The sequence below is a fragment of the Macaca thibetana genome, chromosome 3, assembly GCF_024542745.1.
Source record: "Macaca thibetana thibetana isolate TM-01 chromosome 3, ASM2454274v1, whole genome shotgun sequence".
Lineage (NCBI taxonomy): Eukaryota > Metazoa > Chordata > Mammalia > Primates > Cercopithecidae > Macaca > Macaca thibetana.
In genome coordinates this window covers 73,539,220-73,683,398 of record NC_065580.1, presented here as the reverse complement: position 1 = coordinate 73,683,398, position 144,179 = coordinate 73,539,220, and the positions used below count along the sequence as shown (strand labels likewise).

The 144,179-nt window shown below is 36.2% G+C and overlaps 1 long non-coding RNA gene across 1 annotated transcript; it reads left to right on the top strand.

The window, feature by feature from the left end:
* Positions 1-28,902: 28,902 nt before the first annotated feature.
* Positions 28,903-142,093, top strand: LOC126949947 (uncharacterized). The gene is made up of 3 exons (XR_007724001.1): positions 28,903-28,968; positions 85,873-85,978; positions 141,942-142,093. It is a non-coding gene; the product is annotated as an uncharacterized LOC126949947 (long non-coding RNA).
* Positions 142,094-144,179: the final 2,086 nt, after the last annotated feature.

Below are 144,179 nucleotides of genomic sequence, written 5' to 3'. Positions count from 1 at the left end.
AGAACAGAGTCCTCAGAAATAATACCACACATCTACAGCCATCTGATCTTTGACAAACCTGAGAGAAATAAGAAATGGGGAAAGGATTCCCTATTTAATAAATGGTGCTGGGAAAATTGGCTAGCCATAAGTAGAAAGCTGAAACTGGATCCTTTCCTTACTCCTTATACGAAAATTAAGTCAAGATGGATTAGAGACTTAAATGTTAGACCTAATACCATAAAAATCCTAGAGGAAAACCTAGGTAGTACCATTCAGGACATAGGCATGGGCAAAGACTTCATGTCTAAAACACCAAAAGCAACGGCAGCAAAAGCCAAAATTGACAAATGGGATCTCATTAAATTAAAGAGCTTCTGCACAGCAAAAGAAACTACCATCAGAGTGAACAGGCAACCTACAGAATGGGAGAAAAATTTGCAATCTACTCATCTGACAAAGGGCTAATATCCAGAACCTACAAAGAACTCAAACAAATTTACAAGAAAAAAACAAACAACCCCATCAAAAAGTGGGCAAAGGATATGAACAGACATTTCTCAAAAGAAGATATTCATACAGCCAACAGACACATGAAAAAATGCTCATCATCACTGGCCATCAGAGAAATGCAAATCAAAACCACAATGAGATACCATCTCACACCAGTTAGAATGGCGATTATTAAAAAGTCAGGAAACAACAGGTGCTGGAGAGGATGTGGAGAAATAGGAACACTTTTACACTGTTGGTGGGATTGTAAACTAGTTCAACCATTATGGAAAACAGTATGGCGATTCCTCAAGGATCTAGAACTAGATGTACCATATGACCCAGCCATCCCATTACTGGGTATATACCCAAAGGATTATCAATTATGCTGCTATAAAGACACATGCACACGTATGTTTATTGCAGCACTATTCACAATAGCAAAGACTTGGAATCAACCCAAATGTCCATCAGTGACAGATTGGATTAAGAAAATGTGGCACATATACACCATGGAATACTATGCAGCCATCAAAAAGGATGAGTTTGCGTCCTTTGTAGGGACATGGATGCAGCTGGAAACCATCATTCTTAGCAAACTATCACAAGAACAGAAAACCAAACACCGCATGTTCTCACTCATAGGTGGGAACTGAACAATGAGATCACTTGGACTCAGGAAGGGGAACATCACACACAGGGGCCTATCATGGGGAGGGGGGAGGGGGGACGGATTGCATTGGGAGTTATACCTGATGTAAATGATGAGTTGATGGGTGCAGCACACCAACATGGCACAAGTATACATATGTAACAAACCTGCACGTTATGCACATGTACACTACAACTTAAAGTATAATAATAATAAATAAATTAAACAAAAAACAAAAAACAAAAAACATCCTCTTGCTACAACCACCTAGGAAACAGGAAAACATTTAACAACAACAACAACAACAACAACAACATTATTACTGGATATCTGAACCCCTGCAAAAGAAATAGAATTCTCCCTATGTCTAATAACTGAGGCGAGAACTGAAAACTTAAACAGCAATGGAGGGAAGCTAACCCTGCCTAGGTGGAGAACTTTGTCCTAGGAAGCCAGATGCTTGGGTTTTTACAACCTAGATGGAACCAGGGAAGGAGGCCTTGGGTCCAGGCAAGTAAAGAAAGGTAAAACAGACTGTGCTTAAAGCCAAGACCTTAGGCATTTTCAGGGTAAGTTAAAAGGTATCATTAAAAAATCCACTCAGGCAGCTTGGGGTGATGAGAAGGAAAGGTAGAAGCTCTGAAAAATGAAGCCGTTTGGCGTCTCCCCTGGAAATCACAAGCCATTACCTCACTGGAGTTTGGAGTTTGACTTTACAATTCTTGCTTTTTTGGGAAATCCCAAGCCTAGAAATTAATATGCAATTTGTCCAAAGAAAGTAAAAAGAAGAGAATATAAAGGAAATGAATAAAAGTTAATGAAATAGAAAAAAGCAAACAATTTTGAGTGTCAATAAAACCAAACATTGATTTTTTGAAGATAAAATAGGAACAATTTGAGTAAGACTAATGAAAAAAGAAAGAAATTTGACATAGATAAATTATATTAGGAATAAAAAAAGACAATTGCCGTGTGTGTGTGTGTGTGTGTGTGTGTGTGTGTGTGTGTGTGTGTGTGTCCAGAAGCTACTTTGGTGTTAAACATGAAAGTTTTAGTTAAAAAAATAAAATTATAGAAAAATTGCCAAATTTACCAAAATGACTAAGGAACTTTGTAATTGTTAAAGAAATTTATTCAGCACTTAAAAGTAAATCCGGATGAAATTCATCAGACTCCAAGGGCTAAACGAGCAAGTGCTACAAATTTGAGAAATACGTAATTTCTTTTTAATATAAACTCCTCTAGATAATAGAAAAAAGAAATGCTCTACAACTTGTTCCATGAGGTTGATAAATATGTGAAACTGCAGTTTTCAGAGCTCTAGTACCACAAAGGAACAATTTGTCAGAACTGTAGTATCACAGAGGAAAACTGCTAGCTGATTTCATTTATGAAAATGATGTAAAATCAATCATAAATAAAATATTAACAAGACAAGCCCGACAATTTATTAAAATATATAGCATGACCAAATGGGGTTCATTTTAGAAATGCCAAAATGATTAAACATTAGACCAACATTTATTAATTTTGTTTACCATATGAACAGATTGAAGATGCAAAACAATTATCTCAACAGATTCAGAAAAATTACTTGATGAAGTTTAGTACTCACTCAGGGTAAAAAACAAAGAAATCTGTAAATTTATAATAAAATTGGAAAATGAGAAAACTTCCTTGACCTGATATAGACTATCAACCCAAAACTCTCATAAATATTATACCTAGTAGAGAAACATTAGAAACTTCATCTAAGTCTCTTGTAAATGATGCCTGCAATTACTATGTCATTTAAATATTGTACTGGAGATTTTAGTAAGTGCAATAAGACAAATAAATTAATTAAAAATTTTTAATGTGAAAAGATCAGAAAGGAAAAAATAAAATAATCATTATTATTGATGATATAATTGTCTACATGGAAAAATAAATCAATAAGAAAATTTATAAACTATTCATACCAGCAATAGTTAAGCTAAATTCCTAGATGCAAGAGCAACATACAAAATCATTACTGTATCTTTATACCCTCCCTAAAATTTAGTAAACGTACCTAAAGATAAGTCTAACAAAAATGTGCAATATGTTTATGAAGACAATTATAAAATTCTACTGAAGGACCTAAAGGAGGTATTGAGTGCATGGAGAGAAGATATGTGCAGTGAGGACAATACTTAGTATTGGAGGGTTACAATTCTCCAATTAATTTATGAAGTAAATTTAGTTTTACAGACTTTATAAGAAAATGCAAAGTGTTATACAAAAGTAAATATGGCTGAGAATGGTTTAAAATGTTTTTATAGAAAGAAATAGAAAATGAGGTGTAGGAGGAGAAGGAGAAGAAAAAGAAGAGATTCACCCCACTCTGGGCAAAACTTACTTTATAGTCATATTAAATGAGATGGTGTTATTGATGTGGGGAGAGAAATAGATCAATGGAGAAGAATCCGGAGCCTAGAAACAGACCCATCTCCCTGTGAGAACTTTGTGTAGAGTGGCCTTATAAATCCACTCATCAGTAAACAGTGCTACAACAACCGGCTATCCACAGAAAAAAGAATGCTAGATTTCTCTTTCACACCATACACGAAAATAAACCGAAGCTGGATTAAACACTAAATGTAAAAAGTAAACCTTTAAAATTTTCAAGAAAAGATAAAGAACAATATTTTATGACTTCAGGTGAGAGATACTTCTTAAACAACAGAAAACTATTAAAGAAATAGTGATAAATTTGGCTTCCTTAAATTAAAAACCTGTGCATGACAAAATATTCCATAAATGGAGCAAAAAAGCAACCTACACAGAAAGAAGATATTTTCTACCTATACAATTGGCAAAGGAATGGTATTCAGAATACATAAAAGCTTCCATATATCAGTAAGGAACAGAAAACAACCTATTTAAAAATGAGAAAAGGATATGAAAAAGCAATTCACAGAAGGGGAGACTAGAAGATTTCATAAATATATGAAAAGATATTCAACTGCACTGATACATAGAGAATATATATTAGAATAATATACAATACCATTTCATCCCAAGAGATAAGAAAGACAATAAGTCTATTATCACCAAATAATGGTAAAAATGTAAGTAAACGGAAAACAGGTAATGCTAGCAGGAGGATAAATTGGTACAACCACTTTGGAAAACAATATTTCATCAATTAGTAATGATGGAAATGCATGCATCCTAAAGTTCTAAAATTCTATTTCTAGTTACACGTCTTAGAAAAACTCTTACACATGTGCACAAGGGGTCATCCACCAAGATTTTCACTGCAGCACTGTTTACAAAAATAAAAAAAGTGAAGGCAATATTAACTGCTTCTTGGTAGGGAACTGGAGAGATAAGCTGGGTTTATTTATACAGTCAGTATTGTACAGCAGTTAAAATGAATTCATTAAATCTACATATATCAGTATGAATTAATCTCACAGAGTATGTTTAATGAAAAAAGCAAGTTGTAAAAAGATAAATGCAATAATTGCATCATTTGTATAAAATGTAAAAATACAACAACCGACAACATACATTATTTATGGACACATGCATAAGTGATAAAATAGAATAGCTTAAAAGGCAAAGATAATTCATACTTGATCAGGGTGCTTGTCATGCAAAGAGGGGAAGGAAAGCATGTTTCTGGTGGAGATTTACCTGTGCCTGTACTTTTTGTTTCTGGTAAAAATTCAAACAACAAAGAGGCATATTAAGCAAATGTGATAAAACAATGACAGTAGGTTTCGAATATGGTGGATATGTAACGGCTGTATTATTTCTGTACTTTTCTATTTGTTTGAAATGTTATAATTGCAACCAAAAATTTAAAAAGTTAAATAGGCAAGATGTTTTATATATTTAAGATGGAGCTAAGAGTCCCATTCTTCCTGTGGAGGTTTGAATATGTCTCCAGTCTCCAATGTCTTCCCTCTTGAGAATTACTGACATGCATAGGAAGGAATTGTTACCTGCTGGTGTTTTGTTGCAACTTACTACTTGTGGTTTTTGTTATCAAAATGATGGGGTTTTTATTTCCCCAATTTGAAATATATTTTAATATTAATTATGTTTCTTTAAATTGAATGTGCTATTTGGAAGTGCTTATATATGCTCTCTCCAACCTCATCTCACTCCAGCCAATTAGGATTCACAGATACAAAAAATTAGTAGTACACATATGTTTTTTTTGAAAAGTTCATTAATAGGGAGTTGGTGAGGTAACAGAATAAGAGTCATTAGAGCCAGGAGTCCTGGCTTCTCTCTCTATTTACTAATGGCATGACTGTTTTCTGAACTCTTCAGTGTTGCAGCTCCTTTATCTTTAAAATGGAAATGTTGACTTATCTCTAAATCCTTTCCAGCTCTCAGGTTTTGTAATTTTATGAAGTGTGTAGGAGAAGTCAGTCATAAAACTAAGTGCAACTGAAATATATGAATTGAGGCCTCAGTCTCACAGTATCTCTTCCTCTGTCTTTGCCAGAGTGTCACTGTTTTTGGATGAAGGTAATGAAGGCTGAAATTTGAAAGCCAATGTTTTCTGAGAAATATATGCCATTATTGTTCATGAATGTCTGGCAGAAATGGATTTAAAAATAAGCAGGTGAGATTAGCATGCTCCTTGAACGATTATGGGAAATAGGACAGGTGTGTTTTGAACAGAAGGTGAGGTAGAAAGGTGTTAGAAAGAGGAAAGCACTGCCATAGAGGGGTCCTCACCATTTAGAAAGATATATAGGGTACTGTGTGCTTGGAAATATGGATCCTGAATAGGGGGAAAGGGTATGGAGAGGGATATGGTGCAAAAGCAAGGACAAGCAATCACTGCACCAGTCCATGAAGGCAGCTTCCAGAGTCACCTCTTACATTTCAGTTAATGAAGCAGTTGCTTGGACACAGAAGGTGTCTAGATTTTTTTTTCTGTAATTAGAACGGGTATTTAAAAATCCTTGGATCTGTGATAGGGATGGTATTCTCATCTTAGGCTGAAATCAAAGAGGAGGCATCTGTCAAACTGCCAAAGAAAATGCCCCAGCAGGTGTGATCCCTCATCACTTCAGCAGTCCTGTAACTACAGGATCCTAACTACCCGAAGCATTGTGCCTCTGTTAGAATTATGTTAGGGTTATATGAAAAAAGTAGAGGAAAAGATGGTACAAATACTTTTCACAATGAGCAATCTACTGTTTTATCATGTAGGAAATTTGAATTGGTGTTTAAGTTTTTAAGGATTCTACAGGAGAGATTTAAATGCAATTTCCTTGAGTCTTAGTTGCTAATTATTTTTACTAAGAGCTCTAAATTAAACATTCTTTATTCTGAAGGCTTTAAGGAGTTTAAAGCAATTGCTGTCACTGGAAATGTGACAGCATTCCATTCTCAGGAGTGGAATTTAATCAGCCACGTAAGGATGGTGACCTCAGAAAGACAGCCAGAAGCTTCAGCCTTAATTGTACTAAGAACTCAGTGTCTGCACAAATGAAAAACTACCTTTGACTGGTGGAAAGCTTTGAAACTTAAAGTTCAGTGAATTTAAGGCCATCATGTGTGGAATAGCTAGAAGATTGCTTTAAAATTTGTCTTTCTACAGGCTGACCTAGTCTTATAAGCAACTCAATTAAAAAATACTTAAGATTGATGATTTGGGGGTTGAAACAGCAACCAAACATTTTTTTTTTTCTGCCTGATTATACCCTAAATGACATTATAAATTGTTTTAAAAAATTCTTTCAATTAATTTTGCTGCTGCTTTGTCAATCCCACCAAGGAAACTCTAAATATGTATTTTTAAAAGAATCTATAAATATAGTACCTATAATAGTCACGGAATCTGTAAATATAGCACCTAGAACAATGCCTTCTTACCAAGTGCATACCAATAAGCATTTCAATACTTAAGGATACATGGCTCAGTCAAATGCTTTCAAATGCAGTTGGTTAACTCATTCTTCCATTTAAAAAATATTCCGCTAAAATTTTGTTTTCCCGTATTCAGGTGCCCCAAAGAATTTGAGGAGAAAAATGTGTGGGTTACTGTAATAAGAAGTGGAAAAAGATTTTATTTTTTTTTCTCTCTGAGTTGTGGTAGGTCCCAAATCTGTGGTGGAAAAGTGCTAGGTATCTAGAATTCTAAATGCAGTGAACTAACAGTTGCTAGGACAAAATAACTTTCTGCAGAAAGTAAGCCCTGCAAATGCAGTCCTATCCCTCCCAATCAATAGAAGAGGACTTTGGGGGAGAGAAAGAGTTCCGTTTCGGGGAGCTCATGTTACTGAATATGGCTACATGCCATAAACATTGTGTTTTCCAGTTGGATATCTGCTTAGACAGCTGACTTGCCACTTGCCACTGTACGACTGAAAAGGAAAAGGCAATTTAAGAGACAGATGACAAACCTTCCAGGTAAACGGATGGCTGGGGCTGAGGCACACACCCTAGTTGTTCCCAATCCAACTTTTCTTGGTTCCCAGAGTTGTCTGGAATAAGTAGATGAGATGAGATGCTGTAGTGTTGCAAGACCTGCTGTGTCACAAGGAGTGAAAGGCACCGATCGTGGGCAATCTGTTGGGCATCCGCCAGAAGTCATAGGGTTCTCAACCGAATCTCAAGGGTATGGACCCTGTCTGGGAAATCTGCTAGGGGCCTCACTGCTCTTCTGCAGTGGGGCATGTTGGACCTACCACACATTTTCATTGAACCACAGACAACGAGCAAGAATGGTAGTCTTGGCCCAACTGGTAAGGAAAGGCAGCCTCCCCAGTCAGAAGACATGGCATTTCCCCTCTTCCAGACATGATATTCTCTTTTTACATGGCCACTATGCTAGTTTAATCTATCTTCATCTCTGTTACCATGCCAACAGATTTTTAACTGGTTTCTGTGTGTCTAGCCTGGTTTTCCCCCAGCCATTCTCCAAACAGCCACTAGAATGATCTTAAGGAAGGCGAATCTGGCCATCTCACTTCCCAGATTAAAACTCTGTGATGGTTCTGCGTGTAACCTTTAGTATAATTCAGATTCTTTAATTCTGCTTTCCTGGTCTTTCTAGCCTCATCTCTTTACCATAATGAGCTTCTTTCAATGCTTCTGCCTTGCCAAAGTGTTCTCTTTGATTTCTAAGATTTCATAGTATCTTCTACTCTGCTAGGAATGGTCTTTCCTCAAACACTGTCCCCTTTACCTCCCACCTGCTTTGGACCTGCTAGTTCTCACTTGACCTTTATTTAACAGATTAAATGTTGCTCACCACGATACACCTGACTATTAGTTCCTGTAACATTTTCTGCTCCCTCCAGTGTGGGAGTAAAAACCTGCCTGTCTTACTCACGGCACTCTTCTGGCCCAGAGTACACACTTAATAGATATTTGCTGAAAGAATAAGAGTTAATTAGGGACCATTTAATCCTTGGGAACTAAAAAGATAAAATTAGTTACCTTAAAGAGATCAAAACTGGGCCCTCTGCCCACACCATATTAACTTCTGACTCAGACCAAATGCTAACATTACATCAAGGTATCAACTAGAGAGTAGTGAATATAATCCATCATGTTTTAGACAACAAGTAGAGGCAAAAACAACAACAACAACAACAAACAACAACAACAACAAAAAACAAACCACGGTGCTTATAGCAGAGTTTATTCTAATAACCATGAATCACACACTTTCTCCTAATCTCAAACTGCCCAAACTATGTATTATTTATCTTAGCCTTTTCTTGGTCTGCTACCTGAAAAATCGTCTTCTTGGTCTAATCAATTTTGTGTGTGTGTGTGTGAACTCAAGGAAGGCTTAGGCAAAATTGTGAAGTATTCAGATATACTGATATGGATTAGCTGTGTTCCCACGTAAATCTCACCTCAAATTGTAATCCCCATAAGCCCCATGTGTCAAGGGTGGGACCAGGTGGAGGTAATTGGATCATGAGGGCAATTTCCCCCAAGCTGTTCTTGTGATAGTAACTGAGTTCTCACGAGATCTGATGGTTTTATAAGCATCTGGAATTTCCCCTGCTTGCACCTGCTCCATCCTGCTGTGCTGTGAAGAATGTGCCTGCTTCTCCTTTGCTGCTTACAATGATGGTAAGTTTCCTGAGGCCTCCCCAGCCATGTGGAACTGTGAGTCAATTAAACTGCTTTCCTTGATAAATTACCCAGTCTCGGGTATTTCTTTACAGCAGTATGGGAACCGACTAATAGTCTATATTGAGAAGCCAGCCTGTGAACTTTCTCTACAGATTTCCTCCTCTCCTCAGGCTGCTCAGACCTTTCTTACCACAATCACTTTATGAGAATTTGCTCCCTTAAACTCACCAAGAGTATCCACCCTTAAAAAAAAGTCAGATTGGGTGTTTTGATTGCTGTGTTAATTAGCTAGGACTGCTGTAACAAAGTTTCACAAACTGCGTGTTTTAAACAACAGAAATTTGTATCACAGTTCTGGAGGCTAGAATTCCAAGATCAAGCTGTCAGTGGGGTTGATTCCCATCTACGGACTGTGAAGGAGAATCTGCTCCCTGCCCCACTCCTAGCTTCTAGTGGTTTGCTGGCCGTCTTTGGCATTCTGTGGCTTGTAGGAGCATCACTTCAATCTCTGCCTTCATCTTCACATGCTGTTCTCCTTTGTGTCTGTGCCCAAAATTCCCTTGATCATAAAGATCCCAGACATACTGGATTACAGGTTCACTCTATTGTAGTATGACTTCCTCTTAACTTAAATAATGATATCTGCAACAATCCTATTTTCAAATAAGTCACATTCTGAGGTCTACAATTTCAACATAAGAATTTAGGGGAAGGTCATAAATCAACCCATTGATGTCCCTTTAAAATAGGTACTATCAACTTTGAAGGAGCTCAGCTTACGTACATTTGTAGAGATGAGGATTTCCTGGAAGTATTAGGGGGAGAAGCAGGCATTAAGATCTTCCAGTTCTTTGGATGTTTGCCCTTTCATAGCAATCCTCAGACCTAGAGGGGACCTTCATGTGCTTGCACACAGAAAGCAGAACCAATTCCAGGTAAAAGGCAATCTGAGTGCTGCCTAAGCCCAACCACCCAAGGTTTTTAACTACTGTGCTGGCTACCTTACCTTCCATATTCTTCCTGAAACTGAAAGTTCTAGTTCATTTAAGTAGCAGTGCAATTAAGTGGACAGGATATGGGCTTCAGAATCACTTGGATCTGTGAGGAAGATCTCTGGGGTGGACCAAATCAAATAATATACTCCCTCTGAATCTCCGGATTCTCCAGTGTGAAATAGCAACAGTATCTCCCAGGCAATACCATTTGCATAGGGTTTGTGTGAGATTAACAGCAGATATGTATATTAAGTGCAACTTAAGCAACTCAAGGATGTATAGTCTTCGGTGACAAATGAGGTTATATTAGCATTTATACCAGATTTCACTGGCCAGCTACCACCTTCTTTACAACTGCTATACCTCACATTTCACTTTCTCTCCTCCCATAATCCACCCAAGTAGTTCTAAAATTCCCAGGGAGACGTCTTAGCACTCAAAACAGCTTTGCCAGCCTCTTCTGCGTGGACTACCTTGCTTTTGCCATTTGTCTGTTTCCCTAGAATGATGCCTCCCCTCTTCCACTTTTGCTCTCTTTTGCTGTGTGAAGATGCTGTTTCTGCCCTCTAGATATACATTATCAGTTTGATCCTTGGGCTCTTTGGACTCTTGAATCTGTCTAAAAAAGTACTGAATATTCTACCAGGGATGTTAGATTTGCAAAGTGAAATAAAACGAATGAGTTCCAGCCTCTCCTATCACCATGCTGACCCTGTAATGAACACTTGTGATTGCTTCAAAGATCACTAGAGCAGCACCATCAGCACCTATAGCTTCCCAACATGTGGTGGCAAGATGGGAACATCTTATTGGAATAACTCAAGGATTAGTAGGCTTGAAAATTTACTTAGAAGATTAAATAATATTTTATTGTGACTGCTTCTACTTTTCTACCCAAATCTTCTTTAATAAAATTTCTACTGCAGCCAGTGAAAATAGAGAGGAAGATTATAGTTTCAAGAGTTTTTGAAATGTGTTCTCTCCGGAAATTCACTATACACACAATTACTCAAACTCTGTAAATAAATGTGAGTAATGATTTTCTGAGACTCTGGACTTTCCCAACTGGAGCGGTGCACTGTCTCTCTTTGTGGGGACCTTCCCCCAGTGCCTGACATGCCTGCACTTGGCCTTTCTGACTCCTTGCCCTCATGCTGCCCGGCCCACGCAGCTTATTTAGGCTACTCCCCTGTGTGCATTCCTCTGCCCCAACCCTCCTGAATCCCTTCTTTGTCTAAGTGTTCATCACTTTTTCATAATCTTTGTTAGGAGGAGACAAATGTTCCAGGATAACACTTGTGGCCTTCTGGAAGCTCTACCCATTCTTTCCCGTTTTTATTTTAAAAATCAAACCTCCAGTTTCTCAAGCCTCACTCATTTACCTGCCATCTTCAAAATTTTGTCATATCTTAGTAACCGTGGTAGAATTTTCTTTGAACCAACTCTTATTTTAAACTTCAATCCTTATCCTAAGCAATAATATCTATGAAACAAGAACTTTGACCTGTAAATTATATAATACCTAATACATATTAAAGTAATATATAGCTATTAAAAAATCCTTGTAAATCATCTTAGATAGCATCAGTGGCACCCTCACTAGTCTATGTCAATTACCATGCAATAGAACTTTCTCTGATAATGGAAATGTTGCATATCTGTATTGTCCAATATGGCAGACAATAGTTGCATGTGAATATTAAGCACCTTAGATGTGGCTGGTGCATCTGAAAAACTGAATTTGAAATTTAATTAATCAATTTACGTGTAAATAGCCACATGTGGCTCACATCTACTGGGAAACAAGGACCTACATTGTGAGGCAACTAACTAAATTATCAAATTATTTCTCAAGTTTTTTCCAGCTCTAAAATTTAAAAATCAAATCCCACAGGTAGGAATATCTGGGTGGACAGGAAAAGAGCATGGTACAAGAACTAACAATTTTGAGCAAGGGGGACCTTTTCAATATGGCTAGTGAATAGCACAGAACTTGATACGAAAAAAAAAAAAAATTCAAGGAGTGGCAGCTTTAATCAACCCTCGAGTCATATCTCCAAGATGGTGGCCTTGGTGATAGAAAAATAAGATTTAAGTGACCTTCATTAGTTAAAGATGGAGTTCTTTTTTTTGTCACCTTATCCATCAACCTGTTACAACAATTAATTCAGTGTTCATTGTGTCCAGAGCAGTTTATTAGAAAGGGGTACAGACTCCAGAAGCATAACCCCTGGTATGTGGTCAGGGGACTGTTAGTCAGGGATACATTTTATGGAACTTACAATTTATAGAGCTGGAAACTTTCAAGCACAGTTCTTTGTCCAACTTAGTTTCAACTTTAACAAACACAAGAGTACTTGTAGAGAGAAATTCTCCTCCAACGCATACTCTTCTGATGATTACCAGCAGGTCCACTGGCAGCAGCTGGATTGAGTGTCTGAGTCAGCCTGGCTGATTACCTTAATCACCTTAATCACAGAATCTACCCTCCCTGGAATGGCCTTAACATGGAGAGTGGCAGAATGGCAGAACAACCACTTTAAGCTGAAAACTCCTCGTTAGAACGTGTTCTGATGCCTTTAATGAAGAGCTTGTGATTTGTAGGAGGGACAAGATAATTTCAAGGCTTTGTCAATTCTTTGCTAGTTCTTTTCTTAGTAAAGAGTTTTCCAAGAACATCTTCGTTAGAATACATGGCACATCTTGAGAGGTGCTGCTGACATCTAAGGTGAGCATCTTTTCCCGGACTGCTCGTTAACCCTTTAAAGTAATATATGGCAACTTTTCCTTCTCTATGTCTTAATTCTGAAGCCCCGTTAATCCACACATATTTGGGGATAGGGAGTGGAGCTTCCCATTCATTAATTGCCAGAATAAGAAACAGGGCCTCAAATATTTTTCATCTTGAACACTTATTAGTGGGCTCTCTCAATACACATTCAGTTTACTGGAGTCAGACTACCTAAGTATTCAAGTCACTGAACCAAGTTTATTGTCTGTACTATACTTCAAATGTTACATCAGAATATAAGGAGCAACAACATCAAACTTGCACACTTGCAGCAGCAACTCTATCATTGGAATTTTTATATCCTCTCATGATTTTATAGGTTTAAGCTTGTGAAACTAAGCCATGAGAGACTGTTTATTTTCTCCTGGCGTTGCCTTTTGGTAAAAGTTGCCATGGAAATAGTGGTGATGGGATTATGCAGTAATGTGTAAACAACTAGATTTTTCATAGGCATAACTCACATTCAGTGATTATAATAGATGACCTCTTTACTGAAATAACAAAGCATGAATATCAATTGATCTCTAATTACTAATATTCAGACAAAATTTTGAAGAATACACATTTTAGTTATAGCTAGGACTAGTTTAGTATACTTATCACAAATCTTAATTGCCCATAATAATTAGGAACATTAATCTTGGGGGCAGGAAGGCCTGGGTTTGAATTCTGGTGTTATTCTTCCATCTTCTGTGACCTAGTTAGACAGATTTCTAAACCTCTGTGTTTATCCAGTTTCCTTGTCTATAAAATGATGGTGATGAAATATAACTCAAAATTTTCTGTGAGAAGTAAATGAATACATGTCCATAAAATGATTAGGGTAGTCTCTAGCACAATGTAAACGCCACGTAAATGACAGTGGTACAAATTTTAACCAATCCTTGAAAACCTCTATCTTCCAAAATTTGTTCTAACTTTAAAATGTTAGATCATTTAGTTTTTAGAACATTCTAGAACACATTTATTCAGAACAAAATAATTATAGTGCATACTTGGTTATACAGTGTTATTTGGCAAGCACTGTTCTGTGTGCTTCACGTAACTTATGTAATTGTCACAACAACCCAATGATGTAGGTGATGCGATTATCCATATTTTACAGATGAGAAAATCGAGGCACAGAGAGGATAAATAACTTATTCAAGAAGTCACAATGGAGGCAGGGTATGAACCAGCCCACTGGGCTTTAGAATTAGTGCCCTGACCATTAAGCTCTACTGCCTTCTAGAATCAGAAACAAGGTTGTTTTATGCTTATAATTAATTTAATTACATTATAATCATAAATACAACATATGTTAATCAAATTTTAAAAAATGTATAAATAATTAAATCTTCACTACTCATTTGACCCAGGTAACCACCACATAATTTGCATCTCCCAGCCCCTTTTGATGAATATTTCTATTCAGAAGACCTTCTGCATTTGATTTAAGACTCAGGATTTCACTTTTCTGGAATAATTTAAAGTTTGTTGTGCAGGGGCCTTTGAAAACAGTATGCTGAGAATAGATAGGGCTCAAGGACAGTATCTCCAATTGAACTTTTAATGAACTCCCGTAGGCGCCAAGAAGGCGGGCAGATAAGGAAGAGCATAGAAACAAAGAACTGAGTAGAAGGTTACATCTGGGAAAAGAAAGTTTGTTTTGCATTGCATTCTTTCTGCTGACGTGGGGTTTATGGAGTATAAATAAAGTGAGGCGGAGGCTCTGAGCGCGGCCGCCATGTTCTCTGTGTGTCTTTGTCTTTTGTGTGTTCTTTCATTCTCCACCACCCCCGGCACGGACCCCAACAAGTGGCGCAGCGAGCAGGGTCAGCACGGGTGAGTAGGGGAGAACAAGAAGGGGAACCCCCTGGGGCGGGTAAGGCCCAGATATTGTTAAGGGGAACCTTCTTAAGCTTTCATTATGGGGAATTCCATCTCTCTGGCCTCAGAATATTTACGGCTGTTTCAAGGACTATTGCTGTCTATAGGAGTAGAAGTGAAAGAAAAAGACTTTGAAGTGATTGTTTGCCCATGTTGAACAACATTGTTACTGGTTTCAGTATCAGACTAAAGTGCAGCTGAATCGCAGAGAATGGTTACAGGTAGTAAAAACTCTGCTTAGAGCTCTCCAGTTAGGGGATATTATGCCTCTAAAATTGTGGACCTTGTGTGACTCTATCACTCAGACATTAGAGTTACTTGAGACTGATTCAGAGTGTGGTAATGTAGCCACAGGAGGAAAGGTATCTGAGGATTTGAAAAAATAAATAAATAAATAAATAAATAAATAAATAAATAAATAAATCTGAAATGGAGCCCATTTGTGCCAGGATAACAGAGGATGGTGGGGGTAGCAAAAGGGGGAGAAGAGAAAAAGCCAGCTCTTCCTTTTTCTAAGGGAAATTCTGACATGCAGTGTATTATGGAAATGCTTCAACAAATATTACAGATATATTCTTCTAATTCACCTTTGCGAGCTTTCCCTGTTTCTTTTCCTTCTGCCCTGTTAAAAGAGGATTTTCCAGAGCCTCCAACCCCCCGGCTTCCTTATCTTTACCTTTGTTTGGCAAAGTTGAAGCCCTGTTCACATCAGACATACTTTAAATTTATACTAAACACCTGTTTAATATGTTAAAACCAGTGTATATGTATATCTTATTGTTTGTTAAAATATTATGAGTATTTCAATAGTCAATAAACACATTAATATTAACTATTAATATTAATATAGTATTAATAACCCCAGCTAGGAAATTGTTATGTTATAGGGGTGCATAGGTTCCACCAATTTACACTCCAAACAGAAGTTGAATATTCGAGCTGCTTAATACATTAACTACCTCTTGATATTTTCTGTGTTTTTAAATTTTAACCATTGTATTGTGTATGTAATGATTCTCAATTTGGTATTAATATACATATTTCCTAGTGAGTAATGATGTTAGACATATAGGTTTATTGTCATTTCTTTGTTCTGCTACTTTTGGTTGGGTTATTTACCTTTTCCTATTAATATGTTGGGATTCTTTATATGTGGGGATATGAGTATTATTATATATACTTTTAATTAAAAAAAAATTTAAGGAGCTGGATCTGTTTCCAATTATTTGTGCTTCTTTTGCTACTAATGCTCAGTTTTCAAATGGTGGCAATAATGTCCAATTTAATGCCTTACAAATTAAATTTTTAAAAAGAAATGAAAGCTGCCATTTCTAACTATGGATCGCAATCTCCTTTTATCCTTGGTCTTCTTGATATTTTTCATCAGAAAATTTGATAATTCCTATAGACTGGAAGACTTTGGGGAAGGCTTTTCTTGATCGTTCTCAGTGGTTACAATTGCACAGCTGGTAAATGAACAAGGCACATGTACAGGCTAGGAAAAATGTTATGTGTGATCCCCCTGGACCCACTGAGGAACAACTCACAGGCACGGGCCAATATGCTACTCTTAATGCTCAGGCTGGTTTAGATGATGTTGCCCTTACTCAAATCAAGACTTTGTTTTTAAGGGCCTGAAATAAGGTAGAGATAACAGGAAAATGTTCCCTTTCCTCTGTGAAGATTTTACAGGGCACAAATGAACTATATCCAGATTTCGTAGCCCGTCTTCAGGATGCTGTCTTCAAAATTGTGGGTGCTGGCCTTGCTTCAAAAATTTTGTTACAAACATTGTCTTTTAAAAATGCTTATGCTGACTGTTAAAAATTGTTAAAATCGTTAAAGGCCAATGGGGCCAATTTAGATAAATATATTAAAACTTGTGTTAGTGTTGGAGGGGCTATTTATAATGCTCAATTATTTGCTGGAGCTTTGTCTAAAGCCTTAAAAGGAAATAACAAACAAGGTGTTTGCTTTCAGTGTGGTAAACCTAGACATTTCAAAAAAGAATGTCATAAAAATTGAACACTTTTATCCCTCAAGGCAGAAAGCTGCCTTCAGAGGTGTACAAATATTGTGGTAAAGGTCGACATTGGACAAATAAATGTCATTTCAAAACTGATAAAAGTGGAAATTTACTGTCTCCTCTCCTGGGAAACGGGAGCCGGGGCCCACAGGCTTGGGGCCCCAACAATTACAATACAAGTCTACTACAATATTCAGTGAGCAATGGCCTACAACATTAAGGAATAAATTCAAGTCCTCCTTAAGGAACCCACACCTTACCCCAGTTTCTCAGCTTTATGCGGCAACTAAGCAGAGCGCCGCTGCTGACTTAGCTATTACTCAGCCTTATACTTTGTCTCCTAATAGAGGAGTATATAAATTAGCTATTCGAGTGTGTGGCCCTTTGCCAAAAGGACATGATGTTACTAATAAAATTCTTTTTTTTTTTTTTTAATAAAATTCTTATTATGGTACAAGTTTCACAATTTATACACCTAGAGGCAGGGGAATGTATTCTCAATAGGGAGGATTTGGTAGCACAGAAAAAACTTTTTTTTGGGAAACTTTAGTTTCTAATCAAAAGCCCTTATGTTCATTGTATATTAATGGAATAGTTTTTAAAGGGTTAATTGATACGAGGGTGAATATGTCTATTATTTGTTTAAATTAGTGGCCTACAATGGGAAAAAAAGACAAGTTTCAGTTATACTCACTAGCATGGGTGCTGCTTCTGTGGTTTATCAAGACATAGAACCTTTAACCTGTGTCGGTCCTAAAGGTCAACAAGGTCAAGTGTTTTTTTTATTTTTATATTGTTCCTATCAATATTAATTTTTGGGAACAAGATCTTTCACAACAATTTGCTGCTTTTTTAAACATTCCTCATATTTCCTCAGCTACCAAAAATAAGATGTTCAAAATGGGCTACAATCCTTTAAACTCATAGCCACAACTCCTATTTAGGTGAAACAGTGACCATTATTTAAAGAAATACTTAGGACTCTAAAAGAGTAAGTCAAAAAACAAATGGCCGAGAGGAATATAAAGCCACATATTTCTGCATGGAATTCCCATCTTTGTCTTGTCTTAAAACTATAAATGTTTACATTAAACCTAGGGAAAGTTTACAGCCTGGTCTTCCTAATCCTGCCCTTATCCCACAAAGTTAAAACCAGAGAAAAGCAGCAAGCTGCTTTTGTATCATTACAAACTCAGCTTTCTTTCTACTCACTTAATATTGCCACAGAAAAAATTTAACTGGATTTTCTTATTCAATATTTAGGTTATACCTTGGGGCCACAAAATATTCGACCCCAAAAAATTCAAATTCGACGTGATCATTTAAAAACATTACATGATTTTCAAAACCTTCTAGGAGACATTAATTGGATGCGTCCTGTTTTAAGAATACCAACATATCAGTTATAACATCTTTTTTCTATTCTAGAAGGAGACAGTCACTTGGACAACTCACGCCATTTAACTCCTTTGGCTTTACAGGAACTCCAGCTTGTTGAAGAGCAACTTCAAAAGGCCCTTCCTTTTGTTTATTTCATACTTTACCTTCTCCCACAGGAATGATTCATCAAACTAGTCGACCACTAAAATGGATCTTTTTGTCCAATAAAATATCTAAACGCTTGGCTACTTATATTGATCGTTTAGCTGAACTGATCATCAAAGGACGGCATCAGTGTCGACAACTTTGGGGAGGAGATCCTTCCTTAATTATCTCTCAATTCACTCATAGTCAGATCACTTATCTTCTTGCAACTTCTGATTCTTGGCAAGAAGCTTCATCAATCTTGAGTTACAGTTTATCCTTATCCCTTGGTGCAACAGGGATAATTGCTGTTCTGATGATCTTACTTGATTTCCCTACTACTGGTTGTAACATTGTTAGTGATTCTCAATACGCCGTTTATGTTACTTCTTATATTTCTCAGGCCACTTTACCTCTTTGTGCTACTTCTTCTCTTCAGAAATTCTTTTCTTTGTTATCCTTTACTTTGAGCCAACGTCGAGCTCCTTTATTCATCACTCATCTTCGTTCTCATTCTCAACTTTCTGGACCATTAGTTCATGGTAATACTCAGATTGATTTGCTTTTAATTGGCCACCTACATGCTGCAGAACAAAAATATACTCTACATCACACTAATAGTTCTGGCCTTCAATGATGGTTTCATTTAACTCATATACAAGCTCGTTCTTTTATTCAAGCTTGTCCTTCCTGTGCTCCTTTGAGCATGCCATCCTTTCATCCTGGGGTTAATCCATGAGATGTCCCTTCTTTTGGACGATTAAAATGTTCATCATACCATTGATACCTTTTCTCATTTCTGTTATTACTCATCTCTTAGTTTGTTTCGCCATCATAGGCATTCCTCTTATACTTAAAACTGATAATGTCCCTGCTTATGTCTCTCATAAATTACAAGTTTTCTTACAGCAATACAATATTCCACATATCACCAGTATCCCGGGCAACAGTCAAGGTCAAGCCATCATTGAGCGCGCAAATTTAACTTTAAAAACTTAACTATTAAAACAAAACAAAAAGGGGGAAATGAGCCCCCAGAAACCAGATTTTGAAACCAGATTTTGAAGGTTCTTTTTACCTTAATTTTTTTGAATCAATGGAGACAATTGCAAGATTCCGCTGCCGTAACCCATCTTTCCTCACCTCCCTCGGTGATAGTCCCCGCTGACAGTTTAAAGGTTTGGTATCCTAATGAAGAAGGTAAGTATGTTCAAGGGCAAGTTCTAAAACAGGGACAGGGCTATGCTCTTGTCCTTACAGGGAGCGGACCTGAGTGGTTTCCTACAAGATGATTGAAACCCTGTTGAAAAGAAAACTGGATTCAGCATGCATTTCTTCCTTTGTTGGATGTGCCTCGGCGGGGGACTTATTTCTCTTAGTGAGGCTTTGTATGAATATTGGACTTATATTCCCTTTCCACCCTTGTATCAGGGAGTCGCCTGGGGAGAGGCGGAAATTAAGGTTTTCACCAATGACACTACTTGGATGCTGTCCCCCTATATAGACAAGGACAATATAGAACGGGAAATGGGAATTATAAACAACACATATCAATTTGGAGTGGAAGGAGTTCCAATATGTATGGGAAATAGTTCTCATTGTCTCCGAAGATTGCATGAAGCCTGGGCTGTTCGTTATAATCATAGTCATGTGGCTGCTAATACTGTTATTATTGTAACTAGAAGTTTTTAATATAATCATACTGCATATAGTAATGAAACTATTCCTAGTTCTTTACTTTTTTGTCCTATTCTAGAGGTTTCTCCTAATATTGAGGTGCTGGAGTGACAACAATGTTGGGGAACTAAACCCCGGATTTTATTAGAATACAATGGGATGCAAATAACTGATTGAAGTGTGCACGGTGATTTTCAAACAAAATTTAGTCACATACCTTTGAAATGACACTGGGTAAATAAAAGTATTGCTGCTAACAGTAATGAAACCTTGGTATGGCATGAAGGAGGCCTGAAGTACAGAGTTATTTTTGGAAGTTGTTAGCTGCAGGCGATGCCATTAGCACTTTTGTGGGGAATATGCCCCTTAATCTTTCTAACCCGAATAACTCCTTTCATATTCAGTTATATCGAAATACCTCCTGATATATTATTGCTTGTGTCCGTAAGCCCTACCTATTATTAGCAGGGAATTTGACATGGGATAATGATACGGGGATTGTTAATTGTACAGATACGTGTACATTTTTGTCTTGCCTCAATCATTCCTGGTGGCACAACTTTACTGAGGATATTTATATCCTCAGGGCTCGTAAGGAAATTTGGCTACCTGTTAACCTTAGGCGACCATGGGGGGCATCACCTCTTGAGACTTATATTTGGACTTCTCTCCAGTGAACCCTCCGTGCCCTTGGACTTATAATTGCCTCGGTGATGAGCCTTTTCACCATCGTCTCCACTGCGGCCATAGCAGGGCTCGCTCTTCATCAAAGCATACAAAATGCTGAATTTGTGCAGCAATGGCATGAACAATCTCACCCGTTATGGCTTCAACAACGAAACATTGATTCTCAACTTGCTGAAAGATTGGACAACATGGAACAAGCCTTGACATGGCTTGGAGATCAGCTCACTGTCCTCAGTACTCGGATAACATTACAATGTGATTGGAACTCCACTCAATTTTGTGTAACGCCTGTGCTTTTTAACATCTCTCAAAATTGGACCGTAATCCAAAAATTATTAATAGGCCATAAAAATATTAGTTTGGACATCCAAGAGCTCACTCAGAACATTTCCGAAGCATTTCGACAACAATTACATGTGTTGTCCGGAACTGTAACCCTTCAGGAGCTGGGTCAGTGCCTTGCTGCCTTTAACCCATGGACCCAGATGAAGACATGGATTTCTACAATCTCTGGAAGTATATTGCTTTGGGCACTTGGATTGGGTCTACTTCTTTTGGTGATTCGATGCTCCCTCCGTCGCCTCCAAAAACAAAAGAAAACACAAGAACAAATATGGGCTACCTTTTTAGGATTGAGGCAAAACAAAAACAAAAAGGGGGAAATGCAGGGGCCTTTGAAAACAGTATGCTGAGAATAGATAGGGCTCAAGGACAGTATCTCCAATTGAACTTTTAATGAACTCCCGTAGGCGCCAAGAAGGCGGGCAGATAAGGAAGAGCATAGAAACAAAGAACTGAGTAGAAGGTACATCTGGGAAAAGAAAGTTTGTTTTGCATTGCATTCTTTCTGCTGACGTGGGGTTTATGGAGTATAAATAAAGTGAGGCGGAGGCTCTGAGCGCGGCCGCCATGTTCTCTGTGTGTCTTTGTCTTTTGTGTGTTCTTTCATTCTCCACCACCCCTGGCACGGACCCCAACATTGTTGCATGTGAGAGAAGTTTTATTTTTTTCTCCAAATCTCTTACTCTTATAAAGTAAGTAAAACTATTTTTATTTGTAAAAGTCATCCCGAAAAGAAAACCAGCATCTGGTGCTAGGAAGGTGAAGGGATTGTGAAGGTGTTGAAGGACTTAGTTCAGCTAAAGACGGGGTTCTTTGTCCCATGCCCAAGAAAATTGAGGCTTGCAGAAAATTTGAATGGTTAGGGTTTTATCAGGTGAAAAGGAAGAAAAAGGGGAAACAGGGATTCTTGGTAGGCCAGAGTCCCTGGTAGAGCACTTCCTGCCTGGCTGTTCAAATCCCAGGTCCACACAGAAAGAGGAGAGGCCTGACTCCTCCTGGCTGAAAATGGCGTGAACTTCCCGTGGCTCCACCCCAGGGTCCAGGCTGGTTGGAGGTTTTTCGAGACCCCCTCCCACCTGGCTGTTTCAAAGGGTATGATAAAGTAATGCTTGTTTATTTGAAAATCAAAGTTTTAGGCCAATTAAAAATAGATAATGGAATCTGGCAGTGACTTGGTCCTGTGATTAAATGAGTTAAAAAAATACAAAAACAAACACCCACATTATGCACACATCAACATAATAAGTTCCAAGCACTGTAAAAACTGAATTTGGGGGAAAATTAAATGCCATTGAAATATTCAAACACTTGGGGATTTCCAAAGTACATATTCACAAAGAAACAGATCCTGGTAAATATAGTTTAAAACACATAATTAGATTCATAACTATATGGGGGCATACATTTAAAATTGTATTTACTTGTGTAAACAATATCATATATTTACCCAGTTTATTAAATCTTCTACAAACTCATTTTAAAAACTTTCCTCATGAAAAATAGATTATTTCTGTTTTTTGTTATTACAAATAGTTTTGTAATAACTACTCTTGTGAGTGTATAATTTCATAGCCCTTATTGTGCTTAATAACATTCTAGTAGTAGTTTACTAAGCTGAAAGCTCTACATTTCAGGGCATATTACAAATAACTTTTCACAAAAATTATACTTATTTAACTTTTACTAGGTATGAAATAGAAAGCCTATCTCTGTACCTTGAATATTATGACCAGTCTTGAATATTATTGCTAAAGAATTCTATTTCATTTTTTAATTTGCAAATTACTATGAGATTGAATAGGTCACTGGTAGTTTTCTTCTGAGTATTATCTGCTCATGTCTGTATTTTGACCAGAATCATAATAACATTTCTTAATAATTAACACTTTCTATATTAAGGATATCTGTATTTATTAATTTAAAAAATATTTTTTCAAGTTTGTCACTTTCATTTTAATTTTGCTTGTGACTTTTTTATAAGTATGTTTCAAAATCAAGATATATAGTGGCTTATTAAAAATATAATGAAACATTATATTTGCTTTAATTATACTACCAAAAGCAAAGGTTTGAGTAAAGTCTGCCTCCTAGGTTAGCATTTAGGATCTATTAGCATCAAGGCATTGAACAGGAGATGGAATCCTTACAAGGGATCAGAAGGTATTGTGATAAATGAGCATATTATGCGAAAGACACATTTTTTTTTTCTTCTTTCACCATTCTTGCTAATTCTATTGTTTCTTTCTCTTTCTGGTGTATCCATATTCAAACTGTCTTAAAAATATTTTCTAGAATTTATCTATACTGGATTGTAGTACTGAAACCCTGTCTTCTCTAGCTTTCTTTTTTTCTGTACTATTTGCTTTTTCTACCTATAAGTTTCCTTTGTCTTCTTTTCAGAATAATACTTTCAATAAAAGAGGAAAATATGTTTAAAAAACTTTATTTTCATTGCATTTGGAAAGCAAATTAAATATCTTAAAGGCTCTCTAGCTGTTGTTAGCCTAGGGCACGTAGATCTGTACATGAACCTTGCACAAATAATTCCCCCAACTGCTTAGAGAGTAAGAACTTTTGACACGAAAAGTTTTGCAGAGACTGGTTATAATTTTGCAGAGTTTGGAAATTAGGTAAGAGTTTTGACCAAAAGAAGACACTAGGTTGAAAAAATAATCAATTTCAGCAGGACATCTGGATTAGCTGAATAACAGTCTTGGTAAGAAGGATCTAGGAACAGTCAGATGAGTACTAGGTCCTTCCAGAGCTTACCAGAAGATAATAGATCCTGATGACAGTTGTAATCTTGTTCTACTTCCACCCAAACTCCAAATCCCAAATAGAAATGGATGTTTTTTTCCTCCCCAGCCCTCTGCTCAGTCACTAGTCATATACCATAGGCAAGAGGAAACTGGGTGATGAGAAACCCTAGAGTGGAAAAATTCAGATGACACTAGGTGGTCCCATCATTTCATGCAGGACTCCATGTGATTCCTTCAGCTTTTCCTTCAAATTCCTTTAACTGGCTTCCATGAAGTTTCCAGATACATATTTTATGGCTCTTTTTCTTGGGGAAAATGGGGCTAGTTAAACCTGCAGGTTAAATCTTATTTCCTGAAGACATTTTGTTTCATGTTTGTTCAATTTTTAAAGGCACATCACTGTTGATTCACTTGGTCCACAGCTGTATAAACTGGCAGAATCAGTACAGCATAATATTCATTTTCTCATTCAGAGGTTTATCTACTACAGTCCTTCCATACTAGGATAGGGCCAAAGAGATATGGAAGTTCAGTTTTGAAAAAGCACTTGAGTGACTGTGTGTCTAGAGTCTCATTTTCATGGTCAGCTTCTGGTTCATCCCCCAATGTTGTTGCTTTGTGTAGTTTTTCTCACATTTCCGCGGATTCCTCTTTTCTGATTACATTCATTTAACCAAGCCAGTGGTAGGCAGGAGCATACTTTAGTCTGGTTTTACCAGTTTTCCAGGCAACGTCATTCTTTAAGCATTCACCATTAGCCTGATAAAGCAGTGCCATCAGGAACCAGAACGGAGAGGAAAGTAGTTTAAAATCAACTCATTAAAAACTTACCCCTTTCATGAAGTCTCATGACATTGCCAGCTACTAACTCATTGCCTAACTGTCAGATCATAGCTATCATTTGGGGTCCTCTCCTGAAAAGACGAGTTGCTATACCCCTCTACTGGACAATACTGTTTCAGTGAGTGTGAAGTGGAGCCTAGGAAGTTATGCTTAAAGAAAACCCCAGGCCGGGCGCAGTGGCTCATGCCTGTAATCCCAGCACTTGGGAGGCTGAGGTGGGTGGATCATCTGAGGTCAGGATTTCGAGACCAGACTGACCAACATGGTGAAACCCCATCTCTACTAAAAATACAAAATTAGCCGGGCGTGGTGGTGTGCACCTGTAATCCCAGCTACTCAGGAGGCTGAGGCAGGAGAATCGCTTGAACCCAGGAGGTGGAGGTTGCAGTGAGCTGAGATCGCACCATTGCACTCCAGCCCGGACAACAAAGAGCAAAACTCCGTCTCAAAAAGAAAAAAAGAAATTAAACACATGTTTTAAACATCCCTACTTGGGTCTTATGATCAGGCAAACTTAGGAAACTGTCTTAATTATTGCTTCACATCTTCTGCCTCAAAGATCTGATGATTTAATTACATCTTAAATCTTATGGTTCAAGTGTACTTTCTGGAGAGATTTCAAAGAAACAAGAAGGGCAGTTTGATTTTTTAAAAAGTGGTCATAGGGACTGGATTGTGAAAAGATAATTAAGGAGAGAGACAGGAGAAGTGCTTCACTGAAGAAAAAGTGACAGAGTGGGGATTAGTGGGGAGATGGAGCACTCTAATGGTACAGGCAGCAGGATAATGACCTCCTTATTGGTCTTCCCGCCTCAGTCTCTGTAGCCTCAATTCCCTCACAGGTGTCACAAGCATCTTCCTCAGGCCTCTTTGATTGCATTATTTCCCCTTTCTGAGTCCTGTGCCAATGCCCAATTACCTCTCAAGCCAAATTAACACTCTTAATCACAGGCATCAAGGCCCTCCACCCCCTGGTTTCCTGGAATGAATGGCCAGCCTCGTCCCAGCTCAGGCTCCTGCTCCGGCCCCCAAGCTCTGTTTGCCAGCACTCGAGTGAGACTTGTCAGCTTGCTCCTGGCAGAGCACCACCTCAGCCTCAGACAACTTCCCGTTCCTTTCAAGGAAGTTGTATGCTTTTCTTTTAATAAAATATTGCTCAAAAGTAACTTTTTCAGTGTTAGTTTCCCTTTTCTTGTTTATTGACCGAGACAGCCTTAAAGTTTCCCTCAGCTTTGCTACATTTTAGACTTTCAAGAAGAGTTATTGTCTTCTTGACAATTGTCTCTGTCCCCTATTAAAATAGCTTGCATAAAGTCTTCCTTGCTCATTTAACTTTGTCCAGAGCAATTTTTTCTTGACATTACTTGGCATCCTAGAGATACAACTGGTTGTATTAATATACTACCAACACATTTCAGAAAAAAGAATATATGTTTGAATATATTTTATCATTTCTTTAAAGTGTAAGACTCTTGAGGTTGGTGACCACTTTGCTCAGTACTAAACTCTTCTGAACAGGAATTATTGTTAAACCAGGTAAATGAAATCTCCATATGTGATTGAGCTGTCATTCCATGGAAATAAGTTTTCAAAAATTCTGAAGACGTATTAGAACATTTTTTCAATAATTTTTTAAAAAGTGGCTCTTTTTTTTTTTGTAAGCTCTGGGAAAGTATTCCTGGGTCAGAAAATGCAGCATTTTCTTCCAGATTTATACATTGCAGTGATTTAAAAGGTAGAATAATTTGTTCCATATGTGTTTTGGTGCAGAGCTGGTGCCCAATTAAATGGAACCCCAGGCCCAAGTTTCCAGTTAAATGGAGCTCCAGTCCTGTTAATAGAATTCAAAGGAAATAGAATGGATTAAAAAAAATAAGATGAAGACAAGAAAAAAGCCAATAAAAATGTGCATGAACCTTTTATATCCAACATATACATGTACACTATAATTGCTGGGTTATATTGTTTTTATTGATTTGTCAAAAGATAAAAAAGTGCTTTGTTCCCACAGTTTCTTCAAACAAACTTGGGAGAGTGTGATACATTGAGTGTGAAAAAATACCTGCTAACAGGAGTTTGTATGTTTTGTAAGACTGTATTAAGTTTTATTTTGTTTTATACCTTATCAACATAGTTTTTCTGTTAAGTGTGTGGAAGAAGATTGATTGTTGAATAATTGAAGAACAATGAAGATTTATAGCTTTTGTTTCTGATATTCAATTCCACCGAGATTAGCCTTGTTTTCTCCCAGCCAAGGCAAAGTTGCTTATTTATTATTGAGTTGCGAATGAGGGCTCATATATTTATGAGAGACACAGGTTTTTCTTGGCAATGCTGAGTTGCCTTGGGAATCACAACTGCTCTCCATAGTCAGAGGCTGGAAGAAATGTGTTTGCTGAGGACTCCAAAGGACTCCCTGCCCTTTCTTGGGAATGTGGCTTGAAACTTGACAAAAGTGCAATGAATTAATTTCCTTTTAATCTGAGAGCTTTTAAAAAGTATTTAATTTTTGGACACACCACTTCTGGGTTTTCGTAGATATTATTTCAGACTCTAGGTATTGAAATGAAAAGATTGTCTGTCACTTAAGTAAAAGAGCTGTAGGATATTGATATGGTATCGGTTAGTTAATAGTTCGGATTTTGCTAAATCTTCCGACCCTGTTCTTAAGCTAAAGAAAAAAATACTGTAGATTACAAAGAAGCTGTTGATGACTCTTAATATTTATTTGCATATGGATATAAGAGTACATATTTGAGAACCACTAAAACTAGAAAGTGCAGATGACAAATTTGAACCAATCTGCTAAATTGCTTGCATCAAACCAACATTATATAATTTTCTATTATGAAAAACCATCCCTTATAATTTGTAGATACTCTTCTATGGCCATGTTTATTAGACCTTTTTAAAAATCCAATGATTTCTGGTTAAAACTGTTTCTGTTCTTTCCATTTTCTACCTAGACATGCAGTTGGAAAATTGAGTCTGTGGATGCATTTGTTAAAATAAAAACTTTAGACAAATTGAATTTAACAGTTTAAGCAAGGAAAAAGAAACAAACAGTTTATGATTTGGGCTGCCCCAAGAATCAAAACAGATTGAGAGAGACTCCACGGCTGTGGCATAGTCAGATAAGATTTATGGACAGAAAAAGGAGAGTGACGTACAGAAAACGGAAGTGAGGTATGGAAACGCTGGATTGGTTACAGCTCTGGGTTTGCCTTATTTGAACGAGGTTTACATGGTTGGCTGCCTGTGAGTGGTTCAGTATGACTTCTGTGATTGGCTGAGACTCAGCTATTGTTACAAAAGCATACTCTGAAGTTACGCCTTCAGTTTATGTACTTACGTAAGTTGTAGTTCATATGTTAAGAACTCAAGTATGTGAGTATGGAGGCTTTCTCGAGCAAAATTTTAGTTTGATGTAATACATTTTATGTTTTAAAGTTTAGTAAGAATCATTCTAACAGTGACCTGAGCGATTCATGAATGAACTTAACACCAAATATGGCAATAGATAATATTTAGGGTTTTAAAGTTTCCCCCTTCTCTTAGGCTGAAAGACTGTATGAGCAGTTAGACTTTTACTGAGCCCACTTTTTAATTCAGATCTTTTAGGCCTGAAGGGTTGAACTGTAGGAGTGATGTTCTAAGTTATTAATGATCTAACCTGCCTCCTGCAGTCCACCCCATCTCCTGCTCCATCAACTCTCTTAATTCCTTTGTCTCTTCTCCCTTCTCTAACCATTCCCTGTTGAGTCCACCCAAGCCTGACCACTTCAGGTGTGTTTCTGCTCCAGTCTCTAAGTTGATCTTGTCTGAGAGATGAAGTGTCAGGGTTTAAACTGATTCTGTAAGAAAGGTAATATTTTAATTTTAAAGGAAAAGACCAGGTTGTTCATGTGGGGATGCAGTCATAAAATGAACTCATATGAATCACACATGAATCCTATGCCCACTGCCCCCATTCCTTGCCCACCGTGTGCCTTCTATGGCATTCCAGTTGACTAAATAACTCATAAACCCATCTAGAAATTAAAGGAATAAAATTGAAAGAAACTCTGAGAATGTTTCTGTTAGAGAAAATGCTATATAGCAGGATCTCCTGCTATATTTTTTTGTGGTGAATATTTTTTGTGGTGTTGTTTTCCTTGCAGGGAAGCTGTTGATTTGAGGAATTTGAAGGTTTCTGGAAGAAGGATTTGGAAAATTTGAAGTGAACCTCTTTTGGGAATTAAAAGGTACCAACATGCCAAGTTCTTCTCCTAGAGATTAGCTGTTTCAAGATATGAAAACCTGTTGGGGAACAAATCCAGGTGGTCCTGAGTCCCAGAGGCAGAGATGAGCAATTCATATAGAGAGAAGGGGTAGTATCTGTTTCCCATTGCTGCTATAACAAAGTACCACACATTTAGTAGCTTAAAAGTCCACAAAATTATTATCTTACAGCTCTATAGGGCAGAAGTTCAATGTGGTTCTTACTAGGCTAAAATCAAGGCATAAGGCTATGTTCCTTTCTGGAGATTTATCTGCCTTTTGCAGATTCTGAAGACCTCCTGCACTCCTTGAGACAAAGCCCCTACTTCCATCTTCAAAGCCTACAAAGGCAAATTGAGTTCTTCTACTATCTCTCTGGTTTTCTGCAGCTAGAAAGAACTCTCTTCCTTAAAGGACTCATTTGATTAGATTGGGTCCACCTGAATACTCTAAGATACTCTCCCCATCTTAGGTCCTTCACCTTAATCACAACTGCAGAGTTTGTTACATAAAGTATTCAAATTCATAGATTCTAATATTAGAGTGTGCCTATCTTTGGGGGACCATTATTCTACCTACCATTGGAATCAAGGACTACAGTGGGTTATTAGGCAGGGATGCAAGCACTTTGTCTATGAGACAACGATCTCCAGGGATGGGATTAGGGTGAGGTAAGTGAGGTATTTTTCCCAAGTGCAAATCTAAGGGGACACCAAAACTCAGTAATCAAACTTAATATTATTTTAAAGCAATATTAAAATCAAAATATATGTAGAAAATATATGGTGAACATATCAAAATTTTAACTTAAGACAAGCTGTTATTTGCTTGCTTTATGGCCTTACATTAATATGTGAAGGGGCCAGTCACTTCCATCAGCCCACAGCTGAGGGTTAACAATAATGTGCCACATATACACCATGGAATACTATGCAGACATAAAAAAGGATGCGCTCATGTCCTTTGTAGGGACATGGATGAAGCTGGAAACCATCATTCTGAGCAAACTATCACAAGGACAGAAAACCAAACACCACAGGTTCTCACTCATAGGTGGGAATTGAACAATGAGGACACTTGGATACAGGGTGGGGAACATCACACACTGGAGCCTGTCGTGGGTGGGGGGAGGGAGGAGGGATAGCATTAGGAGAGATACCTAGTATAAATGAGGAGTTAACGGGTACAGCATACCAACATGGCACATGTATACATATGTAACAAACCTGCACTTTGTGCACATGTACCCTAGAACTTAAAGCATAATTTAAAAAAAAAAAGTGGGGCTTTAGATATTCTTATATATTTTTTTGATTGTACAAATTTTATTACTATGTTCCCCTTGGTTCAAAATATGAAAACATATGCTGATACATGTCTATATAGGTGTAGAGTTTTCCTTTTGCCTCAGGGTACAAAAAGGCTTCATATGGCACTGCTACAAATACTGGCATTTGTGCTTTACCAGTCTTACACTGTGGAGAGGTAGCTGTAGAATCAAATTAAAAGATGAAAACATTGGAGCCCAGTTCAGTGAAGTGAGATCCACTTTGATAAAATAGAGGGCACCGTCCCAGCATTTTGGGAGGCCACGGCAGACGGATCATGAGGTCAGGAGTTTGAGACCAGCCTGGCCAACATAGTGAAACCCCATCTCTACTAAAAATACAAACATTAGGCAGGTACGTTGGCATGTGCCTGTAGTCCCAGCTACTCGGGAGGCCGAGGAAGGAGAATCGCTTGAACCCTGGAGGTGGAGGTTGCAGTGAGCCGAGATCACGCCAGTGTACTCCAGCCTGGGCAACAGAGCAAGACTCTGTATTTAAAGGAAAAAAAGAAAAAAAGAAAAAAAAGAAAGAAAAAAATGGAGGGCACCATGAAGAACTGCCGTACACTGGCAGGACTCTGTATCAGTGTCAGTATCATTAACTACAGCAGTATCATCCCACCCCTAAGACCTGATTCACAAAGACAAGTTCCATCACTAGCAGCTATAATGGGTTCCTTATTAGCACAAGGAATCTCTGGCCTCCTTTTTTCATACTATTTGGGAATCTCCTTCCAGCTCAAGGCAGTTAATCTGCTGCATATCTCCAGCCACAAGGAGGAAAACTACAAGAGTGGCCCTTTGTAAACCAATTCCCAAATTCCTGTCCTTGAGAGTTTTTAGTTATATTGCGACATGGTGATAGAGATTGAGGTTATTAAACTAGTTTGATATGATCTGGGAATATTGCTGTAGAACATGATTTGCTCTTTGGGCTGGAATATGTAGACACTGGTTTCAAATGTGTAACACTCTGGTTCCAAATTTCATAAAAACAGAAAGCAATAATGGGTGACCTCAGTCTGCAAACCCAATCACCACAGGGGATTTTATGATTTTTTTCATGAGTGAGGATATGAAATGTATGTAAAGCCTAATGATGGTTTCTGGAATTCTGATGCATCATTTCACTTTAGTCCCAGTCAATTTCACTTTTTCTCTCTAAGATACTCTTTCTCATCATTCTTTGACTGTATGTTAAATTCATTGTCTTTGTTCCTCAGCAGTTTATGATATGCTTAGGAATGATTTTCTTTGTATTTATCCTGTGTAAGGATTTTTTGAGCTCGCTGAAGCTGACATATTTCTCAAATTTGGGAAAACGTTTGCATTATTTCTTCAAATACTTTTTGCGCTACTCTATACTCTCTCCTTGTGAGATTAGTTGATATGTATTGCAAATCACAGCTAATTTTTTTCCACCTTTTTTCCATGTTTTCTACAGTCTGGAGAATTTTTGTTGACCTAGCATCAAGTTCACTGGTCTTTTTTGTTGTGTACAATCTGCTATTCGGCACATCCAGTAAGCCTTTTATTTCAGAAATTGTACATTTCAGGTCTAAAATTTTCTCTTTCTTCTGAGATTCTGTCTGCATTCTCATGTTCATCCCTCAAGTTCTCTAAACATATTTATAATTGTTTTTTAAAAGTCTTTGCTATTTCTAACATTTGGATCATTTTTAGGTATTTCTATTGACAGCTGTAAACTCTTATGTGTTAAATTATCTGCTCTTTACATAGCTAGTAATTTTTATTATATGTTGGACACTGTAGATTTTATGTAGTAAAGAGTCTGGATAATGTTGTTTTCCTTTAGAGATTATTATTTTGTTGTGGCAGATAGTCAAATTATGGTATATCTCATTAACACTCTCAGGCTTTTCTTTTTAAAACTTTGTTAGGGTGGCTCTATTTCTGTTCTGCCCTTAGTGTCTGAGGATATGACTCTTTCTATAGGGCACAGTCTTTCTGGGAGCTGTGTGAATGCCTGAAATGCTCAGTGAGGTCCATTTACTCTTGCTGGGCCAGAATTCCAGCAGCTCCTAGAACTGATAACCTCCAATATTTTTGCTCAGCTTTCAGCCCCACTGCAGCCATTTTCTGCTTTGCTTCTTAGTAGTTCTCACTGTGCAAGACATCATAGTTCTCAGCCATCAGCCTATGGAGAAACTCATGGAAACTTCTGCTGTTTCTGTTCTCTGTGCAGCTTCCTCTTCTCCAATACTTTGCCTTGCAAATTAAAGTCAACTCAGCAACCCTGAACTTTTATTTATTTCTCCTTAGCTCCTGAGCAATGGAGACCAGTGCTCTTTAGCTGGGTTCTAGTACTTTTTTACTGAGTCCAGGGGACTTCTCCCAAGCAGGAAGGCCCAAGATCATCCCTTACATAGACTGTTAATTGATATCTGATAAAAGTGACTAGCTTTATAGTTGTTTGTGATGGGAGGGTAAGTCCAAAACCAATTATTCAGGGCCGAAAGCAGATATCTCCCTGTTATATTTGAAAGTTATTACTTCAACATGCAAATTTCAGGAATCGGGAGCCTCCTCTCAGATTTTGACTGTGTACTTTATAGAAAATGTACAATCTGGGAGAGGCTGAGGGTTACAAGAACCATCTTTGTAGGTGGGAATGAGAAGTCAAAAAAGAGTTGTGAGAGTGTATAACAAAAACTTAATGCTTTTGCTTGTAATCACTCTCATTTCTCTCCTTTCCCCTCTAAAAAATTATTTTTAATAGCATTCAGTTGGGTCCTCTGCCAATACCTCTTTTCTTCTACAATACCTTCTATAGAATCTTAGTTCACATACTGGTTTGGACTAATTTTCTTTTTTTTTTTTTTTTTTTGAGACGGAGTCTGGCTCTGTCGCCCAGGCTGGAGTGCAGTGGCGAGATCTCTGCTCACTGCAAGCTCCGCCTCCCGGGTTCGCGCAATTCTCCTGCCTCAGCCTCCCGAGCAGCTGGGACTACAGGCGCTCGCCACCTCGCCCGGCTTATTATTATTTTTTTTTTTTTGTATTTTTAGTAGAGACGGGGTTTCACCGTGTTAGCCAGGATGGTCTCGATCTCCTGACCTCGTGATCCGCCCGTCTCGGCCTTCCAAAGTGCTGGGATTACAGGCTTGAGCCACCGCGCCCGGCCCCTGGACTAATTTTCTTTTTTGAACATTGACATCTTTGAATTTTTACTATTTTGGCACTTGATCTCTGGCCAAGAAACCCCAAATTTTCTTGCGTAATTAAGCTTAAACCATCCTTCAGACCCTAGTAATGTTGCGCTGGGAGTGATTCTATGCTCATGTATATTCCCCTATACTGCTGATGCCTGACTTACCCTCCCAGTGTTTGTCAATGTCATTTCTCTTCCTTGACTATACTTGCCTGTGAGGTTGTCCCACCTAAGATGATACTGCCCAATTTCTGAAACGCAGTTAAACTTGTTAATGTCACGTGCATTTTCTGGGGCAGGCTGTGTGGCTAGGTCAGTTTTTTTTTCACCCTCTGTCCCCGCTCTCTATTCCTCTTGCTAAAAGAGCGTAATTTGGTTTCTTCCAGCTCGTTAGTTGCTTGCTTGCTTCCCTACCTCTTGTTGTTTTGCACTGTCCGCTCAAACTACTTCGCATTGGAAGATTGTGGGAGGTTGTTAGCTGAGTGCATACAATTGTGTTCACATAAGACAATTCTATAGATATATGCTGAATTTTGGGAAAGTATGGTGGTATTGAAGCCATCTCTAATTTCCAAAACTATTAGCACATGCTTTGTTAATGATTTCTCACTGTTGGCTATAGCATGTAAAAGACAACCTGATAATGTTTTTAAGTGGTTAGCCCTCCAGCTATAAGTTAATGTATTTCTTTAGTATTTAGGGAAATATGCCATAATATATGTGACCAATGTGACATTATTGTAAGGAACTCCTTCAACTCATTGCTGTTTACATAAACATCAATAGTAAAGTCATTGTTTTATTATTAGTAGCAAATTACTTATTTTATAAATAATGGCAGGCTGGCCTAGCCTGGCCTCAAGATCGAGGACTAGTTCTATAAAGAATCTCCATAGTGAAACATAACTGGTAGCATCTGTGGACATTGCAGTCTGTGATTCCTGCTTCTCATCTCCTCTCTGATAGTTATTGCAGCTTGCAACTGGTCCAGGGAGGTGGAAAGAAGATCATGTCTTTTCTACTTTTCCTATAGCGGTAGCTTTCAAACTTTTGGATTTACTAGAGTAACCTGAAGGGTTTGTCAAAACACAGTACCATTTTGAGTTTCTGTTTCAGTAGGTCTGAGAGGAACCTGAGAATTTGCATTTCTATCAAGTTCGCTGGTGATGGTTTTTGTGGAGAACCACACTCCTAAGATATTTCAGAATCTTCTAAACCTGAAAATCCCCTAGAACTGATTCTCCTTTTAGATACTTCTGAGACATATTGTTACTGACTCAGCTTTGGTTGACCTTCTGTGGCATTGCCAAAGTCACTTAATGCTTCTGTGTTTATATATCACTGTCTGCAAGATGGAATATGTCACTTAAGGCTTAACGATGCTTAGGCTCACATGAATAGTGCTATGGATTTGCAAGTATTTATTTTAAGGTATTATTTTGTAGACTTGGAAAATTCCCCAGAGAAGTTATGGTTAAGGTTCCATATAGAAACTGAAATCCCTGTTTGGCTTCAAAATTATTCACTCTTGAGCATTGGCTTACTCGGGGAAAAAAATTATCTTTTTGTTATCTCAGTCTCTGTGAAGTTATAGTTAAAAATAATTTTTAAAGTTAAACTTTCACTAAATCCTAATGCCTGTTGATGCATTTGATCAAACTTTGCAACATTTGAGAAAATTATAAATGGTAAGTTAGGAAACCTTTAATTTTTAAGGGTATAGATATGCAAATTTAAAAATATATAAAATATTATTCTAATAAAGTTTGTTTCATATAAACAAAATATTGATATAATAAGAATGTCACATTACATTGAAAGAATCTTTGGGTCAGAGCTCCAGGATAAATTTGTTTTGTTTTGTCATCAAGGTTTCAGTTTTGACAAATGTTTACTTTTGATATTCTGTATCCTTAGAGTAATAACTCACTTAAAACTTAGCTTTCTTATTCGATACTCATAATATTACACCATCCTCCATAAAATTGTTTTGAATCCTTATAAAGAGTATGTTATGAAAATATTTGGAGCAATATTGGTTACTAGGTAGTTGAACTCTCAACCATTTAAATGTGTTGATCCTGCAGTAATTATACAAACAGAATTTTTAGTGGATTGCTGCTCTTCTTAAGGTGTAAGGGAAATCTCTATGGCAAATCAAAAAACTCAAAATGTTAATTAAACATTAAAACAAAATATGAAACAGAAAAAAAAACCCAGAGGTAAAAGTTAGGATTGTTCCAGTCAAAAATCTCTTATCAGGTTTTGGAGTAGAGAATAAGCCCTGGGTTAGCAGAAAGGTGAAAGAGATGAACTTGAGATTCTCAGATTCTCATATTAATTTAAGATGCTCAAAGTGGGATAAAGTATCCTAGCTCAGTGGTGTCTTCTGGCTCTCATACCTATCCCTGGAGATCGATATTCCCATTTTAGAATCTTAGGATTTCTATAGAGTAAGTTCAACAAAACAAGTTTGTAGTAAAAATGCCCAAGGAAACTAGCCACTATGAGTGAAAGTTAAAAGGATAGTAAACAACAGGTAACTGTCAACAAGGACTTCAAATATCAGAATTTGCATATGTGGAATATGAATACCTATATAAAAATTTTAAAAGGCAAATTTAAAATAAAATACTGAAACAAGAATATGTCAAAATGGCTAGGCATATTTGAAAATCATCCACATAGAATTTCTAAATATAAAACAAGTCAAAATTAAAAGCATAATGGATATGTTAACCACAGAGTTAATGCCGTAAAGAGAGAATGACTGAATTGAAACACAGACCTAAAGAAACTCCACTAAAAGCAGCATAGAAGTAGGAGATAAAAAATATGAAAGAAAGTTTAAGAGTCATGGGAGACATTACCGAATGAAATAACTAATGTGCATTTATTTTAGGAAATACCTAAAGGCACAATGGCCAAAAAAAATGTTAGACTTGATAAAATACGGAAGTCCACCCATATGGGAATCAGAATATATCCCAAGCAGAATAGAAAATAAATTCATGTTGTGCAAAGTTTTAGCCAACTTTTAGTGACAAACAAAGGTTCTGGATAACAACCAGAGAGAGCGGGAATACATATTACCCATAAAGGAGTAACAAATAGTCTAATAGCAGACTTTTCAACCTCAATAATAGATGCCAAAATACAGTAGAATAATATTTTTAATATGTTTGGAAAAACTATATATGCTTCAGAATTAGATTTTAAGAACAAGAATAAAATAAAGATACTTAATGTAAATAAAAACTGGCAGAATTTATGATTAAAAGACCTTCATTTATAAAGGCTATACATATATATCTATAGATGGAAGATCTGCAAGAAAAAGCGGCAAGCAAAGAAAGCAGAGCTATTGTAAGAAATCTATACAAAAATAACCTGTATAAGATATTAATTTTAATAGTACCCAATTTGGGAGTTAAAAATATGCAACTAACCTACCAGTAAACAATAGTATGTATACTGGGAAGTAGTGATTGAAATAAAATTATTATGAAGCTCTTATGTTTTTAGGAAAAAAGATTGACTTTAGGCTCTGTTTAATATGCATGATAAAATTTTAAGGTTGTCTTTCAAAAATAGACATAAAATACACAATTTCTAAACAAACGGAAGAATTGCAATGAGAAAAAGATGACAGAAAATTCAATTATTTCTTTTTCCATAAGGGAAAAGGAAGCAATAGTGAGACAGATAAGAAGCACAAAAGTCAAAAGAGTAAAAACAAATAAACATATATTAATAAGAAAGTATCATTTAGTTATTGCCACCAAATTAGTAACAAATCATTCTACACCTCAGTGGATTAACACAATAAGCATCTGTGTTTATGGATCTTTAGGTTTGCTGAGGGCTCTGCTGAACTTAGGTACTTTGGATCTGCTTCACATTATCTTTCATCCTCCTTGTAGGACCAGCTGGCTAACCTAGGGATATTTTTCTAACGGCTACAGCAGAGACACATACCAGCATAATTCAGTCCTTATGCTGTGTTGTATCTGCTAAAATATTATTTTCTAAAGCAAGTCCTATGCCCAGTTCGAAGACTGCTTCCGTGATGTGAGGTTAAAGACATAAAATATTTATAAACAATAATCTTAGACAAAGAACAATAAATGTTATTAAACTAAATTCACCAGTTATTTATACCATAAATATATATAAATTTAATAAATCCCCAAATTATAGCAATTTAACTATAACTGCTAAGAGTTAAAGATATAAATTGTCAGACTGGATTGCAGGGAAATATAGAAACTTGGGGAGACTGATCATAAAAGAATGGAAAAAGAGATAACCAGGAACCCACAAAACAAAATAAAGAAGTTGTGAATGTTTACCTTCTGGAATGGTACAGGGGGTAGTGATTGGTAGGGAACACCAGGGAGTTCCTGAGGAGCTGGAAAGATTCCATTGCTCAGTTTGGTGAATTTAAACATAGAAGAAGCAGCAAGGCAAGCAAAGCAAGCTAGCAAGCTGTAGTAGCTGTATTAAATTGAATAAAATAAAACTTAAAACACAGAGCATTTTTAAAGATAAAATAAATGTTTATAAACAGTGAGAGGTTCAATTCACCAGAAGAATAATGGTATTAAACCTGTATGGGTCTAGCTAAATACCAAAATATATGAAGCAAAATACTGATAGAACGACAGGAGAAACTGACTACTAGAAAAATTAACAGATTCACAAACTCCTATATTTTTATTTTTAGAACATCAGAAGAAACAATATAATAATATGAAGAATTTGAACAACCTATCAACAAGTTTGATCTAATGGGCACACATAGAACTGTATTTCCAATAGAGAATACACATTGTTTTCTACTGTATCTGAAGCTTTAAAGACTAGGGCTTTATATATTTCAAAGAATGTTATATGGATCTCAGTATTATTAAGATAGAAATAAAAAATTAAGTAATAAATTTCAGTCTTCTCCATTTGGTAATGGATAACAAATGCTTAGAGCTGAATAATAATAAAATTAACATAAAATAAAACCAAGAATATTAAATATTTTGAAGGAGTATGTGTGTGTGTCCTTTAATGCTTATGACAGAGTACAAACAGCCTGAAAATTAATTTGCTGGTCATTCAACTTAAGATTTTACACAAAGAATTAGTAAAATAAATTCAAAGAAAATAGAATAAAAGATAATAAATAAGAGAAATTAATGAAATAGAAAACATATAATGAAGAGAAGAAAGAAGGAAGAAAGTTATTTGAATAGACAAGTAATATATATAATCTTGTGGCAGAATTTACTAACTCAAAAAGACAAAGCCCAAGTAAAAAAATATTTCACATAATTTTTTAACAAAAAATTTGAAACAGATAAAATGGATAGATTTGTAGAAAAATTAAAACCTATGAAAACTGACTCAACAAGAAATGGAAATTCAGATCAGTAATTTTAAACCTCCCCATATTAAAAATAGTAAGTTCAATTTTATCAATGAATTCTTTGAATTTTTAAATAAAACAGATCATTCTAATCTCACGCAAATTCTTCAGGTAATGGATAAAAGGGAAATTCTACACAACTTATATTCTAATACCAAAACACACAAAAAATTATAGTCTGATCTTACTCACAGACGTCAATGCCAAAATGAAAAACACAGTACTAACAAACCAAATCTAGCAGTGTATAAAAATGATAATATATTATGATGAAGTTGGATTTATCCCAGAAATGTAAAGGTATTTTAACATCATAAAATGAATTAATGTTTCCCCACATTTGCAAAGGAAAAATGTCATTTGATCATCTCACTGAAAGCAGAAAATCATTTCATATAATTAAACACTCACTCATGATTACTACCCTTTCTAACTTAGCAATATAAGTATTTATCAAAAATTCACAGCAAACACCATTCTTAATGATAAATTTTGGAAATATTCCTTTTAAAATTAAGAACAAGACAATAATTCCTTCTATTGCTCTTTTCAATATTACACTGAAATTTCTAGTCAATGAAATATAAGTAAAATGAATGTTCGGGAAGAGAAGAAACAAAACTGTTATCTACAAATAGTACTGTTTGTATGGAAAATCCAAAGAATATAGAGATAGTTTCTCAGAATAAAAATAGGTTTATTAGGAAAGTGACTAGATATGAGATCAAAAACAAAAGTCAATTGTATTTCTAAACATGAGCAATATATAGAAGGTGAAACTTTAAAGCCACCATTTTCAGTATAAACAAAAATGATAATGTACTCAGGAATAAGTGTAACAAAATATGTGCAATGCCAGTATAGAGAAAATTATAAAATTTGATTGAAATACATTAAAAAATAAGTGCAGAGAGATGCCCATATTCACAGTTAAGAAAAATCAATATTGCTAAGATGTCAATTTTCTTTAAATTAAATGAGAGTTTCAGGGCAAATCCAATCATACTCCCAAAAGGGGTTTTTGAGGAACCTGACTAGTTTATGATAATATTTGAATAGAAGATCAAGGGGTCAAGAAGAGCCAGGATACTCCTGATGAATAAGAATAAGATTAAGAGAATAACCCTACCAGCTACCAGGCCTGCTATCAAGCTAAGGTAATTAAAATACTGTGGTCTTAGTGCAAAGGTAAAAATTGATCAGTGCAACAGTGAGTCCAGAAATAGACTTCTTCATATACAGAAATAAGATATATAACTGAGATGGAGTTTATAAATTTTACAGTGATAGTTATTTATCCATAGAGGAGAAAAGAAAATGGAATTCACTCAAATATAAAAATGATTTCTGGATAAATTAAATATGTTAGGAAAGGTAAAACTTTACAAGTAAGAAAAAAAGTTAAAAGAATATCTTTATTATTTCTGAGTAGAAAGGTTTCTTAAACAAAATGCAAAAGGGATTAACTAAATGAGAAAAGTTTGATAAATTGAACAGCAGATCTAAGCTCTTTAGCTGCAATTCCAAAATTCATAAAGCCATGAAGTGTGAAAGTTTGTTTTTATATGCAACCTTGTTTGGTGGCAAAAATAGACAACGTAAGGCTACTCACAGTGTTTGTTTATAGCAGATGTAAATATTCACCCATTGTGCCCTGGGATATATTGATGAGTTTGACTACTGAATTCTCTCTAGACTCTGTTGGGAATAACCATAATATATAAGATATGCCCTATATAATCTTTCTGAAATTGATAAAAACAATCTGAATGTGAAATACATCTGGTCCTAAGAGTTTTTAATAATGGATTGTGGACCTGAATATTAATGTTAAGAATGAGAAACACATGCATTGTTATGTATATGTTAGCTGGATTTAGCCATTCTACAATGTATATATACTTCAAAACATTGTTTTGTATATGATAACTATAGACAATTTTTATTTGTGAATTAAAAATAAATTTAAAAAGAGAAACATAGTTCAGAATAATTGGTAACAAGGAGGTAAGAGAAGATACTAGAGGACTGCACAGGTACTTTGGTATATAGGGTAGGTAATATTTAGGTAAATGGGGTAGGGTGTCATGATTTTACTTTGTTTCATACCTTCCATGTATGTTACATGTATGAAGTGTGTTATATATTATATAATACATAAGTGAAATAACTCAGAAACAGTGAAATATCGCATGTTCTCATAGATGGGAGCTAAATATGTGTACACATGGACAGGTTGTGGAGTAATAGACATTGGAGACTCTCAAGGGTGGGAGGAGGGAGGATTCTGAGGGATGAAAAATTACCTAATGGGTACAATGTACATTATCCAAGTGATGGTTACACTAAAAGCTCAGACTTCACTACTATACAATATATCCATGTAACTACACCAGAAAATTCAAATTATCTATAAATATCACATGAAGAAATGATTAAATATATTATGAAAATGTGTCTGGAAGTTTTGTGTTACTTGAATAAAATTCTTCATTCAGAGAAATGATCTGACATTTCTGTGGTCACTACCAGCTCAAAAGAAAGTAATACTCTATCGGTAGGTTTCTGAGTTTATGCCAAAGTACAACTGATATTAAACCTGTTTTGCCACTCAGTTGATATAAGGATATTTTAGTAGATTGTAAACAAGAAAATCATGCATTGTTAGCAAAGTTGCCTCACATATTAATTTGCTCAAACTTTGATATTTGGTTTCATGCCTTCTGTTTCTATGAACATCTTTTTGTTTTTATACTGTTTTCAATAAGGAATTTTAAGAACATTATTTTAAATATATATATACTTGTCACATTAAATATCTTGAGTTTTTATGTGTATATTCAAATTTTTTATTCCTTTTGTTCTAGTTGTTGGATGGAACACTAACTGTATTATTATATCAAATAAATCTCTCTTGTGGACCATAAAATAAAATACAGATTGAGAATGTTTTAATTCTTTATTCTTTTTCATTTTTAAAAACAGATGATTTTTCTTCTCACAAAATTGATTTCATGGCTCATGCCTTAAGCTACTTTAAAAAAAATTGACCTGGCGCAATGTGCGTCCATGTGCATTAGAAATTCTAAACAAGAATATCAATTGTCCTTATTCTTAAGCGTTAAAATGGTGGATGCTTAATGGATGGGTTGTCTTCATATTATAAACAACGTGAATTGGCCAATTGAAAACATTCTTCCTCGTCACTCTGAAGTTTTCGATTTATCTCTCCTCTTTTCAGATATGGGCTAATTATTCCATAGAAAACCTCGTCTCTTTCAAAGCAGGAGCCTATTACGCCTCTTGTGTTGTGAATTTAATGCCATGGTAAAGAACACCCACTGCAAACCACAAAATAGCATTGAGTCGGAGAGAGAGAAAAGCTGTCAAAGCGGTTCATGTGATCTCGTTTGACAACCTTGATTCCTGAATCAGGCACTCTTCTACAGGGTTTGGGCACTTAGGCTGTGAATGGGAGGTGTTTAAACAGACAGCATCTGCCTCAGCAGCCAGCCCTCCTGCTGCCTCTCAACAGGAAGGGCATTCATCTCCTTCACATCTCTTGTGCATTAATTTAGCAAAACAGTCGTCCTGCTGGTAAACCAAAGTAATCAGAACACACAGGAGATGAGACTTCAAAAAGAATCTGGAGCCATTTGAATAACTCTAGGACTCTCTCATTGGCATGCTTTGGGGCACATGCACTCAAAATGTGTAGACAGACACCTCTTCAGAATTTGGGATTTTTGCCCAGATCATCAGGGATTACACTTATCTGAGGAATCTCCAGTCCCCTGGATGAAATGCAGACTAGAATTTCCCATAACGTGCCCTCAGGGCGTAGGAGATTCCACAAGATGGGGATATTCTCCAAGGAAAGTAGAGTAGCCCTCCTAAAGGGACATTGATAAGCCTTTACCTTGCAGCGACTACTATCATTTTTTTCTCCTTTTCTTCAAGAGAAGAGATCACACAGCAGATGATCTTGAACTTATTTACAGACTTGTTGTAGAAAATAAAGCATTATTAACATTAAATCTAGCATTCTATGCAGATTTTCTTCAAAAGGGTCAAAATATTCTCTAATTTGCAATAGTCTGCTTCGTAAAAAAAAGGTACAGTTAAATATTTTCTTTTAAAAAATTAATAAACTGGTGAAAATTAGAAGTAAATACTAGTCACCATGAAAGAAGAACTAATATTTTTTAACCTCCTAATCATCAGCTGATATGTTCTGTAGCCTCTAGGGATTTTAATGCACTTTATTTGTATCTACATGATTTTACATTATTAGTTTATGTATACTTCTACGGAGTTTTCTTTTTATTTATTAAAATATCATATAATCCTTGAACTATTTAAGGGCCACATCAGTAGAGAGCTCCAGACTCTCCAAGTTCAAATACCAAAGGCTTTGCTTACTAAACTATATGACCTTGATCAAATTGCTTAGTTTTTTTGGTATTTTTCATCTTTAAAATTGTATATTATAAATGGCTATTTGATTTCATGTGATTGCCATGGGAATTAAATGGGCTAAACCATATAAAATGCTTAAAACTATTGAATTGGTACATAACTAGGTCCTCAGTATTCATTAGCTATTTTTTTTCTCCTCCTCAATTCAGAACTTAACAATTCTTACTCTCCTTCCACAATGCCACCCTTTTTCTTTGATGAAATATGGCTTAGTAGAAAAGTTTTCCAATAGGAAACTTGAGGCTATTTTTTAAAAACCTAGTTTTAAAATATCCAGTGAAATGAAGTCAGTAAGCAAATAATGCTATTAAAATTTCCTTTTTATCACTTTAATTATCAGCAATGGCTTCCATTTTTGTTTACATGGATTTTGAAAAACAAGTTTCTATGTAGAATCATAAGATATTAACCAAGTAACTTGTATTTTATTCTGATCTAGTGAAGTAGGTAAAGTTTTACTCCCTACCCAAGCCCACTTTAAATAGAGTAGCTTCAATTTTATGCATTTTTAGTAGTTGAGCTCCTGTGAAATTTGCACTAGAATGAAAGGTATCTCATCAACTAGAACAATCAAAAATTTTGAAAACTTCATATTTAGTCCACATATCTCATTTAATCGATGAGAAATCTGAGGAGCTGAGAAATGATATAACTTGTTGACTGGAAGGGATATGCCCTCACTAGAAGGCGTGGGACAAAGAATCAACTAAAAACGATTTGTAGGTATTTTCTGTTCTTTATCTTGAACATGTAAAAAATTCCAAGCTACAAGCACTTATTATTATTATTATTATTATTATTATTATTTTACAATAGCACACTCGATAGCTACAAAACATAAATATGGGGAGTCAATATGTTAAGTTAAAAATGTAAATTATGAAACAATTTCTGTTTGTTAAACAATTGAGTACCTACAGAGTATAGGATTTTTAAAATTATGTTCTAGGGTACATGTGCACAACGTGCAGGTTTGTTACAGATGTATACATGTGCCATGTTGGTGTGCTGCACTCATCAACTCATCATTTACATTAGGTATTTCTCCTAATGCTATCCTTCCCCAAGTCCCCCACCCCACAACAGGTCCAGGTGTGTGATGTTCCCCGACCTGTGTCCATGTGTTCTCATTGTTCAACTCCCACCTATAAGTGAGAACATGCAGTGTTTGGTTTTCTCTCCTTGCGATAGTTTGCTTAGAATGATGGTTTCTAGCTTCATCCATGTCCCTGCAAAGGATATGAACTCATCCTTTTTTATGGCTGCATAGTATTCCATGGTATATATGTGCCACATTTTCTTAATCCAGTCTGTCATTGATGGACATTTGGGTTGGTTCCAAGTCTTTGCTATTGTGAATAGTGCCACAATAAATATACATGTGCATGTGTCTTTATAGCAGCATGATTTATAATCCTTTGGGTATATACCCAGTAATGGGATGGCTGGGTCAAATGGTATTTCTAGCTCTAGATCCTTGAGGAATTGCCACACTGTCTTCCACAATGGTTGAATGAATTTACACTCCCATCGACAGTATAAAAGCGTTCCTATTTCTCCATATCCTCTCCAGCATCTGTTGTCTCCTGACTTTTTAATGATTGCCATTTTAACTGGCATGAGATGGTATCTCATTATGGTTTTGATTCGCATTTCTCTGATGACCAGTGATGATGAGCATTTTTCATATGTCTGTGGTTGCCTAAATGTCTTCTTTTGAGAAGTGTCTGTTCATATCCTTTGCCCACTTTTTGATGGGGTTTTTTTTTTCTTGTAAGTTTGTTTAAGTTCTTGATTCTGGATATTAGCCCTTTGTCAGATGGGTAGATTGCAAAGATTTTCTCCCATTCTGTAGGTTGCCTGTTCACTCTGATGATTGTTTCTATTGCTGTACAAGCACTTTTAAAATATATTTCTGCAAATTGTAGAGAAGCAAGAATGCATCAATTTTTAAATATTTTTCTCTATGTGACATATTTAATACTTATTATAACATGTTACATTTTTATGTGAATGATTTTTTTAATATCTTCGAACAATCTTCTATGTAGTTTTTTTTTATTATTATTTTACAGATGAGGAATGTGAGGCCCAGGATCACCCAGTTAGGGGTGAAGCTATGATTCAAACCCAGTCTGAGCTGCAAAATACATGCTTTTAATGAGCCCTGTACTAAAAGGAAGACCACAGAAGTAGAAGTCACCTATGTCATCAGTAATGAATTTGAACGTTCTGATGGCTTAATAATCATGATAAAAATTATTTGAAGTATAATGAAAACAAAACCTTGCAGTGGGAAACAAGTAGTTGAAAACTAAATGTGGTGTAAGATACAAAACATTTTACTCACAGGAATGACTAGTGATGGGAATTTTAGATACCCTATTGTCCTAATGGGAAAAGCCATTTTCAGTCCCTTTGTCTCCTATCAAATAAACTATTGCTTACTCCACCCAACTTCCTAGTGGAGGACCAGCCAAAGACAATCTAAACCAGGTGTTTGCAGAAAATGCTCCTTCATAGGGCTAAAGTTTCTAACACTTGCCATCCCATGAATGATGTTCTTCTCTCCTGACCACAAGTAGAATTAAAAAATACGATCTCTGGGCATGGCCCTAGAGTGAGTCATATGAAGTTTATTATGATATTTCTCAGAAGACACATTTTACATCTTATAACCAATGAACAATTTAATTAAAATTTTCCAGTGAGAAAGTGTTCTTTTAAGTTGTGGCTAGCTGTTTAATGTTTTTAGTGAAAAGAGGGATTTCATTATTGCATCCATCCTGTAAAAGATAGTAGGATTTTGAGGTTAACAGAACAATTCATTTCTAACCTAGGAAAGATTGTAAAATTTGGTGGCAACCCCCACCCCTTAAAGAAGTCAGTAGGGGTAGGTAAAATTCGGTGTCTACAACCAACCCCATCAAAAAAGGAGGGGAGTTAAGATCTACTCAAGCTTTTATTATCTTGAGAAACTAGTGATTATGAAAGGCTTTAACACTTTCCCTCGTCACCCCATCATGATAATCACTCTTCCCACCCACAGCATGTAGATTATACCTTCTCCTACTGTATACATATCTCCACAATTTTTAAAAGTTAGTTTGACTATCCACTGAAACTAATATGGTCCTTGTTATATTCTGGTAGTACTTTCATTTTAAAAATAGGGAGGGAGAGCAGTTTCATTACAGACTGGTAATAAATACTCAATTGCCTGTAGAAAGAATCAAAAGACGAAATGATCTTCTGATCAGCGGCCATACATCCAGACTTAGAAGGCAATCCAACCTTGAAGCTTTGGAACAGTCACACTGTTTTGTGTTGTACTTTCCAAGGAAGGGACTAATAACTCAGTATAGATAATACTGAAAGTTGGAGATAGGATTATAGAATATAAAGAACTCAGAATGACGCCTCTTCCCAAATTTTGTCTCCGAATTTCCTTCAATTCCTTGAAATCTCTGACTCTCCTTTGTGTCTAAAATACTAGAGGCCATGGACTACCCCATGGCACACATTTCATTTGAAATAGCGAAGTTCCTCTCTTATTAGGACTGGGTTGTAGTCAGCGGAATTACTTTTCCCTATAGCTGACAGCACTGCTGTGGTGTGCTTAGTAAGTAATCAATCTGCCAGTTACATAAGTATTTAGACTTTGTTAGGAGTGCAAACTCAACAGGTGATGGCAATTTTCATTAATAACTTTTCATGCTCTATAGAAAATGATTAATTTTTCTTTTATTCCCCAGTTTTATTGATGTATAATTGACAAAAATTGTATATTGTTAAAGTGTACAATGTGATTATTTGATATACGTATATATTGTAAAATGATTTCCACAATCAACCTATTTAAAATATCCATCACCTCACGTAGTTACCGTGTGTGTGTGTGTGTGTGTGTGTGTGTGTGTGGTGTGAGAATACTTAAGATGTACCTGCTTAGAAAATTTTCCTAGGAAAAATGTGGTTATTAACTTTAATGTTCTTTATGTTTGGAAAGATAAATATGTTTTCAGTTTCCAAAGTTCAGTTAGAAAGAGCACTTTCTAGGGATATTGAAAAGGTTGTCAAGCTCAATTTCCTCTAGGGAACACTGCCATAACTTCATCCAGCTTTTAAACAGTAAGCAGATTTAAAAAGAAAAAAAAAAAGCAGTAGATAGATTTTAAAACCCTTTTGTTATAGGATGCAATTGCTGCTATATTTGGCACAGCCAGCAGGGACTTGCTATTCAGTAACAAAGAAGGGCAGTTTATCTGGTTTGCTCATTTTAGGCACTAGAATCGTAACTACAGTGATGATTGAAATCAGGTGCTTGAATTCCATCTATAATAAGATCCAAGAGTTCTTCTATTATGAACTTCATCAAGATAACTAAATGAGATTGGCTGAACTAGCACTGAACAATGGACTCTATACAAGTGGTACACATTTAGCAGACAGCATGCCTACAAAAAACAAATAAACTCTGATAGCAACTTCCAGTCATTTCTCAATAAGAATTCATGAAGACATAACCAGATAAGGCCAAAGAACATATTGTCCTCATTCCTGTCTTCTTTCTAATTTATCTACTGTTTCTCTCCCTAACTCATCTGCCTCACCATCTTCTATCAGGCAGTGGAATTGTACTTCCATGGATATGCACCAGTTTGTTTTGTTTGAGCAGCTAGCCCAATCGTTGGCACTTGTGAAGTTTTCAATAAACAAGCCTAGTGAGTGAGCACAGTCCTTTACTAGATTCAAGGTCCTTATTGTCTTTCTGATGGTGTCCTCATTGCTATAGGCTTGGGCTTTGTCTTGGACTACCATGTTATTTCCCAGCTAATTCTGAGATGTTGGAATGGCAGAAAGATTTTTTTGCAAATTTAATTTGTTTTGCTTATTTAGAAAGTAATACTATTGGACAGCAATACTGTTTGTGGAAGGAAGTATAACTGTTTATTGCATTTTGAAAATATCCCAAAGCACATTGAAGAAAACAAACATGATCCATGATCTCACTGCTCACAAATAAATGCTTACTGTTTTGAGAATTTTCATTTCTGTTATCTTATATGCTTATGGACTATATGATGTATTTAATTGAGCTAATATTAGAATTATAATTTTATAACTTGATTTTTGGATTTAATATCATAGAACATTTTCCTCAGTTGTTAATTATTCTTCAGATCATTAGGTTTTAAATAAGTGGCTCTGGTATTTTATATTTACTATATCATAGGAATTTTCAATTTTTTTTAACCATTCTCTATTTGTTCCAATTATTTTCTTTGCTGTTGAAAATAATGTTTTAACCAGACTCTCTGAACTTAGACCTCTATATTTCTCCTACAATGCTTCCTTAGGAGTAAATTCCTAGAAATGGAAATTCTGAGTTACCGAATAAGAATATTTTAAGGAAGATGCAAACTGCTGAATTTATTCCCAGGAAGATTGTACCAATTTACATTGACTGGGCACTTTTCTTTCACGTAAAGATTAGCTGGTAGCTAGGATTTGAAATCAAAAAGGAACCTTCATGGCACAGAAGCATAAAACCTAGACTGCTATATGCAGCCCTTTCTCACACACCACCTCTATTTGTAGCAGCCTGGGGTTAGGCTAGTTCATCATTTCATACCCATTGTTACTTAGGCTTTAACTGCTTATTTATGTTATTTTTTTTACAAGGTGGGGTCTCAGTATGTTGTCCAGGCTGAGCTCAAACTCTTAGACTTAAGCGATCCTCCTGCCTTGGTCTCCCAAAGTACTGGGATTACAGACATGAGCCATTGCACCTGGCTTTATTTATTTTGTTTTGTTTTGTTTTGTTTTATTTTATTTTATTTTATTTTATTTTATTTTATTTTATTTTATGATGACTCTGTTGCCCAGGCTGGAGTGCAGTGGCATGATCTTGGCTCACTGCAACCTCTGCCTCCTAGGTTCAAGTGATTCTACTGCCTCAGCCTCCTGAGTAGTTGGGATTATAGGAGCCTGCCACCATGCCTAGCTAATTTTTTTTTTTTTTTTTTTTTTTTTTTTTAGTATAGAGGGGTTTCTCCATGTTTTCCAGGTTAGTCTCAATCTCCCAAGGTCAGATGATCTGCCTGTCACCTCAGCCTCCGAAAGTGCTGGAATTGCAGGTGCGACCCACTGTGCCTGGCCTCCTATGAAAGTTTTTCTAGAAATCACTGGTTCCAAGACTGGAGTGTTATCGTTTTTACAGTTTGTCTTTTTTTTTTTTTCTTTTGGCTGTTTAGGGCTTGTCTTTTTACCAAAGTGCACAAAAGCTGTATAATCAAATTCACAGATAGGGTCATGGTTCAATTACTATAGTCAACATCTGTGCCTAGAAAGCTACTGGGACTGTAATCTATTGTGTGTGCTTAGAGAAAGTACACATTTACTCTTTTGAAATGTCATCCAATATAATGTGTTTAATAGACTAAAGTAGACCATACCTGTCAATAATCAAGTGAAGTAGGAGCAATGATTGGCGAAGTTTAAATTCACACAATATGAGTTTGCAAATATGTTGGATAAACAGTTAAAGCTGAGAGTCCCACACCATATCATACGAACAAACTACTCAAGTTGTTTCAAGTTATTGTTTCCTAGAGTAATAGGTGAAGCTATGCCATGCATAGATATTCATGAAATTGTTGCCTAGGACTGAGGAACAACTCATCTATAGCCCAATTTAGATCCATAGCCTCTAGTGTCCCTTGTTATGCCTCAGAATACAGTTTGAGTAGATGGCATTGAGTTAGGTACACAATAAAATTTAACCTTTTATTTTTAACAGAATAGTCAAGGGCATGTCTTCCATTGCTCTTTTCCTTCCTTATTATCTAACTTATTGATAATATGTCTCAGATGCACAAGTGTAGAGAGGGGAAATGCACGCTTCCAAGGAGGAATAGGCTCATATGGCATAGAATCGTAGAACCAAGGACTGACTCTGGGAGCTATCTACAATAATTCTCTGTGATAAAACAATGCTGTACTAGAGTTAGGATAATTTCAGTTCTCTTCAGGCAATTCACAGATTCAACCAATGTTTACTGGCTGATTGCTATTTACGTAAAAACTCTTCTAGGCGCAGTCATAAAACTGAGCAGAAAACAGATCTGTCTTTCCCCTTATGTCCTTATGATCTAGCATGGAAGGGGTGACATTCATCACATCATTGCACAAACAAATGTATTAATGCAACTGCGGAGAGGGCCAAGACAGATAATGAAGGGATTTAAACTGCTGAGAAGATTAGGGAAGGCTTCCCTGAGAACATGTCACTCGAGTTGAGAACAGAAAGAAATATAGGTGTCTCAGTCCACTTGGACTGCTATAACAAAATACCTTAGACTGAATGACTTATAAACAACAACAAAAAGTTATTTCTTATGGTTCTGGAGGCTGAAAAGTCTTAGATCAAGGCACCCACAGATTCAGATTCAGATTCAGATTCAGTGTCTGGCATGGGCTTGCTCTTTGCTTCAAGATGGTGCCTTCTTGTTGCATCTTGTGGTGAAAGGGGGCCAAGGTGCCCACTGGAACTTCCTTAATAAGAGATACTAATCCCATTCATCATGATGGAACCCTCATGATTTAGTTACTTTCCAAAGACCCCCATCTCTTAATTCTGTCATATTGGGTAGTAGGTTTAAACAGGTGAATTTTGGGGGGACAGTAACATTCAGACCACAGCCGTAAACATTAACTAGGTAAGGAGAGGATAGATGAGAATGAAGATGGAGAAATCATGTGTTTTAAAGCTTAGCTGAGTATGAAATACAGCCAGAGAAGTAGGAAGCAGGCCATGCATGGCCTTCTGGGTCAAGTCACATATTTTCATCTTGATTTTCAGAGTAAATGGGGAGACACTGAGAAACTCAAGTAGAATGCATGGAAGGGGGGTAATATTATCAACTCCATAATTTGAAAAGATCACTCTAGTTTTAGGATGAAGAACAGATTAGAGTCGGGGTAAATGGAGTTCAATCAGGTAGAAGACCACTGTATCAATCCAAAAGAGTTTTTGATAGCTTGGACTAGAGTGGTAGAGTGTAGACTAAGAAAACAGGACGATGCTGAGGGATGTTTAGGACATGACATGAACAGAACTTGATAGGAATTTGGAATGACGGTGGAAGGAAAGTGATATGTCAATAAGAACACATAGGCCTCTGGTTTAAGGAGCTGCATGGACGGTGGTACCATATCCTGAATTTAAAAATAATGGAAAATCACCATGTTTGGGGGATATTTTGTGTTTGGTTTTGAACATGTATTGAAAGGTCTTTGAAATATCCTGGAGGAGATGTGTAGGTAGTCGAATATGTTACTGAGCTCAGAGAAAACATGGGCTTGAGGTACAAGTTTGAGTCATGTAAGCATTAGATATTGAGGCTGTGGATGCAGCTGAATTTATCAGGATGTGAGTTTAAGTGGGTGAAAAGACAATAAGGTATAGGATTAATCAGCTATATTCAAAAGGCCATCTTTGTCATCTGATTTATTAGATAATGAAGCTTCTTGAGTTTTATTCTTAGGCCTTTTCCTCTTTTTATCGATCAAGAGATCATAGTATTTCATGAAGGAAACAGTGGTTAGTAGTGTCAGGTTTTGTTGACAAGTCAAATGAGATGAGAACTGGGAAATGGTAGTGGGGTTAAGCATTATGGACATCTGTGCTTTCTTGAGAATTGTTTCTGGGTAGTCATGTGGCCGCATGTTAGATTGGATTAAGCTGTGAAGCACTGAATGTGCAGTGAAGAACTAAACCAAAGTTCAGACAACTTGAGAAGTCTGGACATGAAGGAAAGCAGAGACTGGGGCAGTAGCTGGAGAAGAATAAATAATTGATGAGGATTTTTTGATTTTCATATCAAGAATTAGGTTGTGTAAAACGAATAACAAAGTCCAGCTGAGGGAGAGAGATGTATATATGGAAGAGAGGAAAACTAGTCAGCAGTAGAAGGTTCTAAACCATTTGGGAAAACATCGAGCCAGACCACAAATAATGGAGAATGTATATTTAGCTAGGAAAAGAAACAGCATTTTTATTTTTCTCAGAGGTGAGAGGAACTAAGATAATTGAAAATGTAGATGTTTGTTGGTTTGATATCAAGGACATGATGTAAATTCCATCTGATGGTTTCTATTTTCCTTGTAAAATTCCTATATCTTTACAAAAAGGTGATTTGCTGTGTTTGAGAGATGAAGAGAGTGGCTTGAAGAGAGGGGAAAACTTTTAACATAGTCATTGAGGTGAGTGTGAGAGTGAATGAGCCAGAGAAAGTTGATGAGATTATTAGGCAATGCTGAAGGCACCATTTGAGGCTGGTGATTATGGGTTTACAATGGAGCCAATCTGGCCTATTGTGTGATTTCAGCAGCACTCAACTGCTGAGAGGCAGGCATCAAAAAAGCAGATAGTCACACACATTCAGTTTTGAGGTTTCCCTAGCAGGCAGTAATGGATGAATCAGAAAGGCAATGAAATTTATAGCATTGTCAAGAATATTATTGAAACAATGAAACATGTACTCTAAATTATCTCAGGAGGAAAATAAAGAAGAAAGAGGAAGATAAATTAGGAGGAAATACAGAGAACATTAGCCTGGAGACAATGACAAAGTCAAACACTTGTTATAAAAGGAGCAATTAAAAATACCAAGCTGTAAGGAGGAGAGTTAGTGGTCAAAGTTTATGAATAAATTATTCATAAAAAGTTTATGAATTTCAATTATTGCTTTGGACATAGAGAAGTCTGAAGCAAGATTGTGCTCATTGGAGATGCAGAGAATGAGAAACTAAGAGGTCAAAACATTGGGCCAGGTAATTTGAGGGGACTTGGATGACACACAGGGATGGTGTCTTGGAAGTGGTGGAGAAGATTACAAGCCAGGACTGAATTCCCCTAGTGACCTACAGACAGTGATCCTGACTTTGGAAGATGGAGATACTTAAGAGATGGAGAGTTTGATGTGATTGAATGGTGTAAGCCTCAAAGGACTATTTTTTCTTTTCTCATTTTATTCTTTCCTTTCCCTTTCCTTATAAAAGAATAAGGTAATAACAATCTGAAAGTAGCAACCCTGGAGAACGAGAATGTCAATCCTAGTTCCTAGATTAAGAGTATGTGTGATATGAGAAGATCATTTGAAGTTAGTTATCTCTAGAGAACTTGAGAACCTTCTAAGCTGAGAGCCAGGTTGTAGATACAGCAGAAGGTAGATGCAGCATTCAGAGAGAAGGTCAAAGATGTAGAAGAATTATGGTTTCCAGCTGCATCCATGTCATCATTCTCAGCAAACTATCGCAAGAACAGAAAACCAAACACCGCATGTTCTCACTCATAGGTGGGAACTGAACAATGAGATCACTTGGACTCGGGAAGGGGAACATCATACAATGGGGCCTATCATGGGGAGGGGGGAGGGATTGCACTGGGAGTTATACTTGATGTAAATGATGAGTTGATGGGTGCTGACGAGTTGATTGGTGCAGCACGCCAACATGGCACAAGTATCCATATGTAACAAACCCGTACGTTATGCACATGTACCCTAGAACTTAAAGTATAATTTAAAAAAAAAGATGTAGAAGAATTAAGTAATTCTGGAATAATAATTAGAGAAGGTCTAATGAGAGGGTATGAAGGATGGGATAGAGCAAGAAGGGCTGGACCAGGGACAAGAAAGTGCCTGTATTATGGAGATTATGGCATATGGAGGATTGAGACTGTAGATCTTACATTTTGAAAGTTTAAAAGGCTTTAGTCTCAAAAGAACTCGTGATGAGGGCGAACCCTACGCCCAGTGGCTGGGGTCAGGGATGGGGGTAGTTTTCTTACAGTGGAAAGGTCATGTGGGACCAGAAACTACAAATTCTACATGCTGTTCTTGACTGTTGACAGACTCAGAACTTCAGATTTCCAATGCAGCACAGGATCTGAAAGGCCTCTTTCATTACTTTTTAAAAATACTTCCTATTGGTCGGGCACGGTGGCTCATGCCTGTACTCCCAGCACTTTGGGAGGCCGAGGTGGGTGGGTCACCTGAGGTCAGGAGTTTGGCCAACATGGTGAAACACCATCTCTACCAAAAATGCAAAAATTAGTCAGGTGTGGTGGTGAGTGCCTGTAGTCCCAGCTACTCAGGAGGCTGAGGGAGGAGAATCACTTGAACCCAGGAGGCAGAGGTTGCAGTGAGCCAAGATCATACCATTGCACCCCAGCCTGCACGACAAGAGCAAGACTCCTTCTGAAATCAAAACAACACACACACACACACACACACACACACCTTCCTATTAATTGTGATGAATATTTACATGTGATGTTGTTAAATAAAAACTTTTAATTTTTATTGATTTTGGTGTAATATTTATTTGAGCTTATTCATTTTGTATGTGTGTATATGTCTTTTTTCCTCTGACTCCACTGTTGTCTTTATTGGCTATTTAGTATGACTGGGTTCATTGGTCATGTTTTCATTAGCTCTTCATCGGTGGAGACTTTAAAATATGTTATGATACCCACTCATTTGAGCTGAATTTATGAATATCTGTTGTGTGTGCAAAACCAAAACCGAAGTTAAAGACCATGTGGTATCAATAGAAGTTACAACATAGGTGTCCATCAGTGAATGAATGGATTAAAAAAATATGGTACCTATACACAATGGAACACTATTCAGCCATAAAAAAGAAAAAAATTCTGTCATTTGCAAAAGTGTGGATGAACCTGGAGGACATTATGTTAAGTGAAATTAGCCAGGCACAGAAAAAGACAAATACAGCATGATCTCATGCATATATGGAATCTAAAATTATTGATCTCATAGAAGTACAGAGTAGAATAGTGGTACCAGAGGCTGGGGAGAGTAGCAGGTAGTGGGGATGAGGAGAGATTGGTCAATGACTACAAAGTTATCATTAGATAGGAAGAATAAGTTCTGGTGTTCTATTGCACAGTAGACTGTCTATAGTCAACAGTAATGTATGTATACTTTAAAATAGCTAGAAGAGGGGATTTTGAATATTCTTTCCACAAAGAAATGACAAATGTTTGGGGGTGATAAATATGGTGATTACCCCAATTTGATTATTATACAATGTGTATATGTATCAAAAGATCACAATACCCATACAATTATCACAAGTTAATTTAAAATGACACTTGTTAAATACATGCATAAATAAATGCTGGGCATGGGTGATTAAATCAAAGCAGGAATGATGAAGAGGCAGTTGAATAAAACAGAGTTTAGAGTTGAGCAGGGCAATCCTGCATCTGTTTTCCTTTTCTAGAGGCCTCCACAGCCAAGGCATGAACAACTATGACCTGACAGAATCTTGGCTTGGCTTTCCAGATAGCTCAGTGCACACATTTTTTGCCATGGAAAGGTCTGTGATTACCCTGCAGTTCCGATGTCCTCTTATTTCAGTGTATTATATCATTGTTATTTCTTCTGAAGATCTAAATCTATTCAAAAGAATATTATGCCACTATTATATATGTAAATATTATATCCATGATACAGATGGAAATATATCTATGATATTTTGTTAAATGAAAAAAGTGGATTATCAAATTAATGTATTATGCCACTTAAGTAAAAACATTAGCGATTTGTGTCTCTGTGTCTGTTATAGGCTTAGAAGGAGGAGTCTAGAAATGTTTGCTGAAGTGTTTATAGTGATTATTACAAAGAGTGGGGATATGGTATTTACTTTTCTGCTTTTTTGTTTTTTGCATCAACCAAATAATTGTATATATTTCCAAATATTACATATTTACATACATATTTATGTTAAAATAAATTAATCTGATTATATTTTTGTCATGTTTTAAAATGATGAGCCCATATTTGAGATTGGAATCACTGATTCAGACTTCATGATTTGGTGTTATAATTTTGAAAAAGTGACAAATTTTTGTTGTGCTTTTATAGGTGATATGCACACACACATACACACACATACACTCATGTTTCCGTATCTTTCCAGTCTCTTCTTCTTCGACATTTTGCAGCAAAACAATGTTTTGGGTCTGAAATACATATTGATTCACGTGTTTCTTCATGTGAAAGTACATGATATCTCATATTAGCTTGTAAACTCTGAGCCAGTTTGAAAGATAAATTTTAAGACTGAAGTGCTTAAAAACTGGGACAAACAATGAGAAATATGAAACTTTGATAATTCTTCAGAAGGAAAGCAGAAAGAGTTCTGGAAATATAAGTTAAAGTAATTAAGATTTTTTCCGTGTTTATGAATTATTAAGTAGGCACCTTGAAAACTTCATCTAGGAGGCAGTTTTCACTAGCATACTTTGTGTTTAGCAAGGAGGAGCAAAGGAGAGGTGGCTTTGCCTCAGTTTAGGGAATAGTGGTGGATTATGGAAGACATCGAGGAGAAGGGACTCTTGAGGTGAGCTTCGATTGATAGGAGTTAGCCAGGCAAAAGATTACTATATGAATAAAGGGCACAATGGGGTTGGTAGGGAAGTATCATACCAATTGGGAAGTTTACTTTCTGGAAAGAATAATAAATGGTGTTAAAATAAACAGAGATAAGTCCTGAAAGGGGTTAGAGTGCTCAGTTGATACCACTGATCCTAATTGCCAAAGCTTTTGGTGTGAGGTTTTGTTTATGGTTGGTACACTATCGAATCCCTGCCTTAATATAAAAATACTTTTCATCTTCCTTTTATTGCATGTCTACCTAAAATTACAACTGCTGGCATTTATATTTTCTGTCTGGTGGTTCTATTCAACAGAGTCCTCAACAGCAAAATTTGGATTATGTGTATTCCCTGAGTGGAGCTTAGTGCCTAGTATATTGTATGTGGACTCTAGAGATACATGGAAGTAAATGAATTTGTTGGCAGTTGTGTGTGTGTGTGTGTGTGTGTGTGTGTGTGTGTGTGTGTGTGTTTAGAGGTGCTTAGGGGCAACTTTCAACTCTGTCTTTTTGAGAAATGTGGACACATGGAGTAACTAGCAAATAGAACACCATAACCTGATGCTGTCATGCGTCCAACAGAAACATGGAGAAAAAGATGACAAATATTCTAGGACAGGCCATTGCCAAAGAAAGAAACTGAGATTGAGTTTTCTGAGAACCTAGGTAGGTAACAGAATTGAAATGGGTGTTAAGCTAGAGGTTTGAAGGAGAGCAAAATCCTGACATTCTTTAAGCTATTGAATTGTAAATTCCCCCAATTTAAAATTCTCATTACATACAGTAAATTCCATATTTCTGCAATTCACTGGAAACTTAGGAGATATAAAATACCATTGATTGAGTTCTGGGAGTGAAGGAGAAGGAATGCCTTCCTGTGGTCTTCTGGTTCTCAGTAGCAGTAAACATTAGGGACCAGAAAGTCTGAGGCTTGAGAATAGAATATAAGCTCCATGGTTCACAGCAAGGATCATAATTGCCAGGATAGCATTTCAAAATAGGTATAACTGAGCCCACCTTTAACACTTAAACTGAATCCAGGCATGTTCATTTATGAAGATACTTCACAATGGATGTTTATGTATAGCCTTGGATGAGGACTATTGATAAAGCATATATAAATAACAACACAGGGGCAACAATAACAACAGCTGCTCCACAGCTTGTAAAACATTTTAAACTACATTATTTTACCTAATCTTCATAATAACCCTGTGAGGTAAGTCATGCTAACCCATTTTACAAAAAAAGAAGCTGATATTTGGAGAGGTCCAATAAATTTCCCATTTCCATAGAAACAAACAGCAGAGGTACTCTCAATCCCCAGTATTCTGAATTTTCTAGTATCAAATTCTTCTTTGGCACAAAGTGTTTTACATCATACTGATCAAATTTGAAGCATTCCTTTCTCCCATCTCATTCATCGTAATTCCTTCTTTATATATATGTCTTACTCAGTGGAATCCCACTTTGGAAAGCTGTTTTCACACAGATATATTAGCAGGATTCTAGAAATTTTGGTTTGGTAACTCTACTTTGGAATGAGCAATATTGATAATGATATCACTTTGATAACTCCATAACATTAGTAAAATGATATGAATTTTTTTTTTTTTGAGATGGAGTGTCGCTCTGTTGCCCAGGCTGGAGTGCAGTGGCGCAATCTCAGCCCACTGCAACCACAGGTGCCCGCCACCACGCCCGGCTAATTTCTTGTATTTTTAATAGAGATGGGGTTTCATCGTGTTAGCCAGGATGGTCTCGATCTCCTGATCTCATGATCAGCCAGCCTCGGCCTCCCAAAGTGCTGGGATTACAGGTGTGAGCCGCTGCGCCCGGCCGATATGAAACATTTTTAATTGCAAGAAATATATGGGGGATTTCCAATGACTGTTTTAAGGGAATTCCAGATGCCAGATTAATGTTGTACTAGTATCAGAGGAAAATTAAAGGCTAATTCTTTCCTTGCCTCACAGTTACACAATATGGTGGCTACATATTAACTTTTGAAATCAAAGCTTCAAGAATGGATGTACAGATGTTCTTACTGAGCAATTTCAATCCCTGGAGAAATTTCTCAGAAAAAAAAATTGCCTTCCTGAATTAGGAGCTTTCAAATATCAGTCAAGAATTGGAGTATGTTTCCATTTACGTTCTAAAAGTGTTTACAGTAATTCCTTGTTTGGAGAAGTGCTTCAGTCCTTTGCCTTTTGTCTTCCCTCGCAGTGCAAGCTTTCCTTTCCAGAGCATTTTCTATACTCACATTTTTGCTTTTGCATTTACTACATTTAATATTTCTTTCTGTAATCTTGTTTTTCCTCTGTGTATTTACACCTCATTACTTTTCTTTCCATGGAATTAATCTACATAGAGTAATGTCTCTTGATGATTAATTATTTAATAATAAATTATTATTAATGTAATCTTGATTTGAACAAAAATCTTTTTAGACAATTCCCAAAGTTTCTAGAGGTCAAAGAGAACAAATTCACAATTTAATCACAGTGCACAAAGATCATGGAGGCAGCACATTTGAATGAGACATACCCTAAAGGATTGACTGCAAGATATTTAGGCATTATTCAGCAGCAACTTTAACTTAGAACTAAACTAATACAGCTCTCAAGTGAAGTCTCAGATTAGTCCGATTTGTTTTGACTTAATCCATCTAAAAAATAGAAGAGTTAAGTCTATTTATCAGCTCCCAAGTCCTCTTTGTGTATCTTTCCAGCCTATCATTCAAGGTTGCTAAGCTCAGCCCTGTCGCCACCTGACTTCAGCACTGAGAGGTGAATTGTGGAATGATACCATTTAGTTCACATTGTTGATGTGCCTGTGGGAAATAAAAGCTTGGTAAAGCAAAAAGGGAGCCAGCTCTGATGTCTATTTATCTCAGGACCCTTTCTGATATCTATTTATCTGGATGCATAGCCTAAAGAATGACTTGTATTAGAAATGTCTTCTCTAAGTCATAGAGTAAATGAGAGAGAAGATAGAATATGTCTACTTTGTCAAATGAAGATTTTCTCAAAGACTGCTTACTTAGTCAACTTAGTTTTGATTAAAAAGCTGACATTTAAATCTCAAATTCTGCCATATTCCATTCTCCTTCTGCCTTTGGGAGCTTTGAGGACAATTGCTGATGCTGCTTAAGGGATTATAACCCTCCTGTCCAACAACACATATTCTTATTTGAAAGTTAGATTCTGACTGAGAATTGTGCCACGAAATTAGTCGTCTGATTAGAAAGTGAGAGGTGTGTACAGAAATCAAAAACTGTATGAGTACTGAGCCAGAGCATCACTTCTGCTCAGTAAGTAAACAGTAACTGGATCCGCTGAAGGAAATTTCTTAAGATAAATGATATTAGGAGCCATATTCATCATATTGCAGATGCCTGATAAAAATATTTGTCAGTGTGGCAACCTCACAGAATATATCCCTTTTTAATATAACCCTTATATCTAGGTAGGGACAGACCCATGATGGTTATTACTCATTTCAAGACAATCATAACCACCTTGGGATAATATGAAACTTGAATCTTTCTTGTGAGCAAAAAAGTCTTTATTTTAAGAGACGGGAAAAAAAATACAATGGCAAAAGATATCCAAATGTCCTTGAATGGTCATTTGCTGTCATATATAAAAGAAAAATTCCAGTGCATGGTTCAAAAAACTATAATAATAATAGAATAAGCATATAATTCAGGCCTTTGATTATGGTCAGTGGAAGACAAAAACAGGGAGAGTTAAACAACAATGAAAAGGTTACTGTGAAGAGTGATATTTCCAGTACAGAAAGTTTAGAGATTGTTTTTACCTCAATAAAAAGTAACTACAAATAGAGCTAAAAACTACTTAGATACCTTCCAAAATTGCTTAGGTAGGGATGAAAAACAACAATGACAACATAGCTATTATGTGATAAAAGATAAGAACACAAATAAAGCCGGACGTGGTGGCTCACACCTGTAATCCCAGCACTTTGGGAGGCCGAGGCGGTGGATCATGAGGTCTGAAGATCGAGACCATCCTGGCTAACACGGTGAAACCCCAACGCTACTAAAAATACAAAAAATTAGTCGGGCGTGGCGGCGGGCGCCTGTTGTCCCAGTTACTCGGGAGGCTGAGGCAGGAGAATGGTGTGAACCCGGGGGGCGGAGCTTGCAGTGAGCCGAAATCGCGCCCCTGCACTCCAGCCTGGGCGACAGAGCCAGACTCCGTCTCAAAATAAATAAATAAATAAAATAATCTAATAAAAAACTAAAAATTTATGAGATGACAAAAGTATAAGCAAACATATTTGTCGCAACAACAAATATAAATGGGATTACTTTTTAATAAAAAGAAGGACACTGGGAGTTTGGATTTTAAAAAACAAACTATGTAGTCCGCAAGAAACTCACCTGAAACAGTGATCTTAAAAATCTAAAAGTAAAAAAGATTGGAAAATATATACTATGCAAATTCAATATACTAGAAAGAAAATTTAGGTGCGAATATACTAAAAACATTGAATTTGAGGCTTCAGAAACATGACATGTGTCTAAAAGCATTACTTTATTGTAATGAAGAGTTCTAGATACACTAAAGATTAATAGAAAAAAATCTCAAAAAACAAAAAACCAAATCAAACCGAAAATGGTTACGAAAAACCAAGAGCTTACTACTTAAGGGAAAACTCCAGTATAATACAATATGTAACTATCAAGCTAACTTAATGTTATGGGCTTAATTGCATTTCCCTAAAACTCATAGGCTGAAGTCGTAACTCCCACTACCTCAAAATGTGACTGTTTTTGGAGATAGGGTCTTTAAACAGGTAATTTGATTACATTAAGTCATTAGGGTGGGCCACTATGGCTAGCGTCTTTTTAAGAGGAACTTAGGACATAGACATGTCCAGAAGAAAGGCCATGTGAATACACAAGGAGAAGATGGGCATCTATAAGGCAAAGGGAGAGGTCTCAGAAAAACCCAACCCTGCCAACACCTTGATTTCAGATTTCTAACCCCCAGAATTGTGAGAAAATATATTTCTGTTTAAGCCTGTAGTAGGCTTAAACTACAGGCAAAATACTACAGTCTGTAGTATTTTGTTATAATACCCTAGCAAATTAAAACAATTAATTTTATAAAAAAAAAAACATATGTAACATTAGTATCAACCAGGAAGACAATCTATAAAACAAAATAAAAGTAAAAATAAATTCTATCATTCTATGGTAATAAACACCAAAACATGGAAATGATTAGTAATTTTCTAGGTATATAATTGTCAAAATTATTACAGAATCAGAAAAATATATAAAGGGATACTTTTATAATCTTTACATGGTAAAGACCTTTCTTAGCCTGAAATAAAAACCAGAATGGTAAATAAGTAAACATTTTAAATGTTGACTACATAAAAATTGGAAACTTTACACTGCAAAAAACACCATACACAAGGCTAATAAAAAGTAAATACCTGCAATTAATGATAGAGTTTGTGTTTGTAGTATATAAAGAATTAAAATTGTAAAGAAAAATAGATTATTACTGAAAAAATAGACAAAAGGATATCAACAGTCAATTAACTAAAGAAAAAGAAATGATCAGCAAATTATAGATATGGTATATCTATAATTTGATATATATTTGATACATAATATATTATATATAATTTGATATGTATATTCGATGTATCAAATTATATATATAAAATATATATTGATATATATGTCAAATTATATACATACTATATATATAATTTGCTAACCATTTATTGTGGTATGTACAGTATATGGGTATGTACATTAAGTAAATACATCTATCTACGTTTCAGCCTTATTCATAATCTAACAAATTCAAGCAAACATGCAATAAGATATTGCTGCCTTTCTGACTGGGAAATTTAAAAACTCATCAAACTCAGACTGGCAAGAGAATGGAAATTGGCTTTCTAATGTATTGTTGGAGGGCGTATAAACTGACACGTTTTTCCAGAACGCAAATTAGAAACAGATGTCAAAACTTGAAATATGCAATTACATGTCTAAGCAATTATCCTAAGTGAGTAAATATACACAAGCACAATGATTTATGGACAATAATGTTTACTGTTGCTGTGTTTCTTCTTTCAAAAATAAATTTTATTACAAAAATTTTAAACATACAAGAGTAGAGAGAGAATTCATGAACCATTAGCAGAAGCACCCAGTTTCAACAAACATTTTGTTAATTTTGTTTAATCTGTCTCACCCTGTGCTTTTATTTGGGGGACTTTGCACTTTTATTTGGGTGTGGGGTACGTTGAAACAAATCCAAAAAAATACAGACACTTCACAAATACTTTGGTATTTATGTATCCTTAACAGATACTTAAATATAACATAACTAGAATAAGCTATTAATATTATTTAATAACCAGACTGTTTACATTTTCTCAATTTTCTCAAAAATGTCTGTATAGAGTTGATCTGTTTGAATCAAGATCTAAGTTCAATATATTACATTGGTTCATTATGTCATTTAGTTTCCTCCTCTTCTTCTTCTTCTTCGTCTTTGTCTTGAATGCAGTAAGTCTTCCAAAATTTTATATTCAATTGCTAGTTCAGGCAAAATCAGGACACAGTTCTTCTAACTTCTAATTCATTGCTGTTTTCCAAGCATATAATGATGCCAACAATAACAAATTCAGTACATGTGAGTACAATTCAGTTGCTGCTATGGAGTATGTATTATGAGTCTAATAATTTTACTGCATAATTTCACGTAATCTTCATAGCAGCTTGAAGAACATACTATTCCTGTTTTAAAAATAAGAAAACCGAGGCTAAAAGATGTTTAAAACCTCACACAAAGTTATATAGCTACTAAACAGCAGAGGCATAAACTTATGTAAGTGGAATCAGAGTAAACTGTTTTGTATATAAAACGGTTGACAGTATATTTTTATATGAAACAGAAAATTCTATATTCTCTTCCAATACTTTGAATGCTCAATACATTCAAAAGAGGACATAGTAATTCTAAACATTCACACACCTAGTAACAGCTTCAAAAATCTATGAAACAGAAACTGATAGATCTCCAAAGAGAAATAGAAAAATCTACAATCATAGTTGGATAATTTAACTTTTTTTTTAATCAACAAGCAATAGAACAAGTAGACAGAAAATCAGTAAGGATATAGAAAATTTAAACAACGCCATCCACCAATTTTCCCTAATTGACATTTATAGAACTCATTATTCAATAATAACAGAATACACATTTTCAAAGATACAAAAAAGAATTACCAACTTATACTATATTCTGAGTCATCAAATAAATCTTAATGGATTTAAAATTTCAAGTAACCCTATTCTCAATAGTGGATAGATCATACAGACAGGAAAAACAACGAGGAAAGGCATACTGGAATAACATCATAGACTAAATGGACATAACATTCCATCCAACAGCAGCAGAATATACAATCTTCCCACGTGCATGTGGAACATTCTCCAGTATACATGATGTGTTAAGTTACAAAACAAATCTCAACAAATTCAAAAAGATTGAATTATATCAAGTATCCTTTCTACCCCAGTGCTATGAAACTAGAAAACAATAATAGAAGGAAAATTGGAAAATCCACCAATACATGAAAATTAAATAACATATACCTGAAAAACTAAAGTTAAAGAAGAAATCAAAAAGGAAATCTTAAAATACCTTGAAACAAGCAAAAATAAAAACACAACATACAAAAAATTATGGATTTTAAAAATCAATCTGAAATTGAAGACACAAAATATTTAGTGAACTTTTGCTTTTTTGCCTTTTAAATGTTTACTATTAAAAATAAATGGATACAATCATACATTGCTGCTGTTGATGCATAATTATATGACCCCTATGAAAAGGAATTTGGCATATCTATGAAAATTATAAATCCATTTTATCCTTATCTCAGGATTCCTACTTTTAGAAATATATCTAAAAGATACACCAGAAAAATGCAAAAGGACATATCGATAAGGCTATTTATCATAGCATTATTTTTTGAACAACAAGGGATCAGTTAAATGAAATATGGGACATTCATATAAAAATATAATATGCAGCCATAAAAATAAATGAGAAAATTACAGTGTTATTTATATAAAATGACATTTAGGATATACCATTAAGTGAAAAGTGAATGATTCAAAATAGTTTATGGAGTATGCTGTCTTCTGTATGGAGGATACACACACACACACACACACACACACACACATACATTATTGATATTTTCAAAGTAAAGCAATTAATAGATCAAACCAAAACCTAACACAAATGATTAGCTATAGATACATGTACGAAAAAACAGCATTGAGAAGACAGAATGGAATCTAGACTTTTTTTTTCTCAATGTACCTGGCTTTATAGTTTAGCTTTCTAACCATGTAAATGTTTTGTATTTAAAAAATTATAATTTTAAAAATCAGAAAAAATTTAACAAATAAATGTAACTCTGTGCCAAAGTATTTGCATAACCATACAGTTATTTCAAGTAACTTCAATACATAGTATTTTGACAGCAAGTCCTTAGTAGGATAGAGCCTAAGGACAAAATGAATTGTAAAATAAAATAAACTACATTGTCAGTTATAACAATAGTTTTGTTATTTTGAATGTGTTTTAATTGAAGCATATTATAGAACCAAACAAATAAGTAATTGTGTTAATATCACTAGGAACCATTATTTTCAGTGAAAAAGAAATACAGGTCTAAAATCAAAGAAGTTGTAAAGCCCTATAATCTTAGCTCGAATTGAAAATGTCAACATTTTCTTTATTCTTTCCAAAAATGCATAGCTCCTTAGCTGTGTCCCCTGAAAAGCCCTAACAGTAATGACAATTCAGGAGGATTAAGTATCTTCAGTGGCCAGATTCTGATCTTTAAATGATATTACACACACACACACACACCCCCCCAAAGCTCCTTGAAAATAATGGGCGAATCTAGGTTAGAGGTAAGAAATGTGCAGAACTTGCCTAGGATCTTTAGATGTGCAGCAAGGTGAGAAACTTCTTAAAAACGATTGGGTTTATATAAAAAAGACAGACTCGATTTGAAGAGGCTTCCACTAGGCCAAGATAGGTAATTTCTGCATAAAATAATGACTACAATACATTGAAACACATTAAGAATATGGAAATCCACAGGTTCAGAATGATAGAGACACCACACACACCCTCAATGTTCACCATTAGAGTCTTGTTGAAAATTGACTCATTATTCTCAAAAAGTGACAAAGGGAAATAATGAAGCCAGCCTTTCCTTTACAAAATTTGTTTCAGTGTAATCAATCAAATGCTTCTCTACTTGGAATGGGATTATGTCCCAATAAACCCGTGTAAGTTGAAAATGTCATAAGTCAAAAATGCATTTAGTACACCTAACGTACTAAAGAAGCATCATAGTTTAAGCTAGCCTATCTTAAACATGCTTGAAACATGCTAGCCTACAATTGGGCTAAGTCATCTAACACAAAGACTATTTTGTAATAAAGTATTGAAAATATCTTTATTGACTCCTGTAATGAAAGTTAAAGAACAGAACGTGTATAGGTACTTAAACTACAGTTTCTACTGAATGTACATCACTTTGGACTATGGCAAAGTTGAAAAACCTTAAGTTGAACCATTTAAGTCAGGGATGAGGGAAAGTTCTTTTAAAAATTCAGCTAATAAACACAAAGGAAATAATAGAATTAGAAAATCACAGTGTATTATTCTGTTCTCATGCTCCTATGAAGAAATACCCAAGACTGTGTAATTTATAAAGAAAAGAGGTTTAATTGACTCGCAATTCCACAAGTCTGCAGAGCCTCAGGAAACTTGCAATCACGGCAGAAGGCACCTCTTCACAGGGCAGCAGGAGAAAGAATAAGTGCAGGGAGGAAGCCCCTTATAAAACCATCCAATATAGTTAGAACTCACTATCATGAGGACAGTGTGGGGAAGCTGCCCCCACGATTTAATTATTTTCACCTGGTCCTGCCCTTGACATGTGAGGATTATTACAATTCAAGGTGACATTTGGGTGGGGACAGAGCACCAAACTATATCATTTCTTAATTTTTATCTTAATTGAGAAAAGAATTTAATCACTTTTTCCTTTTTAGAGCACATGCCCTAAATTTAATTTCCAATATTTCATCCACAAAACAAGCTCCATTTGAATTCTTCCCCTTCTTAGTTAATGATTACTCTTTCAGTTAATCAAGCCAAAAACCTTGGTGTCATCCTTAATTTATCTTTCTTTTGCATAACCCAGATCTAGTCTGATAGCAAATCTTGTCATTTCTACCTTCAAAACATACTCATACTGCCACTACTTTTTACCATCCCAAATACCATTAGCTTGACTTAAGCCACTGTTTTACACCTAGATTATGGTAGTAGACACTACACTGTTTCCCTGCTCCTGACCTTGGCTCGCTGCAATCTATTCTCAACAGAGAAGAAGGATATATAGTTAGAATCGAAGCCAGGTTATATCTGTTCTTTCTCTGCTTAGTGCCCTCAAATGGCTTCCCATCTCACTTAAAATAATGGTCAAAATACCTGCTATGAGTTACAAGACCATTCATGTTTACTTCTCTGTCCTTACGTCCCATTGTCTTTCTCATTATTTTGTCCATTCTTTCCTCTTATTCCTCAATGCCTTTGCACTTGTTCTTGCCTGGAATGCTCTTTCTCCAGTATCTGCATGGCTACCTTCCTCACTTCCTTCATATCCTTACTTTTCTGTTTACCCTGTTGAAAGCTTCTAACTTGGCATTGTCTTAGTCAGCTCATGTTACCGTATTAAAATACTGTAGACTGAATGGCTTAAACAACAGGAATTCACTTGTCACCATTCTAGAGACTGGAAGTCCAACATTCAGGTGCCTGGACGTCAGTGTCTGGTGAAGGTCCACATCGTGGCTTGCCTTCTTGCTGGGAGTTCCCATGGTCCTTTCTTCGTATGTGCACATGAAGGGAGAGCTTCTGCATGTCTCTTACTCGTCTTATAAAGGTGCTATTTCCATCATGAGGTCACTACTTTCATGACCTCATGTAAACCTAATTACCTCCCAAAGGCCCCACCTTCAAATACCATCACATTTGGGATCAGTGTTTTAGCATATACATTTGGGGGAAACACAAACATTTAGTCCATAATAGCCACCTTCACTGATAATTCATATTCCTCATCTTAGTTTTATTCCTAACACTTGTCACTTTCTAAAATACAGTATGTTTTACTTATTTATCTTGTGAATTATTTGTATTCCTCCATTAAAATTATAGCTCCGTGAAAAAAAGGATTTTCATCCTTCTTGACTGATTCTCCAGTGCCTCAAATAATGTATGGCCCATAGTAGATGCTCAGCAAATTATGCTTAGTGTTAAATCAGTGCCCAAAATGTCTTCAGGGTTCAAGCAGGCCATGAAGATTAAGGAAATATAGAGCCCTTGTGAGAAATAACCTGCTGAACTGTGGAATGCACAGTGTGCTATAGGAAGTTATTGGACTATGTTCACATCCATAACTATGAACATTTTAATGGTCATTCAGTGAATTTATAAATTAAAATACCTCTTTGGAAATGTATCTAATTAAGTTACAATAAATATATTAGGCTGTCTGAAAAAGGAGATACAAAATAATGTAAATACTAAGACTGATATGGGCATTTGTTTATTACAAAACAAAGGCTTTTTTTCTTCCTTCACTTTAGAATAAACAACTATGAGAAATTGGCTCAATGTTTCCTTTAGATATGCTCAGAGTATATTTTGAGCAATATAACAGGCTTACAGTACCCATCAAGTTTTCAATATCCATATGGTGAATATTATGTAAATGTTCCTTAAAATAAGCAATACTGTTTAGTATACCATGTATGTTGTTTGCCACTAAAAACCAAGATTATGTGAAAGAAAAAGGCATTGATTCATCCTAAAAAAGAACTACATTCTAGGAGAATTACAAATAGGAAATAGCTGAAATGATTAAATTAATGTCAGGAACACTTAACTTTATAAAGATGACATAACTTGGAAGAGATTTTAAGATGATAAAACACATTTGCTAAGTTTTTCAAGTAAAAGAGTTTATAGGAATAGACTCTGAAAACTAGCTGTTAGAAAAACTGAAACGATATATAGGAAAATTATGACTGGGAAAGGTGGTAACTCAATGTGGTACTTTGTTTCTCAAAAAGTCAAATGAGTGTTAATGAGGAGAGGAGCCTTTGTAATTATTAAAGTCTATTTTATACATCTCAGAAAATGCAACAAAGAAATGAAATTTAGTAACAACTTTACAAGTTTCACTGTTTCCCAAATTATGTTTTCTTTTGTGGATTTCAAATCATAAGAATTCTGGATAATAACTGTAGCCTATTGAATTGGAAGACTGAGAATACACAACACTAAGTTTAGGGGCCATGTAAGAGATAAATTTTTATCTCAGGTAGATTCCTCTAAGATAAATTTTTATCTCAGGTAGATTCCTCTAAGAGACCATGCAGTGCTATATTCGAGTTAAAAGTCCCCTGTCACATTCAGTTATGGACACATAGAATCTAAATCTAAGCATTTAACTCTCGTTACACAAAAGTGTGGATCATGCAGACATAAGGAGCTTTCTCATGATCATGTAAGCCAGGGGATACAAAACTATTATGTTTACCAGTCTTCTTGCTATCATGAGGATTCCAAATCTTTCTTGTTACTAGATACGATTGGCTAAATTAAACACACACACACACACACAGAGACTGACTAATACATATCTTCATAATTGTATTGCTATAGCTTAATGCTATTTACAATGAGGACAGATGAGGTTCATAAGTGCAGAAAGAAGCCAGTGAAAATGGCACACGAGTTATGTGGTTGATTGATTGATTGTAGCTGGCATTTAGGAAAGATCAGAAGCATATAGTAACTCTGGATCCAACCATGAGTACCTTAAATTGCCCTATAAAGCTAGAAAACAAGAAATAGGCTGTGTCCCTGCAAAGGACATGAACTCATCCTTTTTTATGGCTGCATAGTATTCCATGGTGTATATGTGCCACATTTTCTTAATCCAGTCTATCATTGGTGGACATTTGGGTTGGTTCCAAGTCTTTGCTATTGTGAATAGTGCCACAATAAACATACATGTGAATGTGTCTTTATAGCAGCATGATTTATAATCCTTTGGGTATATACCCAGTAATGGGAGGGCTGGGTCAAATGGTATTTCTAGTTCTAGATCCTTGAGGATTTGCCACACTGTCTTCCACAATGGTTGAACTAGTTTAAAGTCCCACCAACAGTATAAGTGTTCCTATTTCTCCACATCCTCTCCAGCACCTGTTGTTTCCTGACTTTTTAATGATTGCCATTCTAACTGGTGTGAGATGGTATCTCATTGTGGTTTTGATTTGCATTTCTCTGATGGCCAGTGATGATGAGCATTTTTTCATGTGTCTGTTGGTTGTATAAATGTCTTCTTTTGAGAAGTGTCTGTTCATATCCTTTACCCACTTTTTGATGGGCTTGTTTGATTTTTTTCTTGTAAATTTGTTTAAGTTCTTTGCAGATTCTGGATATTAGCCCTTTGTCAGATGGGTAGATTGTAAAAATTTTCTCCCATTCTGTAGGTTGCTTGTTCACTCTGATGATAGTTTCTTTTGCTGTGCAGAAGTTCTTTAGTTTAATTAGATCCCACTTGTCAATTTTGGCTTTTGTTACTATTGCTTTTGGTGTTTTAGTCATGAAGTCCTTGCCCATGCCTATGTCCTGAATGGTATTGCCTAGGTTTTCTTTTAGGATTTTTATAGTTTTAGGTCTAACACTTAAGTCTTTGATCCATCTTGAATTAATTTTTATATAAGGTGTAAGGAAAGGATCCAGTTTCAGCCCTCTACATATGGCTAGCCAGTTTTCCCAGCACCGTTTATTAAATAGGGAATCCTTTCTGCATTTCTTGTTTTTGTCAGGTTTGTCAAAGATCAGATTGTAGGTGGGTGATATTATTTCTGAGGGCTTTGTTCTGTTCCATTGGTCTATATCTCTGTTTTGGTAACAGTACCATGCTGTTTTGGTTACTGTAGCCTTGTAGTATGGTTTGAAGTCAGGTAGTGTGATGCCTCCAGCTTTGTTCTTTTGGCTTAGGATTGTCTTGGCAATGCAGGCTCTTTTTTGGTTCCATATGAACTTTAAAGCAGTTTTTCCCAATTCTGTGAAGAAAGTCATTGGTAGCTTGATGGGGACGGCATTGAATCTATAAATTACCTTGGGCAATATGGCCATTTTCATGATATTGATTCTTCCTATCCATGAGCATGGAATGTTCTTCCATTTGTTTGTGTCCTCTTTTTATTTCATTGAGCAGTGGTTTGTAGTTCTCCTTGAAGAGGTCCTTCACATCTCTTGTAAGTTGGATTCCTAGGTATTTTATTCTCTTTGAAGCAATTGTGAGTGGGAGTTGACTTATGATTTGGCTCTCTGTCTGTTATTGGCATATAGGAATGCTTATGATTTCTGCACATTGATTTTGTATCCTGAGACTTTGCTGAAGTTACTTATCTGCTTAAGGAGATATCATGTCATCTGCAAACAGGGACAGTTTGACCTCCTCTTTTCCTAATTGAATACCCTTTATTTCTTTCTCCTGTCTGATTGCCCTGGCCAGCACTTCCAACACTATGTTGAATAGGAGTGGTGAGAGAGGGCATCCCTGTCTTGTGCCAGTTTTCAAAGGGAATGCTTCCAGTTTTTGCCCATTCAGTATGATATTGGCTGTGGGTTTGTCATAAATAGCTCTTAGTATTTTTGAGATACATCCCATCAATACCTAGTTTATTGATAATTTTCAGCATGAAGGGCTGTAGAATTTTGTTGAAGGCCTTTTCTGCATCTATTGAGAGAATCATGTGGTTTTTGTCTTTGTTTCTGTTTATATGATGGATTGTGTTTATTGATTTGTGTATGTTGAACCAGCCTTGCATCCCAGGGATGAAGCCCACTTGATCATGGTGGATAAGCTTTTTGATGTGCTGCTGGATTTGGTTTGCCAGTATTTTATTGAGGATTTTTGTATCGATGTTCATCAGGGATATTGGTCTAAAATTCTCTTTTTTTGTGTGTGTCTCTTCCAGGCTTTGGTACTAGGATGATGCTGACTTCATAAAATGAGTTAGGGAGGATTCCCTCTTTTTCTATTGATTGGAATAGTTTCAGAGGAAATAGTACCAGCTCCTCTTTGTACCTCTGTCAGAATTCAGCTGTGAATCCGTCTGGTCCTAGACATTTTTTGGTTTGTAGGTAATTAATTATTGCCTCAATTTCAGAGCCTGTTATTGGTTTATTCAGGGATTCAACTTCTTCCTGGTCTAGTCTTGGGAGGGTGTATGTGTCTAGGAATTTATCCATTTCTTCTAGATTTTCTAGTCTATTTGTGCAGAGGTGTTTATAGTATTCTCTTATGGTAGTTTGTATTTCTCTGGGCTCAGTGGTGATATCCCCTTCATCATTTTTAATTGCATCTATTTGATTCTTCTCTTTTCTTCCTTATTAATTTCGCTAGTGGTCTATCAATTTTGTTGATCTTTTCAAAAAACCATCTCCTGGATTCATTGATTTTTTGAAGGGATTTTGTGTCTCTATCTCCTTCAGTTCTCCTCTGATTTTACTTATTTTTTGCCTTCTGCAAGAAGAAAAAATTGAAATTACGTTGAGGCACATGTTTAAAAATAAATGCTTTTTGAAATGTGGGAACATCCTACAGGAAGGGTTGAAGAAACCACAAGACTTTCAAAACTTTGGAATGAAATGCTGTGGAGTTTGCCCAGGAATTCTTCTTGGTTATAGTGGTTGTGCTGGATTGACTTTTTAAACATCTGTTTTAATCTCCTTCTAAGGCAGAGGATGAAAGAAAATTCCAGATGGGTTTCATCCTAAGATTCTAGATGTGATTTATGTTTTGCCCATCAAAAATTCTCCAATGACATTTGCATTCAGAAGTGAGTTAACTGAGGAGTAAGCTGAGCCCCAAGGTGTAAGACATTCATTTTTCACGTGCAAATTTGGCAGAATTTGCATGACTCTGCAGCCCATAGTGGCAGTGGTGGGCTTCTGTTCCAAAATCACAGCAAAGGCAAGGGTGATCCTTGAGTCAGGAGTTGGCTAAATTTCCAGAAGTCACATTCCCTTGGCAGGCCAGTTCAGCTGTGTGGTTTTTATACTCATTCCTGGAGGCTCAGCCCAGAGCCTGCTCCTATAGTTCTTCTAGCAATTTTCTAAATACCTAATTTCCTGTACTAAATTGTTTTTGAATTTTCTATATTAGGTTGCCTGTATTAAACCCTTTTCTACTGAAGGCCGCTTAAGTGTTTTCTGTTCCCTGCCATGGAACTTTTACACAATAGTAGAATACCATTATTATATACCTATCCTTATTATATACTTCCATTGTAGTTCCTCCAGAAGGGCTTAGGAGAGGAAAAGACTAAATGTTTCAAAAGGCTGCCCCCACCCTTCCACAAATATAATTGTTTTTTCCCTATTTTGTTTCCTCTGAAATTAGAACTAGACCACCTCTTTGATCTTTGACAAGTTACCTGATCCCTGATAATAATAATAAATGTCTACCTTATACTGTTATGAGACTTAAATTATAAATGTATAAGGCACTTAGCACAATTCCTGGTACATAGTAAATGATCAATAAATGAGATCCCCTCTTAGCATTATTACCTCTGTATAGACATCTGTTTGATTGTGGTACCAGTTGGTTTTAGTTGACTGGCTTCATTTCTCCTTCATTTCTCGAGGATTTTAGGGGGCCAAGACTCAGCTCAGGACTCCTGGATTGCATGATCTAACTCTAGGGAACTGCTATTGGGGCCCTGCTTTGTTCTCTGACTCCTCAAGGTCAGGAACCTGCTATGCTAAAAGGACCGAGGTGCTCCCAGACTGCTGGTCACAACACTCTGAAGGGTGACGCCAGCCAAAGTACATTGTAGGGTGGTGATAGTGGGGTCCATCCTTGTTTGCATATGCCAAGAGCAACTGCAACTGTAGCTTGAGAAGGTGCACACTCATCAGCTGTGGTAGGGTGCTAGTAGGTGCCAGGGTGCTGGCCTCCATGTAGGTTTTCACAGCAGCAGCTGGCATTGATAACATAGCCTCCCCAGATTACCAGGATTGGATGAGACCTTAATGGCTATCTCCTATACTCAATGTGATACCATAGAAAAAAATCTAATGGGGAATTATAAAGAATGGTAGGTTTGTGAGTGTGAGCACAGAGCAGTCACTCTGGGCCCTACGTTCATCACACATGAAGTACTGGATCTGAAATGGATAAGAAACTTCCTTCAGATATTTTATTCTCTTATCCCTATTCCTCACAAGGAAAGCTAGGCACATTCTAATTTCCCGAAGAAAATAAAAGTTCTTTGAGAACTTTGAGAATCCTTTTGAATCACAGACTCTTAATTTAGAAAAAATCCTTCAAGAAGCATTAAATACCTAAGTGTCAAATTTTGTATAAGATCTTGAGACAGAAAAGTAAATGAATTCTCGTCCTTTTCCTCAAGAGTATCCAAACCATTTATCGTGAATCCATAAAGCAAGTTTTTAGAGACCTTCAAAGAGACTTAGACTCCCACACAATAACAGTGGGAGACTTTAACACCTTACTGACAATATTAGACAGATCACTGAAGCAGAAAATTAACAAAGTTATTGAAGACTTGAACTCAGCACTGAACCAAATGGATCTGATAGACATCTACAGAACTTTCCACCCAAAAACAACAGAATATGACACATGACACATACTCCAAAATCAACCATACAATTGGACATAAAATAATCTCAGCAAATGTAAAAGACCCAAAATCATTACAACCACTCTCTCAGATGATAGCACAATAAAACTGGAAATCAAGATTAAGAAAATTGCCCCAAACCATGCAATTAAATGGAAATTAAACAGCCTGCTCCTGAATGGCTTTTGGATAAATAATGAAATTGAGGCAGAAATCACAAAGTTCTTTGAAACGAATGAGAATAAAGATACAACATACCAGAATCTCAGGGATACAGCTAAGCCAATGTTACGAGGGAAATTTGTAGCACTAAATGCCCACATCAAAAAGTTAGAAAGATATCATTTAACAACCTAACATCACAACTAAAAGAACTACAGAATCAAGACAAATCAACCCCAAAGCTAACAGAAGACAAGAAATAACCAAAATCGGCTGAACTGAAGGAGACTGAGATATGAAAACCCATTCAAAAGATCAACAAATCCAAGAGTTGGGTTTTTGAAAAAAAAAAAAGAAAAGAGAAAGGATGAAAATAAACACAATTAGAAATGACAAAGGGGATATTACCACTGACCCCATAGAAATACAAATAACCATCAGAGAATATAATGAACACTTCTATGCACACAAACCAGAAAAATCTAGAAGAAATGAACAAACTCATGGAAACATACACTCTCCCAAGACTGAACCAGGTAGAAATTGAATCCCTGAACAGACCAATAATGAGTTGTGAAATGGAATCAGTAATAAATAGTCTACCAACAAAAAAGGCCCAGGACCAGACGGATTCACAATCAAATTCTACCAGATGTACAAAAATGAACTGGTACCATTTCTACCGAAACTATTACAAAAAATTGAGGAGGGAGTCCTCCACAACTAAATGTATGAGGCTAGCATCATCATGTTACCAAAACCTGGCAGAGACACAACAAAAAATGAAAACTTTAGGCTAGTATCCCTGGTAAACACTGATGCAAAAATTATCAACAAAATACTAGCAAACTAAATCCAGCAGCATATCAAAAAGTGAATCTATCGTGATCAAATAGGCTTTACCTCTGGGATGCAAGACTGGTTCAACATATACAAATCAATAAACATGATTCATCTTCTAAACAAAACTGAAGACAAAAACCACATGATCATCTCAATAGATGCTGGAAAGGGTTTTGATAAAATTCAACATCTCTTCAGGTTAAAAACTCTCAACAAAGTAGGTACAGAAGGAACATACCTCAAAATAATAAGAGCTGTCTATGACAAAACCACAGCTAACATAACACTGAATGGGCTAAAGCTGGAAGCATTCTTGTTGAAACTGGCACAAGACAAGGATGCCCTCCCTCACCATTCCTATTCAACATAGTATTGGAAGGCCTGGACAGAGCAATCAGGCAAGACAAGGAAAGGCCATCCTTATAGGAAGAGAGGAAGTCAAACTATCCCTGTTTGCAGATGTCATGAGCCCGTATCTAGAAAACCCCATAATCTCTGCCCAAAAGCTCCTTGAGTTTATAAACAACTTCAGCAAGGTTTTGGGATGCAAAATCAATGTAAAAAAATCACTAGCATTCCTACACACTAACAGTCAAGCAGAGAGCCAAATCAGGAATGCAATCCCATTCCCAACTGCCAATACCTAGGAATACAGTTAATCAGGAAAGTGAAAGATCTCTACAATAAGAATTACAGAACACTGATTAAATAAGTCAGAGATGACACAAACGAATAGAAAACATTTCATGCTCATGGATCAGAAGAATCAATATCATTAAAATGGCCATACAATCCAAAGCAACTTACAGGTTCAGTGGCACTCCTATCAAACTACCAATGGCATTCTTCACAGAACTAGAAAAAATATTTTTAAATTCATATAGAACCAAAAAAGAGCTAGAATAGCCAAGGCAAATGTCCAGAATGGCAACTAATAGAAAAGAACAAATCAGAGGCATCACACTACCTGACTTCAATCTATACTACAGGGCTACAATAACCAAAACTGCATGGTACAGGTACAAACACAGACACACAGACCAATGGAACAGAATAGAGAGCATAGAAATAAGTCTGCACTGGACATAGATTTCATGACGAAGACACTAAAAGCAATTGCAACAAAAGCAAAAATTGATAAATGGGATCTAGTTAAACTAAAGAGCTTCTGCACAGCAAAAGAAACTATCAACTGAGTAAACAGTCAATCTACAGAATAGAAGAAAATATCTGCAAACTATGCATCTGACAAGTCTAATGTCCAGCAGCAATAAGGAAATTAAACAAATTGATACAAAAAATCCAACTCATTAGAAAGCGGGCAAAGGACATGAATAGACACTTTTCAAAAGAAGACACAGAAGGCTAACAAGCCTTCTGTGAATGCTTGTTATGAAATATGAAAAAAAAAAGCTCGATATCACTGATCATTAGAGAAATGCAAATCAAAACAACAATGAGATAGAATCTCACACCAGTCAGAATGGCTATCATTAAAAACAAAAAATAACAGATGCTGGAGAGATTGTTGAGAAAAGGGAATGCTTGTACACTGTTGGTGGGAGTGTAAATTAGTTCAACCATTATGGAAAGCAGTGTGGCAATTCTTTGAAAAGCTGAAAACAGAACTACCAATTGACGCAGCTATCCCATTACTGAGAATATATCCAAAGGAATAGAAACCATTCTGTCATAAAGATCTACATGCATAAGTATGTTCATTGCAGCACTATTTGCAATAGCAAAGACATGGAATCAACCCAAATGCCCGTCAATAGTAGAGTGGATAAAGAAAATGTGGTACATATAAACCATGGAATACTATGAAGCCATAAAAAAGAATGAGATCACGTCCTCTGCAGGGACATAAATGGAGCTGGAGGCCGTTATCCTTAGCAAACTAATGTGGGAACAAAAACGAAGTATCACCATGTTCTCACTTATAAGTGGCAGCTAAACGATGAGAACCCATGGACACAAAGAATGGAACAAGAGACACTGGGGACATACCAGAGGGTGCAGGATCAGAGGAGAGAGAAGAACAGAAAAAAATTACTATTGGGTACTAGGCTTAGTACCTAGATAATGAAATAATCTGTACAACAAACTCCTATGGCACAATTTTACCCATGTAACAAACCTGCACATGGACACTGAACCTAAAATGAAAGTGTTAAAAATTTAGAAAAAGGAAATAATATAGTCGGAAAAGACCATGTATTATACTAGTCTATTAATATGAAATGTCCAGAATGGCAACTTTTTAGAGACAGAAGGTAGATGAATAGTTGTTTAGAGCGGAGGCAGGGGAGATTGTTGGTTGTTGTGAGGTCATTGTGGAGTGATAGCTAAAGGGTACAAGGTTTTCTTTTTGGGTAATTAGAATTTCCTGAAACTGATTGTGGTAATGGTTGCACAATTCTGTGAATATACTAAAACAATTGAATTATACACATTCAATGGGTACATTTTATGGTATATGAACTTTATCACAATAAAGCTGTTACGAAAAAAGTTTCCAATGTAACAAAATGAAAATCAGCCTTCAGCTGAAATTCTATCAACTTCAAACAATATTTTACTCAACAAACTTAGATTTAGACAGTTTTAAAAAACAACTTGTACAAAGATTGTGTGTGCAAATAGTATTTTGGTGAGAACAAATGCTATTCTCAAATTGCCTATTTAGGTGCTAGGGAATGTGACCAAAAAAATCACAACTCCAGAATTACACTGATAAACAGCAAACTTTCACATGAATGCCTTCTGTCCCTGCTAAGTTTTTTTGTTTCATTATGAAAGGCATCACTGTCTGGAATTTCACTTATGGTGTGACGCAAATAGGATTTCTTAAAGACAGGAAAGTTCAATAGCAGAAAGATGATTAGTCAGTGGAGAGGAATTTCTAACATCCTGGTTGACTTTTAACAGAGTCCACTCACTTTCTTTTTTTTTTCAGTGTTACTATGGGGATCATGGAACTATAACCACATGTGGTTTAGACAGGAAGTGTCTTAAACTTTATCAGAAACAAAAGGGCAGAGGGCGGCAGCACCAAGCGGTGAGCAGGACTGGACCCGAGAGCCGGAGGTCCATTCTTGGCTCTGTCAAGGGTCACTGGGTGAGGCTGGTGACTCGTTTATGTCTCTCAGGCCGACTTTCCTGTTGGTTATACATTTTCAGAGTAGAGCCTGGGAAAAGCTGTATCAGCTTTTTGACTTTAAGTGTTTTTAGAAAACTCTCTACAATAGAGTTCTCACTTTTCTCTAATTAAAAAAATTAAAAACAACACTATAGTAAGACACTTCATTGTCAGGTAAGTTTAAAATAAGAGAGAATAGAAAAACATTGTTAATGGCTACATCTGAACGGTCTAGAGGTAAATAGTTATTCTAAAAATAAATGTATTTTAGGCATAATCTTTTACGTTGTTTAAAGAGATTATCCTAGGGACTGATGAGAAAATTTCTGAATAGTTACCTATAGATCCCATTTCATGTAAAATTGAATACTTTGGTCCATGTGACAAACTGGCTGAGGGAAATGCCATTATGAAAAACTGTTTATGTGCACATTCACATGTGTGTATGCATGTTTGTAGTATGCTCAAAGCTTAGACACGTAGTATTTGTAAGAATTCAGCTATTGCAACAGGACAAGAGACACAATTAACAACATTATCCAGTAGTCTAAATGTCTTTTGTATAAGCTATTCAGAATTTTAAATGTTAAGGTAATTAAAAAATAAGATGTATCGTTTGCTAGTACACTTAACATTCATGTTGGCCATTTGTGAAACATTATTTTAAGTGATTATTTAAATGCTTTAAATTGTAATGTGTGATTGTCTAGACTTCACCCTTGTAAGACTAGGTATGATGCTGTTAGACAGTGGCATTCTGAGACATTCCTTCTGAGTACAGAGTGAATACTTTCAGACAAAATGGATTTAAAATATTTCTTACGCCGGTACAACTCAAAGAAGAGCTCAGATTCAACACGAAGCAGGAAATCTTAGTTCCTCATTCCCACTCCAACTGTTTTCCTCACACCCAGCCATTTTTCCTCACACAGGAAAAATGTGTACAACACAGATTCCATGTGTGTATTCTGTGAATATATACAGAGCATTAATGATGGAGAGTAAGAGAGCTGCAGCATAATACTGACTGTTCTTGGGTTAGGGAAAAAGAAACTGAACTCATGTTACAGGTTGGTCATAGGATCTGGGTCCAGCTCAGCTCAACTGTAACTCACAGAGAGGAGTCTGTTCCATCAGCTCCATGCTGAAAGAGGCAGTCACAGTCAGTGGTAAGCTGGTTCAGCAGAGCCAATATCCCTTATGGTTCATTGTATATAAAGTCCCTGTTAGAGGATTCCTATTCTAGCAAGTGGAGTTAGCAATATCACAGCAAGTTCTTACCCTGCCTTCAAAATTCTAAGTCTGTGAGCACAGATGATGTTGTGTAGAACTTTTATCTAATTAGGAATTGTAGCATTTATTACTATATATTTTTTTGAGACAGAGTCTCACTCTGTTACCCAGGCTGGAGTGCAGCTGCATGATCTCGGGTTACTGCCACCTCTGCCTCCTGGATTCAAGTGATTCTCTTTTCTCAGCCTCCTGAGTAGCTGGGATTACAGGCATAAGCCACTATGCCTGGCTCATTTTTCTATTTTTAGTAGAGATGGGGTTTCACCATATTGGCCAGGCTGATCTGGCGTCAAGTGATCTGCCTGCCTCAGCCTCCCAAAGTGCTGGGATTACAGGCATGAGCCACCATGCCTGGCCTGTAGCATATATTATAAAATGTTAAATGAGGAGGGGTGGAAGGTGTATTCTGAAAAGTCTGACATTTCTTAGGACAATATGTATTTTTCATGTTAAATCCCATATTACTCCATACTATCTGGACTAATTATATCAGGAATACTCTATTTGTTTAGGCAAATTGAAGACAGAATGGTTGATTAATTCCAAGGGCTAAGTAGCATAAATAAACCAATTTAGGAGCCAACTGGAAATGATGTTGGGGCAAGAACTATAGCTGTATTTAAGGTGAACTAATGAAAATTGAAGTGCTTTGGAACTTGTAGCACATTTGCTTAAGGTAAGGTATTATTATAATAATTGAAGAATATTATGGTTTTTAACATTACTAACTCTGCATGATTTAATTTTAGATGCTTGCCAGTAAGAATTATGATTAAACACCTGTTTTCATGACATGCAGCCTTTCCTAAAGATTCTGCACATTTCTTTTGTCAGGGCACTTTCTTTAAGTGTATAGAAAAACTTTTTTTCTTTTTGGTATCCTCTTGAATATCAATAATGATGCCCAAATAAATAAGTCCTGGGTCATTGTAATCAATTAACAATTTTATAGTTTATTGCCTGTGAACCAGGTATTTAAATCCTGCTCTCTCTTTTCCATCACTAAAATTCTGGGAAACAAATACTAGAGAAACATCTTTTATTGATTGATTGATTGTCCTTGGACAGGTCTGAAACCAATAACAAAACTGTACAAATAGTGTAGTCCAGAAAGGGATAGGGCAGTATGCTAATCACCTTGCATCCACTATCTCACTGGATCTCTACAAAACCCTGAAAGATAAATAGCAATGACTATTAACTGGTGAGAAAGATTAGCAGTCTAAATGGTCTGCCCTGGTTTCAAGTAGCTACTGGCAACTCTACCTGCCTCCAACTGAATGACATCCTTTCTTTTCTCTGGGTTTCTGCCTCTATAAGAATACTCTTGGCTAAAATATTGCCTTATAGTCTTATAAGAGAGGAAGAGAGATAGGAAGGGGAGAGGAGAGATGGCTTCAAGCTTCTGCTCCAAGAATTCTCCCTTTTGGACAGCTTCATATTGCCTTTGCCCCTTCTCAAATCATGGGCCTTATTCTTTATGTGTGAGTCCTAAACAAGAGTGTGGTAAGCAGTAAAATAGCCTCCAAAGATTTTTGTGTCTTAATTCATAGAACCTGTACCTATGTTAGCTTGCATGGCAAAGGAGAATTAAGGTTGCAGATGGAATTAAAGTTGCTAATCAGCTGACCTTAAAATAGATTATTCTGGATTGTCCTGGTGGTCCAGTGTAATCACAAGGGTTCTTAGAAGTGGAGGAAAGAGGCAGAGACTCCAGAAAGGAACCTGGCCCTGCCACCATGTTCATTTTAGTCCAATGAGATTCTCGTTGGACTTCTAACCTAGAGAACAGTCAGATTTGTATTCTTTTAAGAGTCCACATTTGTGTAATTTATTACAGCAACAAATATTAAACTAATGCATAAAACCAGCCCAATGTTCTTCTGAGTATTGGAAAGATAGAAGAGCTTTCAGTCTCTCCCTATCCCTGCCCACTTGTGTATTTTCATACAGATGGGTCACTTAGTTGGACCAAAGAAAAGTGAGGGCTCATGGGAGTGTTCTATGGTTTTCTAGTACAGCCCCAAGATGCCTTGACACTGGAAGGTCAACCTTCAACATGTGAGGTCAGAGGCACTTCAATATGAAGTTTATTAGGAGACCCACACCAGGATATAGTTGGATCTCTATTAACCATTTTAACAAATAATCTGGAGAAGAAAAATATGTGAAAGTTATGATAACATTCCATCCTCAAGAATAAAAACTATCAGATAAATTTAGGCAATGCTTATCAGGTAAATGAAGGTCATATAGCTTTGATTTTTGGCATCTATGTAGGCTTGAGAGAGCCAAAGCACAGAGCTTTAGCCCAAATGCTTCCAGTTACTACCTCAACCCGTGAGTCATGAATTACAGAGCAGGGACATACATTGTAAGAACTTTGTGAGATACCTTAAAATGTGTCACCCCTTGATTCATTATGTTGATCACCTCCTGTCTATTTGCCTCTTAATGTTAAGCAGTACTACACTTAAATGTAATTATATCTGGTGCGAGTCTTTAATGGGAGCAAAGAAAGGATGAGGAAAGTGGGTAGAAGAGATGAAGATGGGAAGAGTTGAAAATAATGTGACCTATTTTATATCCAGTTATGGGGGAATGGCCCAGAAATCCAAGTCATAGAGAGGGTACTGGTCCCCCAGAAAGGACAGGGAAGCAGGCTAAGTTCCTGGGCCTGTGGTGGTGAACCAATGTCTGGATGCACCTGAGAAGGAACCCTGGGCCCTTTGAATGTCTGGATAGGGAGATTACTCCTTGTGCAGGTCACAGTCTCCTTATAAACCTACATTATTTCATCCATTCTTAAGAATTTCTCGAAAACCTTATCTTGAATTTAATTAGTTGGGTACTATTGACATTGGAAACTTGAAAAAACAAGCAAAAAAAAAAGAGACAGACTTAGAGAAAGACTCTTCCTTAATCTTCCCTGGTTGAAGTTGGTTGGATGGGGTGTAGTGGGAGCATGATAAAGTTATTATGGAAAGGAGGCAGAAGAACTGAGGACCTTAACTCTGGTGGCAGAGCTTTTGCTGAAAACTAAAATGACTTGAAAGCAGCAAAAGACATGAAAATTACTTTCCTGTAATTATGGTTAGAAATTATTTTTGACGCCTTCAGGTTGATTTCTTGTATCACCTCCGGAGGCCTGGAACTTCATATTCAAGATACCAGGTTATAACATTCAAATTAAAATAACCTTAATTTTTTTTTAATTCCATGCTTTGAATCCAGGTAATGTTAACCTTGGTTTTGTTTGGCCCACTGGAAATGTTTCCACTTGGCTCATTTCTGTGGGCGGCAATGGATTAATTCTTTCAGTGCCCAGCATTCTACCCATTGCTGATTTTGGCTTTGGGCAACAACAGATCATCTCTGGACTCACTTCTATTTCCCGGTAGGAAAAAAGGAACTCCCAGTGATGAGGGACTAACCTGGTGGGTAGAAGCAGCAGTTTTTGTGATCAGATCGGTAAAACCAGAGCAAGCAAGGACTGACAGTCACAAATGCAGTTTAATAATTTCTCTCTTTTTCTTCCATTCTCACTTAGTAGCTTCTGTTCTCATTCTCATGACTACTCAACACATTCATGACTTCTCTTAAACTCCTGAACTACTCCTAAGCCCTTCATTTGTCAGGAAACCTCATCTCCCATCCTGTGGAAAAGAGAGAACCCCCATAACCTCCCTTAATTTTTCATGAATGCCATGCTGTGTGGACCCCTCCATAGCTCCTTCTTTTCTGTCCTCCCCTAATCTAATATTTCTTCCTCTCTATTGGCTCCTTCTCTTCAGCTATGTACATGCTCAAAAGTCTCATTTTCTACACCTAACATTTCTTACACAATATTGTCTGCTTCAGATGCTCCTAAGCTCTCTCCTATCTGTCATCAATGTAGTTTTTAAGTGGAAAGTATCCACTTGCTGTTTTATTTTTTCATTCCATTTTTATTGCTCACCCCGCAGAAATTAAGCTTCTGCCCCTTCCTTTCTAATGAGGCTGTTCCTATGGTGGTCATTACCATATATTTACTTCCTAATTGCCAAATCTAGTTTTGTCATTTCAATTATTATTGTATTTTATTTTGAAATGATTATTTAGTAACCATTTTGTTCCTGGCGTTGCTTTAAGCATTTTCCATATATTATCCCATCTAGTTCTCAACATATTCCTGTGTGTTAAGTGTTATATTTCACATTTTATAAAGAAGGAAGCAGATTTACTTGACACTATTAACAACTTCCTCCATCTGGCACATTTGCTTCTCTTGGTTTCTGTAAGATGACTGAATTCATCTTTATTTTTTTCTGACACCCATTCTTTCTCAGTGACCCAAATAAATCCCACATTCATATCTATGTGCTTGTCTCAATATCCTTTCCCCTTGTGTTCCTGATTCATGTTTTTAACTGCATAATTAGCATCTCTTCATTCATACTCAAGAAAACAAATCTAACTCATTATCCTACCATTCATGTTTTTGGTAGGCATTTATAGAATCTATAGAATCTATATCACATGCCTGGAATTGTTTGCTGTGCTGAGGGCATTAAGACGTGAAAAGCACAGCCCTGTCCTTGAGGACCAGGAGATGAACTTGTAAACAATTGTAATACGAAGTACAGGTACTACAACAGGAATGTGGGATGCAGCAGGTCAAGAAGCAAGAGAAAAGAATCTGTAGCTGCTGGATGGTTCGAAAAACTTTCCCAAAAGAGATGAAAACTTTTGACATCACTATGAAAAAGATTTCTAAGGAGAAAAGGAGAGAGAAAAGTAAATGTACTATGGAAGGGCCCAGCAAATACAAATGTATGGAGGTTCTAGAGAGAGAATGGTATCTGAAGGACAGCCATGGTTTACTAGCTTAGATGCTGAGGGGTGAGCATTCTCTACATGGTTGACAACATCACTATTGAATTATTTATCTAGGAAACATCTGGCTTTCCCCTCCTCTAATAAATCATCCACAATGATTTATGATAAGAACCTTAACAAGGGCAGTGACCACAGGAAGAAAGAGAAGATATGACAGGCAAAAAAAGTCCTATGTAAAATGGAGTCAACAATTTTTACCGTTGCAATCAGTATCTTCACCCTAACTTTATGGATAGGAATTATTATTGTTCATTTCACAAAGGGAAGAAACTGAGGCAGAGTGGTTAAGAGGTTTGCTTGAGATTTTTCAAAAAGCTAGTAATGAACAGAACTATAATCAGTTCAGTCATAAAAGAACTCTTGCTATTATATGAGCCTAAGAGTCAATTATTGAGAGGACTGAAATTATGTACCAAAATACAGAATTCTTGAATGCTGATTCTGATTCTGAAAAGTTTTGTAAATCAATGTAAAATTTGCAGACATGCTAAATAAATTTTCTAGAAAATATCTGAAAGTTATTTGCTCTAAGTTTGGATGATAAAGTTTTGTTCTTTGTTAATATTATTTGCTCAGGCATGTTCCAAATTTCATATGGCTGTCTTGTTATCTCCATATTTGCAAATATATCTATCATATTGGACACTGTAATTTGAGCCTTAGTAAATTAGTCATCATATAATTTGGTATTTGGTAAATTTGGTTATCATATAAATAACCACAACAGGTGTTAAAAAACTACATTGTATTGCTTACTTCCTGCCAATAGGTCTCTTTTCCTCTTCTAACTATGTAAAAAAAAATAATACTTTTTGTTTTCCCTTTTAAAAAATCAGCTACAGTATTAAAAGGGAAATGTGTTTCTCACAGTGCTAGGTCCCTTCTCATGGGATCGAATAGCAAAGTCCTGGCTACGGGTTCAAATGCCCTGCTGAAATCCTCAGACAATTTCAACATCCACAAAGCTACGAAAGGAGTAAGTAAATTTAACTTCAATTGTTTCCTTAAATGTATGTTGTAGAATTTTATAAATGTACATATTAGTTCGTTGTTGCACTGCTTTAAATACCCAAGACTGGGCAATTTATAAAGGAAAGAGGTTTAATTGACTCACAGTTCCACATGGCTGGGAGGCCTCAGGAAGTTTACAGTCATGGCAGAAGGAGAAGCAGGCACGTCTTACATGGCAGCAGGTGAGAGAGAGTGTGTATAGGAAAAACTGTCAAGCACTTATAAAACCATCAGATATCGTGAGAACTCACTATCAAGAGAACAGCATGGGGGAAACTGCTCCCATGATCCAATCACTTCCCACAAGGTTCTGCCCTCAGCACCTGGGGATTACGTGATTATAATTTGACATGACATTTGGGTGGGAACACAGAGCCAAACCATATCAATGTACTTATTGCAATCTGCTATGGCTATATTTTCATGACTAGGGACAATTGTGACAGAACCTGACAGTCATGAGACAAGCTTATTAACCTCATTCTTTTATCTGTGGTAGAGGCATGTGAGTGCCCCCTCACTGTTGACGACTTTTTTCCAAATGTCAAGTCTTTCTGAAGTCTTTAAGGGATGAAATACTATCCAAGTTCAAAGAGAGTCCTTTTTAGTCTCCCCTTTGGGCTCTGTGAATTTGCTCTCTCCAGGGATGGATGGTGGAACTGCTATAGTACCCAAAAAACAGGAAATCTCCAGAGCAATTCTGTATGTACAGCCTGCTTTTCCTTGCTTTCATCAAGTTTAATCTATTTCCTTTAACAGTGCATAATTTCAGACAATACAAGACAATACATGCATGTTCTGTAGAGCTTTCCTGTGGGTTGTATTTGGGGAGAGATTATTTTTGCTATGTTTTGTCAGTTTGCCTTACTTGAAAGTAATGCATTTGGAGAGATTGCAACTCCTCTCTCTCCCTCTTGGATTCTTGTAAGCTCTGACTTAACTTTACATTTTGGGATGATCTGGAAACTGAGAAAGGGAGGAGATATGCTAAATATTAAGATGTTTCTTACCTCTCTCTACTACTGTGCTAGTGAATAACATAAGGAGACAAGATTCCCCAAAGTAGCAATTTTTTACTAATATTTCTGTGGTTCATTATCAAATTCACCTATCACATTTATAGTTTAATAAATCACATAGGAGACAACGTTTTAAAACCATAATTGCTTTAATCGGGTAAAAGGATACCGCAGGGTCTGACTTTAAGACAGGCTGAGGGATTGCTATTTACGTAACTGCAAAGGAACATTTTTAGTTTAAACAGCTCATAAAATTGGAAGAAAGATTAAGAACAGTTCTGTCCAAAAGTAACATAATGCAAGCCACGTATGTGATTTTTAATTTTCTAGTAGCCTCTCCTGGGAGATAATTATCCATGATATCTCATGTTTCTTACGGGCAAGGCAGTAATTACCCTTTTGCTCTTGTCTGTCTTTTAAGGATGTTTGTATAAAAAAGAACTTTGGAAGATAGAGATAGTATGTCACTCTGGAAGAAAGGGTAGATGTTTGTTGTCTGGTATAATAATGTCTCTCTCCAATGCAGAAGTCAGGCAGGTTTCCTTCTAGCTCATCATAAAAGATATTCATTCCCTCAACTGTTAAACGAGCAAACTGCACGCACACAGCCCACTTGGGCTGCTCTGCATTGCTCCCAAAGGACTCGGAGGAAAAATGGAAACTGATTGTTTCCAAATACGAAGCTCATGTTGTTGGCGGTAGCATGGGTAATACATTCCTTTATTTCTGACCCAGGAGAATCATGTCTTTCTGTCAGCATCCATGAAAATGTGGCAGGTTCACTTGTTAGCCTGAAAGTAGGATTAAAAACTCAGACCTTCACAGTTCTTAAGAGTCACACTGAAAAAAGTAAAGGGATAAAATTAATTAGAATAATGTACTTTATGTAACCCAGCATATCCAAAATAGCATTTCAACATGTAATCAATATAAAAATTAATCAGATATTTCAAATTTTTTATACTAAGATTGTCTTCAGATAATGGAGAAATGGATGAACTCGTATTTGGTGTGTATTATACATAAACCACGGGAAAATGCAGGCAATGTAACCAGGGTCAAAAGACCATATTCGTGAATTCATGAATATGGTTAGCTAAAGACTTAGCTAAAACAGACTCCATGCAATACCATCTTACACTCTGTAAGTAGAAGATGCATAATAAGTTAAAAATGAGATAGAGACATTAATGCTTATCAAATATTTTACTTGTTCCTTTATGCTTCCTGACTCTCTCACAACATGACACTTTCTAAGTGAGGCTTTGAAAGCCTATGTGCAATCTCCAGTCTTTTATCCTCTGAGTGAGACATTTTTATTTACAACATCTGATTCCATATATTCATGCAGATTATGCAACTACAAGATGGTGAAGCTTCCACCAGCCTCCGCTATGTGTAACACTGGCACTAATATTTGTTATGTTAAGCCACTGACATTATGAGGATGTTTGTTGGCACAAAAAAAAACTAGAGTGCACTGACTAATACATACATTAGAATTCTTTTTACATTCTGCAGCTCTGAGAAGTTAGAATTATTTCTTCTTTTAGCATTATAATCATTTATTGATGTCAAATACAATATAATTTAGCTGTAAATTAAAAAAAATCTAAACCCAAGACCTTCTAAGGGTTTCTTTTTAGTAAAATGTATTGATGGATATATTGTGTTGTGATAATAAGTAGGGATACAAGTTGTTAGTAAAATGTGGATTCTATGTCAAGAAACTAGAGTTTTAATTCTGGGTTATCATTATGAAGGTGAATAACTTTTGCTGAGTTACTACACCTCTCGGAGCCTCTTCCTGTACTTAGAAATGATAAATAATATCAAATACACCTTTACATTGAGATTCTATTATTATTTCACTGTAAAAAGACAGAATAAATTGAAGACAACATTCATCTCTCATAGCTCCTATACAGTTCTTTCAGAGAGAAGAATTATATTAATACTTCAAAAATTTACTTTAAATATTTTCATTCTTAATTCCAAATCAAAAATTTTGATTAGTGTTTATTGTTTTGAAACTGGTTATCTTGATTTCTTGAGAAAAAATATTTTCTAAAATGATGATACTTGACTGTAGTAAAATCGTATTTAGTGATAGGGCAATCTTGTATGAGCTACAATTCGTTTATGAGTTCATCTCTAATTCCTGGTAAGAGAAGAGAGGTATATCAAAGCCCAACAAGCCACTCAGATGCACTGGCATTTATTGAAAGGATTCAGAGATTGTCTTTAATGTATAATGATTGCGTTTTTCTTCTGGACTTGGCCCCACAAGCATAACATATCCCCTCACTCCCACACAAATACACATACATACTCTGGCTTAATTTTTGTTGTTGTTGTTGAGCCAGTGACTTTTTAAAATGTGCTGATGAGTTGGAGAAAGAAATATTTAAGTCTCAATCCAGACACTCAAAGCCACTCCAAAAACCTTGTGCCTTCCTCCTGCTCCCCAAGGTTGTGTCACTACTTAATTATTTAAGTATTCATTCTATGAAAATATATAATATGGTGATGATCACATAAAACATGATTCTTCCACAATATCTTAGAAGCAATAGGTACTACTGGCAGGTAGATTGGAGAAAGGGCATTGGATGGAAAATATAAACATTAAATCACTGTTTAAGAAAGTAAATGAATTAATTGCCAGGGAACTCTGACAACTTGAGAATAATTCAGTCATCCTTTTGGGTTTGGAAACTGAGTAGGAGCTCTTTTGACCAACTTTGAATTAGCCACCTTGCTAGATTAACTCTCACTTTCCATTCTCTCTGTAATCATACTGATGGATGTCCATGGCATACTAGGTGCCCATGGCTAAGTGGCTACTCTCTGGCCAGCCCACGTTCTTCTGTGGCTTCCAGTTGGGTTGTATGCTTACTAAAAAAGAGTTAGTTGTGCTTGCTGCCAAATGTGTTAGTGCCAACTGTACTAATTGTATATAATATGTACATAATTATGTAATTGCACATAATTTCAACTAATATTGAAATTATGATGTTTAATTAGATATAAACAAACCAATGAAATACAAGTTTTAAAGAGGCCTTGTTTCTATGGATTCTAAGTGGCATACTTTGGAAATACCAAAAAGAAATGGGTTATTTTAAATAGTTCTTGCCATATTAGCTCTGGATGAGAACACTGTAAAAGATGGTGTGTTCACAGGAGAATTTTCCTGTTCAGGTTGCTTCACAAGTGTCGTTACGTTTTTGCTCCACATTAAAGTAAGTGAAACTGGAAACTGAAGATGACACATTGCAGATTTTGTTCAAGAAAGATGATGTAGAACTCTGATCATTTGATCTTCACTTAATAGAAAGACCTTAGCTCCCCGACAAAAGATGAATATATGTAGTGGCAAATAAACATGCATTCATAGTTGTAAGTTAAAATGTTTAAGATGTATGTCCTAACTATAAACTGGGTTTTTGATTAACTGAACAACTACTGGTCCCAATCATGTTAGAGAAGTAAGCACCTACCCACAGGATTCAAATTAATTTTCCTTAAGTGCAACTTTAGAATTTACAACACTTCCTCAGGTTTGTAAGGTTGACTAAGGGAGTTAGGAAAAGCGATTAGGAATCTCAGGGGAAAAAAAGCTAATAATGTTGCTGCCACCCCAACACAAAGAGAATGATTGTTTTCAGAATTTAATAAGCTGGAGCAAGAAGAGAAACTCAATCAAAGTGACGGTGGTAAATGCTGAGACTCCATTTAAAAGCTGATATAGGGGAGAATAAACTATCTTCTCTGAAACACAAGGCACATGACTATAGAAAAAGAGAGAGGATTAGAAAGAGAGGGAGAGATACAAGAAGGAGAGAGACACTCATAGGTGGGAACTGAACAATGAGATCACTTGGACTTGGGAAGGGGAACATCACACACCAGGGCCTATCATGGGGAGTGGGGATGGGGGAGGGATTGCATTGGGAGTTATACCTGATGTAAATGACGAGTTGATGGGTGCAGCACACCAACATGGCACAAGTATACATATGTAACAAATCTTCACGTTATGCACATGTACCCTAGAACTTAAAGTATAATAATAATTAAAAAAAAAAAAAAAGGAGAGAGAAAGAAAAAAAACATGAGAATAGCATTAGAGAGGGAGGAGGAGGGTGGAAGTGAGAGGGGGAGGACAAGAGAGATAAGGCAAAAAAATGCATATTCATGTATTCTTAAGGATCCCACTTTATCCCAAATTTTTCTGTGTTTGTTTTTTATGTTAGAAATCCATCAATATTCAAGTCAGTATAGGAGCTATTGACCTTTTCAGTTAAATCACTGTTCACATTTTTAAATGGAACTCTGAGCATTCAAATTATTGACCATCTTATGGTTCTATGAGCCATTCCTTGTTTTCTTATCAATTTAAATGACCGAAAGAGGTTATCTTTGCCACAGGCTAGATTTTCTGAGAAACAGTCACTGAGATGGAAATTAGCATACAGACAGTTTATTAGGGAATGTTCTCTGGATTAGCCATCATGGGAGGGAAGCAGAAGTAGGCAGAGGGAATAGTTGGGCTGTAGTTTGCCAGTGGGTTGAGAACTTTATGCAACCTCAGTAAACTCCTCAGTGAGTAGAGGCAGCCTACCAAAGCAGTCCTTTCCAGCCAAGGGCAGCGACTGAGGGCTGAGAGCTGTCAGCGGGCCATGCTCAGTCCTGAGGGCAGTATAGCATCCATGACAATCTTTGTGTTCTGTTTTGGGACCAGTGTGGCTTAGTGGGGAAATTGTAGACATTGGAGATAGGCATTCAGTTTCAATACTAACTTTATCATGAGCTGTGAAAATTGGACAAGCTATTTAACTTCTCATGTTTCTCTCTGTGTCCTTACCTATCTATTACTTTTATTTCTATGAAAGGATAAAAGGAGTTAATGTTTATAAGAGACTGGCAAAGAGTAGGTGCTCAATTAATATTGGAATATTGGCTCCCTCCCACTATTTTACAATCGATTAAAGAGATCTATATAGGCTTTTTAAAAACCTGGACATTCTTCTCTTTACATTCTCCTTATTCTACTTGCCATTTAGAGAAGAAAATTAATAATATTTCTCAAGCTATGTAGTTTAGCATGCTACTGTTTGCTTCCAAAGAAAAATTGTATATAAAAATTTTCCAACTAAACTAGATTTGATGTATTTTTAGGAAGAAAAAAGCTAAATGAAAGAAATAGCCTTTGTTTGTTCTTCTACTTACTGAAACCAGAGATAGAGTATTCCTGTTAACACCTAAGATGTTTTATAATCTTCTCCCTTGATCTTAAGGTTCTAGGGCTTCTGGCGTATTCTCACACTCACCCAGTACTTTTTCCGCAAACGAACTCAGGACTATAATAGCTTCTGGTCCTTCTCCTAGACCAACGGTGGCTAAGTCCCATTGAGTCTGAGACATGATAGAGTAGTAGTAGAGTGATTCATAAAGTGTAGTCTCTGAGAATCAACTGGAAAATTGTTACAGGCATAAATTTTCAGGTCCCAATCCAGACCTATTGAATCAGAAACTACAGAGGTGTTACTCAGCAATCTCTGCTTTAACAAGTCTGCCAGGTGACTTTAATACACATTAAAGTTTGAGGATCACTATAGTCGTATATCAGTCAGTGTCCCAACAGGAAACAGATGCCATATGCAAATTAGAATAACTCAACAAAGCCTAATAAACTATAAAGTTATCAAGGGTGTAAGGGAAGCTCCATTACCTTAGAGTTTGAAATAACAAAATCCCTAGGCCTGAAGGAATGAGGGGAGTAAGGGGTTACTGGAACCCAAAATGAGAGGGTCCTGTGGAGAGAGATGCCTTGAGAGGAGTGGCACCTCTAGAACACAGGCCAGGTCTTAGTTCAAGAGGTAGTTTTCTTCTTCCTATTTTCTGCTGGAGCTCTCCAGTAGCTGAATACAATAAGAAGCCAGAGGCAATGGGTCCTGTGGATGTCTTGTTAATAATGATAGGGAAGGATAAGGTGGGTCTAAATGGGTAAATGAAAGATACTCAGTGTACACAGTAAAACTTAAATGTCAGTGTTAATTGTTATTCATTTAAAAGATCTGTCTCCCTTAATTTTAGTCTTCCCAAGCAGCTAATTATTTCTGCTTTACTTTAGAAGTGACTGCCTTGCACTCTCAAGGAATATCCCTTGTTTTTATTATTTAAGGTTATTATTGGCAAGAATCTGAAAAATAGGTGAAACTCTTAAGGCTAGAGAATTATATCATTTTTCTCTTTTTCTAGTCTTTACCATCATAGGCATTGCTACATTTAAAGCTAAAAATATGCCTGCATAACTGGCCAAAAAACGAAGAAATAAAAGTATTAGTGAGGATGAAAAGCCATGGGAATTGTCTACATTGCTAATGACAATTGCTACAAAAAACTTTGGGAACAAGGTTGGCAGTACCTAAAAAAGTAGAACAGGTATCCTATCACTCAGTAATTCCAATCTTAGATTTACCCTAGATTAACTCATACTCATAAAATTAATAAGGTTGTTTTGTTTGTAATAACTAGAAAGTAAGCATGACCCCAAAATTCATCAAAAGTAGATTATTGATAAATAATCAACAATACCTTGTTGATATTGTTATACCAAAGAATACCAACAAAAATAAATGAAGTGCAGGTAAGTATATCAACATGAATGAATCTCTCAAATATTTTTTGTTTAAATAAAAGAAACAGGTCGACAAAGTGTACATATAATATTATTGCATTTACATAAAGTTCAGAAGTAAACAAAACTAAGTAATATGTCATTTAGTGATGTATCTATATATGGTAACACTACTAAGAAACAAGGCACTTATTACAAAAGTCAGGATTGTGGTTATACATGGTTATGTAGGTGGTTATACACATATACAATATATATGTGGTCACACATTATGAATAGTGGTTGAAATACAAATATCCACTGAAATTCAGGTTGGCACAGTGGATATGTGGTATTTGGGTATTTTATTTTGCTGCAGATTGTCTGCTTGAAGGTTGTCTGATATGTTAACTTCAGATATTTCTGGTTCTTTTGCCACACCTGAACCTGGTATTGGAGTAATACCTGGTGTGCCCCTTTGCTTGACAACTGTATTTCTGTCCCACTTAAAGAGCCATTGTGTTTTCCTATGGGCGGTAAAATTAATTGGCTCAAATATAAGTTTCTTTGTATTCAGACAATAGTTACCATAACAAAATGTGTATTATGTAAACTTTAAAGTATACATAAACATTGAGAGAATATATAATGAATACCCATTTGTTCCTCACCCAGCTTCAACAATTATTAATGCTTTTGAAAATGTTTTCTTATAACCAAATTTAGATTTTAAAAAGTGGCATTGGCTTTTTGGAGTGCTATATTGTGCATAGAAGTAGAATGAACATATTTTGGACTTCAATAAATTTGAAATATATTTCAGTTCATTGCTTACACCACTTCTGTGATTTAGAGCATTTTTAGTTATTTTTTATGTAGTAGAATAAATTGCATTTTTAATAGCATCTCTTATGGTTGCCTGAGGTAATACATTCTCATCCTGAATTACAATTCAGTAAAAAAAAAAAAAAAAATGTATTATGTGTTTCCTAAATTAAGCACCAGCATTGTTGAAGGAATTAGGATTTAAGGTTAAGAATTTAAAATTATTATCTGGCTGATGTCCAATGTTTTCTAATAAACAATATTTAAGGTATGATTATAACCATTATCAGAGAAAAAATTAGATTTAATTTTAAATGTGTAGACACTTTCACTTGTAAGTCATGTTAATTTTATAATTTTGGATTATTCTAATAATTTGATATTGATAATAGATATTATATTCCCATAATAATATTTACAGATCTGTTATTCCTTCAAGTCTAAATAACTTTAACCAGTTTTACAAGTAAGGGAAAGAGAAATACTCCATTCTCCCATGCATATGGCTTGCCTACAAAAGAATTAGGGAGGACCAAAGGTGAACCTTTGAAAGAATTTTAAAGTTTTAATTACAGCAGTGGATTAATCACAGTAGTTATGAATTGAGCCTATATTTTACATGAAGGTGCTCAGAAAAATGGTAGGATATTCTCTAAATTTCATCCAGGGGCAGAGGACAAAGACAACTCATGGCATGCTTTTAAAGGTTCAGTGAAAATAAAAGTAAAGTTTCCTTTTGCGTATCATCCAATAAGTTCTGCCTACTATCTTTGTATGTTTCATCCAATAAGTTTATAGTGATTGCACACATAAATAATCAGAGAAGACTGGGATTCCACTGATAGATGGCAAGTAGTCCTACTCACATGCTTTATCAATTATCAAAGGGATATGAGAAGAACATCAATAATGGATACATCTAGTGATCATGGTCTCCCTATATCCTCCTTTCATTCCTGTGAAGATAAAACCAGGGTGGTGGAGAGGGTTCACACTCTGCTCAGGGAGAGGAATATTCCTGGTCTAAGGGACCAGGGACAGAGCCAGGCATTAAGCTTCACACCTCCTGAAAGGGCCACACTAACACCCATTTTATCGTGATTCCACGCAAGACATTCTATTTCTCAGCAAGATCATGACTCAAGCTGTCCATATACCTTCAAGTCCTGAAATTGTGTAGAACCATTCTAATGCAAAGTCCTCTTTATTTTGTGTGCATAAGCTGGGATTATACTTTAGACATTGGTTAAATTAATACCACCTGCACTCACAAACTCTAACTCTTTCTGTCCTTCTAGCTCAAGATGGACAGAAATTCAGTTATTGCAGCTTCCAAAATTGTTGTTCCTAATTGGTAGACAAATTCCGCTCATGTGGTGAATCAAGCAAGTTTCTGGGCTTGTTCCATTCTATGCCTCTGTCATCTTCAGCACATGGGTTCCAAGGCCACTGTGCCTGTTGTATCAAGCTGGTCAAAGAGGAAAGGGCTTGGAGGAATTCTTACGAAACGGGCCTGAAATTGGTGCCTATTGTTTCTGTTTCTATATTCTATTGATTAGAATTAAGTCATGTGGCCACCTGCAGCATTAGTGAGTAACACAGAAGGCAGAGGAAATGAGCTCTGTGATGGCTGGCCGTTCTCAGCCACATTATACACTTCCTTCTTCATGTCTGTAGGGTCCAGGTATCTTACACTTACGTTTACTTAGGGGCTTTTTACAAACAAGGCTGGCCATGGCGTGCCACACAACAAAGTTAAGATATTCATTCAACTTTATGTAATTAGTTTCCCATCGCTTTTGATTTCAAGGACTAATAATATCTAGTTATTCTGGCAGAAATGGTTACATTTAAGGAAGCAATATAAAGGGCACTAATTTTGGGAAACTAATGTAGCAGCTTAATATCTGCTCATTAGAGTCCATCATTGCCAACAGATTCTGTTCTTTGAAATAATTTTCATAATAACGTGACTAAATTTCTTCATGAAAATAAATGGTGAAGATTAACTAAAATTTTGCTTTAGGATGTAGATAATTAGTGAGTCTGTGTTTTCTAAATGTCTCTGTCATGAGGGCAGAGATGAGAATTCTAAGTTCTTTCCTTGCAAAAGGGCAGCACTAACCTACACACAGAGAATTGGGAAACTTGAATGTGACTCTGACATTCAATTTCTATGTGATTTTAGAACCATCATTTCATTATTCTCTGTATCAGTAACCTCATATACAAAATAGCTCTTACAGATGTTTTTAAGACAACATTTAGATGATAAGTATAAAAATATTGTTTAAAAATTTAAAGTTGCTATAAGAGTGCTAGGAAGTATTTCTTCAAATTTTGAATTACTGTGAAAGACTGATTAAAAAAAGAAGAAAAATGATGCCCTGGTTAAACAGATACCGTTCACTCAGCCTCTGGCAGACCTTATTTTTATGATGGAGGTTGGGTATTTCTGGCTGACTTCTGACTGCTGATTGGCAATGCCTTGAAGTTGGCTCTGTATCACACAGGAAGTATTAAGGATGTTTTTGTTGCCTTTGTGCAGCCCTCTGGACTTGACCCCCTCTAGAAGTTTGGGTTTGTTATTCTTGCAGGGGCAGAGAAATTTGCTCTCCTGAATAAATATTCTTGGACTCCTTTGTGAAGGTGCACAGAAACCCAGACTCTGTTTTGTGCTTTGAGAGACAGTGAGGTGAGCATTTCAACAGAAAGGTGAGCATTTTAACTTAGTCCTGGAGATACAGGTACATTCAAAAATTAAAATTATTTCTCTGGAACTATTAATAAGAAATAAGATTACTTCATTCATTATTGTGCAGAGGCCTATTTCTAGAATAATTTAATGATTTTCTTTCTGAGAATCACTTTTCTATTGATCCTTTACATAAGCAAATATGTATATGTTGCCTCAGGGAAAATCAGGTCAGAGAAATAAAATGTCTTAATGGACTGATATTTGAAAAATGAGCAAAAAATGTTAGAGTGTAACAACTCCTTTTTATGGTTCATAAACTCCATAAGTATTCTTAAAGGTATCTCTAGTTAATACCTTTAAAAATTCCTAAGTTTACATTGTTAGCTTTGTTAGGTGAAAAACCATTAATTAATGAGCTATATAGAAATTTTTGCTTTAAAAAAATAAAATTGAATTTTCCCAGGGTATTAAAAACTGGCGTGGCTTAGGGATTTTGGAACTTGTTCAGAGTAGCATTATAAGCAGAAACTGTGAAAGAAACTGGAGAGCCAAAAAATTAATGCAATAAGAGGAATATTTTGTTTGATTTTACTTTTGACTTTTCCTTCCTAATAGAAGCATTGCTAACAATCAACTCTCAATTGAGATAAAACTCCTTCTCCAACTACTATAACTCATTCAGCATCTGCTTCTTGAGTACCTACTGTGTGCCAGACACTGTGTATAAGTCACCAAGGACATTGGTACTGAAGCCACCTGTAGCGACCAGTCTAATTTGAAGCTTGAAAATGCTTTTACAATACCCTCAGGGGACAATCCTTGAAGGTGTTTCATCTTGAAAAAAGAAAGGAATACGTCTAAGTGAGAGAAAATGGGACACCACCAAACTGTTGCTGCAATTTTTTCTTAAAAAAAAAATGAAAAGATTGCAGAAACTGCCATGAGGATTCTGTCCTTTACCCAATGACATTTTTGAAGCCAGTATTATTAACCATAGACATCATCGTCTAAATAGCTTTCATAAAAGTTAATAGTTCAGAAATAATAGCTGACAGTTAAATGTCACCATGTGAATTATAGAAGCAGTGTGGACTTCTGAGTCTTCTCTTTCTCAAGCTAGCTGAACATTTCCTGGTGAAAGGAAAAGAAAAAAAGATACGCTTTCAGCAGGTACCTGTTTTCCCCTTAGGCAAAATATCTCAAAAACGGATATTAATTGAAGTATATATCCAGATTCTGGTGTCTCTATGAACTATAAAGGCCTAACGTTATTGCTTCAAAAAGAAAAAATTAGTTAATTCTGACCTTTTTAGCTGTGACTTCAATTTTATTTGATTACTGATTTCATGATGGAGGATTATATTGAAAATCATCCTAATATCAATTACACATTTCAATATTCAAAATTTATTTCTAACTTTGGATCAGTTGCTCATTTGCTTATCTTGTTGACATCCTTAGTCAGTGGCCTTATAAGAGTCTACCAGCAGTACTAACAATAAATCAAGATCATATATTATCAACCTTTGTCCCTGTAACCCAGTCCTGACTGAGACAAAAAACTTTTAGCAGACTTGAGCTGAAACACCTTTCCTTTCTGTAACTTTTGCTTTCCTTCTCATTTTGGCTGTCCATTGGATGTAGCCTCCTGCTTGTGAGAGTAATTGAGTTTTAGCTTCTGTCACTCATTATTCAGAAGATTATCTATCTAATTAAGTTATTTCCATTTTTCTCACCATTCCATATACTTCCCATCAAAACTGAGCCCTTGGTCAAACAGCAAAATATTGCTATATGCAAGAACAGACTTTAAAAATTAACGGTGTGGTGGCTCATGCCTGTAATCCCAGCACTTTGGGAGGCCAAGGTGGGTAGATCACAAGGTCAGGATTTCGAGACAAGCCTGGCCAATATGGTGAAACCCCGTCTCTGCTAGAAATAAAAAAGTTAGCCAGGCATGGTGGTGGGTGCCTGTAGTCCCAGCTCCTCAGGAGGCTGAAGCAGGAGAATCGCTTGAACTTGGGAGGCAGAGGTTGCAGTGAGCCGAGACCGCGTTACTGTACTCTAGCCTGGGAGACAGACTGAGACTGTCTCAAAAAAAAAAAAAGATACGAAAGCTGTAATCGCCATATCAATCAGTGTTCTGCAAGGTTACACAAGGAGGACACATTCCATTGTTGACCATGAGGCTCTCCTATTGTATCCTAAGGCTTCCATGTTTTTGACTATTTTTATTTCCTCATAGAATGAGCATATTTGTTTTCCAAACAGGGCTGTAATTGATATTTATGTAAAACTAGGAATATCTTACATTATGTATTTGCAAAGACTAATTTACATGGGTCAAATAATATTTTGACAAGAAAAACGTGAATGATTTCAATAACTGGGCCCCAAAGAAAAAATTTATAACAAGGGAAAAAGGAACCTGACATAATAGCTGGATTCTGAAAGTTGGAGGGGAAAAGAAAGAAATCAAAGCACCTGGACCAAGCCCCTCCAACAGTGTAATATCCTCAGGGAGAAAACATGCTGTGGTTTTAAAGTGGGAGCTACATCTTCAGGGCCAACATGTAAAGCTGGGAGTGTTTCCCTTTCTCCTCTTGAAGAGGACTACAGTTGCCACCAGTGCTAATGATTAAGACCTTTTTCTTGTTCTTATCAATAACTGTTCTCCTGTAATACTCAATGAACCCTGGCTTTTATTCAAAGCTAATTCCTTCGGGAGGCTGAGGCAGGAGAATGGCCTAAACCGGGGAGGCGGAGCTTGCAGTGAGCTGAGATCCGGCTACCGCACTCTGGCCTGGGCAACAGAGCCAGACTGCGTCTCAAAAAAAAAAAAAAAAAAAGCTAATTCCTCCACGTGGACCATGCTTTAGAGCTCTGCCCTTACAATGGCTATCCCTCTCTCTGCACAATCAACTTTTCTTTCCCAGTGCAGCATATAAAATGCTGTAATGTCTCCACTTAAAAACAAAATAAAAAACCAAAACAAAAACAAAAAGCACTTCTGTTTTTTGACAGTAGATTTGCCTTCAGCTGCCACCACATTTCTCTGATCCTCTTCATGACAAAAAAACTTCAAAGAGCAATGTTTCTGCCTATATCCATTTTTATATTTGACATTCTCTATTCTACTATGGTCCCCATCATTCCACTAAAACTGCTCTTTTCAAGTCACCAATGACCTCTGTGTTATCAAACATTGTGGTCAATTTTCAGTCCTCATTTAACTTGGACCTTCACTGTCACTTGGCAGTATTGATCCTTCCCTCCGTTTTGAAACAACTTTGCACTGATCCTGCAGGACATCACTGTCTTTTTTATTCTTACTTTAATTGCTGCTTCTTATCAGTCTCCTATTTTGTTTTTTCTCCTCTTCCCAGTGATTAATGCTAGAGAACCACAGGGTTCAATAATCTTTTGTTTTCTAGGCTTACTCCCAGGGTGATCTTAGTCTTTCGCAATGGTTTTGTCAGAGACATTCAAACCAGAGCGACTCCATCTTGAATAGAGGTTGGGTAAAATAAGGCTGAGACCTACTGGGCTGCATCCCCAGGAAGTCAGGCATTCTTAGTCACAGGATGAGATAGGAGGTCAGGAGGATTAGTATCACAAGATACAGGTTGTAAAGACCCTGCTGATAAAACAGGATGCAGTAAAGAAGCCGGCCAAAATCCACCAAAATCAAGATGGTGACGAAAGTGACCTCTGGTCATCCTCACTGCTCATTCTATGCTAATTATAAATCATTAGCATGCTAAAAGACATTCCCCCCAGTGCCAGGACAGTTTACAGATTTAATGGCAACTTCTGGAAGTTATCCTATATAGTCTAAAAAGGGGAGAAACCCTTAGTTCTGGGAATTGCCTGTCCCTTTCCCAGAAAACTAATGAATAGTCCACCTTTTGTTTAGCATATGATCAAGAAATAACCATAAAAATAGTCAATCAGCAGCCCGCTACCCTGCCTATGGAAGCCACCCTTTAATTCCTTTACTTTCTTAATAAACTTGCTTTCACTTTACTCTTTGGGCTCACCCTGAATTCTTTCTTGCACGAAATCCAAGAACCTTCTCTTGGAATCTGGATTGAGACCGCTTTCTGGTGACAGTTTTAGTTATCAGTTTCATGCTTCACCTCCAAATTTCTATCTCTTGCCCTAGCCTTCTTTACTGAAATATTTTTGAACATCTGTTTATTTGATACCTACATATGAATGTCTAGTGGACACCTTAAAGTTAACATGTGCAAACTGTACTCTGGATTTCTTTTCTCTTTCCTAAACTTGCTTTTTCTCAGAGTGCTCCATGTCATTAAATAGAATCACTAAACATGGGCCAAAGTTCTATCACAAAGACAAGTAGCGGCAGAGGGATGTAATGTGGTTGCATCCTCTAGTTTATTTATCCTCATTCTACTAGGCATTAGCTTCTTAATTACCCTCCAGCCATATGCTATGCTCCTAACTAATGGCTACATCTGTGGGAGAAAACAAACACTTTTCAGCAATGTGATAAACCCTAAATCCTTCTTTTTTATATGCAATCAATAGTACATCATGGAACTAATTCCCATCGATCACTACTTTGTTCTAGTCTAGTTTGTGTTCTGCTTAAAACATGTGACCAGGTGATAAGTTGCAGCCCAGATAATTAACAGACAAGCAATTTAAATACTGAAGTATACCCAGGAATTATAAATGGCTCCAGAGGAATGTTCTGAGCAGTTTTATTTATTTATTTTTTGTTTGTTTTTCTCTTTCAATGTTTCCTTTTTGTTTTCTCCCACCTTTGTCCCTGCCTTTATTGAAGTTTTGTTTTTCTATTTCAACTTTTCAATTTAATACAGATTTCTGAGTCAGAACCAGGGGAGTCTTAGTTCTTCTCAGTCCTAGAAGTTATTCTCAGAACAAATCAATTTGCCATTGTATTTAATAAGGTATGTATTTATTTATCAACCACCTTGTTACTTAAAGGATTTGAGAGCTGCCAATCTAAAAGTTCGTGAAGATCGTATTGATCACGAGGACTTTTTTTGTGTGTATATTTTTTGTTTTGTTTTGTCAACTTGCTCTGCCACTAGCTTTTAGCATGCTAAGTAGCTTTTTGGTCTCTTCATCTGCCATATCCAAGTAATGACAGATTCTTCTAGAGCAATAAACAGAAGATTAAATGTTTGAAAAACATGTGGAAAGTATGTAACACTCTAGATATACAGATTTTAATCTTTTGATGAGACAGGCAAATAATACCTCAGAAAAATACTTGTTTATTTCATTTTTATTTTTACTCTGAGGAATTGTAGAAGTAATCATACTTCATATGTAAGCAAAAATGAAAATCCTAACATATTTATGGATATTAAAGCTTAGCTAATTTTTCTTTTATTTTGCTGTGTTAAGCAACATGTTAAATTTCATTTAACAAACTTGATACGGCAAATGTCTTGTAGAATGAAGAGATTGCAAAATGTAGAAAAAGCGTGTTTTTTTCTTCAAAGAGCTTAAGCCAGAGTACAAGATTTCACAAAAGCAATTGTAATATTACATTTCTACAAAAAATTTTGCTCAAGCTTAAATATTTCTCCATGTATTATCAAAGATATACAAATTTCCCATGAGATATTTTATACTGTAATTTTAAAGTCATTTGAAAAGATTAGTAGAGTCCTACTTGAGAACATCCAGCTGACCTTCCTGTAACCAAACTGCTGCAGACTTACAAGCATATCTGTATTTAAGTTTTTGATCAAGCTGGTACTTAAAGTGACAGTTTTTCTTTGAATGTATTGATAAGGTTGCCTAGTTGCTGTTAATTTCCTAATGCCAAAGTGATCAAAATGGGCCAAATTCTGTTGAATACTCAAATTCAAAACTTTACTTCTAAAGTGATAGTTCACAATAGAAAGATATATCATAAATTGACTTTAGCTTTTAAGTATATTTTAAAATATCACTTTAATTTGATACCACAAAAATGACAGTGTGGCAGAACAATGTATTTTTTAAAAGGTTATAGGCTAATAATACAGTCACAATCAATCATACTGAGGCTAATGATGGATTTGAACAAAATGTTGGATAAGATGATGTCATGGTGCACTGTATATATGAAGTTTCACTGTTACTACAATAAAAAAAAAGAACCATTTTTCACCAACCATTTTCTAAGCACTTTATATGAATTAATTTATGTAATCTTTTGGTAGGCAGAATCATAGCCCCTCAAAGATATCCACATTCCAATTCCCAGAATGTATAAATGTGTTACATATATGGCAACAGATACTTTGCAGATGTAATTAAAGTCATGGGCCTTAAATATAGAGATTACTTTGGATTATCTGGAGGGGCCCAATCTTGTCACATGAGCCCTTAGAAGCAAAGGATTTTCTCTGTCTGAGATCAGATAGATGTAGTAGCAGAAGTGAGAACAATTTAAAATGTGAGGGGGACTCAACCTGCCATTGCTGGAGAGTAACACACGGAAAGTTTGAGAAGAAATGAGAGCAGCCTGCAGGATCAAAGATTGACCTCTGGCTGACAGTCATGAAGGAAATGGAAAAGTCAATTCTATAATGGCAAATAAATGAACCTGGCCAACAACCTATATGGGCTCAGAAGTAGATTTATCCCAGGAATGTGCAGAAAGGAACCCAACTTTGATGACACCTGGATTTTCCCCATGTGAGACTCTAAGCAGATGACTCAGCTGATCCATGCTCTGGAATTCTGACCTAGAATACTCTGAAATATAATACATAGGTGTTGTTTTAAGAAACTAAATTTGTGGCAATTGGTAAACTTACTAATAAGTGTTAGTATTTTTGTTGTTGTTGTTAAGAGGTAAGTGCTGAAATCTGGTTAAACTTCCTAGATTTCTAGATATCAACATAAAATGTATGAAAATTTTCTACTTTAAAAATGATCTCTGAGAATTGTGTGCAAATATGAGCACCGCAGAAATAAATCTGGCCACACAATGAACAAAACTTAGCACATGCTTCTTACAAAGTGTCCTTACAAAATTCAAAATGATATAAATTATGTACCACTGGAGACTACAGAAATGATGGTCATTAAAATGCTACAATAATACATTAAATGAATTTATTAATAAATTAATGTTAATACTAAACATTATAAAATGTTATAAATATTAATATTAAATGAATAATAAATATCAGTTTAGAAAATCATTAATAAATTAGCAAAAATGTGAAAGAAGTATTATTTTCTCATAAATATCTTTCAAAAAGTACAGGCACATCAAATAATACTAGTATATTTTATTTAAAATGCAAACACAAACACTTTGAAAAGACTTTTTATCACTTTATCTGTTGGTCAACATTGTCGTAACAATGTTAGTCACATTTTAAAATGTAAAGTGATTTTTAATTTTTTGTAATGCTATGTGTTCAACATGACTAGAATAAGAAAGATGGTATATGTGCTATGTCTGAAATATATACAGGACTTGTTATGAATAAAAAGGTTATTGTGTCAAAGGGTATCTTTGCAGCATGTGTTAAGTAGCCTTGGAAGTCAGATATACATTGGAATATTACTAATATTAGATAAACATTTTACAATCAGTTTTGAAATGCCTCATCCACTCAATTCCTGCATATTTTCTGCACTTTGTAAATCAAAGGATGATGATTATTAGCATTTTTTTGCATTCTGAAAAGTTTTGGTTAATTCATAGAAAGGTTCATAAATATTTTTAAAATTACGTGATAAAGTAGAAGTATTTTTCAGTAATACTTATAATACATTTCAACTATGTTAACAAGTTTCAACTATGTTGGCAAGTTTTCAGCTAACTTTAAATTTTAGTATTTATAAAATGTTTAGCTGATGGAATAGAAGTATTTTTCAATAACTTTTGCTATATATTTTAATTATGTTAACAAATTTTGCTAACTTTTTAAATTGTTGGCTTTGATAGCAAATTAAAGAGAAAGAAAAAGGGAGCCTTGTTTACCTCTAGATATTCATAAGTTCAGCTGTTGTGACTGAATTAAAATAGCATGAAGCCTTATAAATTATCTCACTATTAATTTTTGTACATAGCCTAATGTTGAAATCATATAGCTCAAAAGGAAAACACAATACATCTCATATTGCAAAAATTATTCTCCAAATGTGGAGGACAAAAGACATACATGTTGCATACATATGCTTATGTTTTATAGACCCTATCCCCATCTTCCAAACAATAGCTTAATAGTTCTACACATTTTAAGCTTAACAGTCACTGGAAGATACAATTCTTGGGTATATAATTTAATTGTTTGTCACTTTGGTCTAGAATTTATCATTATTTCTGAATGTGCTGAAAATAAAAGTGAGCTGTCTTTTGACCATATATTCAAGTGTACAATGTAACACAGACTTGTCTAGAAATCTATGAGTAGCATAGGCTTTGCAAACTCCACTTGTTATAAGATGCCAATCGGCTCATGGCAATATTAGTCCAATTGTTCCAAATAGGGTTGTGCTGTTCCACGTTTGTTTTTAAAGCATTGTTGTGTTCTAGGCATTCTAACCTCTTTTAAGACCACTTTCAAATTCAAGCCAAATAAAATGTTTCTTTGCATTCTGTTGCTTTTCTGTAAAGAACTTGACTTCTTTTAGACCTTGACTTCTCTCTCTCGTAAGCTTTTAACTCTTAGTCCTTCAAGAAAAGACAAGGTGATAACATCAGACTCTGTTTTTGGAAGTAAAACCTGGTGTTAATCATCTGTCACCACAAGCATTTATGTCAAACTTCCTGCAGTATGGGTTGTTAGTTGATGGAAGTGGTGATGAAGAGAGGGTGTAGACATCTTCCTTATATGTCTTTGAAAATCAAGTGGTCCTCATTGTCTGGAATTGGACATCCAGAGAGCAGACTATTCAAATATAATTTAGACTTTTTCTGCCTTTTTTTTTCTCTAATGTATCCTAGGTGTCTTGCTTAATTCTCTTCAATAAACCGTCAGTGTATAAAGAAACAATCCTGAATGAAATAGAATGGTTTTATAAACGAAGTTCTGGAGGCAGGCCCAAGTTAAACTCGTGATTATAAAGAAAGGAAAGAAAGTCTTATTGAAATTGAATCATTCCAATGTGTTGGAACTTTGTGATTTTTTGCAACATGATTTTCATTTTAAAGTACTCAAAATTTGTTTTAGAAATAAAAATGTATGTTATATTTAGTAATAAATGTTGATTTCTGTAAAATTTATATCCGAAATAATCAATCTGTTCATTTAATTCCTTTATGTTTCACTTGAGTCATCCAAATTATATTAGTGAAAATTAAATTACTTTAAAATGCAAATTTGTTCAGGCAGTTAATGAGTGTATTTTGTTGTCCTTCATATTAAATGATGATATATTGAATGATGAATAGGGAATTTTTTTCTGTCAAAAAATTACAATTTTTTTCTACAATAACAATTTTTAAATGTTCCTGCCTGGCTTAAAGTGTCACAGATTCTCTTTCCACTTTTAAAGCAATAGCCATTTTAATATTCACCTTAATCTATTGTCAAAAAGACTCTGAAGTACTAAATAGCTTCTCAGGAAGCCCCCCTTTTCCATACAAATGTTTAAGTCTTGTTTATGTGAGGTAATGAGATAATTCTCAAAATTTGAACAGTATTGAATTAGTTATTCTTTTTAAAAACTATACTAACAAAAGCTAGAATTGTAAAAATAAGTTTGACAAATTTATTGAGATATTCACAAAGCATACAATTCAACCATTTAAATTTTAAAATGTAATGTTTTTTGGTATATTCGTACATTTTTACAATCATCCCTGCAATCTAATTTGAGAACATTTTTGTTTCCCCAAAAAGAATCCCTATATTCATTAGCAGCCACTCCCTATTCTCTCACTCCAGTTCTATCCAAGTCCTACGTGACCACTAATCTACTTTCAGTCTTCATAGATTTGCCTATTCTAGACATTTTATATGAAAGAAATCGTACAATATGTGGTCTTTTGTGACTGGGTTCTTTCATTTAGCATAATGTTTTCATGTTTATCTACATTGTAGCATGTATCAGTATTTCAATTATTTTTATTATCAAATGTTGATTTGCTATATGGCTAATCCAAATTATACTTACCCATTCATCAGTTAACTGACTTTTGAGTTGTTTCCACTTTTTAGCTATTAAGAATAGTGCTGCTATGAACTTTAAAGTACACATTCTTATGTAGACATATATTCATATTTATTTTGCATATATACCTAGCAGTGAAATTGCTGGGTCATATAGTAACTCTATGTTTAGCATTCTGGGAAACTGCTAAACTACTTTACAAAGCAACTGCACAGTTTTACATTCCTACCAGCTGCATATGAGGGTTCCAATTTCTCAACATGCTTGTCAGCACTTATTATTGTCTTTTTTATTATAGCCATCTTATAGACATGAAGTGGTATGTCATTGTACTTTTGATGTTCATTTTCCTAATAACCAATAATGTTGAGTTTTTTCATGTGCTTATCAACCTTTTGTATACTTTCTTTGGAGAAATGTTAGTTCAAATCCTTTGCTCATTTTTAATCTGGTTATCTTTTAATAATTGCAGGGTAAAAGGTCTTTATATATTCTAGATATAAGCTCCATATCAGGTATATGATTTACAAATACTTTCTCCCATTCTATGGGCTGAACTTTCACTTTCTTAATGGTATCATCTGCAGCACAAAAGCTTTTAATTTGATAACGTCCCATTTATCTGTTTCCTCTTTTGTCATTTATGCATTTTTTTTGTCATATTGTAGAATCTATTGCCTAACCCAATGTCACGGAGGTTTATTCCTATATTTTCTTCCAGGAGTTTTATGAAAAACTAAAATTCTTTATCCTTTGAGAGAAAAAAGAGTAAAATAATTGGAAATAACAGTTATTTATTCCCTTCTCTTTGCCATTTACAAATTTTTGGTGACTTTAGGTCATCTTGAGATGTGTTAGCAATTACAGAAATTCCAGAATCTCTTAAGGCAGACATTGCACATTTACTTATTGTTTGCAGTGTCTCTGTTCTAAATTGTGACCTCCACTGGGTTCAGAAATATTGAGCAAACTATGGAATAGACCCAAGTAAGCCTGTGTGAATGAGGACTCCAGGAAGAAAAATCATTCCAAGGGAAGGAGTCAGATGTGAAAAGGTTGACAAAGCCTTAGTCACTAAAGGGAAGAGTCAGTCTGCAACCAGTGTGGTATCTTTGTCCCAACTCATATCCTCTAATGATATGAGGACAGCTGTCCGAAGGAATAAAAATGGGAACACCCGTAATTAACAAAACGGGGAGAGTTTTTCCTCTTCTTGAACTAAACATTGTAGAGATTTGACAACTGCAGGGCTCCGGTGCTTCCATTTGGGGTTGAGGAGCGTCTGTAGAGACTGTCAGGAGAGAATATTCCCTGCATACTCTATAGGGCGCCGTGGTACCTGGAGGAAACTGTTGTACTCTCAGGGTGTAGACAAATCCTATAGAAGTAAAAGAGGTGGTGCTCAGCATTAGGATGCCAGAGCTAAAGAGGAAAGAAACAAGAACCCCAACATGGTGACTAACCTCATGGCATTTGGAATTGTGGAAATTCATGTGAGGCACTCCCAGTAATACATGAGAAGGAAAAGCCAGGGGCTTTCATTAGCAGGTTTGAGCAAACTATGGAATAGACCCATGTAAGCCTGTGTGAATGAGGAACCAAGAGGACTCCAGGAAGGAATATCATTTGAAGGGAAGAAGGAGTCAGATGTGAAAAGGTTGACAAAGCCTTAGTCACTAAAGGGAAGTGCAAGTGTGCATCCAGTGTGGGGTTCATGTGCCAGCTCACGTCTTCTAATGATATGAGGGTTTATGACTACTCTTGATGCATCCCTTGTAATAGTTTCTCAGTAACTGCAGATTGAATAAATGATGTAAAGGCAATCTGAAAACACTCAATAGATGTGGAAGAAAAAATTGAAAATTGACAAAACGTCAACTGCAACCTTTATTTGATACAATTCTCCACTGGTGTACCTAGTCTGTCTTTGGGATTTGAGCATTTGAAAGATAGAATTGAAAATGTGCATTTTTCAGTCATCTGATGGTGGAACGAAAGTATCCCATCCTGTAGAAAATAAACATTAATTTTGCCATAGTAGAGTCAAAGGATATTAAAAACTAATATAAATGTTTTGGAAAATTTCTTGTTTATCCATTTTATACTATATGATGTTCTAAAAACCAGGAATATATTTCACTTCTTAATCAGGATAAGTTTCTGATTATCAAGTTTTGAAAATAAAGATTTTACTTTGTAATTCCTTGGCTCTGATACAAAATTTAATGAATTAATGTTTTAAAAAATCCTAAAAGATGAATATGCTGTCAATAATGAAGAAAAATGATCCATTATCAAAAAATATAAACACTGCATGTCTTTGCAGCTGCCATACCAGCTTTTTCAGCCCTATAGGAATAATCACTGATGAAATAAATTAATTGATGTGCATTTTTGTTTAAAGCCTAATTATTTTCACATGTTCAGGAAAGCTCATATTGAAGAAATATTTATTTGATTATGTCACCTTCCTGCTTAAGTCCCCTTGGTAATTCCCCAATACCACCTGTTGCAGGATGGGTTCCCCCGTAAGGAGTCCTCAGTAAGCAGACTTGGAAACTGATGTTACTGTGCAAGAATTTTGTTGGGAAGTAGAGGGGAGAAGAAAATAATGGCAGAACAAAGGAGAGAGAGAAGTAAAACTGAGAAGCTTTCTTATGGGGCTTCAGTTGAACCTAAGGTGAGTTCTGAGGTTGAGATAACCCTTCTGAGTTGTCCTGAGCTGGGATCAAGGAATCAGACCTTATGCACCCAGTTCAATCAGTCATTGAACGTAGACTACCATGGGAAGGAGGAGGCGTGACCTTAGACGTGATAGCTCTCTCCAGCAGAGGCAAACTTCTTAGGTGGCTCACGATTGAGGGCTGAAGGCTACTGACTTTCTGCTGGCAGCACTCCTAGAGGCTGGGGATGTAGGTCATTTATCTTTGAAGGAGGATTGGGTATTATGGCATCTACATACCACACAACAGGACAAAGTCTTGACTCAATCTAGCTTGTAATCCTGGTGCAGATGCAACCTACCTTTCCAGATGTATCCTCTGCTATTATCCTGCCTATACCCTGAGTACCAGTCAACTGCCCTGCTCTTGTATGTCTCTGTGCTGTTGAAAACAATAACCCAAGCACATTCACTTCCCACCCTTTAAGATGTACCCCATATACTCCCTTACTCAGAAGTAATGCTTTTCCTGTTGTTATACTGTAGGATTTATCTCGCATTACTGTTATCTATTTCCTTATGAACTCTTCAAAAGTAGGCAGCTGTATTTCATTCACGTTGTATACTGGATACTTAATATAGAATCAGACAGGTAGCAATAGTCTTATAAACATTGAGTGACCAAGTGAATAATGAAAGAGCAATAATTCATAAAAACAAAGAGGAGGCATATGTCATTTATTCCTTTCATGGAAACTGATTATCTATTTAAAACATGCCCAATCTATTAAGTGCAGAAATCTAATAGACCAAATTTATCCCAGTCCTGGTATTGTCAGAAAGTGCTTGAATTGTGGAAAACTACAAATAAATGAGAGTTAGGTTCCCAGCCTTTAAGGCCCTGGTAATCTATTTGAAGAGACAGGAAGCAAAAAAAATATATAAAAAATAAGTGGTACAATATAGAATAGCATTTATTACAAGAGTGCATGAGAAATCATGGACAGCTTACCTGTTGTAAGTGGAGTGTGTTACAGAAAAGTAAGAGTTTTTGCTCCAGAATTCAGGTTCCATCTTTCCGCAGAACACTATCTGATCTGATTTGTCAAATTTAAAATAATCTGTAGTACTAACAGTGATATAAAAGCTAATAGTATTTATTGAGACATTTTATTCATATGTAAAATTGAATTAATTAACACATTCATATACTCCGTAAATATTTTGATGAGCATCCACTACATGCCAGGCACTGGGGCATAGCTGTGAACCACACAGATAGGCCCTGTCTCCTCATGGAACACAGTCTTTTGGAAACACAAGACATTGACCACAATAAATGGAGGTAAGTGTTATGAAGAGGAAATACAGTGTGCTATATATGATGTGCTATGGGAGTTTTCTCAGGCTGGAGCTTTTTATATAAGGTAGGATTAGGCTGAGGTTTTAAGGGACTGATGTAGACTGAAGTTTGGAGGGAAGAAGGGAGAAGGATGGGCTCCAAGTAGAAGGAAGACATGAGAGGAAACATGCATATAGAGTGCATTCACCCTGTGGCTGGAATGTTGAGAATAAAATGAAAGAAAGCTGGGGAGATAGGTGCAGGGACGATCATGGCAAGTTTTATAATGGGATTGGTCTTTATCATAAGCACCATGAAAAGCTAACAGTGGTCAGAGATACTCTGAGATTTGCATTTGTGAAAGATCCCTCTGGAAGCAGTGTAGAGGAGGGTTTGTAGGGGGCGGGGGTGACAGCAGGAAGACTAGGTGGCTAATACTGCCAGGGAAAGTGGACAGTGTGGCCTTATGGGAGTAGAAATGGAGAGAAGTGAATGGAAACAAGTGGGTAGAATGAATGATGACTGGAAATTGATAAGCTATGGAGGATGAGGGAGAGGGAGGAGCAGGGGACTTCCATACTCAAATGCCGATAGTATACCTCTCTCCCCACCTGATCCAGGCACAGTGAAGGGGGCTTGGTTTTGCTGCCTCTTGAGTATAGGCACTAGTGGAGGAAAAGAGCCCCTGTCAAGGCAGGCCCAGCAGAGGCAGGGATGGAAAGTAGCAGCCCCAAGCAAAGCAAGGTGAAGGAGATCAGCTCTGGGGGCGGGGCCCATGCCTAGTAGGGAGGAAAGACCCTGATGGGAGTAGCGTGTGTACACGCACACACACGTGCAGCTCCTGACATCTGAAACTGTTCTAATATTCACAGGTCAACCTCAGTGTTATTATTAACTGGCCTGACATTCAGAGCCAGCCCATTTTATTTTCCTTGGACATAAACAATTTCTAACCTCAGACAAGTTTACACTGAGACAATGATAAAATCGAACAAAGCAAGGCCGCTTTATACTTCTGCCGAAGCACAGACAAAAACATAGTTATTGTTCCACCCACAAAGATACTCAAATGTAGAATTGCCCTTCTTTTCTAAGAGCATCCAATCTAGACCAAATTCTGCTTTCTTAGGCCCCCTCCCAAATCACCCAGCCCAAGCTCAAATCCTGTGAAACCGTCTTTCTAATACCTTCTCTCTGACACACCCCACAGGTTCCCATGTTGAGTGTTCTCCCTTACTGCAAAAAATAATAAACCCAACTTGCTCAATTACATGTGTGTTCCTGGTGGTTTTTGGCTGAGGGCATTGATAGTAACTTAGGAATTTATAAATTAGCAACTATCTGCCTATACATGATGCACCGTCATTTTAGTATTATCAAAAGGCACACCATGGTATGCAATAAATATCTGTTAGATAAACAAGCAAATATGTACAGGAATGAAGAAATTTGCAGGGCAGTAATTCTCCTGTTTGTAATTCTTTCTGACCAGTTTCTGGTCTCAAGTTCTGATTTAATCCTGCACTGAAAAGGAAAACAGGGAGAAAAATAAAATAAAACAAACACAAAAGAACAAATCCCAGAGGATTTATGAGTAATGCTGCTTCAGTCACGACAGCCTAATTTTTTTTTACTTTGATTTTGCTCAGGGAACTTTTAGCATTACTCATCTTTAATTATCTTAATTTCATGCTTAACTCAGGCACAGAAGATATGTTTGTAATTTCAGATGAGAGAAAATGAAATTCCCCTCAGCAAAGTCAAATTTTAAAATTCAAAAGGAAGAACAATGTGCCGGATAACACACACAAAAATCAACTTTTTATTAATACATTACAAGGTAATTTTGTGGTAATACATTATTAAAGAGCCCAAATTTTGTTTTGAAAACAAAATAAAGCAAAACAAAATCCAAGAGAGAAAGAGAAAGAGAGAGAGAGTGAGATAAAGAATTAACCCCAAATCTATTTATCTCTGGGAAGTGAGAGAATCAGAAGATGTCAATATTTTTCTTTAAGTTCTCATATTAATATTTCCCAAATGTTCAAAAAAATCAAGAATGATTCTATAATTAAAAAGAAAACAAAAGTGATTCAAACCAATAAATGAAGCTAAGTGGAATAAGAAATGTTGTGACTATCTAAGGCTTGATAAAGATTAAGGAAAAAGGAGGGGATTTGAGCTTACAGATATGGTTGTTTACATTCATGTTAACCAACCCCTTCTTTTTCCCTTTCTGTAGTTTATTTAATGTTGATTAAACCAATGGCTCAAAGACCAAGAAATCACCTCCTGAAACCTTTGATAAATTTCAGTTTGTCAAACTAATTACCTGAGTTTGAGAAAGAAAGTAATGAGAAAATGGAAATATGAAAAAAGTTACTAACACTTGTGCATTATGGATGATGCTATTTAGCAGTTTCTATGAGAGGCAAATACTGAGATCATATTTTGCATTTTTAATATACTTCCTATATTTGAAAAAAACTTAGTGTAAACAGATATATCTCCCTAATGAGGATTCTACAACCGATACTCCTCTTTATTTTGAAAAATACCAAATTTTTTGAAGAACACAGAATATGTAGCAGAAGGTAGAGACATTTAAAAAAAAATCATAGCTGAGTTTCTTTTTCATCACTGAAATGTGTTATTAGGAGCATGATACTCATTAATAATATAACAATTTAAAGAATGATCACTCCTTATTTAACGGAAGATATCAGTGTAAGCCTACAGGCTTTGTGTTTCCAAACTGAAGATAATGTTAGGCATAACCCAGTTTGTTTTGGGAGATTCTATATCCAGACAGTGACATCCTAATTGGGAGGCGTCTGCATTCAATTCTTGTGCTTTTCTGTATACTTTGCCAGTGATCTTTAACCTTGTTTTCTTTTTTAGCCACACAAAAACAATTACACCTCAAATTCTCAAAACTTCTCTTTATTTTCTTTAAATATTTATGTGGCATTCAGCACTTTTTGTAAAGCTATGAGACTACATCAAACCAAAAATAGGGATGTAAGCTGAAAATTCTGGAAACTACTGTTCAAGGGGAGCCATTCAGAAGATAAATGTCATTTTATAAATTGGAAAAGCAACAAGACTAACTTATTGTTGCAGACCAAAGTGATTTTGGTTGCAGACCACAGAAGAAAATCTTAAGAGTGAAAGGGATTATAGAGGCACAGACGAGGAAATCATCCATATTCAAATGAAAGCTTCTAACTTGTGCATAACTATTATTTTTCGAGGAGGTAGCAAGAGGTTTGGGATTTTTTTTTTTAACTTTCTGTCTTTTCTATGTTCTCTACAACCATTTGCCATGGACTGGTAGTTAATTCTCCTTGACATGGCCATCACAACCCTATCAGAATCATAAAGTGATACATATTGGAATAAAGAGATAAAATATATAAGAATTAATAATCCAATGTCAAGACAAATAAAGATGCTGGAAAATCTCCAATCTGACACTAAAAATCAAAATATAGATCTTCACTCTAAAACCAAGAAAGGTAATGTCCTTGTCACAATGGCATATTCCTGCAGGGCTCAAGTAAAGACTGGGTGTGTGAAACCAATCGGTCCCCTTCACCAGTAGCTATTTACATTGACTAAAGTACCTCGAAGCTGAGGAATCTTCTGCTGAAGGAAAATGGTGGTGTTGATGGGAGTAGGGAGGGGAGACCCTGCCTGTAGAGGAATCTACCCCAAGAAAAGAAAAAGTCTGGTGTAGGAGGCTAGATCCAAGAAGCAGTATCGGAGGTTCTAAGGGGAGTATTGTGACAGGTTCTGTGGGGTTACTGGCATTTGAATAGACCACATCCAGGTTCTAGAGGAGAGTAGAGTTTGTGTAAAATCACCAAAGTGAAATCTCTCAACCCAGGGTATGAAATCCCATAATCTAGGGGAGTAATAGGATATAAAGAAGTTTGTCTGTCCCACACAATAATAATAGGAGACTTTAACACCCCACTGTCAACGTTAGACAGATCAATGAGACAGAAAGTTAACAAAGATATCCAGGAATTGAACTCAGCTCTGTACCAAGTGGACCTAATAGACATCTACAGGACTCTCTACCCCAAATCAACAGAATATACATTCTTCTCAGCACCACATCACACTTATTCCAAAACTGACCACATAGTTGGAAGTAAAGCACTCCTTAGCAAAAAAAGAACAGAAATTATAACAAACTGTCTCTCAGACCACAGTGCAATCAAACTAGAACTCAGGATTAAGAAACTCACACACAAAAAAACAACTGCTCAACCACATGGAAACTGAACAACTTGCTCCTGAATGACTACTGGGTACATAATGAAATGAAGGCAGAAATAAAGATATTCTTTGAAACCAATGAGAACAAAGATACAACATACCAGAATCTCTGGAACACATTTAAAGCAGTGTGTAGAGGGAAATTTATAGCACTAAATGCCCATAAGAGAAGGCGGGAAAGATCTACAATTGATACCCTACCATCACAATGAAAAGAACTAGAGAAGCAAGAGCAAACACATTCAAAAGCTAGCAGAAGGCAAGAAATAACTAAGATCAGAGCAGAACTGAAGGAAATAGAGACAGAAAAAAACCCTTCAAAAAATCAATGAATCCAGGAGCTAGTTTTTTGAAAAGATCACACCGTTAGCAAGACTAATAAAGAAGAAAAGAAAGAAGAATCAAATAGATGCAATAAAAAATGATAAAGGGGATATCATCACCGACCCCACAGAAATACAAACTACCATCAGAGAATACTATAAACACCTCTACGCAAATAAACTAGAAAACCTAGAAGAAATAGATAAATTCCTGGACACATATACTCTTTCAAGACTAAACCAGGAAGAAGTTGAATCCCTGAATAGACCAATAACAGGCTCTGAAATTGAGGCAATAATTAGTAGCCTACCAACCAAAAAAAGTCCAGGACCAGATGGATTCACAGCTGAATCTACCAGAGGTACAAGGAGGAGCTGGTATCATTCCTTCTGAAACTATTCCAGTCAATAGAAATAAAGGGAATCCTCCCTAACTCATTTTATGAGGCCAGCATCATCCTGATACCAAAGCCTGGCAGAGACACAACAAAAAAAGAGAATTTTAGACCAATATCGCTGATGAACATCGATGCAAAAATCCTCAATAAAATATTGCCAAACAAAATCCAGCAGCACATCAAAAAGCTTATCCACCATAATCAAGTGGGCTTCATCCCTGGGATGCAAGGCTGGTTCAACATACGCAAATCAATAAATGTAATCCAGCATATAAACAGAACCAAAGACAAAACTACATGATTATCTCAATAGATGCAGAAAAGACATTTGACAAAATTCCACAGCCCTTAATGATAAAAACTCTCAATAAATTCAGTATTGATGGAACATATCTCAAAATAATAAGAGCTATTTATGATAAACCCACAGCCAATGTCATACTGAATGGGCAAAAACTGGAAGCATTCCCTTTGGAAACTGGCACAAGACAGGGATGCCCTCTCTCACCACTCCTATTCAACATAGTGTTGGAAGTGCTGGCTAGGGCAATCAGGCAGGAGAAAGAAATAAAGAGTATTCAATTAGAAAAAGAGGAAGTCAAATTGTCCTTGTTTGCAGATGACATGATTGTATATTTAGAAAATCCCATTGTCTCAGCCCAAGATCTCCTTAAGTTGATAAGCAACTTCAGCAAAGTCTCAGGATACAAAATCAATGTGCAAAAATCATAAGCATTCTTATATACCAATAACAGACAAACAGAGAGCCAAATCATGAGTGAACTCCCATTCACAATTGCTTCAAATAGAATAAAATACCTAGGAATCCAACTTACAAGGGATGTGAAGGACCTCTTCAAGGAGAACTACAAACCACTGTTCAATGAAATAAAAGAGGACACAAACAAATGGAAAAACATTCCAAGCTCATGGATAGGAAGAATCAATATTGTGAAAATGGCCATACTGTCCAAGGTAATCTACAGATTCAATGCCATCACCATCAAGCTACCAATGACTTTCTTCACAGAATTGGAAAAAACTACTTTAAAGTTCATATGGAACCAAAAAAGAGCCCACATTGCCAAGACAATCCTAAGCCAGAAGAACAAAGCTGGAGGCATCACGCTACCTGACTTCAAACTATACTACAAGGCTACAGTAACCAAAAACAGCATGGTACTGGTACCAAAACAGAGATATAGACCAATGGAACCGAAAAGAGCCCTCAGAAATAATACCATGCCTCTACAACCATCTGATCTTTGACAAACCTGACAAAAACAAGAAATGGAGAAAGGATTCCCTATTTAATAAATGGTGCTGGGAAAACTGGCTAGCCATATGTAGAAAGCTGAAACTGGATCCCTTCCTTACATCTTATACAAAAATTAATTCAAGATGGATTAGAGACTTAAATGTTAGACCTAAAACCATAAAAACCCTAGAAGAAAACCTAGGCAATGCCAGTCAGAACACAGGCATGGGCAAGGACTTCATGTCTAAAACACCAAAAGCAATGGCAACAAAACCCAAAATTGACAAATGGGATCTAATTAAACTAAAGAGCTTCTGCACAGTGAAAGAAACTACCATCAGAGTGAAAAGGCAGCCTACAGAATGGGAGAAAATTTTTGCAATCTACTCATCTGACAAAGGGCTACTATCCAGAACCTACAAAGAATTCAAACAAATGTATAAGAAAAAAATCCTATCAAAAAGTGGGCAAAGGATATGAACAGACACTTCGCAAAAGAAGACAATTATGCAGCCAACAGACACATGAAGAAATGCTCATCATCACTTGCCATTAGAGAAATGCAAATCAAAACCACAATGAGATACCATTTCACACCAGTTAGAATGGTGATCATTAAAAAGTCAGGAAGCCACAGTGCTGGAGAGGATGTGGAGACATAGGAACACTTTTACACGTTGGTGAGACTGTAAACTAGTTCAACCATTGTGGAAAACAGTGTGGTGATTCCTCAAGGATCTAGAACTAGAAATACCATTTGACCCAGCCATCCCATTACTGGGTATATACCCAAAGGATTATAAATCATGCTGCTGTAAAGACACATGCACACATATGTTTATTGCAGCACTATTCACAATAGCAAGTAATTGGAACCAACCCAAATGTCCATCAATGACAGACTGGATTAAAAAAATGCAGCACATATACACCATGGAATACTACGCAGCCATAAAAAGGATGAGTTTGTGTCCTTTGTAGGGACATGGATGCAGCTGGAAACCATCATTCTCAGCAAACTATCACAAGAACAGAAAACCAAACACCGCATGTTCTCACTCATAGGTGGGAATTGAACAATGAGAACACTTGGACAAAGGTAGGGGAACATCACACACCTGGACCTGTTGTGGGGTGGGGGAAGGGGTGAGGGATAGCATTAGGAGACATACCCAATGTAAGTTAATGGGTGCAGCACACCAACATGGCCATGTATACATATGTAACAAACCTGCAAGTTGTGCACATGCACCGTAGAACTTAAAGTATAATAAAATATAAATTTAGAAAAAAAGAAGTTTGTCTGTCTTGTGGGAACTAACCCTAGTCTATTGTTTATTTGAGACATAATGGTAAATATTTCTCAATTCCAGAATTTTGGAAGATTCTGGAAACTTCAAACAGGCCTTGATTTCTTTTGCCGGTTTTGACATTTTTATATTTTATACAATCTTACTTTGGTGAATAGTCATTGACAAAGCTTCAGAGTTGTACTATTAATACCAAATATTCTACGCACCATAATGTAGTGCTCAGTACAAAATAGTTGTGCATAAAAATATTTGTCTTCCAACAGAAAGAAAATCTTCAAAGTTGTTTAAACATTAAACAAAGTTAGATGACTCAACTTTGTTTTGTTTTGAATAGTGACCAAAAAACTTTGCTGTAGAGATACAAATAATAGGTTGTTACAATTTCCAGGAATGCTATAGGGTTAATAGATAAATCTAGGATATGTGTAGAAATGAGAAAATGTCTGTAAAATCACGTTTCTCAAAGGTAGACGGAATGCTTAGGACCCGACCATCCAATAGCTGATCCTATGTAAGTGCAAGTACATTTAATAAGGGTTTTCCTTTTGATCAATAAGTGTAGTTGCTTAGATCTGGGTCTCTAGGTCAGAGACAGGCTGGATTAGAAATGATATACCGAAGAAAAAGGTACCACCTTTTGACCAAATTTATTTCCTGCTGCTTGGGCCTGTCATTCTCATTTTAATCGAATATACCGATCTCTTTTTGCATACTGCTTTCTCTAATGTATTTTCATCATATTATTAGCAAGTACAATGTCAACATACTACTTTTATTTGTGTATCTTTGTGAAATGGCATCACTTTTAGGTGGTGAGTGGCATCTCACCACCCTTTTCCCACCTGCTAATTCCGCCACATCTTGGAACTGGCCATGTGATGATAGAGCACATAAGTCAGACAGAACATTAAGGCTCCAAGAGGAATGGGGATGAGCTGGGAAATTGATAAGCTAAAAATAGGCCTGGGTACACTTTCATGAGGGGAGCTATGTAAAGCGTGGGCTAGATTGAGCATAGTACAGTCTATAAAGCAGAAATTTTTGGTGGACTTACTTCTAGTTCCTGGCACACAGTAGGTGCTCAATAAATATTTGTGGAAGGAATAAAAGCATTAGTAATAAGAATGTTTAGTTTGAACTTAGGAGGTTAATTTGTTTTCATACTTTGTGTAATAATAATATAACATCAATCAAGTAGGAATTAATCAGTTTAGGTAGTTTCATTTTAAAGTTTATTTGTTTAAAGAACATTAGGAAATTAATAATGTATTATATTCTTATTTTTCTGTATTATCCATGCCTGAAGTGAGCATAGTTGTTGAGGCTATGCTATCCGAAACAGACATTAATATTTATGTGGTAGCAGCTACCAGAAGAGCAGACATAGTACCCTGGGGAAATAATTCACTTCCTTTGGATCAGCCTTGCATCCCAGATCCTCATAAGCGAAGAAATGCCCCCAGAATATCTTCACTCAAAACCTCTCACAGTTTCCCTCTCCATCTTGTTTTTAAGTTTTCTATTATTCTGCCAGGGTTCCCATCACTCTAATTTTCCAGTGAGGCAGGTACTAATAAACATACTAATTTTTTAAATCAGCTGAAAATGTTGTACAAACAAAGTATTCATGTAATTTTCTTTATGCAGTAGATGTTTTTAGAAAGTGGGTTGTAACAGCAGGTTGTTAAATATATGTTGGCTGAATAATAATACGTCTTTTAAGTGCATTAGGAAAGCTTGCTTTGTAAAAGAAACTCCATAGTGAGTTTTGGTAAATTTTGCAGTGTATTTGCAGAAGTAGTTAGTGGCAAAAGGTAGATAATCACTTATGTTAAGAAATTTGGATTTCTGTGCCTCGTAATTACCTAAAGCAGAGATATGTCTGTAAAATAAACTAAGTTTTGAATTTTTTGTTTGTTTATTTATTTATTTATTTTAGGATAACATCCCCGCATGTGCCATTTAAACAATTTAAGCAAATGTTTACCTTTTGTTAAGCAATGCTCTCGAGAGAAACCCAGATGAATTCTGGATTCCTAACCTGATTCAGGTGGTGCTAAGAAAACGATTCTGCATTCAAATTCCTTTAGGGGTCAGGTAGATAAACAAAAAAGTTATCAGGCTAGTTGTCATGCAATAAGCGGTGGCCAGGACTGTGACAAACTGAAAATTGTATGCTCTAGCTCAAGAGTTTCTGTCAACTCTTGCCTTAAGAAAATGTTGCTGACTACTGCCAGATCTTCTTTTTCAAGAAAAAAGAAAGATTTAATGTGAGTTTTCCCATTTGCAAAACAGTAGCACAAACAAAATCACAAAATGGGTGAAGATACGGTAAGGTCCTTCACAGAAGAAGAACCCCAAAATGCCAATAGATGTCGGAGGAGTTGAATTAAACTTCATGTGTAATCAGGAAAATAAATATTAAAAGAACAATGAGAGCTCATTTTGGTACCATTAGATTTAAAAAGGACCAAAATTTTTGTCCCATCAGATTTAAAAATTGCAAGTCCAGCAAAAAGAATTCTCCAACGCTGCTGGTAGCAGTGTAAATTTGCACAACCATATTTTAGAGCAATTTAGGGATATTTAATAAGATGAAAGATGCATGTGTCCTAAGACCAGCAATTCCACTTCTGGATTGCATGCTAGAGAAAGCTACACACACTGGTACATAAAAAACAGGACATGAATGTTTGTAGCATCATTGTTGGAAGCAGTAAAACTTAGAGACAGTCACATTGTCCAGCATAAAAAGTTCAGAAAACTGTTCTGTGGTACATTCCTATAATGGAATGTGGTACAGCATTATAAAAATGATCTACAATGACATCACAATATATCAAAAATATACTACGAGGCAAATAAAACCCCAAAAGTATGAAAGGAAATATACAGCTTGTGCATAAAGTTTAAAAACCTGGAAAATAACACATTAAAAATAATACGGGCTGGTCACGGTGGCTCACACCTGTAATTCCAGCACTTTGGAAGGCTGAGGCAGGCAGATCACGAGCTCAAGAGATCGAGACCATCCTGGCCAACATGGTGAAACCCTGTCTCTACTGAAAATACAAAAATTAACTGGGCATGGTGGCATGCACCTGTAGTCCCAGCTACATGGGAGACTGAGGCAGGAGAATTGCCTGAAGCTGGGAGTCGGAGGTTGCAGTGAGCTGAGATTGCGCCACTGCACTCCAGCCTGGTGACAGAGTGAGACTTTTTCTTAAAAAAAAAATATATATATATATATACACATATATATATATGTATATATATAAAATATATAATGTTTACCTACATATATAGTACAACAATTAAGTATTTACACATATTTAAGTTTGAAAAAAATGAAAAACGTGCATGAGAATAATAAACATAAACTTGAAAGAGTGATGACCTCTGGGAGAAAGGAGGATGGAGAGAAATGGAATTAGAAGGATATACAGAGGTTCTTACTTTAGCTGCAAGGTTGTATGCATAAAACAAAGTAAAGATTCAATAAAGCACAAAGGGTTATATGAATTTTCATTATTTATTCTCTATATTTTAAGTAAATCTAATTCAATATTTTATTAAAACAACTTGTACAGGAAGTTGCTCTGCTCAAGTATAGGAGAGCGTGACTCATATCCTCCAACTATACTGGCTACTCCTTTTTAGTCTTTTTGATTGATTCTTTCTCAGCTTGTGGATCTTTCAACATTTGTGTTCTCCAGGGCTTTGAACTGGGATAGCATCTCTTTTTTATCTACACTTGTTCCTGTGTGCTTCTTTCCAGTGTCTTGGTTTTAAAACCACCAATATGCTTATGACTTTCCAATTTCTATTTCTACCCTGAATGTCTCCTAACTCCCCTTTGACTCATTTATTCCACTGTCTACTCAACATCCTCACGTGTATGTCTGTTAGACATCTCAAATGGTAACATGTTCATTACCCAACTGCTGATTCCCATCCCGAAGGTTACTTCCTGCAGCCTTGCCCATCTCAGTGAACACTAACTCCATCCTTCTGGTTGCCCAGGCCTCAAACCATGGAGTCAACTTAGAATTCTCTTTCTTTCATATCTCATGCCCAATCAGTTAGCAAGTTATATGATTCTACCTTCAAAATATATTCAGAATCTGACCACTTCTCACCACTTCCACTGCTACCACCTGGTCAAAGCCAACACCAGCTTTGGCCTGGATTGTTGAAATAGTCAACCGATCTGATTACTTCCACTCTTGTACCTCTTCAACCTATTTTCAACACAGCAACCAGAGTGATCTTTTAAAGTGTAGGCTAAGTTATGTCACAATTTGACTCATATTCCCTAATGACTTCCCACCATATACAGAGTCAAAGCCAAAGTCCAGGCCCAAAAGGCTCCACAGGGCATGGTTCCTCTCTATATCTTCATATTCATTTCCTACCTCTCACTGTCACTCTGCTACATCTACTGACCTCATTGCCCTGCCTTCCAAAATCTGAGGCTGGTCTCAGGGCCTAGAGGTCTCTATATTTCCTATCCCCTATATCCTACTTTATTTGTCCACATGGTTCTTATCACCATTTGACATACAATCTACTTCTCTATCTACTTTTTATTATCTGTCTTCTCCCTTATAAATTAAGTTTCATGAAGCCAGGAAAGTTTGTCTCATTTATTGCTATATCCATCTGACACATAGTAAGGAATCAGTTAATATTTATTGAATGAATTAAAAAATGGTGATAAAAATACCTTTATAGAGTGAATAATTGACATGGAATCAAGAGTTTAAAAATAATCTTGATAGATTAAAATTATGCAGATAGAAGTTTTATGGATATTATAAAGACCTGGATTTAGATGAACAAAAATCAATTACACAGAATAAGAATGTACTTATTCCCGTGTAAAACAAACTAGCTTATTCAAATTGATCAAACATTTCATATCTGTTAACTTGATTGATGTAAAGAAGTTAGTGTAGATAGATTACATTTAGAGAGGAAGATGAGAGAAAGCTAATTAATGACACTAGACAGAGGTCAGATTTTAATTCTTTGGGGATAAGAATAAAATCATACTTAAATATCTTCTCCTCTTCGTATGATTCTAATTTATACTGAAATGAGATACCAGTTTAATTGTCATTCTAAAAATTAACTGTCCTTAGCTTTCTAAGAACATCCAGTCATTTTTGGTAACTATCTTCTATGTCTCCCCCTTTGCAGCATTGTCAATATACTTCTACTTTATTGATATTTTAATTGCAAATATAAAAAATCTAGAGAAAACTACACAAAACACAAATACAGAACTTAACAAGTTGTTGAAGCCTAGAAATGGTGAATCTAATAGACTTTTCCTTTCCTCTGTCTACTCCTAATCTTCCAGATATTTATTCAAGTCTTTTATCCTTTGCGTTAGTGTGTTACCTTTCTTTGTTAAGATTTTCTTAAAGTTGATCTCTCCTAGGGAAGGAGATACATGCTCTTTTTAAGGAGGGATCAAAACTTCTCTTTCTTTCCATCAAAGTCTCTCTTCAGGGCCTTGAACATTGAAAGAGCTCAATAAGTGTGTGTTGAATACATGAATGAATTAAAAAGTATAGTTCTTTCAATAGATGGTAAGGATGCAGGGGTACATGGGCCCCAGCATACCACCAAATAATGAAATGGAATCACTGTAAGTATTGAAATAAATGAGACATATTATGTGGCGATCAACCCTCCCTTTCCTATTTTTTAATGCCTAATTTAATAATGGAACATTTGACATTAAAATGTTAGACTTTATGAAGATGCCACAATTTAAATAAACCAGTTAATGAGGCAGAGAAAGAAGGAGACAAGAACAAGGCTTTCACAGCATCTTTACATCAACAGCCAGGCCATGATGGGAAACGTTTGCTTACTGCAAGAGACAAGGAACACAATCAAGTGCCAAGCATTAAATGACTGCTATCTAATGTGCTAATTAGGAGAACATAGACTATTTCCTTTTATACAGCCCTTTCCGAACTGCTGGTTATGACGATAAATTCACCTGTCTCCATAGAAAGGGGAAATAAGCAGAGAGTCCTCAATTATGTCAAGTAAACAGCATCTCTACCATCTCCATAGAATATAACAGCTTTCTGATGTCAACATTGCGCTTATTGCTTCAGATGTACAGAAGGGCAAATAGTAATCTAAAAGTCCTTATTACTTTGCTGCATAAAGCTAACATTGATAAAATTTGATGAGTTTTACCCATAAAGAGAATTATGCAAAAAAAATCAGTGATTATCTGCCCTAAGTTCCTCACCTTTGTAGAATGCTTACTCCTGAAAACGTTATGCCCCAGTGAGCAATGTCTATCCACTTTTGTAAATCAGTGCTGCTGCTAATTATTTTAAAAAGCGGTTCCTTTGGCTGAAAATCTCAAAGTGCTAGAAGACAGAAGAAAATACAGTGATATTCTGAATTCTACTAAGCAGAAGAACTAAATCACCAAATCAAAAAGATTCACAGTTACTTTTAGTGCCTAGACTTCTGAATGAAGTTTCCAGAAAAATAAAAAAAATATATATGACAAAGTATAAAATGTAGGACAGGTAACAACTACTGGAAATCACATAAAAATGTTAAAATTATGCAATAATACCTCTAAGAATGTTTTTGTGATTTGATGTACAATTTCATTATATTCGTAAGATCAAGGCAGACTTTCCATTCTCACTTGCTTTAGGATTATTTTCCTTTCTCTTTGTATGGTTCCTTCTACTGTCCAAATTATTCTGCCAAAGGAATGTATAAAGTTTATTAATATCTCAAATTTATTGTTCATTTCTGTCTAAATGAAAGTGAAAAAGAAATAGAGAAGACATCAAATTTAGAATACAAAAGAGACACAACCGAGAAAAGAAAAAGAAAAATAAACTTAAATCTGATTTCAAATTAGAAAGCAATCCAAATGCTCACTAATATGAATTCGATTATATTATTTGTTTAGTAATTATGTTATGAGAAATACTAAGTGTCAGACCATGCCAGGAGCTGACATTTACAGCTTACATTCAGGTAGGGGCAATGTCAGAATGCATGTCAGAACAGAGAACTGGGTAGAAAACATGGTGGTTGTATTTATTAGATAGCACCATGTTACAAATCATCCCCAAATCTAGTTGCTTGAAACAATAATCATTTTTTCCCAAGAGTTATTGGGATGGCTAGTGGTTCTCCTAGTCAGTGGCACTCTAGCATGCCAACTTCAGATCAGTTAGGTAGCTTTGCTGATGTGGGACAGACTTTCTCTGAGACCTTGAAGGGGACAACCGAGCACACTCAGCTCTGCTCCATGTGGTCTCTCATCTTCCAGCATAATAGTCTGTTCTTTTCTCATGATTAAGGTAGAAAGCCAAAGTGTCCATGGCCAGGACTAGCCTGGCATTCTACACATTTATTTCTTCCACATATCAAAAAGAGATCGAAAGTGTAGTCACATCAAGTCATAGGGTAGAGAAATAGACTCTACTAAATGAAGGAAGGAGCTGAAAAATCACACTGAAAAGAATGTGGGTAGAGGAAAAGGTGAAAAATTGTAGCCGCACAATGGTTTTACTTCGGGACAAGAAGGAACATAAGGTAACCTGAATTTGACTTCAAAGTAACTCAGCTAAGACAATGAAGTTTACCAAGTGAGAAAGGTACAGGCAACAAGGCACATATAAACCCTACTCAACATTTGGGTAACAATGTCTTCAGATGAAGAGAAGCTTTAATTCTTTAGTTAGCATAGGTAATCAGTAGTTAGCATTCAGGCACCTGGGAAGGTAGGTGTTGCTAAAACCTAGTGGTAAGCTCTGCCTTTACAGTGATCTGAGATCAGGGTGGGATTGGGCTATTCGGTAGGGAACAAAGAAGACAGTTCTCAGTAAACTACATTTTATTGCAGAAAAGTTTTGGCTTGTTTGGAAGACTGTGGATACTAGAGTTGATTGCTTCTAGAAAGTCCAATAATTTCAATAACGTCAAAGCCACACTTTTATTTGACTCTAGTTAGTTCTTGTTTTCCTTCTGACAAAATCCCTTTGGTCTCCTTTACCACATATACGATGATTCATTGTTGTGTTCTCAGCTCAGGTACATCTGGCTGAGAGCAAATATTCAATAGTGAAAAGAAATGAGAGGCAGACTCAGTCATTCTCTTCTGATTACATTATGACTCAGGAGGACACCCACCAGTAGTTTTATTCATTATTGGATATTAAAATCAAAGGCCTTTAATATGCAGCAACAAAATTGTCCAAATTGAAGCTCATCTGTGCATCCTTGTAGAAGTTTTCATAGCATGATACACAGGCAATTTTAATAATCTTGTTAGTTTTTCAGTCTGCCCCCAAGGACTGAATAAAACTTCAGCATTTTCTCGATGCTTCTTGGAGCAGCACTAGTTCTTTTCAAAATCTAGATATTTTAAGACCAGATTGCACTGAGGATGAAATATGTGGGCACCAATTTTAAGAGCTGTCTGCTGCTTTTAGGCAGCTCAAGGTGTCTGTCCCAGGACGTAGATCTCTTTTCTTCCTCTTACCTATCTCAACTGATTTCTGATAACTCCTTCAGCTTTTAGATTTTTGTGATAAACACATCAGATCCTAGTAACTCTGGCCTCAGAACCTCTGCCTTTCAAATTCACCTTGCCTTCTCTTGTCATAAATATCAGTGAAGGGGACTTTAGGAATGGTAAATATATTCTGCATGAACTTCCAATGTGTGGTTCTTCAGATGCTTGAAGAAATTTTAGAGGCAACAGAATTCTAAGACCTGTACTAAGACCTGTACTTCAATTCCTTTTGATTTTGAAATTTAGAGATCTGCTTAACTTCTTTCTCTGCTCACTTAACAACTTTCTTTTAGTTTGAGTCCCATTTCAAAGGCTAGAACATTCTTCCTAATCTTCTTTCGTGGTTGAGGGGACAAAGCAAGAGATCATATAGAAAATGAATTCCAGAAGAGTCGAACAGATCTGCAATTAAGTCATAGAGAAATTATTTAAACCTTGCTAAGTTTTATTTTCTTCATATTCAAATGAGGTTTAAAATTGTTGCTACTTCATAAGGTTGGTAAAAAATTATTATTGTTGATAGTAGACTAGGGAAATGACTCACTCAATCTTCAGAACTGTCTTAAAGACAAACAGAATATACTACCAGACAGAAGCAGCACTTCCTATAGCATTTGCCATTAGTCAAACGTGGTTACTAGCACTTTATATATATTAACTAACTTAATACTTATTACAAGTACTTTATATATGTTAACTCATTTAATTCTCACAACGGTGCTATGAGGGAAATACTGTTATTTTTCTCATCTTGCACGTAAGACAATCATGACACAAGAGTTTATATGACCCAGCTGAGGTTGTATGACTGGAAAGTTTCAGGGTCAGAATTTTAACCTAGGCAGTCTGCTTCCAAAGGTTGTTTTCCAACCACCATGTTGTACTACTTCTGGCAAGAAAACGCCCTTTGCAGAGCAAGAATGCCACAGTTATTGTAGATTTCTCCTGTAGCTGCATAGCTCTAATTAGGTGTATGGTTTATTGACTGACTTCAGTATTTCAAAATTATTTCCCTTCCCACTTTAGAATATAAAGTCCTCAGGGGCAGAGACAGTGTGTATTGTTTTCTTTATGCTGAGTACAACTTTCTGTATGCTGCAGTCTACACCAGGTCTTATTGTCTGACTTGCTCTGTCTTGCATTTTCCCACAGCGTTCTAGGAACTTTAAATAGGTCCCGGGAGCTGAGAGTTAAAAAGAGCTGCGGTTTGGCCTCCCTCACCCCCTTGTGAAATTCTCATTAATACTTCTGAGGCAGCAAAGCCCTTGTCCATGTAAAAGAATCCTAGCATTCTGCAGAACCACACTCATTTCTGGAAGCTTCTGAAATGATGACGTCCACAGTTGCTGGCTTGGTGGTGAACCCTAGCACTGCCGAGAGTCTCACTTGCCAGAGCTAGTGGGTTCCCTGGACCAAGGTTCAGATGCTTTGGAAAGGTGGAAGGTGAGAACCAAATAGAAAGAGAAGCCAGAGAACTCAAAGGAAAGAAAATACTGAGCTGTCTTTGTCAGTCAGTAAAATGCTTTTCATTTGAGGATTTTTGGAAATGTTTTAAAATTATATTTTGTAGGCAAGCAAAATGTCATTCTTACAGACAATTGAGGATACTGCAGGAGGCTGCATAAGGTACGTTAAGTTTAACCGGTAAAGGGTTTAATATGAAAAAAATTATCCTGCAATTTGCTATCCTAATAGCTCTACACAAAATAAATCTCATAATGTAAAATTAATTTAATATATCAAGAATCAAACCTTTCCCAATTTCAAGTGTTTACTACAACACAGAGCATCTATGAGGTGGAATATATTTTTGACCACTTTGTTAGTGCTCTGGTATTTAAAGCCTGTTTGGACTGTCCTGCTTAACAGTCAGGGACATGTGGGTGCAAATCCAAGCTCAAATTCTTATTTGATGTATGACCCTATGGAAGTTATTTAGCTCTTTCTTAACTTCAGTTTCTTCAACTATAAAAAGGGACAGTACTATTTCTACCTCTTAGAGTTATTTTGAAGATTAAATCAGATATGACATACAAAGTGCCTGGAACTTAGTAGTTGTTCAATTAATGCATACTACTATTTTGTCTGATAAATTAGATCCCGGCCATTTATGAAAACACAAATGTCCTGAGAATAAAGACTTTGTCTTGTTCACTGATATATGGATATTTTAAAGAGTGCCAGGCACATAGTAGTAGCTCAGAAAAATGTATTGAATGAATAAGTATTTGAAACATTTTGGGCAAGCTTGAGCTTTGTAACAGGTTTGTAGTGAAGACTGGATCCCATTCTATATTAGCTGAAGAGATGCAAAGCTTTCATGTAGACTTCTATATAAGTGTCACCTTAGAGCTAGTTTCTATTTCAGATCATACGTGATTCTTGACTTTTATTCCCTTTTCCTTTTTTCTCTCACTCTTTCTTTCTGGTTCTCCTTTGTGTTTCTTTCTATTTTTTTTTTTTTTTTGAGACAGAGTCTCACTCTGTCACCCAGGCTGGAGTGCAGTGGTGTGATCTCAGCTCACTTTTGATCCAGTGTTTATCAATTATCCTTACCCTGCTGTAAGGATGGTGATCTATTTTCCTTACTTGACTCTCTTTCACAGATGTTGCTATCAGAAACTTCTGAGTTTTAGGAAAACTGGCTCACTTTTAAACTCTGTAAATTTTGGTTTAGTGAGTCTGTGGGAAAATAGAACTAGGAATAAGGTAATTCTTGCTTCTTCATGCTACAATATTGTGGTCACGGGTACTCCAGAGTACAATTTGAAATAGAATGTGGGGATCTCAACAATGCAAAACCCATTCTCTAAAAAGAATTGCACAAAGTTCCCAGTAATTATAAATTATATATTTATACATCAGTCTGAACTCACTCTCTCAATACAAAGATTGGCATATCTGATTTAAGACGAAAAGGAGAGACTGATATCAATGCAGAACTTGTATTACTCAAAAAACTGAGTTTTGTGGGTCTGGGGTCATAAACAGTCATCCCTTGGTATCTGTAGGGAATTGATTCCAGGACCACTTCTTCCATACGAAATCCATAAATACTCAAGTGTTTATATGAAATAGTGTAACATTTGCATGTAACTACGCACATTCTCCTGTATACTTTAAATAATCTGTAGCTTCCTTATAAAACTTTACACAATGTAAATACTAAACAGTTGTTTTACTGTATTGTTTAGGGAATAATGACAAGTTTAAAAAGTCTATACACGCTCAGTACAGATGCGACCATCCATTTTGTTTTCTGAATATATTTGATCTGCCGTTGGTTAAATCCAAAGATATAGAACCCATGGACAGGGAGAGCCAACTGTATTATTCAAATTTTGCAAGAATTCTACAAGGAAATCACACACCTAGTCCATTTTGAAAGGGTCTGGCATAGCTCTCATGATCTGAGCTTAAAACTGAGCCATATTTATTAATAGCAGTGAACTAAATCCTTAGGTTAACTGGGCTGTTCTGACTCCATGAGAATCTCTTAGCTGAGGCTTTAGGAGCCCATCATATCCTATATTCATTATTTTAAAATTTTTATTTATTTATTTATTTTGAGGCAGGGTCTTGCTCTGTCACCCAGGTTGGAGTGCAGTGGCGCGATCTCAGCTCACTGCAACCTCCACCTCCCAGGTTCAAGTGATCCTTCTGTCTCAGCTTCCCAGGTAGCTGGGGACTACTGGCACACACCACCACGCCTGGCTAATTTTTATATTTTTTACTAGAGACAAGATTTCGCCATGTTGGCCAGGCTGGTCTCGAACTCTTGACCTCAGATGATCCACCCATCTCGGTCTTCCAAAGTGCTGGGATTACAGGCATGAGCCACCACGCCTGGCCCAGCCCCTATATTCATTCTTTAGACGGGAACTTGCAGGGAATAGGAGCAGAGACATGATCCTTACTCTCTCTGAAGGAGCCGCATTCTGTTTGCATCACAAATTGAACACAGGTTTGACAACTAGAGAAGAGCTACAGGAGAACTGCTGGACTCTGAGGGTGAAACAACCATACAAACAGCTTTGTGGGCTAAGCAGTAGGAAAAGAATTTATTGAAAAGGTGGGACTTGAATTGGAACTTGATGGTGAATAGGACAGAGAAGGCAGAGGGACAGAGGGAGAGCAATCCTGGTAGCAAGAATGCCATAGGGAACTAAGTCCCAGAACAGTGTGGGAGAGTGGTGGAAAACAGGACTGAAGGAGAGTTTTGACATGAATAGGATAGGCATGGGGTCAGGGGCTCTTTTGTTTTTTTTTTTGAAAGAAAATGACATTGAAAACATAATTTATTCAACAAATAGGAATTGAGCACCTCCTCTGGGTAAGCCATCAAACCAGATAAATGAGTCAACTCTATGAAAGCTTAAAATTTATTAGAATTTATTTCAGAAGTCTTGTTTGAGAAAGATGTATTTGAGTGGATGTATGTGTATTAAATGAACATTTCAGGAAGGACTGGGAAAAAATTTCATTATTATAAATGTAAACCCTGTTAAAGCCTTCATTAAAAATTCTTCAGCTCCGTTCTTGCTCCAAATCTACTTAAAACTCAATTGCAGCACTTATTGGCACAAAAATATCTGTCGTTCAGAAAATGTCTCCAAAGACTGGCATTTAATTTTGTTCGTTTTCAGAATTTGCGATATGAATTCTGAGGGTGGCTATAATTTCTGGATTTAGATCCTCTTAGCCTGATAGCTCTATTTTAGGGAGTTTAAAATGCTCATTCTTTATACTGGCTATGACCTGCCAGGGTCTCTTACCCAAAGCAGATACTAACATCTGTTGTTTTCACTTGGGATGCCTCAGATTGCATGAGCCATATTACTTGTCAAGATTGGACAAGTGACTCACTGTGTTTATCTTTCTGCTAGCTTCCGAAGTCATGTTGCTGATATTGAAATGTCAATTCCTTGACCTTTGGATGCACATGGGAGTCTCAGAGAACATTCCAAGCATTTGAAAGCAAGTTGTAAAAATCTGGTACTGGAAAGAAACATAACTTCAGTTGAACAGTCTTTGGGGTTGATGCAGTACTGTATTAAAACAGCGCTCTGTGTTCCTGGAGGTTTACTTGAGCAAATTTAGAGAGCAGTGTAGGTTAATGTAATTACTCCTTGGAATTGCTGAATTCTTAGTGATAAGTGGCTTGGAAATAAGTTATTTTTCTTGGGCTGTATATTTTTGTACTCCTTAGATACATGTCGTTGGGATAGTGTCCTGTAATCTGTTATGCAGAACTCTTCCTTCTCAGGAATGCCCAAGGCTCTGCATGGTATTATTTTAGTGACATCTTGATGAATAGGAAAACATTTTTACATCCCACAAACTTAAACTAATTAAAATGAACATGATTGTGACTGGGTAAAAGGCAAATGCAATTTTAAATAGTAATTAGCAAAATGTATATTCCAGGGTAAAAATGAATATGGTCAAGGAAATGAGGCATATCAGGTCTTTCCACTTGCCTCACAAATCTTCTATGAATTAATAATCACTGACATTTTTATGAAACAATGTCATTCTCAGCACAAGTCTCCGCTTTCCACATTATGACTGCCTTTATAAAGGCTTACCTCAAAGTGAGAGGAATTAAAAAAGAATCTTCATAGTACTCTTCAAACAATTACCAATGAAGCAGTAGAGGGAAATAAAGGCCCAGCTTATTCTGCCCTGAAGAATTCTGGCAATTGACATAAAAGCAATGAGTACATTGAGAAGAGAATCTAAATGCTATATAATTACAGAGAATTCCAACTAGATGAATTATCAGAGAAGACCCAACTGGAGAAACAGGGTCTGTGATGCTCATTACCTTCTAAGAGTCTTTTATTAGATTAAGGTAACACAATCAGAATTTTCTACATCCATTAAGGTCTAATAAAAACACATGAGAATGGAACAATGTAGAATTTATTTTTCCATTAGTGTAGTATTACTTTGAAGTAAAAGCAAGAGTTTCTGCCATATTTCTTTTTCTAAAAAAAGTGATAAACTTGCATTTGAAGTTTGAAACTCTTAGTAATCAAAGGTTATCATCCAAGAGGAAATTTTCTTAACTATGGTTAAAGATTATTTATTAATCAGAATGAATTATACATTCAACATTTTCTTCAGACTCTCTCTAAATTAGTTTAACCTATTTGGAAAGGCTTTCAGAGCTTTAGTAAGAAAGTGAATTATTGAGATTAAAAACACAGGGACTTCCTTGCAATGACTTTACAGCTCCACATATACATAAGAGGAGTTCCCTTCAGTTGCTGTTGTTTTTTAAAAAAATTGGAACATCAAAGCAAATAAAGAAAATTTCCTGCCTCTATACTATTGGGGTAGTAATGATAAGAGTAGTAATAGCAAAACGAGTCAAGTAAGACTTGACTTTAAGTAAGACTTTTAAGCAAGAAAAGTAAGACTTGAAAAGGGTCTTCCAACATCTTTGATGGTATTTTTGAAAATGTTCATAACGTATGGTGCTTTTGTGAGAATTTATATATAAGTTTTTTTCCAAAATACCTTCCCCAAGTTATTTGATTTTATACTCAGAGAAGACTCTGAGGTATGAAAGTCACATGCCATTACACAATTGTAACAGATTAATAAACTTGAGCCAAGGGAAATAAAATGACTTGCTTAAGATCACGTATTTAGTGGCAATTGGGATTAAACAACTGACTTTCCTGGCTCTGAGTCAGAATCCTTTCTGTAATAACAAACAGGTGTTTTTCTATCATCTACCATCACAGCTGTACCTACATCTCCATCTCTAAAGAGGAACGTGCTAGTGGCATCAAGGTGTCGGTCACCTCCATAAGCCTAGGTGCATGCATAAATACATCCTCACATGTCCAGAGCCTTTCCTTGAAGAAGCCTGATAAGCATCGACTATTCACTCTTAAGTTTTTTTTTTTTTTTTTTTTTTTTTTTTTTCTTGAGAACTGTTCCACAGGTCACAGCACCATGATGTCAGATCATATGAGTTAGGTTCTTGTGTCAATTACAGTTTTGGGGCTTGTGTTTGATAGGTAACATGAGACTTCATCTTCATTCAAAAGTACTTGGGTGCCTAACTGCTTCCCACCTTCTCAGTGTAAATGGCTCAGAGGAAAGGGTTCTGCTGTAATATACACTGATGGTTGTAGACGGGCTGGAGAGCTCTTACAATAGGCACTCTCAACCTAAGGTCATTGCATGGATGTACTTTGGGAAGTCTATAAAACTACTGAAATTATACCTGGACTCTCCAAGTATGTTCATGTGGTTATTTTTTCTGGAGAAAGGATCCATAAACTCATCAGATGCTCAAAGGGATCTGTGCCTCAAATAGGTTTAATTAGGAACAACCGCTTTCTGTTTTATTCTTTTGAGCATTTAGCAGAACATATGCCAAAAATCTGTAGCTTTACAGCAAAAGGGAAAATCATAGGAATGCTGTTAGCAAGTGGGGTTTTCTAACATGTGAAACCATTATTACTACCTCCTGAGGGATAATATGAGAGTGATGTCCATAAGGATTAAGCTGATATAAGATAGACCTGTAAAAGTGTGCAAACTAGGTTAATATAGATATGTTTCATTGAAAAGGCATCTGTCAAACCAGGTGTCCTGGGATTTTGCTTTCAGCTAAGATTCTAATGCCTTTATATCATAGAATTAAACATGGTTATAAATTAGTCCTTTTTTTAAAGGTTGAATTTAGGTCTTTAAGTCCTCCTTTATTGCTCACAAATATGTAAGGTACATGAACAAGAAAAATTTTCTTTTGTGGCAGTATAGGAGATTTTTGAAAACAATGTAGAACATGTAAATAAATTAAAGTTAATTGTTAATTATTTTTTCCACCACACAGTGCTAAAAGCTATATATTATATATGAACTCAATACTGTAAAAACGTGTGCAGTGGATGAGACAGTGGATATGCTCAGGAATTGTCCAGAGGAGGGCTGTACTTAATCAGATTGAAAGTGGAAAAATAAATAGAAAATGATAGATAAGTGAAAAGGAACACAGATTTAGGGAAGGACAGATATTCCCTATAACACCCACTTTGCAACCAGTTAGTTTCCAATTAGTTTTAGGGGATATATGCTATATTTTCTATGGAGGAAAAGCTTAAAATGATGGTATGGCCAAGTATTCCCAGTGCCTGGTTTGATACCTGACATATACTACATAGATGTTTGTTCAATAAATAAATTGCTCTTTAGGGGGCTATATCACTGTGAGTCACATTCCTCCTAACTGCATTTTGAAAATTATACCATTTCCAGTTAAAAAAAAAAAAAAAAAAAGGTGACCTGTACTTGACTCCTCAGTCATGCAAAGGTGAAACCCTATAGAAGGTCTGGCATGGTGGACTGGCTTGCACAGTACAGGATCTCTTAAATCATCATTATCTCAAAAATTTATTTGAACGTGTGAAATTAATATTTTCTCCAACAGATCTTCTTTTATCTGATCATTAAATGATCACAGATGACATTTATTGAAAACTCATTCCATGTCAGCCACTGTCCTAAGTATCCTGCATGCAGAATCTCAGGCTCCACTTTAGCTCTTGGAGTCAGGATCCACAGGTTTACCAGATTCCCAGGCCATTCGGATGAATATTGATGTTTGAGAAGCACTGAATTCATTCATTTAATTCTTGCAACAGCCATGTGAGGTGGTGCTATTATTATTCTCCATTTTAAAGAGGAGGAAATAAAGGCACTAAGTTGAGTTACATACATAAGGACACTCAGATAGCAAAGGGTGGAACTAAGATTCAGACCCAGAGAGGCTGACATGGTATCTGTGATCTTCATCACCTTACTATTTTCTGTTTGATAGCACTACCACCAGCAGCAACCCCAAATCCATAACAGTTATCATAGTAAAGGGAACAATGACATCTTTGAGCAGGAAGATTAAATGGAATCTGGGGAGTTCTGCAAAGAGGAAGTCAGCTATAGCACAAAAGACACGGTATTTGGAACAAGAGAGATTTGAGTTTTGCCTCTTATTACCAGCCTGATCTTGTAGTAATAATTTATCCTATCAGTTAGTTTCCTTATCCATTAAACTGGGCTGCAATTTCCCAAGTTGTTGTAAGAATTGATGATAATATATTCAATCTACCTTGAAAACTATCTGGAACTCAGTAAGTGGTGATGCTTATCCTTACTGGAAAGGGATCTGCAATTATATGTTTGCCAGAAGTAGCTTGAAATATTTATTTGAACATTAAAATAGTTACAAATCATCTTGAGCAAATATTCAAACAAAACTTGTACTTTTTCCCCCGTTATTTGAGCTAGAAGAAAAGCTATTTTTAAAAACTTCGCCAGCTTTGGTAATTATTAGAGTTAACTTAGTCATTTAGAAGGAGTAGGTTGGGGACAAAGGACAAATCATTTTGCAGGCATAGGTCCACTACAATAAAGTACTGAAGGAGAGAAACTTTTGGAACTCTCTATCAGTCTCAAGATGTATCTGATCCTTAGGCTTTATCTTTATTTCCTAGGAGCTCTTTGGGATATCTTTGGGAATAATACTGTAGGCAGACCCAGAATTGTTCTGGACATCACCAGTATTAGTTCCACATCTGACAAATAGAGGAGAACAGACGCAATTTCCTTGGAACTTTAGAGAGGTAGAAAGCAGAGTAGGCTGTCCTCCCTCTCCTTTTGGTCTCTGATTTCTCACAAAAGACATTAAACTTATCCACTGAACTTTGGATTTTCAAATTTGGTTATAAACGATTTCCTTATGTACTGATCATGAGTGTAATTGAAACAGTGAGGTAGGGGTTATACCTAAAATCACAGAACCACTTCTCTTCTGGTGTCTGTGAAGATTCATCGTCAGGCTAGGTATAGGGGAAGGACAGAAAAATAAGCTCTTAGCTACTTAAGGAAAGGGAGCCTTAGCTGTTAATTCAGTTATCAAAGCCCTGGCAGCATGTTAACACAATTGGTCCACTCTAAAGCATACAATCTATTTTTGTTTATCTCACAACTGTTTCCTCAGTACTATTAGGTTCTTACACCAAGGATTTCTGAGAAGTAAAGCAATTACATTAATGTTGTCAATCACTACTCCCAGGCTGATCAATAAAAACAATGTTAACCCTACTAATTAATTGCTAGCAAAGAACTAACTAACTTGAAGAAACTATTAGTTGCACAAAACTGAATAAGGAAATGCTCTCAGTGATGTTTATAATGTGCCATTTGAAAAATGAAAAATTCAATTCTTCTCTAAAATAGAACCCTCAGTTCTAAGTAAAACAGTAGCCTCTTTCTTCTATTTAGTTTTGGATAGGAGTATATTTTTGTATTGCAATTGTCATGCGTGGCTTCTGAAAATAAGTCTGGAATGGTCATTACAGATGTGTGAATTGTATAAAAGTTACTCTAATAATATTTTTCTGTCAGAGTCAGAGACAGCCAACCCCTTCTCAGACCTCATCATGACTGAATTGTCACCTGTGTAATTCTGGTTTGGGGGCTTCTAGTTTAACAATAGTTGAATGGGCTTCTTTGCTTGGGAATTTTGAGAAACAAATGAGTCACTCAAATATTCTTTAAAACCATCAGCAAATTGTATTGAGATCATTGGAAATTTAATTTTAATGTATCTAATTCATTTCAATATTTTTCTGCAGATTTAAAATGTCATGAGCTTTTATGCAGGTTGAGGCACTACTTGGGAATAGTGCCTTGGTCTTTTGACTGAAGTTGTCAGTAGAACTATTTATGCTGAAAGCTTATTTATCTGGGATTGTAAAGCATCTCAGGTAATCTGAAATTTACATGGTATCTCTAATGTGGTAATTTTTAAAAAAATTAAAATGATTCATGAGTACTGAATTAAAAATGCTGATTCCTGAGCTGAGCCACTAGAGATGCTAGTTCAGTAGATCAGGTGTTGTTAACAAGAATCTGCATTTTCATTAGGCACCCAGGAGATTCCAATGCACAGGGATTGTGGCCCATACTCTGAGAATCATGGCTACAGATTTGAATCCAGGATCCAGTCTCTTCCAGACACTGAGCTTTCTGAACCTTATCAAACCCTAAACTCTGCTGAGCCCGAAGTATCCAGGAGACTGAGGATGACATGGGAGGTGGGGGGTGGGGGTTGCAGCTCTTTCAGGAACTTTGAATGCAAGTGGTAGTAGCAGAACAGCCACTTAAACATGGATAACCCCAAAGCTAAGTGTTAAATTGGTGACTGACTGAACAGAAGTCATCTGGCATTTGTGAGTTTAACATTCATGGTTTCAGCAGTGCGCCAGTGATCTCACAAGTACTGCAAATATTTATTTGTTACTTTGTGAAGACAGGATACTGAATCCATGACCTGAGAAGCTAGTGTGTAAGCATCAGTCTCTTAGCTAGGAGGTGAGAAAAGCACACCGGCCAACCTCCACATCTCAAAAACTTTTTGCTGTTCTCTATTTTCATGAACTCAGTCTTATACACGGATAAAAATTTGTTTTTTCAGTATCTACCATAAGGTGGGAGTGGCTCATTTTTTCATTTATTTTGTTTTCACGGAATGGTTCTGAAACAAAGGTCAATTCTTTATACAATCATGCTGTGCAACAGATTCTATGAATTTCTTCAGATTTGGTGCTTGTGAATTACATTATTTTTATACTGTATGTATTATTTCTGCTTTTATATCAGGGTAGCAGAGGAGCACAAAAGTGACAAAGTGGCTGCTGAGTTAGAATCCTCCTGAGAGGGAACAGAAATTAAAATGGATTGTTAAATTGGGGAAAAGATGGATAGAATCGCTCAACTGCCTTTTAAATATGCACTGCATGATGACAGTGATATTATTATCTGTCAGTGGCAGAAGAGCAAAATTTGAATAATTTTATTTTCCTTTTTCCCCACAAATTAAAACCACAATACCCCACTGGTTCTCTTTTCAAATTAAAAATTATGAGACTTTGAGCGGGCATTAGGGAGTAGACAGAACAGTTACACTTGCAAGTCAGTTGTATTTCTATGCCCATGATGAAGATACAACCTGCCTATTTCATTCTTATACCATTGGAAATGCTGTGGCCTTTGCCTAGTTTTACCAGAAGCTTCATTTAATAACTAATTTTGATTGTCTACTATGTGCAGGGCACTGTATAAGCTACCAAATGGAAGCACTTGCCTTTCTTCAAGTTTACAGTAGGAGAGGAAGGCATGAATGTAACTTATAACCGAGGGCAGAAGGCAGAGGTGGTGTTAAAAATGTAAAACAACCAGTGGGATAAAGCCAAGAGGCAACTGGGACAAACATAGGACTAAAGATATGGATGCCAGCAGTCAACAAGGATTCTACCTGCACAGGCATATGCCTGCTGGATGTTTGCACCCCCAGAAAGTGACAAAGGCTGTGGGAGAGAGACAGACTGTGAACTCAGAAAAGTTCCTTCTGATTAAACGGATCAGAGGAAAGTATTTGGGGCTTTGAGGAATGGATGGAGTTTGAATAAATATTAGATGTAGGAAATGGCTGGAAATAAAAAAGGCATGAACTCAGAAAAGTTAGTGAATGTTCAAAGTTCAGCAGTGTTTCAGCTGTTTTCTGGATTGGGGGACATTGCAGATGGGCTGTGGGGTGGGGAGCTCAGGGGAGGACTGTAGGTGGATAGAGAGAAATTCTAGGAGACTGAAGACCAAGCCAGGCCCCGGACGAAGGAGTGGAGGTATTGTCTGGACCAAAGGAAAGATGCAGAGTGTGTGAGATACTTCATCTGCTCTTGTTCCTGTAGGCTTTTGGATGGCAGGAGAGAGAGAAACCCCGAAAGGAAGACCGAACTATAGGATTTCTGACCCTCTAGGCATGAACTGACCAACAAATCACTGCATTCGAATGAAAAATAATCAGAAATGACACGATTAAATTGCTTGCCTGAAGTATGCTGGGGGCTCGGATCAGAGATCTGACAAATATGGCAATAAAGAAAATCACATTTTCTGCTAACACGAATTTGTGATGGTGAAATTCATACCTGCGTTGCATCTAAAGCATTTAGCTCTTATTAAAAGTTGGATATTATCGGCAGATGACAGAACAGGAAGATCTTCAAGATGTCTAAATTAAACTTTTCTTTTGCCAGTTAAACTCTTTTTCTCTTTATCTGATTCCACTGGAGATAGAAAACAGATCCTTTTCTCACCCTCTGTGTCTTTGATTATTTTTCTTGTTCAGGGCGATTCTTTTATTCCCCCCCTAGCTTCCTATTTGTCAAACCTTGATCCATTTCAGTTTCTCTATACTGGATGATGTTCAAACTGAACTATAAAAGTATGCCAAGATAATGCTGAAAAAAAAATGGCATTTTAGAAGGTGTATACTCTATTAACCTAGTATACATTGTATTTTTATTTACTAAAAGTGAAAAACAAATTGCAAGAGATCATAGCTTTTAGACCTCAGAGTCAGTCTTGATCCATCTCATATTTATGAGCAATGTATATGACTTTTTATGGCCTTTATGATGAAAAACATTGTGCCTTCTAGTCTGAATTGGCACTTACTTAAACTACCAATCTAAATGTTGACTTCTGGTTTGAATGGGCCATTATGCATTCCAGGCCTCTGAGGCCTTGGCAAATTAGTAAGTGTTTCTTTCATGGCAGAAGTCTTGCAGTTTGAAAAAGTTGTATGAAAATGCAACTCAAGTGTTCCCATAATGTAGAATGATTTTATTTTTAGTTTCTTTTGACAGATCACGAAGCAATCCAACTCCAGTCCCATGATTTCTGACTGGTAATGGCCAAGAAAGTGTGAGGGAAAATATTGTTCCATTTGGGGACAGAGAATATTTATTTGATCTGTTGGTACCTTGATGTGAGATCATTTTCCAGCTACTCCATTTCATGCTCTGCTCATTTCCTGAAGCACGCTTCTTATAAAGGGGCACAGTGATTAATCCCAGTCCTGGGAGAGGCAAGCCCATGGTTCTGATGGAGCAAACAATAGGAATACTTTCTCTTTCCTTCATACACTCTTTGAACAACCCAGGAATCTACACATTTCACCCAGGAAACACTCTTGAAAGCAGCGGAAAGAATTCAGAGTTCATTCTTAGCACCTTCATGGTCCGGCTGCAATGTTGAGCCTCAAATCACGATCTCTTGAAATCAAGCTAGATTTCTCCGCCATTTATTTATAAGCAAGAAAAGTTGACACTCTGTGTTCTGGGTGTGTCATAGTGTGTGGCTCATTTTCTATGTTGAGGATTAAAGGATTGGTTCCTGCAAATGAAAATATACTGTGATCCCTGCTAATCAGAAACTGCAGGTGGTTACATGGCTGAATGTAATATTACCTGTTGTTGGGAGTACTTTGTTAAGAACCTCAGGGGAGAGATAAGAGGAGAAAACAGAAGGTGACCAGCATTTAATAGGTTATGGTCATTGCCTTCATCGCCTTTATTTATTTTTCTGAATTTCTCTCATAATTTCCAGAGTGAGCTGCATCTTCATTTCACTATCTATTATTAAACACACCACCATGGCACCGCTGGTGATTGGGAAGTGCCCTAGATACTGGGAGCAGTGAATGAGAATGTGAATCCATCCTGAGGCTTGGAGTATGAATTAGCGTAAACGCCCTTTTGAACAAGGTACTTGACTTTGTTTTGCAGAAACATAGCTTTTGTTGCCTTTTAAATATCCTTTAATTCTCTCAGGGTGTGAAATCCTCCATTAATTTGACCAGTGTCTGTTACTCAAATCCCTTGTATCCAGGTAGGATATATACCTCAAACACTGCTGGATAATTTCCAAAATGTGGTTGAATGTATATCAAAATTTTCCATTCTTGAAGATTGCTTAGAGGAATTGAAACATACATTTTAACAGATAAAAGGAGTGATTATGAATTATTTAAATTGACAGTTTCAACAACATTTAACTTATTTATTCAATATAGTATTATAGTTCTATAGTACTATATATGGTACATATATTATTTAGTTTGTTTTATAATAGCAGCACATGGTCACTTAGGATAAATTGGAAGAGAAAGAAATGAAAGTTATTTTGATGTAGTTTCACACTCAGCAATAAAAACTGTTTGTATTTAAACATATTTTCCCAATCTTGGTATGTTTTTATAACTTGCTTCCTCACATATTTGTAGTGTTTCTCCCATGTTACTAAATATTTTTAAACATGTGCTTTTGTGACTGAATGACTTTCCATTAAACAAAATTGCCATAATTTCTTTAATGCTTTGTTATTACTCATTTAGCTATTTCCCATTGTTTGCTATTACAATCACATTATGGTGAATGTTTTTGTGCATATTTGATTATTCCTTTAGAAATTCGAATAAGAAAAATTCCTGAGGGTTAAATTATTGCATTAAAATATTAACATTTTAAAACGATATACACTGTCAAATTGCCCTTCATAATTTGCCCTGGCAATTTACAGTTTCTTCAATAGTGATTAAAATATGTTTTTTTTTTTTAACCAGGATAAATCAGCTCTTCTAATAAAGAGAGTTTTTGATTTAAATAAAAAGGTGTTTAAGATGTTAAAGAAAGGAGTTAATAATTTCAGAGGCTGTGATAGGTGACAGTGAGATGATAAAACAGAAAACCATGTATAGTCTATTTCCAATTCCTGCCCCTTCAGTAGTTTCTGTCAGTATGAGCTGCAATACCAATAAAAGTTGTTTTTATTGCTTGCTCGCTTTTCTCTTTCTTTCTTTCTTTTCTTTCTTTCTTTCTTTCTTTCTTTCTTTCTTTCTTTCTTTCTTTCTTTCTTTCTTTCTTTCTCTTTCTTTTTTTCTTTCTTTCTTCTCTCTCTTTCATTCGTTTCTTTCTCTTTCTTTCTTTCTTCTCTTTCTTTCCTTTCGTTTTTGGTTTTTGTTTGTTTGTTTTGTATTTTAGAGGAAGAATAATTCCTAATACCCTCAGAAAACTTATATTGGTTTCTCAGACCAATAAAGTGTCACAGAAACTCTGATCAGTGTGATTTCTGAAGGACAGTGGATCAACATATGGATATTCAAGAGCTCCTCTTCCACAGGATTCATTTTACACTCTGTTCAAATGTGTCCAGCAAGACTTAAAGGCCTCCCAAACTATAGAAAGATCCTAATAAAAGCCCTAATCACAGATTACAATAGACTCTGCCTTATTCTTTCATCTATTGTCACACCCTGTCAGGCTTTCATTAAATTTCTGTCACAATAAGCCCTATATAATTCTCACACATCCTTCTCCTGTCCCTACCTCTAAGTCTTGGCCATGACGTGTTCTTTCCTAGTTCATCTTTTCTCAAACCAGTCTCTGTGACTCCAAAACTGTGTTTAAAATTTGTTTCCTTACAAAGTGTTCTGAATGTAATCTGTTCATTTTAGTCAATTCTTTCCTTAGGGTTTATTATAAAAAAATTTATGTTTAGAAATCATAGGGGCAAAAATTCATATGATTAAATTCTCACTGTATTGCAAAGCTCCTGTTTTTATTATTTTATTCTTCTGCTTTAATTTCCTATCCCCAATCCTATTTTTGGCTTGCTCTTTGGAAACCATTCTTATTTATTTAATGAAGGGCCTTTGACAGGTATGTGTACCTTTGAAAAATATACAGTGTTAGGATGTGGATGGGGATATATACCTGACATTGTACAATGGCTTTCATACTCTTTATTGCTTTTCCAAATCAACATTTCATTAGTAAGATCTTCCGT